Consider the following 144,179-nt stretch of genomic DNA (forward strand, 5'->3'; position numbering starts at 1 on the left):
AGTGTTAAGTTCCTTAAAGGGGGGCAGGGAATGTCTCTTGTTTTTGTTTGTACTGCCAGCACTGAACATGGTGACTGGCACATAGTAAATGCATAATAATTCTTTTGGGGAAAAACGTATGTCTTTCTCATCTTCAGTGGTGATAATTATGGAAGAAGGTAGAATTTGAGTTCATTACAGAAAGAGGTAGCATTTTATTAAATTCTAGGTAGGAATTCATTGGACGTGTTGGGGGAAGGGGAAAGAGAGAGGTGACTCAGAGTATAGCCAACAGGGTGAAAAAAGGAGTAGTAATAGGACGAGGGAGATAGACTGGATGTAGAGGAGAGTGAGTATTCAGATTTAACCAGAGCAGGGCTTCTTGACCTGGGGTCTGCAAATTTGCTTGCTTTCTTTTTTAATATCTATTTTATTTTTAATTTATGGAATAACAAAGAATTTCCATAAAGTAGTATAATAAAAGATGATTGCACATGAAACTGCAAATCTACTATGTACAACTTGCCATTCTTTTAAAATATACAGCAAAGTTATCATGTAAATTTCTTTTTTTCCTTTTTTCTTCCCTCCCCCTCCAGATGGCCACCATTAGACAAGTATATATGTAAAATTATATATATGTATATATATATATATATATATGTAAAATTATTCTATACGTACTTCTAGTCATCAGTTCTTTCTCTGGATGCAGATAGCATCTTTCTTCAAATGTCCTTTATAGTTAATTCGGGTATTTATAACAATCAAAATAAGTTATTCACTCAAGGTCATTCTTAAAACAATATTGCTATAACTGTATACCGTGTTCCTTTGGTTGAGCTCATTTCACTCTTCATTATTTCATGCAAGTCTTTCCATGTTTTTCTAAGATAACTGAGCTCATCATTTTTTGTAGTACCATAATATTCTATCACAATCATTATACCACAATTTTTTCAGCCATTTATTTTCTTAATAGTTTGGCAACTACTTCAATATAATTGGTTTCCTTTGAAATCCTATATACTTTATGCATTTAAAAACATTATTCCGAAAAGGGGTTCGTAATCTGCAGTACAAGACAAAAAAAAATGGTAAAGAACCTCCATACTAGATCAGAGCATATGAAAGGGACTAAAAGAAAGACACTGAGCCTTCCTTGGTGGTCAGTGGTATTGCACAGAAGAGGAATCTCTGCATGGGCTAGACAAATGTGCCAGTGGGTGGATTGAAGTGAGGAGAGTTTGGAGAGGCAAAGAAATGTTGGAATGAGAAGAGTCCAGAGAGGTATCCGTAAGGGCCTGGACTACGGTGGAAGTGGTGAGATTGGAGGAGCAGATGAAAAATAAACTGGTTTGGGGAACTGTTTGGATAGGAGAGGTGACAGATAGAAAAAAGTCAAAAATAACAGCAGGTTTCAAACATGGAAGATGAGGTCAGCAGTGGTACTGCCAGCCAACAATGAAATCAAGGGGAACAGTTACTCAGAAAGACAGTGAGCTTGGTTTTGGACAGTAAGCTCATAGGATTTAGAGATTGAAGGGATCTTAAAGATTACTTTGTTCAGTCCCTCATTTTACAGATGAAAAAAATGAGGGGATGAGGAGGTAAAGTGACATGGTCACAGATAGTAAAATAGCAGAGTTAGGTCTTCTGATTCTAAGATCAGAAATGTTTCCACTCTGGCATATGTTGAATTTGAGGTGCCAGAGGTACATCTAGGTAGAGATGAGCCGTAGATATTTGGAGATGTGTATCTACAGCATGAAAAGGGGCCAGGGCTAAACATCAAGATGTGGTTATCTACATTGAGTTGACAGTTGAATCCATGGGACCAAATGAGTTTGCAAGTGCAAAGAGAAGAGGGCTGAAGGTAAAGCACTGGTGAATACTAAGCTTACATGGTAAAGAAAAGCAGAAAGAGGGACCAGCAAAGGAGAGAGAAACAGCATCGTGTAGCAGGATGGAGATGAGACATAGGGCTCTGAACCTTTTTATGTCATGAACCCCTCTGGCAATCTGGTTGATTGCCCATAGACCCCTTCTCAGAATAATGTTTTTAAATGCATATAATAAAATGCATAGAGGGGCAGCTAGATGGCACAGTGGATAGAGCACTGGCCCTGAAGTCAGGAGGACCTGAGTTCAAATCCAGCCTCAGACCCTTGCTAACTGTGTGACACTAGGCAAGTCATTTAACCTCAGTTGCTTCAAAAAAAGCCCCAACAACATAAGATTACAAAATGAACCAATTGTATCAAAATAAAAAAGTTATTTCTCCCATCTAGCCTCACAGACCTACTGAAATCTACCCACAGACCCTTGGAATCCATGGACTCTAGATTAAGAACACAGGATTTAGAGTCAAAAGACTCAAGTTCATGCCCCAGCTCTTCTAAGGATGACCTTGGAGAAATCACTTTCCTTTTCTGAATCTTGCTTTCCTACTCTGTAAAATGAGGGGTTTGTAGAGATCTAAGGGATCTTACTAGTTTGACATTTTGTGAGGAGGAGCTATTATAGAGGCAGGAGGGTATTTCAGAAGGCAAAAGAAGAGAAAAGGAGTAATCATTAGTCAGTCACTCAGCAAGCATTTATTAGATGCCTACTGTATACTCTTCATGGTGCTGAGCACTGGGTAACAAAGAAAGGCAAAAGACTGTCCTTACTCCCAAGGAGCTCACAGTCTAAGGGGAGAGACAACATGCAGATAATCAACAGAGGGAAAGAGCTGACATTAAGGGAGATTGGGAATGGCTTCTTGTAGAAGGTAGAATTTTAGCTGGAACTTGATGGAAGCCAAGGGAGAAGGATGAGGAGGGAGAGTGTTCTAGGTTCAGGAGACAGCTAGCGAAAGTGCCCAGAGTTAGGAGATGGAACCTCAAGGAGGTCAATGTCTGGCTCACAGAGTCACTGAGGGCGCTGCAGAGAAGTTAAGAAGAATGAGGACTGGAAAGCATATCTCTAGATTTGTCTCTTAGAAGCTCATTTGTGACCTTTGAGGGAACGCTTTCAGTAGAGTGCTGAGGACAAGAGCCAGATTTCAAAGAATTAAACAAGAGGGTGATAGGACTATTTATAAACAGCTTTTTAAAAAGAAACTTCCCTGTGAAGGGGAAGATTGATCTGATTTCATGCTTTTCTGAGCATTTACCATCATACTTGCATGGACCAGTGAATTTGGGGAGATTCCTATATCCCCAGGTATAATGGCATTGTGCAAGATTTGTTATGTGCCTCTCTGGGAATATTGAACTTCTGAAGAAGATGATAAGCAGGGGAGTGAGTTTAACTTGAAATAAATATTGCTCCTTTTGTAATTGAAAAAAAAAATTGACTTGCAGTTTGAGGATAATGAAAGTCTAGTTTATAGCACCTGGGCATTGGACAAGCACTCTGCTAAGCTACACCTGGATGATCTACTACCTCCGAGGGAGGTGATCAACCCCTACCATCTTTGAGAGCTGCTCAGTAGAGAAACACTGTGCTTGACTTCATATGGAAATAAATGTCTCACATATGTCTGGGTCGTTGGTACCACTTCAGTGCCCGAGCCAGCTGGGTGAAACATGACTGACTTCCACTGCTCCTTTCTCAATATAAGCCAGTTCAATTTCCCAGGAAGTATATTATCCAGGCTCATGTTCTTTCATGAGGATATCCAATTCCGTGTCTATCAGTAGAGTGGTAGCATATGTTTAATTGTTCATTTCTTAAATTTATCCTCTCTTCTGGCATACTGTCTCTGGTTCTCATTTCTCACAGTCCCCCCTCTTTATTTCCTAGCATTTAATTCAATGGCAGACAAAATTCTGTCTCTGATCCCCTGCTCCTTAATTTCTACTTTGGGATTATTTTGCCTTTTGATTGGTCTTGACCACAGCAGGGGAACAGTCCCTTTTCATGTAGCCCAGATCTGTAAGGACTCTTCATGACAGGAATATTGCTAAGGAAGAAAAAACTTTCTAAATTTACATCTTTAACTAGGGAAGGAAGGAGAAAAACTTCCATGCTGGGATTTGTCTCTGTGATATCATCAGATGCAGAACATTTCTCTTAAATTTTAGTGTGGAATTTACGCAAGCATTTATAGAAATCCAGGACAAGAAGGCTCACCTGGAGTTAGATATTTAAGCCAGTTTAATTAACTGCATCTGAGACCACAGAGCACTGGATCTCTGAATGGGGAGGCTCCCAATTTTTTATTCTATTGGATTTTTCTTGTGGTCTCAAAAAAGCTACCTTAACTCAACCTTTTTGTAAAACCAAGATAGGTGACCACAACATTTACTTCCATCAAATAGCTATGGGGAAGATCCTCATATCCATTTTGAAAAACCTCTCCATTCAGTGGAATGACTAATAGGAATCTTTTATTGAAGAGCAAATGTCCAAAAGACACATCATTAGTTTGATTAGGCAATAAGGATATGCCCTTTTATTTGTTGGACTCTGGAAATGCATGACAAGTGGGAGTACTTTAACCAGAGGGACACGTATTCTATACCACTTAGTCTAACATGAAGTACATTAAAGAATAGTGCTATTGAGATAGAGAGTCACCAAAGGATTCTAGAGTTTTCAATAAGTGAAATAGGTTTATGAAGTCCTGTTCCCTTAGAATGTCTACTGTGTATCTTAGTGTTATCTGATTCAAGAATTTGAATTATAAAATCACAAAAATGTGGTCAAATTTAACAACCAACAGGCCATAGTCATTTGGGGAAGGGCTAAGGGCTGAATCTGTGATTTCATTGATAAAGGGACCTCCCAAATGAAGAAACTCCCTCTACCAATGCCAGTCACCACTTTCTTTGCAATTGATTGTTAGAGAGTTCTACAAAACAATTAGAGCTTAAGTGACTTGCCCACAGTCATACAGCCACCCTGAGTCCAAAATGGTGCTTTAACTCAGGTCTTCCTGGCTCCAAGGTTGACTCTCTCTCCCCTATGTCATGCTGTTCCTTGGGAAAACAAATTTTAATACTGGAATTTTTGCCTAACCTCATTGACCTTAGGTCATTTCAGAGCAACTGGACCAGCAACGGTTTGTACTTGGCATCTACCTCTACAATTTATGTGTGAAACTTGAGGGCAGTTTTTTCAGTCTGAATAAAAGTGCTAGAGACAAACAGTTGTCTTCTTTTAAGTTTTTATATAATACATGTGAAGATGATTATGTTCATATTCTTGTTCTGTGAGATAACTCTATGACATGCTTTGTCCAGATTATTCTGGGTATCTGTTAGTCAGAGCTCCAGACAGTGGCTGAGGTGAGTGATTGATAAGGAGACCCCCTCTCAAGACTGAGATTCTAGAAAAGTGAATGAAAGTAGTGAATATCTTTCTCTTTAAATCTAGAGATATAGATAGATAGATATACACACATATGTATATATGTATGTATAAACATATATGTATATTTTTAATTTTTTTCTCTCCTATTTTTTAATTTAGGAAATTCTGATTAGTCCTTTGGTTCCTCTTGCTTATAGGAAAAGTAAACCAAAACATTTTAATAGTCTTTTCTTGGAACTTTTAACTTTAGTTTGGTTTGGGTCATGGTGTGGTTGTCAGCCCTCTCTCCATTCATTCATTCATTCATTCATTCATTCATTCATTCATCTAATAAGTAGTTATTGAGTTCTTGCTATGTGCAAGGTCCTAGAATAGTTACAAAGATAAGTGAAACTCTCGGGGGAATAGAAGAGCAAGGCAAGGGTGCAAATAATTTCAGATCAGTAGAAGAACAGAATGAAAAGATCATAAGAAAGATATGAGCAAAGTGCTATGGGATTTCATTAGAGGGAGAGTTCACTTCTGATGGGGATGGGGCCTCAAAGACCATGAAGTCTGCAAGAGGAGATGTCATCCAGACTCAGTCTTGAGTGGTGTGCAGAATGGAGATGAATGGCAGGTCATAACAAGGGGGAGGAAGGAGGAAGAGGGAGAGGAAAGTGCATAGTTTTGCCTCACCCTGGGACTTATCAAGACAGCTGCTAGGCTCCCTAGCCTAGCTTAGGATGGTGAAAGTCATGTTAGAGATTCCCAAAAGCCCTAGGGATGGTCTGCAGGTAACTTACCTCTGCCTTAGGGACAGGTGACCATTGTTGGTATTTCTCTGTACACTGACTGCCAGAAAGAGAATTCAGGAGGCATCCAGGTCCTTTTAGTCAGTTTTGGGCAACAGCCACATGCCATGATAAGGGTGTGTGTGTGTGTGTGTGTGTGTGTGTGTGTGTGTGTGTGTGTGTGTGTGTGTGTGTACAGTAACTGTTTTTTCACAGATATAGAATCCTACTATTGTATAATTGGGATTGCTTCAAAAATTATGGAGCTCAAATTACAGATATCTCAAAGATACGAAGGACTCTCCTCCTGTCCCTCTGCTCTCCCGCACTGTCCTTTCCAAGTCCTCCTTTCCCTTCTCCCACTTTTCCCTCTTCTTTTCCTTCTCTCCTCTTTCCTTCCCTCTTTCCCCTTTCCCACCAGGCACCTAAGAGATGTCATGGATAGAGCATTAGACTAGAAGTCAGGAAGACCTGGGCAGGATCCTTCTTCAGACACTTACTTTGTGACCTTGGGAAAACCTCTCTGTGCCTCGGTTTCCTCATCGGTAAAATAAGGAGCTTAGACTCAATGATCTTTAAAGTCTGTTTTCTAGCTCTGATGCTGTGATTCCCACAAACGTCTGAAAAGGATCCATTTAGCATAGCTTCTTATCCTTGGGTTTGCTGGCCAGCAGGTTTTTGTAGAGTCTTACCAAAATGATTCAAATTCAAGCCCACTCTGGCTGCCTTTGAAACAGCTCCCTTTTTCACCATATTGGCCCCATTTTCTCTCTAGGATTGTTAATTTGGTATCTGTGACCTTTTATATATACATATTCACACATATATATATATATATATATATATATATATATAATGTTTTTGATAACTGTATTTCAATATAATTGGTTTATGAGAATTTTCACTGGCTGTCCCCACACCTAGAACTTTCTCCCTCTTCATCTCTTAACTCTTGTCTTCCTTCAAGGCTCAGCTAAAATCCCTCCTTTTATAAGAATCCTTTCTTGGTCCCCCTTAATGCTAGTAGTGCTTTCCCTGGTTTATTATTTCCAATTTATCACATATGTGTATGTATGTATGTATGTATATGCATGTATATATGCATGTATAAATATACACATGGATATACATGTGTGTACATGTATATACACACTCACATATATGTATGTGTGTGTAGTTCAAACATTTGCATATTTTCTTCCCCATTAGGAAGTAAGCTCCTTGAGAGAAAGGCCAGTCTTTTGCCTCTTTCTTTGTATTTCCAGTACTTAGTAGGTACCTGACATGTAGTAAGTGCTTAATAAGTGTTTGTTGACTGATTGGCTTTGTAATGCTATGTTATTTTATTCACTTACATAAATGATTCTGAAAGGGGTCCATGAGCTTCCAAAGGAGTCTGGGAGAGCAGAAAAGTGAAGGACCCCTGCTCTAGAGAGAGGTTGCTCTGGCCTAGTTCCCCAGAATGAAAGTGGAAAGAAGTGAAGCCGTAAAAAGGGGGTAAAATCTGCAACCCCCCTGCGCTTAATGATTAATGGAAAGTACTTTATTGACCTTAGGCCCTGAGGATGGAATTTGGAATCTGCCCTTTGCCTGAAGATAAACCTGCTTGTCCCAGGTGCTGAGGCTTTTCTCCTGCTCCCTTGGCTGCAGTCAGAGCAGCTCTCTGGTGGGTGCAGGCCAGCCTGCCTGAGCTGCATGCACTGCTGTGGACCCGACCAGAGTCAACCATGATTCTTCTGGCTGTGTTTTTCCTTTGCTTTATCTCCTCATACTCTGCGTCTGTTAAAGGTAAGTTTGTGCTGCCCATTAATTTTTAAAAACTAAGTCATTGGGGAGTAAAAATGGCATATTTTATTTTTTAAAAAGGCCCACAAAAGTCTTGCATAAAGCCTTTTTCCAAAATGGTTATGAAGACAGAACTGGGGGTGGGGGTGGGGGGCTGGAAAACATACTTGAAATCTGACGTTCACTGAGCAAAACTGGACTTTCTCAGAGTTTTTAGTCTTCCAAACCAAATGACTTTTTCGCTTGAATCACCCATTCATACTTTCCTTAAAAGAAAAAAAAAAGAAGGCTGCTCTTGTTTCAAGGAGCTGTTCATTCTCAGAATGTTTCTCCCTCATCTGACTTGTAAAAAGAGGTCTAGAGCCAGGATTTCCCCTGGAGTTGCTTAGCAATGCAATGCTTACCAGCACTTCGCCTTCCGGAAAAATCAGGCCCCAGTTTGAATGGAACTTGTGGGCCTCTCTCCCTAACTTCTCATAACATTGGCCAGAGAAGGAGGAATGGGAACCATGAAGAATCTATTAAATTTTGTTGCTCTTTTTATGTACCGGAACTATAATACTATGAGCAACTTGCAAGAATTACAATTATATGTTATTAAGTGGGAAATTTGCCATCTTCGAAAAAACCGAATGACTAATTCACACTTTATGTTTTAAGATACAATTAACTGGTAGAGCTATATTACATTATATTAATTAAGAGTAAGAGACATTCTCAATTTTAAAAGATCCCTACTTAGTGTAATATGTCTCTGGTGGGGGACAATCTTAAAATAACCTTTTGTACAAGACTCAGTAGAGCAGTTTCATAAACATTTTAGTAAAAAAAGGATCTTTGTTAAGTTTTGAAACAAATACTACCTAGGCTAGTCATGCTAAAATATTTAAAAGAGGCCAAGTAACTTCGAAAGTTTCCCATTAGGTATTAATACAAGCAACCCTTTGATGACGTCTTTTCTCTAGGTGGGAATTTTATTTAATTCATTCATGGCTTTTAAAATTCAAAGGGTAGTGTAGTCTTTTGAGGTTGTTTTGTTTAGTAAAAAACAATTTATGAATGAAATACCATTCTTTTTTGCTTGAGCAAGAGGGGATGGGTTAGAATCAACATGTGTGATTAATCTAAACTCATCACAGTACATTTTAGTGATTATAATCATTTTTTCTTCAGTTCTGAGGTAGTGTAAAGAATAATGGATTTGGACTCAGCAGTCTGGGGCTCAAATTCTAGCTTCACCATTTACAGCTTTTGTGACTTTGAACGCGTCCCTTAACCTCTTTATGTGTCATTTTAAGAAGCCCAGTCTAAGGTATCAGTGCGTACTTGGGCAATACTGCAGATGTTCAGAAGTCCAGTAAAAGGTCCATGTGGCTGAGCCTGCAGCCTAGCAATCTGTGGGGAAACAGAGCTACCACAGATAATAGTTTCTAACTTCAAGCTCAATTATATGATTCTTTGAGCAATCCTGGGGAAATGGATTGCTTTGAATTATCACTTTTTCACTTTCTGTTGATCTGGACATGTATTTCTAGAAGCATCTAACAAAGCACTTTTTAAGGTGTTGCTCCCCAGTATGAAATATCCAATGTCACAAAATATGGGAAGTATGATGTTTGGGATCACTAATAGTTTGACATGCACATACTGTGCGTGCCAAGTATATTAATAAAGAGCATAGGACTTAACAGCTGTCCCTACCCAGACACTGCAACCTTCTGTATTATACAGTATCATGATTTAATTATAGAATTGGCATGGCCCTTTTAATGACTGACACCTATTTGTTAATAGTCCCAACTGAAAACCAGTCTGTGTTCAACTTTTGACCCCAATCTAATATCTCAAAATATTGGCCTGTTGGGATAAGTTATTGAAGTTTGAATAAACTATCCATTAAGCCTCTACTTTTGGGGGGGTGGAGGTGGGGGTGGAAGAAGAGTAGGAGAAAGTGTGGATGGGGCAGGAGATGCTGGTGGACTTTTAGGATCTGAGAAGGAATTAAGGACTGGGGTGGAGGCTGGGATATATCAAGAATATATTCCAAGGGTAAAGGAATCAAAGGCTTTAAATTGTCAATCTCTTCTTATTTACACTTGTTAATAATATTCCATCTACTTCCAGTCCAGACCGCATGCTTTTCTGATTTCATTCCTTCTAATTTGGGCTCCAAAGACCTCCTTCCCCCTTCAGTACCCCTAAGTTTTCTCTCTTTGATTCTGCTGCTAAGTCCTGATCACATTTTCTTTTCTTTTTAAATTTATTAATTTTTTTTGATCATACCATAACCAAAATTTTCCTCCTCCCAGAGAAAGCTTTGTTCAAAATTGGTCAATACATTGAAAAAGTATGTGCAGTGTACCGCACCTAAGGACCTTTCACCTCTGCAAAGGGGTAGGGTGGGTGTATCTTTTCATATCTCTCCTTTGGAGCCTCTCTTATTTTTTTGTAATTTTCTTGCTCACATTTTTTGTGGCTGATCTTTTATTTGTTTCACCTTCTTGCCCATTTTGAAACTGGATTCCCCCCTGGCACTCAGCTTGCTGATTTATTGGTCATTGGTAGCTTTCAGCCATATAGGATTCTTCCTTCGAACTTAGCATGAAGTGCTGATACAGACCTTTATCTTTTCCCTTCCTATCTCTGTTAGTTCTCACACTACCTTCTTCCCTCTTTTAAAATTTGTGTCTCAGTTTCTAGGTCTACGCCCTGCCCCCAAAGTGTGGCACTCATGCTTTTTGCATGGCCTTTGTCTACTTACTCCACCTTCATCCTCCTTTCCTTTAGATTTTGATGTCAAGCTTTCTTTTTAATTAATTTAATTTATTATTTAATAAATTAGCCTAACCTTATATAAATAATGTATTTGAATATAATAAATTGTTTAATTAATGCAGCATACCTCACTTTATATTCTGCTTGCTAAATCTTTTTCTTCCTACTACACATTAACTTTGATAACTTCTAGTACTTTTTCACCTAAGTCTCTACATCTTGTCACCTCTAGACATCGTTTTTGGTTCTTTATCCTTCATTATCTCTCTCCTGCACCCAGCTGTTCCTGATCCCTTCTTCCCTTTATTTATACCCTCCTCTCTCATTCCCTGGAGTTTCCCCCACTGATCTCTTTCTGTTTGACTTCGAATCTCTACCCATTTTTTAATCATTTTTTTCTTCCCTTCAGATCTCACTTGTGCCTTACCTGTGCTATACCTTCTTGCTTCAGCCAATTAGCACTTATTCTTTTCATTTGAACTTGACTAAACAGGATGGGAACTCATTTTAAAGCCATTTCCTAAGAAAGTCCCCAAAACTAAGGAGATTATACAGATTCTTGTTAAATTCTAGGGTACAAGTTAGGAATGTCTGGATTTGTACATAAATTTCTATTTTTTGATTGTGGGAAGTTCTGAACTTGGAATCATCCAACTTGTGTTCAAATGTCTGATCTGCCATTTACTACCATGGGCTAATCAGATGAACTCTCTGGGCCTCAGCTGCCTCATCTGTAAAGTAAAGGGGTTGAATTAAGTGGCCTTTGACATTCCTTTCAATTTTAAATCTGTGATCCTCTGAAATGATTTCTTTATCAACAGCATGGAAAGAAATTTGGAGGAAAAAAAGATATTCTGTTACTGTACTTATTTAAAATAAATTTAAAAAATAAAATACTGTACTTATTTAAAATAATGCCTGACCATGGGAATGATCAAAAGTTATTGCCACCATGTATTATTTTCATATTATTTTGGTTAGTAATAGAAAAGTTAAAAACAACCACAGTAGAGAGTCATGATGGAATGAAAGCATGAACCATCGTTGGAGAATACTGAGGGAAGGTGACTTGTTCTACAAATAAATTTATACCTCATATTTCCCCCAAAAAGGTCCCCCTCACTTGTCTTGCTTTCTAAGCTTCTTCATGCCAGTGGTGGTGGTCAGAAGCTATTCTATTACATAGTATTGTTTTCATATTACTTTGATCAGTAGTAGGAAAATTTTCAGAGCAAAACAAATTTTAGAAAAAACCAATTGAACACGTCAGTAGCATTTGGAAATTTTTATTTTCAAATCATATTTGTGTTCATATTATTTTAATCATATTTTAATTTATTTCTAGAAACAACGATGATTGTGTAGGCTGAATGAGGGACCATTTCTGTTTTTGTAGAAAGGAGTGGAATCAGTACCTATGATTTCACAAGGTCCAGGTAAACTCCTTTTCCCATAGTAGACTAGCAGTTGTTCCACAACTTCTAGTCTTGGAGAATTGTCTGGGGCCCTGATAAAGTTATTTGTCCAGTGTAACATTGCCTACATGTGTCACAGGAGGGACTTCCTTCCTAGGAGCCTAACCCTCTATTGGTCCCCCTAATCTTTCTTTAAATTACTAATTGGTGAAATATATTTTTTCTTTCAATTCAATTGGAATAAACATTTATTAAGCACCTACTACATGCCAGGCAGTACTAGGCACTTGGGATACAAATAATAAAAAGGGACAGCTCCCTGCCCCCAAAGAACCTGCCTATCTAAGGGAGCAGTTTACAATCTAATCTTCTAACAATTTAGGCAAATTTTCGTAATGGCAAACCCCTGGACAAAGTTTTAAAGGGCAGAGATTTTAAGGAAATAAAAAAGTTAATGACAGGTTAATGACAGCCACCACTGTTGCTCTCACTTTGGCGTATTCTTAGATAAAACGCATATCTCTTAGGTGGGAGAAGCAAATAGCACATGCCCCTAATTTATTGATTGAGCATTTCCTACTGGCATTATTATCAGACCATTTTGAACAGCCATGGGCTGTAATAAAGGAATGCTCTTGTGGAGAATTATCAGCTTCTGTCCTCGTGCTTAATGAATTAGAAAGTAAAGCATTGCCCATGTGTGACTACTCAGGACACATCAGACGGTATCTGTTTGTTGACTGATTAATTAGAGTTTTCATACATGAAGAAGCGCATTGAAACATATTTCAGGAGAAACTGAAATAGTGGTGTTTAGAAAATAAAAGTCTCCTTAAAGGGGATACTAATACTGAATAGGTAGTGAAGTGGATAGAACTCCAACCCTGGGTTCAAGAAGACCTGAATTCAAATCCAGCGTCAGACACTTATAAGCTGTGTGACCCTGAGCAAGTCACATAACCCCAACTGCCTCAAATCATATAAGCAAACTCAAATTAAAATTATCCTGATTATTCTCTGATATATCAGTCTGTTGGAATAAATTCACATTTTCAAAGCAGGAATTAAGGCAGACCTGACTGTCTAGGAAAGGTTGAAGCTTGCCACTCACCCATCTGACATCTAGAATTTTTCTTTCCTTCTTTTTCCTCACATTCAGAGAAAACAGAAAATCAATATTCTATGGCTACACTCTGTATTGTATGTATCAAAAATAAAGGGAAAACTGCATCTAATCATCTCCTAAACCTATAACCTCTTTCTAGTCCTCCCAGCTTTCCAGAGCTGTATGTTTGTAACTCCTCTCAGAGTTAGGAAATCAAACCAGAAGAAATATTGTGGAAGGAAGGTGTCCTTCTCTAGTTTCACCAGCCGTTGAGGCTTCCTTTATCTCCCAATCTGGAACCTGCCTGCTTTTCAGGATCCCATTCATGATGCCCATCCATATCTGCTTTTCTGTCCATTGTTCCTAATGACCCACAGGAGCATCTTGGGGTCCGGTGGTGGCACTCACATAGCAGACTGCATGCTAAGGTCACATGGTGAACAGAGCTGCTGTTCCTCCTCCCAGAGCTCCCTGTTCCTCCCTTCACTTCTCCCCAAACTAAGCCTCTCTCAAGGGCAAAGAAAGGAAGGGGAAATCTTATTCACCTCCATCCACACTATCTCCTGGTCTTTGTTGGCCTTGTTTTTCACTACGAGTTTGACCTACCTCACAGACACTTGGTGAGTGGGGTAGGGCATGGTGACCCAAATTACCATCACCTCAGACCCTGGGATGAATAAGAAATAAAAGATAAGAGGGCATGGAATAGGTACCAGTTATAATGATAGTGTATGAGAAGTAACCCTCTGACAAAGTAGTCTTATTCAAAGGAAGAGTTCAAGGGTTGCTTGTCTACCAAGCAAGCCTGAAACCATGTTTATAATTCCACCATCAGACATTCTTCCTTTTTGGTTAATGCATTTTGACCACTTGAGGTTTGCCTTATTGAAATACAGAAAGGCACCAAAAGGAGAAAGTGTTTTAAAAAATCACTCATATAATATAAGATTGAAACGGCCATCAAATTAAGGTCTAACTTTTAAAGTATTCCATTTAACATGAACTCAAAATTTTAGTATAAATGTTGAGGGTGGAGGAATAGGGGTAAGGATCAGAAATGAGGGGATCATTGATTTAAAGTTGGAAGGCCCCTTGGAGACCATCCAATTCAGTTCCCTCACTTTACAGATGTAGTGATGACCCCAGAGAACTTAAGGGATTTGCTCTGGGCTCCAGAAGGGCCTGGATTCCAGAACCCTCATCTTCCTGAGTCAGCTCTCCATCTCCTCCCTCTTGCTTGGCACAGCTGGAGGGTTGTCCTCATTTAATCGCTCTTCCAAAGAGAAAAAATTAAAGTTACACTTCAGGTTTCTTTATTTTCTGTTCATCATTTGTACTTTAAAGGCAAATGCCCTTCTCTCTCTCTCTCTCTCTCTCTCTCTCTCTCTCTCTCTCTCTCTCTCTCTCTCTCTCTCACTCTCTGTTACTCTCTCTGTCTCTGTGTGTGTGTGTGTGTGTGTGTGTGTGTGTGTGTGTGTGTGTTGGAGAGACTATTTTTAAGGTAAGGGACTAAGAAGATGGTTTAATGGATAGATATACTACTGACAGTGCGACCCTGGGCAAGTCATATCTCTTCCAATAGCCCCCAGACAATTTTTTTCAGACTGTAAATTGCAGAGCAGCTGCTGATCTGTGTTGGTAGAAGTGTCCTAGGAATTCCTGACCCAGATATAATCACAGGTCTTAAGTAAAAAAAAAATTAAAAAGCGAGATGGAGGGAGGTACTAAGAGAAAAAAGAAAAACATGTCAAGAAAGCCAGGGAAATTCATTTTCCAAGGCTTGAATATTATTGCTCTCCCACCCCTCAATTTGAAAATTTATCCCCCCCTTTTTTTATTCTGAAAATTATGCTGTAGTATGTTTTTGTTTACTGGAGTCTTTGTCTTCCTTGTAGCATTTTATCATGAAATAAATACCTCACCTCCATGGAGATCAGAGTTTTCTGGCATTAATTAAAATGTGCATTTAAAAAATCCTATTAAAAGTGCTCCCTACTATGCCCCCCGTGTGGCATGCTCTGAAGGGCTCCCTGACTGCTGAGCCTTAATCCTAGATCCATTGTAAAGCTATATTGGGACTCCTTTTTTGGTCTCTGAAATCCTAGAACTTTAGAGATAAAGGAACCTTAGCGATAAGTTGGATCACCTATCTGGTTACAGCCCCTTCATTTGACATATAAGGAAACCTGGATAGGCGAAACAATTTGCTTTCTTTCACACAAGCAGTGGCACAGTGTTTTAAAAATCAGTTTAATTCACATCTGTACCTTTTGTTTCTACATTAAGTCCTCTGCCTTTCCCCCTAGTCAGAGTCATTCCATGTAACAAAGAATCAAAAAAGAGAGAAAAAAACCGTTTGGGCAAAAAAAAAAAAAAAAGTTCCACATCCATGGTCTCCCATCTCTGCATAAAAGGAAAAAAGATCAATTTTCTTGTCTCTTCTGTGACTCCAAACTTGGTCCTTATAATTACATAATAATTGGTTTGGTTTGGTTTTTTACATTGACTTTGTTGCAATCGTGTTCTCCTGGTTCTGCTTGCATCATTCTGCATCAATGTATATCAGTCTTCCCAAGCTTCTTCCAATTCCTCAGTCATCATTTCTTACAGTGTAATGTTCCATTTCATTCACACAACAATTTTTTAAGTTGTACCTTAATTGATCATTATCTACTCTGTTCCAAGTTATTTGAAGAACAGTTAAAATAAATTATTTCTAATTCTCTCTTGAGGGGAGTGGGGGAACTGTTATTCTTATTGCTTTAAGTTCTAGACTCTGTGTAGCTTTTGGATAAAACATGGTACTCATTTGCTCCTGCCCAGGTACCATTGCTTCATAACTTTTGTGTTGAAGGAGACCTGAGAGCTCCTTTAACAGAGGAGAAAAATGAGGCCCAGAGTTGGAAAGTAACTTTGCCCAAGAGCCCAGAGGTAGTGGGTGACAAAGCAGGGGCTCAAACCCAGCTCAAATTTCTCTAAATCTCATGTTCCTGCCACTGCATAAAGTTGCTTCCTTGACTTTGTGATAAGATACTACAGGGAACCTCATTTGGTTAGACTCTGGTAGTGATTCTTCAAAGGCAAGTCACAATGAAAGTAATCTTCCAATGTATGAGAAAGATATTCTCAACATATAGGCATAGCAAATTAGAATGGAGAAAAGTTTAGCCTAGTTAAACTATTTTTAAACACTGAATGTTTTGATTAAGCTTTTCCCTGCAAAAAAATGTAATTACAAGCAGTTCTTATCAGTTCACTCATGTCGTTTTTGCTAGAACCTCTACTATGTACCATTTATTCAATTAATGTATTTTGCTGTTTGTACTTGAGACAAAGAAAGGTGCTCCTGTGGAGAATGTGGTCAGGAAGACCTTGGGGCAGTCTGCTTGCAGAGTCATCGCTGTGTGACCATGGGGGAATCACTTGACCTCAGGCAATCTTCACCTTTTGGGTGTCATGGACCCTTCTGAGAATCATGCATAAGGGGGATGAGAAAAGGAAGGGAATAAGCATTGTTTAAGCACCTACTACATGCCAGGCAGTGTGCTGAGCACTTTATAAATATTGTCTCATTGAAGCCTCACAAAAACCTTGAGAGATAGGGGCTATTATTATTCCCCCCTCTATAAAGGAGAAGACTGAGACTGAGAAAGGTTAAGTGACTTTTCCAGGATTATACAGGAAACTAAAGCATCTGAGGCAGATTTTGAACTCAGGTCATTGTAATCGCTGGAGCTAGTCCCTAGGGATCCCAAGAACTGATTGTTAAATTTTCAGTGTGAACGTTTATAGCTAGAAAATTGGCAAAGGCTACAAATAAGAGCTTGATTTATTATTTTGTTAATTGTCTGGATTTAAGAGAGTGATGGGAAAAAGACCTTAATTATGAAGATTAGACCTAAAAGTGTACCCTATGTACTTTCACCCCCCTCCCATAAAGCTGGTTGTAAACATTTAGCCTCCAAACTCAGGTCTCCCTGATTCCAATTCCATTGAGCTAGATACCTGGTTGCCTAGAGATAAAATGTAGACATCAGAAATGATATTATTACAGAAGAAAATTGTTGCAAACTAAAATAAATTTAGAGAATGGGGAAGCTGGGTCAACAACCTTTTGTGGGAAATTTTTAAAAAATTAAAAAATGCTTTTTTATGTCTTCATTCCTGTTTCTCTTCCAGGACACACTACTGGACTCTCCCTGAACAATGACAGGCTGTATACGCTTACATACTCCACTGAAGTGTTTGTTAACCAGGTTGGAGAATCACTCCAGGAAGGTGCAGGCTACAAAATATCTTCTGATGTGGATGTTGCCCTAGTGTGGAGGAATCCAGATGGGGATGATGACCAGCTAATTAAAGTCACGGTAAGCATTTTCCCTTCTTTGGGCAGAAAACCTTCATGTCAGGGAAAGACCTAGAGATGGGCAGCCACTCAGAGTGAGTGGCTGTGTTCTTATGTGTTTGTAGCCAAACACTGAAGTAGATCCATGGGTTTTACCTGTGACAGAACTTGGGTAACTATATTCTGCCCCAGCAGAAAGGTGTCTTCTTCTTGGCACCACACATTAAGGAAAACACTGACAAACCAGAGGATGTGCAAGGGAGAGTGACCGGGTAAATAAGGCATGTCATAGGGACAAAACTTAGGGGATCTGGAGGTTTTCAGTCTGGAAAAGAGTAGGTTTGAGGAATAAAGTAGGACATAATAATCATCATCAAATAATTATGAAATAGTTCTGTAAAGAAGCTCGTCAGAAGATCACTGAGATAGCAGGAAAAAATCTTAGAGGCTAATGAGTCCAACCCTCTCATCTTACAGATTGAGGAAACTGAGACTGAGAGAGGGTTAAGTGACTCACCCAAGGTCACGCAGCTAAGTAAGGGTTGAAGCAAGACTTGAGCTCAGATATTCCTCATTCCCAAGCCCAGGATTCAGCACACCTATCTGCCTCTGTTAAGAATTATTGATGCTGTCTTTCACTGATCACTCCGCACAGTAACACTGTACAACCCTCTCTTATAACCATCAAGTACAGTACAGACAAGCAAACAAATCAACATGTTGACCGTGTCATAGCTTACATGCCTCTTCAAGCACCTTTGGTCCACTACCCTCTATGAGAAGCAGCAGGCACGCCCTACCATCCATCTTCTTCACTCCCTTGGTCAGAGTTCCAAAGATTTTCAGCACTGTTTTCCTTTAAAGTATAAATTGTTTTCTTGGTTCTGCTTATTTTGCTTCTATCAGTTTGTACGAGTCTTCCTAAGTTTCTCTGAATTCTTCATTTTCATCATTCCATATGATACAATATTTATGTATCACAATTTGTTCAAGCTTTCCCCAAATGATACAAACCCACTTTGTTTCCAGTTCTGCTATTATAAAAAGTGTTGGTACAACCTTTAAAAAATATGTGGGACCTTTCCCTCTTTTTTTAACCTCCTTGAGGAGTCTTATGTTCACTCTTATTATAACTCTTTAGTGTGTGTTGCTTCAGAGGGCAGGAGCAGGATTAGTGGGTAGAAGTTGTAAGGAAGCAGATATTCTCTCAAAATACAGAAGAATATTTTAACAATTGGCGCTGTCCAGCAATAGAATAAACAGGGATCCACGTCACAAGAAGCATTTGAACCAGTGCTGAATGACCAGCTATCTAGCATGTTGTAAAAGGGACTTGAGCACGAATTAGAGTTGTTGGCTGACTGCTAACATATTTTTCCACTTTAAAAATTCATGGTTTTCTGAGTCACTTTCTAGAACTAGAAACTTTCCTATTTCCCAAATATAGTAGAGCCCTATCAAATCTTTGATGGGTATAGCTCTGGTGGCATGAAGGGCTAAGGAAAACACCCTTATGATCGGCAACTTTTTATTATATGGCGACAGATATATAATATTACATGGAAAATTGTTTGATCCAATGCAACTGAATCCGTGAAATATTAAATATTTAAAAATGAAGTTTACTCTGAGATATATGGTTTAAGTCACTTTTGCTTCCTTATTCTAACCTCTGTCTATCTTCCTAGCCTAGTTAAAAACTCAGTAGTCCTTCTCATTTTTTGAGTTGTGTCTCATTGGGTTATTATCATACTCCATAGAAAGATTGTTCTTATTTCTTCATTCTCTCATTTATTGAAGAAGCATTTATTCAGCACTGACCAGTTGCAGATAGTGGTGCTAGTCATTGGAAGAAATGTAAAGTTTAAATGAGCTATTTATCTTGGTTTTATGGAGTTTACAGTCTGGTATAGGGATGACACAGGCAGGTAATGATCCCACCCGGTATTACGTGAGGGCTACACTAGAGAGCTATTCTAGACCATTGAGAGTGTGCTGCATCACTGTGAGTTCTAAGAGGGAAGGATCTTACTGACCCAGGGGCTCAGGGTAAACTCCATGGAGAAGAGGGCCCTGAGATGGGCTTTAAAGGGGGACTTAGGGAACAGCATGAACAAAGACCAAGAGAGGGCGAGAGAGCAAGAGTGTATGCAGGGACAGTGCTTAATAAGTGGGCTTGAGCATCAAGTCCACACAGGGGATGATATCAGATAACTCTAGAAGAATAAGGTGGTTCCAGATTGGGAAGGGTCTTGAATGCCAAGCAAAGGGATTTGTACTTGTGTTACTCTTATGGAAAGTATGTAAAGGTGCAGACTAGATGATAGTATAGTTCTAAGGATTCAGAACTGATTGAATGACTCTAATCAAAAATGATTATTAGTGGTATGATGTCAATTCCAAAGGAACTCTTCTGTGAGTAACTGTGCTTGGCTTTGTGTTTTCTAACATTTTGATCAGTGTTTGGATAAAAACATAAATGGCATGCTCATCAGTTCTTCAGATGACATAAAGCCAGGAGGAATAGCTAACACAGTGGATGATAGTCAGAATTCTAAGAGATCTGGTTGGACAAGAAAGAACAGTGGGACACATTAGACAATGTTAAATATAATGGGGACCATTGGACAACCTTATGCAAATTCAAAAGCTCAACTTCACAAGTGCAGGAGGAGGAAAGCATGGCTAGATAGCAGTTCATCAGATAGAAATCTGGGGGTTCAGTGGACTGCAAGGTCAGTATGGCATTCCATGGGCTGCAATGGCATCGTAACTTGTAAGAACAGGGAGATGATAGTGTCTCTATACACTGATCATATGCAGTTTATATTATATTCACTATGTTCAGTTCTGGACAACACATTTTAGGAAGACTATTGATAGGGTGGAAAACATCCAGAGAAGGACAACCAGGATGGAGAAGGGTCTCATATATAGTCATGAAAGGGACTGGGATGCTTTGCATGGACTAAAGACTGGGGAAAATATGCTGCTGACTCCAGGCATTTGAATAGAGAGAACAGATTGTTCTCTTTAGCCACAGCAAATAGAACTAGGGACAATGAATGAAAAGAAACAAATTATTTAGTATTGATGTGAAGACAAACTCTCTAACACAAATAGAGCAGTGACTTCTAACCTCCACTGAGTGGCTTTAAGCAAAGGCTGGATACCACTTTGAGATGTACAATGTAGAGGGAACTCTTTTCACATATAGGTTGGACTAGATGTTCCTTTAAAGAACTAGAGAGTCCTTTCCAACTCTGAAATTCTCTGATTTCATATGATATTTTAGTTTTCTGAATCATGTACAAATTAGTATTAAGAATGTTTTGGGAAGGTGGGGTGGGAATCTACCTGAATTAATCAAGAAAGTGAAAATAGCATAGATGGATTTTACTAAAGTCTCTGACATCTTAAAAATAATATTCCTTCAATCAAATAGATATTTGATCTCAGATTATCATCTTACTATCGCCTTAAACCTTATAGTCTTTGGTGAAATCAAATCTTGGTGGGGGGGAACCCAAAGAGTTTACTTCCATTCTTGTTTAGATTATAATAGCTTGTCCCATTTCACTTCCCATAGCTCTTTGGGGATAGAGGTACAGGATGTTTAGCTAATATACTTCTTGCTTGATTACAGATGAAAGATGTTAATGTTGAAAATGCAAATCAAAGAGAAGGAGGAAAGAACATCTTCAAGGGGAAAAAAACCTCCCAAATCATAGGAAAAGATAATTTGGCGGCTTTGCAGACACCTGTGCTTCTCCACTTGACTCGAGGAAAGGTAAGAAGCAGTTTTAAAAATACTATGTCTTCTTTTTCTCCTTTTTCTCCTGTTTCTTCTTTTTCTCACTTTTGTTTCCCTTCTGCAGAGAGAATACCCTCTCTCTGTCAAAAAAAAGTGGACAAGGTTGTCCACAAATAGATGGTTTAGTGATGGTTGAGGACATGCAGAATCTTAAACAAAGCTAATAAAGCAAGGTCCACAAGTTGATCTGCTAGAAAACAATGCAATTAATCAGGGCACTGGATTTCTTTTTATTTTTTATCCACTTATGATTGCTATTTCTATGAAAATATTTATAAAGAAACATATGTGACTATAGGAGATGTTATTCACCAGTGACAGATAAGCATTGGGGAAGTTGTATTACGTAACAGACGAAGAAAGTTTGCAAAGATGGTGGAATGTGATGATCGCACAAGTTTAGAGGAATGAACGGAACAATGAGAATTAAATGAGATTTAAAAAACAGATTTGATTACAGATGACTGATTTCAAGCAAACATAGAAAAACGAAACTTTCAAAGCCTACGGTGTTGCCAAGATCAGCTTAGTTTTATGATTGTGAGAATTCAGAGATTAAATCTAAATTTTAAAACATTTCAACCTAAAATATTATTATTAAATATAATAATAATAAAAATGATAATGTTAGTTGGTACGTATGGAACACTTTCATTTTCTTTCTTATTCCTCACAGTTACCCTGTGAGATAAGAATGCCAGGGAATAACATCTCTATTTTACAATTGAGGAAACTGAGGCTTAAAAAAGTTATATGACTTACCCACAGTCATGCAGCTAATAAGTGTCAGAAGTGGGTTTTTAATACAGGGCTCTTCCAATTTCAAGTCCAGTACTCTTTTCACAAAAAAAGAATAATCTGTACTATTGTAGTATTGAAAGTTAGGTGTCAAGGTGACTAGACTGCTGAGCTGAGAGCTCAAACCCTGACACAGACATTCACTAGCTTTGGTGACCCTGGGCAAGTCACTTAGCCACTCTCAGCCTCAGTTTCCTCATATGTAAAATGGGAATAATAAAAACACCCACCTTATAGAGTTGTAAGGATTAAATGGGATGATATATGTAAAGGGCTTTGCAAACTTTAAAGGGATGTTATTAGTAGTAATAATAAATTAACTCTTTCTAAGTGTTAGTTAATGAATTCATTTGCAAAGCATTCACTAGTTACATTCTGAGTCTGTATTATAGAAATGGTCTTGATACAATGGAGTCTAGAAATTATGGCAATCAATATTTTTAGCCACAGTTTATATGATGAAATTAGAATATCCAAAGAAAATAAATCAAAGAAGATATGATGCCCATTTATGGAAATGAATTGAAGAAAAAAAATTTTTAAGAAACTGAATTTCACATAATCTTTGTATTTAAATGTGTGATCCAGCATGCATGGAGGATAGAAACTGGGTCTCAGAATCATTAAGACCTAAGTTCAAGTCCTCCATACTGGGTATGGTAAGTGACTCCACCTCTCAGTGCCCTAGGCAACTCTCCACAGTCATCAGTAGCAGACAGATGCTGATTTGCATCGATAAGAGGGAATTTCCACCTTGGGAGTTCCCAGTGTCAATGGAATCACAGTCCTGGTTAAAAAAAAAGCAATTTTCCTAAATATTAAAAAAAAAAAAAATGAGCCAGAAACAGTGCAGTTTGGTGTCTACCTCAACAGCAATAAAAGGAATGATCATCTTCTACCATAATTAAACTGGGAAGTTGAGATTTGTACAAACCTAGGGGTAGCTGAAATTTTTCCTGTAACAAAAAGAAATAGACTAAGAAGTCTATGGGGACCTGGAAAGGTTATTATTGGGAAAATCCATGTTCTTTGGTGGAGTTGTGACATCCTCCCTTCTGATTCTCCTCAAAGATCTGCTGACCCAAGTGCCATGTCCTTGATGACATGGAACTGTCTACTTTTCTTCTCTGCCTCTTCCAACCTAGCAAGACACGTGTGCCAATATGATATTGATTGGCTTTATAATCTTAAGTGCCACCTGAGAGCAAAGTCTTTTGGTATTCACAAAAACAGATCAGCCTATGGAGGTCAAAGGCTGCAGTGTGCTTGCCACATCATTATTTCAGCAACTCAGAACCCTCAATTCCAGCGGAGTTTCTTGCTGTAGCCTCAGGTTAAAGTACATAATGATATCTTCCAGGCATATAATGCAATAATTATAGAGGAAATGTGACGTTGAAGCCTGGTGTGATTTTTGGCCACGTCACCATCCTTAAGAATGCTTGCATGGGCATCTCATTTTAATGTGAATGTGACAATATTGCCTGGGTAGACTCACTAAGTCCCAGCTCTTCAGAGGTTTGTAAAAAAGTTTAAAATTCCCCATGGCTGCTTCAGATTTCCCTCAACTCTGGGACACTATGTTAACCTTAGTCCCTACTCATTAGGCTTTGGTGTTCACCATCAAAGGACTGGGCTTCTAGGACAGAGTGGGTTTATGTTCCATCCCTCTCTGTCCCTGCGGGAAGTGTGGCCAAGGGGAAATAAAGCTTTGGTCGTGCAGCCTAAGCCTCAGAACTGATTTGATTTTGATGTGACATTTTCCAGTTTGGCTATCTGTGATGATCAAATCAATTGAATAATGACCAGTTTTTCATCTTGAGTCAAAGAATTCATCCTGGAAATTGGCTATCTCATTTTACTTTCTACCCCTGATGAAGTAAGACAGACTTGCTAGTTCATTTTGTCTTGGTGGAAATTCACTCTCCTGCTGGCAACATATGTTGTATGTTTATTTTTTAGAAACTCTCAGCATGATCTAGGTACCTGCACTGGACCCCTAAGAACACTTTAAAGTGTCAGAGTCAAGACCAGTCAATAGTCATTTATTACGTGGTGCTGGGCAGTGTGCATACAAAGATGGATCCAGTTCTCAAGGAGCTCCCAGTCTAATGGGGAAGACAACATGTAAACTATGTACAAATAAGCTACAGACAGGGGAAATGAGAGATAATCTTAGAGGGAAGACACCAGAATGAAGGGGAAATCGGGAAAGGCTGCTTTCAAAAGGTCCAAACAGAGATGAGAAGGGAGAATATCCCAGGGATGGGGGAACAGCCAGTGAAAATGCCCAGAGTGGGAGATGAAGTGCCTTGTGTGAGGGGCAGCAAGCTCTATGTTGCTGGATTGTGGGGGTTACGAGGAAGGGGAGGAGGTATGAGGAGACTGAGAAGGTTATGGAGGGTTTTACAAACCATCCACAGGATTTTATATTTGATGCTGGAGATAATAGGGAGCATGGGAGCTTTATCTATCTATCTATCTATCTATCTATCTATCTATCTATCTACCTCTCTGTCTATCTGTCTACCTATTATCTATCTGTTTTTCTATCTTTCTGTCTGTCCATCGGTTTGTCTATCTTTCTGTCTGTCTGTCTATCTGTCTGTACCTATATAACTGTCTATCATCTATCTATCTTTCTATCTGTCCATCTATCTGTCTATCTGTCTATCTATCTAATCTATCTAATCTATCTATCTATCTATCTATTTTTGTTTCTTCTTTGTATGCTATGCTGTATCAGCTACATACCAAACAGACTTTGCAGGGAGGAAATGAAGGTGGTGGAGGGTGAGAGTGAGGAGAAAGTACCTGCAATTTCACTAGGATAAGGAACTTCAGGTGAGGACACCCTCCTCTATCAATGCTGGTTGTCACCTCTCGTCTTAGAGAGTTGCCTGGAGCAGAAGTGTCACACTGTCAGCTTGGACTCTTGTCTAACCAGATTAACATGTATTGGGAAATATTTAATAAAGAAATAAAAATATAATACAACATAGAAGATGTTAGTTTGTGGCTCTATCAGGCAGTGTGCAGCTTGCAAGGATCCATTTCTATTTGAGTTTGACACCACAGACAGAACACTGAGGAACATCGGTGACTTGCCCAGCCTGGCCGAGCCAGTGTGTGCCTGAGCCCAGCTCTCTACCTGCTGAATTATGATTTAAATATGAAGATGTATTGGCACTTCAGTTTCCTTTGAGTTTTTTCTGTTTTCTGCCAGGTTTTTGCTTCTTGCTTGAAAAGCTTCCCCTCTCCTTTTCCCCTTCCCTCACCCCAGCATCCCCTCCCTCCCCCATTCAAGGGGCTCAAAGAACTGGTTCATGTTTGCTACATCACTTCCTATTGTTGTTTTGAGTCTTTTTCTTAGCTAGTAAGAGTTTCTCAGTGATGGGGAACTTCCTTTTTGTTCTCTTTAAAGATGATATAAGCCCGAGAATCTGAGCAGAAGCATGATTTTCCTGGGGAAGGCCTGTACACAATTACCACTGGGTTCAGTGGTGTGTAATTTCCTATCAGATTTAGCCTGAAAGCTTCCTCTCAGCCCCTCCTCTCATGTGTGAACACCCATTCACCCTCTCCCTATTTACAGGTTGGTAACAATGTGTCCCTGATGGTGTAATGACCCAGGGGAGTGTCTTCAGACAACCATTCTAGACTCTTACCTGTCCAGCCCTCATTTCAAAATTCATGAAGTCATCATCCATGGCCAGAATATGATTGAACAGACTCACCTCCTATTGTGAAACTGTGACCTTCATCCTACTACAGTAATGCGTCCTGCTGGCTGACATCTGCTGGGATCCAACTGCACACTTGTCCATGAGCTAGGATTTTGAATTCACAGGACCAGTGTTTAAATCCTAGCTCTGCTCCTTACCACCTAAGCAGGCCCTCACCCTCAGTGGGCCTCAATTTCCTCATCTGTAAAGTGTGAGCTGGACAAATGTCTTTTAAGATCTTCAGTTCTAAATCTGTGTTCCCGTAATTGTAGCATAGACAAGCAAAATGCAGAGTTTCCACACCTTGCCAGTCCCATTGTAACAATAGAAGTTGATATGAAGGAAGGAAAGAAGTATAAATTCTCCCTTAAGATCTCATCTCAAATGCAGGATCTTTGATTTAGAGCCAAAAGTACCCTTTGACGCCATCCAGTCTGGCCCATCATTTTCTAGATAAAGAGCCTGAGGCTGAAGGATGTGAAGGGGACCTCCAGCCCTCCTCCAAGGTAACCCACACAGTGTCAGGGTGGCAATGTAAGCCTGGTTCCTGGGACCCCAGAGCCAATGGGCTTTTCCATTCTGCCAAGCAGACACTCTGTCATTTTCTAGCTTGAGAGAAAAGTCACCACTAAACAGGGTTTTCTGAAATCACCTAGATAAAGATTAAATCTCACATCTACTAGTGGGCATAAAGGAAGAGCATACAGTAGGTGTACAACTTATTCAATGAATAAGCATTTATAAAGTACCTGCTGTGTGCCAGGTACTATACAAGGAAGACACTGAGAATACAAAGACAAAGATAGAAGGCTTTACATTCCATGTATTACATTTTGTAGGGAGAGGCACAGAAAAGCATGTGCACATTCACGTTTATATGTTTTATGTATGTATACAAATACATGCAGATATATATGGTGGTGGAGGCATGTAGATACATAGTATCCCAAAGGTTCTAGGGCAGTTTTAAACTATTAAAGACTTTTGAGATACCCTGTGTATAAAAGAGGTTTGTGCTAAGGGGGATTCAAGTCAGAATGAGTTCTGGGACCATTCAGGACCCCTCCTTGGTAACTAACATGACCCTGGAGGTTTAATATTTGGCTTAAGATCTGGGTACCCAAGTCTACGAAATCTCATCTTTGAGGATAACTACTAAAAGCACGTACACACCATAGCCCTGTAACAAGAAGGAAGGTCCATGGACACTTTGCATGTACGTTGGGCATCTCACCTCTCCCTGGGGGCCATGAGAATAAATGGATAATCTGCCTTAAAGTTGGCAAACATTTGTTACCCAAAGGTTGAATCAGAAAGCCAGTTTGTAATTAAAGTAAGGTTAACAATATAAAAATAAAAGGCATATTTTGAAGGTTGGAAGGTTATGCTGTATAATGATAACACTCCAGAATTTTTTTCTTCCAGATCCTAACACTTGCCTTTTGAAACATCTAGGAAGAAGGCCAGGCCAGTGATCTCATGGTCAGTCATAATCTGCACTCCATCATGTGAGAAATCAATCATGGTCTGTTTCCTCACAGGTGCAGTAGTAGTAGACCTTAGATTCATTTTACTCCTGGAAATTTTCCCAACCTACGCTTGGCTTGGGAAATGTGACTGTGTGCCAGTCATGCTGCTGAAAAATGGAGAAAGACCCAGTTTATGATACGACCCATTAGAAGCTTATGTTTGGGGCTGATAGATTGCCAATGGTTTGTTAGAAAATATGATACCATGCATTTTCAGACACTGAGGTCATTGTCCCAATGCCCTTTTAATTGGGGCAAACACTCGCCTGACATCCATGGATTCAACCACCGCAGAAACTAAGAAAAGGGGTCATTTAAATGACGATGAAATGTCCATTAGTAAACTGACAAAGAGAAGTGGAACCTTGAGGTAATGATCTGAATGGGTAGGGGAAAGGATCCTGTGCTCCCCAGCAAAGCTCTGCATTACTTCTGTTAGTTGTGCATGTTCGTCCAGCTCTTTGGATAATTGCTCAACTTTCTCCTTCACTTTGTGAAGCCACCATTTATATGAGAGAGAAAGTGATGAGGAGGGATGGTGGCATTTCTGTATGATTACCATCAGATAAAATTAGGTGATTTTTATTAATGAATATGTGTGTCTTGTTCCATCCTTTCCCCTAACTGTGCATTTGCCTATCCCTTGTATGTACTTTGGAGCTCATAGCATGACAGTCTAGCTAGTCAGCTTTACTGAAGGGATGCACTTATTATAAAGGACAGTCAGGGAGAATGAGATAAGTCTTCTGCTGCCCTAAGTGAAATTGGGCACACTGCTGGTGCCCTTAAAGGAATTAGGCAACAAGACAAGTAAAAGAGGTAGTTTTTTTTTATAGGTTTCTTATTAGGGTCAAGCAGGTCCAGACATTATGGGAAGAGAGCTTGGACCTGGAGAGGTTCTGATTCATGCTTGTGGCATTCCTGGGTGATTGGCAGTTAGTTAATTTTCAAATGCTCTGCCAGTGGAAAATGGACCTTTGGCTGTTACTGCTTGACAGGTTGACTCAGGGATTTTGAGGTTCCCTGAAATGTCTTCATTTAGTGCAGCAGAATGATTATAGGTTCCCACACAATAGAGTGGGATCAATCACTGGATCTCAAAGATTGATCTCCTAGACAATCACTTTGACCTATAGGGTTTGTATCAGGAAAGGGATACAGCCTGCAACTGTGCTCATCCTCTCTCTGGAAAGGGACATTTCCCCTTTCCATCATCCTTCTGATCTCAAGTTTTCTGTGGAATGAAAAGTAGCTTCTCTTCACCAAAAAGTTAAAGGCTTGGCACTAGGATAACAGAGAGGAAGGGGAAGAATCTGACTGTCTATTGATTTAGTGAGATCTTATTGATAATGCTTGTCTTTCTTTTGGATTGTCTCTATTCCTCCAGATTACAGACTACTACTCACATCCAAATGAACCTGTGGGCGTACGGAATATCAAGAGAGGACTGGCCAGCCTGTTTCAGATGCAGCTAACCTCTGGAACCGCCAATGAGGTATGAGCTATAGAGGGATATCATGAACAGCAGCAATAGAAAAACTGAAACTGGTACCCTGGATTATGACATAATAAAAATGTTTTCAGTGAATAAGCTCCCTACCATGTCACCTCATCAAAAAAAAAGATAATCCACAAAACTCTTGTAATAAATGTATATTGTCAAGGTAAGCAGACTTCCCCCTTGGCTATATCCAAAAATGTCTCATTCTGCATCTTAAATTCATCATCTCTCTATTGGGAGGTAGGTAGCATGCTTCATTATCACTCCTCTGGTATTTTTGTTGGTCATTACACTGATCAGACTTAAACTCTTTTATTTTATTTCTAAAGTTATTATTTATTTTTAACATTTTTTTTAATTCCAAATTTTCTTCCTCCCTCCCACACCTCTCTCGCCCACTGAAAAGGCAAGCAATATATCAGTTATATACCTGAAATCATACAAAACATATTCCTATATTATCTATATCACAAAAAAGGGAAGAAAAATAAAGTGAAAAATTTTGCTTCAATTTACACTCAGAGGAGGTTAGCATTTTTTCATCATGAGTCCTTTCAGAGCAACTCAGTCCTTCATGGTTGATCATCATTACAATATTGCTGTTACTGTATACAATGACTTTCTGTTTTTGCTCACTTCACTTTGCTTCAGTTCATATAGGTCTTCCTGTGATTTTCTGAAACTGTCCTCCTGGTCATTTCTGTAGCACAATAGAACTCCGTCGAAATCCTAGCCACATCTTCTTCAACCACTCCCAATTAATGAGTATTCCCTTAGTTTCCATTTCTTTACCATCACAAAAAAAGAGCTGCTATAAATATTTTTGTACATATAGGTCCTTTTTATTTTTCCTTGATCTCTTTGGAGTATAGACCTACTAATGATATTACTGGATCAAAGGGTGTGTCCTTTGGCTATAGTAATAAATTGTTCTCCAGAATGGTTAGACAAGTTTAATTCTCTATCACTGTTTATTAGTGTACTTATTTTCCCTTATCCCTGCAGCATTTGTCATTTCTGTGTGAGATATGAGGTGGTATCTCAGAGTTGTTTTAATTTGCATTTCTCTAATCATTTGTATTTAGAGCATTTTTCATATGATTATAGACAGCTTTGATTTCTTCTCATGGAAGCTTCCTGTTTTTATTCTTTGTCCATTTATCAACTGAGAAATGGCTCTTATTTTTATAAAATTTGACTCAATTCCCAATCTATTTAGGAAATGTGACCTTTATGAGAGACATTTTCTGTAAAACATTTTTCTATCATTTCATTATTTATGTTGCTTTTTAGCAAAGTGTAGTTTTCCTGATTATCTCTTTTTATTGTTTTTGATTTTGCTTTGTCAGAGATTATAATTGTTACACCTGCCTTTTTTACTTCAGCTGAAACATAATTGATTCTGCTCCATCACTTTAACTCTTGTGTCTTTCTGTTTCAAGTGTGTCTCTTTTAAACAACATAAGTCGAATTCTAGTTCCTAATTTGTTTTGCTATCCACTTCTGTTTTATGGATGAGCTCATCTCACTCACAATCACAGTTATGATTATTAAACTGTGTATTTCCCTGCATCTCATTTTCTTCTGTCTATCTTTCTCTCTTTTTATCCTGTCCTTTCCCAAAAGTCTTTTTTGCTTCTAACTACTGCCTCTCTTAATTCACCCTCATGTTTATCATTCCGCCTTTCCCACTCCCTTCTCTTATCCTCTTCCTCTTCTGTTTCCCTATTGAGTAAGACAGATTTCTATACCAAACTAAGTGTGTGTGTGTGTGTGTGTGTGTGTGTGTGTGTGTATTTATAATCCTCTCTTTGAAGCAATTCCAGTGAGAGTGAGGTTCAAGCATTTTCTGTCACCTCTTCCATTTTTCCCCTTCATTATAAAAGTTCTTCCTTGTGAACTTCTTTTATTTAAGAAAATTTTCCCCATTCTACCTCTCCCTTCTGCTTTCTCCCAGTATATTCCTCTTCCTCATCCCTTGATTTTTTTTGTCAACATAATCAGATACACCTATGTTGTTTGTCTATGTAGACTCTCTCTAACTGCCCTAATAATGATAAATATCTTAGGAGTTACATGTACCATCTTCCCATAAAGAATATAAACAGGTTAAGCTTATTGAGTCCCTTAAGATTTTTCTTTCATGTTTACCTTTTAAAATTTCTTTTGAATCTTCTGTTTGAATGTCATTTTCTATTCAGCTCTGGTTTTTTCATCAGGATTATTTAAAAGTCTTATATTTCATTAAATATCCATTTTTTACTCTGAAGGATTATAATCAGTTTTCCTGGGTAGGCTATTTTTCATTGCAATCCTAGCTCCTTTGGAATATCATATTCCAAACCCTTTGCTCCTTTAATGTGGAAGCTGCTAAATCTTATGTGATCCTGACTGTGACTCCATAATATTTTTTCTTTCTGACTTCTTCAATATTTTTCCTTGACATGGGAGCTCTCGAATTTGGCTATAATATTCTTGGAAGTTTTCCTTTTGTGGTTTCTTTTAGGAGGTGATCAGTGACTTGCTTTGATTTCTATTTTACCCTCTAGTTCTAGGATATTAGGGCAATTTTCCTTAATAACTTCTTGAAATATGATGTCTAGGCTCTTTTATTGATCATGACTTTCAGAGAGTCTAACAATTCTTAAATTGTTTCTCCTTGATCTGTTTTCTAAGTCAGTTTTTCCAATGTGATATTTTTTTCCATTCTTTTGACTTTATGTCTCATGGAGTCATTAGCTTGACCAGTTCTAATTTTTAAGGAATTATTTTCAGTGAATATTTGTACTTTCTCTTTCATTTGGACAATTTTACTTTTTTAGGGTGTTATTTTCTTCATTATTTTTTGTGCCTCTTTTTAACAAGCTGTTAGTTTCCTTTTATTTTTTTTTGTAGCACTCTCATTTCTTCTCCTATTTTTTTCCTCTACTATTCTTATTTCTTTGTTTAACTCTCCTAGAAATTCTTGTTGGGCATGTGCCCAATCAGCATTGTTTCTTTTGAGGCTTTGCTTATTGCTGTTTTCACATTATTGTTTTCTGAGTTTGTATTTATTCTTCTTTGTCACCACAGTATCTTTTATAGTTGAGTTCTTTTTTGTTGTGATTTGCCAGTCTATTTCTTGACTTGGAAATTAATGTTAAAATTGGACTGTACTTACCTGTGGATGGGAAGGTACTGTCCCAAGCTTCAGGCTTTGTCATGCTGCTGTTTTCAGAGCCAGTTGTGGGGAGCTGTAAGTTTTCAGTGCTTCCAAGGTGATGTGATCTGGGAAGAGGTGTGGTCACTGCCTTCCTGGTCTGTGCTTTGGTCTTTAACCAGGAAGGGCTCTTGCTGTCCAGCAGCCACAAATGCTAGTGCTCTTCTCTTCCCCTTCTCCCTTGTGACCCCTCACAAATGTTCCTCTCCACCCTGGAACTGTGCCCCAGAATGCTTATAGGCAAGAGAGTAGCCAGTCTGCATCAGCTGTGCTCAGTGCCAGCAGAGGTTTCATCTCTGGGCTGGAAGCTCCCAAAGCTGTTGCTGCTCTATCACAGCCACCTCCAAAAATCTTTTAAAGTTGTTTGTCATTACAGTGTTGTTGATATTATATATATTATTCTTCTAGTTCTTCTCATTTTACTCTGTATCAGACCATACATGTTTTCTAAAGTTTTACTGAAACCATTCCTTGGTTCATTTCTTTGGACACAACAGCATCCCTGTGTGATTTATAGATATTCAATGAAGGCAGTTAGGCAGACAGACCCTTGATTAGGACTATTTTATCCTGGTAAAATGCAGGGGAAAGAAGCACTTTATGAATGGGAGTTGTTTGGGTAACATGATTTAATTTTGATAGAAATGCAAATGTCTATCACCAGAAAGACTAGATTCCATGTTATTTGAGTGAAGAGTCAAGAAGTTCAGCTGTTCAGCTGCCCTGACGCCAAGTATAGACTGAGATAACTTAAAAAAATTCTAGAACTTTAGAGTTAGAAAAACCCTTGAGTTCTCATAGGATCACAGCTCTAGAACTGGACAGGACTTTAGAGCTCATTTGGACGCAACTCCTTTTATAGTTGAGGAAACTGAGACCCAGACATGACTTCTCCAAGGTCACACAGAGAACAAGTGACAAAGTCAAGGTTGGAGCTCCAAGTTCAACATTCCAGGTTCATGTTCCAGATAAGGAAACATGGTCAGAAATCAAGTGGGTTTCCCAAAGTTAGTACCTGGAAGTACTAGAGCCTTGTCTGGCCATCACATTGACCTAAATTTCAGATAGATCCTTTACATACAGGAGAAATATATTCAGACAAAGAGAGCTATTATGAAGACTGGCCAAAGGGTTAAGGCCCAGATAAAGTGAAAAAAAAGTCAAGATGGCCCAACTTAGGTAGGGTAGATAGAGGCCAGGTATGAGTAGAGGTTCAGACAAATACAAAAAGCTTTGGTGCCATCATTAAAGTCTAATAACAGTGTCCTTCAGACCTGTATTCCCATACCTTCTGGCAACCGCAGCTCTCAGAAGTTAACATGCATGCAAAGGCTCCCTCTTAGCCAGCCCATTTTCCTAAACTCTGTTATTGGCAGGTACCAAGGGGTGGGAACACATTTAGTTATTCCTGAGTTTCTTGTGGGGGTGCAGTAATATTGAGCTGGAAAGCATGGAAAAAATAACTCTGTACTAGAAGAAATGCACATTTTCATTCCCTCCTCCCACTCTCGTTGACCTTGAGAAAAAGTGTGATTGCCTAATAGTAAGTGGGGTGACCTTTCTCAAGGCCCTTCTCTTAGGATCAAGTAATAAATGAGTTCATTCCAAATGACGTTTCTTCTTTTTAAAAAATTGTAGGTGGACATTTCTGGGAATTGCAAAGTGACCTATCAAGCCCATCACGATAAAGTGACCAAAATTAAGGCCCTGGACACCTGCAAAATTGAAAGGCCTGGATTTACCACCCAGAACAAGGTATGACCCAGCCCTCTTCATTCAGAATATCTAGAAAGCTGTGCTTTCAGAAAAAAATGGGAGAAGAAAAAGCACTCTTTGAGTGTTTCCAGTATGCCAAGCACTGTGCTAAGCACTTTACACAAATGATCTCATTTGATATTGATCTGGCAGAGTAAGTGTGAAAAGAGAAGGGAGAGAATAAACTGTGGGAGTATACTTAGAGCAGGGGTGGGGAAGCTGTAGCCTCCAGACCACATGTGGCCTTCTAGGCCTTGGGCAAAACCTTTTGACTGAGTCCAAGTTTTACAGAACAAATCCTTGTATTAAAGAGATTTGTTCTGTGAAGTTTGAACTCATTCAAAGGGCCACATTTGGGGTCCTAGGGGGCCACATGTGGCCTGAAGACAGCAGGTTCCCCACCCTTAGACTTAAGAGTCTTTAGTCAGTGGAGACTCCATTACAGATATGCCTGCCATGTAAGCTAAATGGATGACTACTTTTTTTTTCTTAAATTGATCCAGAAATAAATAACTGAATCTTGCTTTTTTTTTTACCAAGTCCTTTTTCTCCCCTTTCTCCCTGGTTCACCTAGGTTTTAGGGATCAGTTCCAAAGCAGTATCTATGACCACTTACAAGATAGAAGACAGTTTTGTCACAGCAGTCCTGGCAGAGGAGACCTATGCCTATGGTCTCAATTTCCAGAGAATGGCTACAGGCAAAATAGTATCGAGGTAAGATCAAGAAGCAAATATTTGGAATTTTAAATTTTCTTTGCTGTTCCTTAATTTTAAGTAAAACTTGAATATATTGTTCTCTCTGGTTCATTTCTCTGACTAGCACACACACACACAAACAGCAGCAACCACCTTGTACTTTTCTGTTATTTGCTGTGAGAGAGTGTTTGTATTGAAGGAAGACAGGGACTCCAGAAGGAGCCTGGTCCGGGCAGGAGCTGGTCGGGGTATCCACAGGGCCAGGGCACAGGTGCTTCCTCTGGCATGCTGCTTGTGTGGGGACCTCACGCTTATGGCAGAGCAGATGCTGCTCTGATTGGCTGAAAAGGCTTCTCCCCTGGAATTTCCTATTTCTGTGAAATCACAGGTGCTGTAAAAAAAAGAAAAAGAAGGAAGAGGAGAAGAAATTATTTGTAAAGGAAATCTGGTAAATACACTGTCAGGTCTACATTATTTACAGAATCTTGAACCTACATTTATATGTGTTATTTTGATGTTTAGATTGGGTTCAGTAACAATTCCCATGATACTGGGTCATAGAGGACAGCAGATCACTAGTTGGGTTTAGTTAAGAAATAAGAAATTTCAACCATTAAAAGCTGAAATATTTCCCTTGCAGTTTTTGATTGAGTCTCTTCCTGTTTGATGGATGTGAATGCTGACCATGAGGTCTTTTTCCTTGGTTGTTATACAGGCAGAAACTGGAGCTGAAGACAACAGCAGCAGGCCCAGGACTGATGGCTGGAAAAAAGGTTGATGTGGTGGTTAAGGCTGTGGATTCAAAATATACCTCTGTCTCCCTGGTTGGGCAGGTCTTTGAGAGCAAGTGCAAGCGGTGTCCTTCTGTAAGTGTTCACAGCTCTTTCTGCTGCTTTGGAGTTGAGTGACTTGGCTTCCATTCAATTCCATAAACATTTATTACGCATCTACTGAATGCTTGCTATTGTACCATGCAAGTCTCTCCCCAGGAACTTACATGCAGCTGGAGGGGACAGAGCATGTACAGTGTATATGAAGTATTGGGCTAGGGCCAGAGATTGAACTTGTCCTTTCATGGAGGTAGAGAATTGCTGGCTGAAGAAGCTCTGACTTCAGTACGGGTCAGTGTGTTCTCTGCAACTTGGAATCTTAAAGTAGAGATACTTAACCTGGGTTTCATAGACAGGAGGAAAATTACGTCTTCATGCTTATATAATGGGTTTCTTTTGTAATCCTATGTATTTTATTTTATGCATTTAAAAGTATTGTTTTGAGAAGGGGGCCATAAGTTTTACTAGACTGTTCCAGAAGTCCACCACACAAAAAAAGTCAGGAACTCCTCCCTTAGAGCACTGGAAGGCCAAGTAACTTGTCTAGGGTCACACAGCCAGTATGTTTCAGAAGTGAGACTCGGACTTAGATGTTCCTGGCTCTGAAAATAGCATTCCATCCACTAGAATATATAAACTATATACAGAATAATTCCAAGAGAGAGAAAGTGCTAAAAACTGAGGGGACAGGAAACGTAGCTAGATATAGCTTGGCTATATGTCCCCTTCACAGTTCTAGGGGTGACCCTGAGGGGTCAGGCGCAATTTTACGATGTCATTGGCTCAAGCTCCCTTTGGTGTACTTCCCCCTTGCCCAGATTATATATTGATAATCCATTTAGTAAATAGTTTTAAGAAAGAGATATTTATTAAAATGATACAATGAGATCAGTTGGTATAAAACACCTATGACAAACTTTCCCTCCAGTACATACAAATTCTGGGGAAAGTGGACTCAGGCTTAGCCTACACGTGTTACCAAAGGGTGCATTGCTGGAAGTTTTTCTCCTTTTCATGAGAAACAAGGCCCTGACATGCATAGGTACAGGGGCAGCTGGGGTCCCCATGAGTAGAGTGCTGGGCCTGGAGTCAAATCCAGCCTCAGATATTTACTAGCTGTGACCCTGGGCAAGTCACGTGTCAATGGGGTGTGGCCTTTTTTTCTGGGCCCCTTGTACAGTCAGGAACCCAGTCTGACTGTGGCTCCTAGTGATGAAGATCCATCTAGGGATGCCACATAGGATTTGGATTGGAAGGTCAGCTACTTTCCTGGGCATAACATGCCAAGATACCAATGGGAAGATGAGCGGTCTAACAATCTGCCTCCAGCCAAAGTGGGGAGGGGCCTTTCCTTCCCCACCAGGCACGGGAGCCTCAGCTAGAACTCTACTCACATTTCAGTTTCTGGAGTCTCTTACCTTCCCAACTGTTCAGTGATTTGTAGATAATCCCTGGAGCATGTCCAAGTTTCTTTAACCCATCTATCTATGATTCTTGTGCAACTCAAGGCCTTTTAGTACTTGTTCTAAGGCTGTTTGTGATTGTTACAAGCTATGACCCTACTTTTACAAACAAGTCACTGAAAAAAATTGGTAATTTCATCAAAGAAAATGACAACAAAGAGACAATAAAAAAAACTTCAGGGATATAGCCAAAGCTACATTTTGGAAAAAATTTATCTTTTAAGAACGGTCAGTGAATTAAGCTAACATTAAAAAAAAAGCAGTTCTGAAAATCAGAAAAGATAAAAAATTGGTTGAATTGCTAAGTAAAGTTGGCACTAGGTTTTTTAAATTAATAAAATAGACAAAACATTATCCAATCTTATTTTTTAATATAGAAATGGAAAATCAATTTTGCCAAATCAAAAAAGAAAAAGAATTCACAATAAATGAAGAGTACATATATTTCTCCCGCCCTCTGCCCTATGCTTTAAAAACATAAGGGCCCCAGCAAAGTGACTATAGACACTTGTGGAAACTGTTAACTGAGAAAAACAAAAATATTTTGGATCTTTTTTTTACCTCTCAAAGTATCTAGGAATAAACACATATGCCACCCTTTGTCTACTTCAATGGCAAAGCCTTGGCCTCAATTTAAAACTCCATAAAACAACAAGGTAGTGAGTGACTGCTGTTTTAGGACTATTAGGTTCAATTATACTGGTTAAGCACGGTCATAAGGAAGTAAGACAACCCAGTGTCTAAAGGGCCACCATAACCGTGGATATAACAGAAGTGTGTTGTGAATATAGAGACTTTACTAACATACTGGCTTATAGTACTTGACAGTTATAAAATAGGGTTTATTCTAGGGAAAAATAATCAGCCCTTTGTAAAGGGTTCTGAGAATGAGGCATCACCCTGAAGGCACTGAATGTGAACTGGAGGTCGTGTTTTTCAGCTTTCTGAGTTCTGGCAGGCCACGAGGAAGCAACTGCAGCCTGACAACCTGGCCAAAGCTGACTCGGCCAGAAGCTTCTTAGACCTCATCCATCATTTCAGGACAGCTAAGAAAGAGGAGCTCCTTCAGATTCTCAAAAGCGAGAAGAAAGAAATCCTGTAAGTCTCTGGAATCATCATACAGTGCCTTTCTAAGGTCAAAATCACACTGGGACGGAAGCTTTTTTATGTGGACGATTGTTAAACAGAGAATTGGACTGAGAGCAAAACTAATAGAAATTGACTGTTTTGTTCTGCTTGGCACTTTTATCATAACTTTTTGTCACAAGGTAAAAATGTAGAATCACTTGACCAGAGAAGGATTTCATAGTAACTGTGCTTAATAGGAATGAAATGTTAATGAGAAACACCATGGAATATCTAAGAGCAGAAATTGATCCTGTCTTTGTGCACAGGGAAGCAAGAAAAAAACTTAGCCTAGGATCTAGCACATAGTAGGTGCTTAATAAATGTTGATCGATTGATAGTCAAGAGAAAGCTGGATGTACACTTCTTTTGATGTTTACTGATATAATATTCCTGAATATTAGATAAACTTCATTTAGATTAAATAAACTTTATTTAGATTTTAAAAGATTCCAATCTTGGTGGGGAAAAAAGTGACTTCAGCTTAGAAATGTAATTTAATTCAAGGCACAAATGAAATGATCAATCAACAAGAATTTAATAAATACTTGCAGTGTCTAGCAGGTACTGTTGAAACAAAGACAGGAATGAAACAGTCCTTGCCCTCAAGGAAGACCTCCTGTCCCACGTCAGACACATACTGGCCTGTAACCCTGGGGAACCAGTTAGCCTCACCCTGCCTTCAGAAGACACTGTAAGATTATCAATTGCAGAGGTCCTGACTTGTAGAGGTACGGAGGCAGCTGGTGTCCCCATGAATAGAGTGCTGGGCCTGGAGTCAAACCTAGGCTCAGACACTTACTAGCTGTGACTCTGGGCAAGTCATTTAACTTCTGTCTTCCTCAGTTTCCTCAACTGTAAAATGGGGATAATAATTGCCGGGTTGTTACAAGGATCAAATGAGATAATATAAAATACTTTGTAAACCTCAAAGTACATTATAAATACATGCTATTTATGAAGAGGACACGTGTAAAACACTTTGCCAACCTTAAGGCATTATATAAATGTTGGCCATTATTATCATTATTAAGGATTATCTGCACTCCCATTTTCCACTGTTCCAAATGCATGGAATGCTGACAACTGAAAGCTGACACTCTTGGCCTTGCTCATTGCCTTTTCAAATAACTAAGCGTCCATGCCTCAGATGCCTCAGTATTTAATTAACTGAGTCTGTACATATGGAAGCAGAAAGATGAAGGCTGAAATGACCAAAAAATGCCTACTATGTGCTACGTGCTTTTACACGTATAATCTCACTGGATCCTCACATCAACTGTTAGGTATGTGCTATTATTATCCCCATTTTACAAATGAGGAAACTGAGGCTGAAAGAGGTTTAAGCTAGTAAGGGACTGACCAGATTCAAATACCATCTTCCAGACTCCAAGTCAGGAGTTATAATTATACCACCTAATCACCTCATCTTGACCTTAATACATTTCTCTAGCCCTAAAATTAATCTGTGATTTTTTTCAATGGATTTATTTTTCTAATTATATTTAGTTTCAGTTCATATCAGTTTGCATTCTTCTGAAGATGCATTATTCAGAATAAGGAAAGGAAAGAGAGCCCCAAAAGAGGAAATGTCCCAGGATTAAGCTATTTGCTGTGACTAATCCATAAAAGCACGTAATCAATCAGTAGAATAAAGGCTGTAACTGAAATTTTAGATCAAAGACCACGTGTAACAGCATTGATGGAAAAAGGTGGAAATGAGTTTCTTTTTTTCTTATTTCATCTGTTACTTCCCTGGAAAGATGAAAATTCAAAGTCTATCAGTAGTTGAACTTTCAAACACTTTCCCAAGTGTTCAGATGAATATTAATGACTGTTATTTTTCATTTATTTGGTAACCATTTGTCACTCAGCTCCTGTGTGGTGGGCAGTCGCTGTGCTAGGTGCTGGGGACACACATACAGTGAGTGGTTTTCTCTTACAGACCTCAACTGATAGATGCTATCACATCTGCTCAGACCCCAGATTCTTTGGAAGCCATGCTGGAGTTTTTGAATTTCAAAAGTGAAAGTGATATTATTCTCCAGGAGAGGTTTCTTTATGCCTGTGGTTTCGCCTCCCACCCCAATGAAAAGCTCTTGCAAGCTCTGCTCGTGAGTACTGAGGGACAGTGTGATTTTGTGGGGGTGGGGAAGGGGAGGTGGGGGAATAGTTCATCTAATACAGTGAACAGGATTAGGACAAATATTGAAGGATGAAATTAGACCTGAATTACTGCTAGGATTGCATGAAGTGATGTGATAATTGTACTGATTGTTTATTTTCTGTAACTCAGAATTTTTCATTAAAGCTTCCTGGACTGTTTCATTGGGTTGGGGACTGGATCTGTGATTTTAGGGTTGTGAGGTCTTTTGGGTGATGAACTTTCTATGAGTTCAGGTAAGTACCTTCTCTGCAACTTATGTCTTGGAGATTTGCCCTAGGGAGCTCGAAGAGGCTAAGTGAGTAGAGGACCTGGGTTTGAAATCTGCCTCTGGAGTTGCAGTCAGCATTTTTAGCCAGCTCATTCCACACATCTCCTCTATAACAACCTAGAAAACACAGCAGATTGAATTCTTATGGGGAAAGCCAAGGGAAAAAAATCATAGTAAGTCATTTTTTCAGCCCAGAGCAGCATAAGAAGATAGACAGAGAGGTTTGTTGACACAGGTTGGCCAGGAACATGGCATGGGAAGAGCAGAGGCAGTGGTGGGGAGTATACTAATGCCTAGGGACTGTAAGGGGGCTAAGAGCAAACACTGGGGCTGGAAGTACCAAAGCAGAAAGGGATCCCTGAACCAACACTGGAAATTGGAAAAGGTGGGTGCCAACTGGCAGTTCTGTCACCCATTACCCAAGTCTGGGTCATAGTTCAGGGCAAAGAAGATGACTGAAAGCTCCTAGCCATGTACAAAGCAAGGAACAAGTTTCTAAAAACTTAGCTGTGTGGCACTGAGCCCAACAGCAGAGTGGAGATGTAATTGTAACCTTTGGCCTTGCACATAAGCCTGCAGTGGAATAACCATGGCAGGAAACCAAGGCCCAAGGGGTATCGAGAAGTTCATTGTCTCTCAAGCTACGGAACTTCCCAGTGGGCTAAGAATAGTTAAGTCCAGCAGTAGTCTATTAAAACTCAGCCACATGCCATCCAACAGATTCTAACCTGGGATAGAAGCTTGCAGAGCTCATGTTAGGAGGGCAGTGAACAAATCTCTCCCCAGATGACAATACCTTAAGAAGCATCAAAACCTTGCAGGCCCCCAGATTAAGCTGTGAAAATAGCAGAAGGAAGTAGAAAGACAGAAGCTCAGGCCAGACATTCTCCCAGGAGGGAGCAGAGCCCAACATTAACATTAAGCCTAAAGTCAAGAACCAAACGAACCAAAGAACCTGACCATAAAAAGCTACTATGATTACAGGACAGCTAAAGACAGAAACACAGAAGAAGGCAATGTTTGAAAACATCGACAAAGCTCCAGAGAAAAGTACAGTTAGACCAACAGCCCAACAAGAATTCTTAGGAGTTTTTTTTAAAGGTGAAAAAATTAATTTTGAAAACAAAATAAGAGTAGTAGAGAAAAATGGGAGAAGATGAGAACTATGCAACAAAGTTATTGAAAGAGAATTAACAGCTTTGTAAAAGCAATATAAAACATTACTAAAGATATGTAACAGAAAGGACCCTGGCAAACACATGAGGACCTGCTGTGCAGGTTCTTGGATCTGCTTTTCTAAAAGGAAAGCAACTTTTGAGGGGTCAGCAGTCACTTTAATCAAGCACATATAGCATTCACTTAGTTCAGGGAGAAAAGTCAGCACGGTGAACTTCAGAGAAAATATAAACAGAGACATAAAGATCAATAGACAGGGCTTCTAACTATCTGACCATAAGCAATACATACATCACAGATCAACAGACAGATCCAGCTGTCTGACCATTGTACATGTGTGTGTATACATATATGTATATATGTGTATGTGTATATATGTATGTATATATGTATGTGCATATATATGTGTGTGTGGGTATACACACACACATAGAAGCTTCCCAGAGTCTCATCTGGCACACAAACCTGCTTCCATAAACTAAGCCCCAAAGTAAAATACACTTTTCAGAGCAGGACCCTCTAACCCAGTGCATCAATAGAAATTAACAAGAAGGTATTGAGATCTATTAATGGGCCGGGAAGATCTTTAACTCTCATAATTGCCATTATAAGATAACTCCTTTAAAATTAGAATTTTACCAAAAGACATACAAAACCTTACTGAAAAAAAAATTTAAATTTAAATTGGCCAAAGAGTATCCAATAGCTTTATGAGACTTCAATAAAAATAAAAGAAAGTCAAAAGACTGAAAAGGTAGAAGAAAGTATAAAATATTTCATCAAGGAAACAACTAACCAAAAAAAATCAATTGAGGAGAGATCATTTAAAAATCATTGGGCTTCCTGAAAACTGATCCAAAAAAGAGCCTAGATAGCATTTCAAGAAATTATAAAGGAAAATTACTCAGATATCTTAGAACCAGGAGATGAAGAAATCAGAAGAATCCACCAGTTACCTCCTAAAAAAAAGCCAACCTCAAGATGAACACTCTCGGGGGTAGTGTGGTGGTGGAGAGGTGGGGGAGGGTTAGGGGCTTCTCTGCTTTTAGCACAGTACCCAGGCTTTTCTCTTGCTTTGCCACATGACCAGCCCATTTACTGCATCACACATACATTTCTTCGATGACATCTTTTGTTCTTCTTCTCTTTAATTCCTAGTTTACAGTATAACACGCCATATGCCCTTGATCACCATTCAATTTCAGTTCTTCAGAAGCTATAGTATTCCTTCACTGACTACCATGAATGGCACAATTAAAATCAGCTCAGTTCACAATAGAAAAATTGAGCTCTTCATTAGGGAACGTACATGGTCCCTGTTTTCCTGAAAATAGTACTGTCAGGTAAATTATATTATCGCATATCTCTTCAGTTCAAAGGTGTGTAATAAATTTCAGGGCCATATCTAGCAGTTCTGGTGCCCAGGGCAAGCCCACAAAATGTGTTCTTTCATGTGTCAGCAGAAAAGGTGCCCTCAGGTAAACTTTTAAAAACAGATTAAGTTGGGGGAAGAGATAACTTATACCTTGGGACACAAGGCCCTCTAGGGGGAAAGGTGCTGGGATATCAGTCCATTGAGAGAAAGAGAGGGAGAGAGGAGAGAGAGAGAGAAAGAAAGAGAGAGAGAGAGAAAGAGAGAGAGACAAACCTGAGGACATTGGCTGTTACTGTGGGAGGGAACAAGGCAATGTTGGCTCAGAAAGAAGTTCAACTTGGTGGGCCACCACAGGGAGGAAATTATACATCATCTGGCATTGTATTTTAACCAGTTTTTCTTTCTAACTAGGGGCTAATCTCAGCTATTTCTGAAGAAATTCAAGAGCTATCTGTTACCAATGACTTCCAAATTGTGGGGCCCTGGAGCAAAGCACCAGCTGCCCCTACCCTTTCCAGAGTCTCTGGAAAATGTGTTAGGGTTCTAAAGCATAAAACTAAGTATTTTAAGGGGATTAAAAACATTATATTTGGATAGTAGAATGTGTATTTCTCTACCTATTAATGTACTGCAGAAAAATTTAAAAGTGTCTGTAACATCTATTTCCGTTTGGCTAACAGAAGACCTTTAAGAACCCCATTGGAAGCAATGACATCAGAGAAACAGTCGTCATCATCATCGGTGCACTCACAAGGAAACTGTGCCAGAAGGAAGCCTGCAAAGCCCCGGTGAGTGACCATCATTTGCTGATTTCTTTCACAGTCTGTCGGTCATCCACCTCGTGCTTGTTTTAAGCCCAGCATCGTAGGGCCTCAAGTACGGTTTTGTTTTTAGAGGTAGACCAGGCTTCAGGAGAATCCGTGAGGGCAGAAGCCAACCACATGTCCATTCAGTTTTCACAGTGAAAACCTGTCATTTAGTTACTTCTAGTTACTTAAGAGTTATGTGCGTCCTTCATCTGTGTGTTTTGGTTTCATATGATAAAAAAGTCTCTCTATCGGCTTAGGAAATCTACCAGCTTTCTGCACATTCATTTTTTGAAAATGAAAGTTTTACTAATTCCTCTTGTTTTTAAGTAACACTTTTATTTAATTATTTTATTATTAATGTATTTAATTAGTTTAAATAATCATTTCTGAATACAATGCATCCTTGTCCCTACAGTGCATCCAGCTGCACATGCCTATCCCGTGAGCCTCTCCCTGTAACAAAGGAAAACCCCTGACAAAGCTAAATGACACAGCATGTCTGGTAGCATCATCTCTCTACCGTATTCACATTGGTTCAACAAAAGGAGAGAGGTTCATTTCCTTTTCTCTTCTTAAGAGCAAGAGTAGTCAGGACACTTCCATGATATTTGGGTTTTTGTTTACACTTTTGTCATTGTACATCTTGCTTTCTTGGTCCTGATGATTACACTGTGCATCACTTGATACATGTATTCCTATGTTTGTCTGAATTCTTCATATTTATTTTTTATTTTGGTCCACAATATTCCACTTTATTTATTTGCCACAATTTTGTTTAGTTATTCCTCCATTGATAGGGACCTACCTTCTAGTTATTTTTGCTAACACAAAAAAGTGTGCTCTGAATATTTAATTACATATGGAATTTTCCTTTCTGTCTTTGTTTCCCTTGGATACGTGCTGTGCTGTGGAATTAGGAGGTATGGACAGTTTAGTGATTTTTCCCACATAAATACAAATTGTTTTCCATGATGTTAAGAATAATTCACAGCTCCACCAGTAATGCCTGACTAGACTAGTATTCTCACAGTTCTTCAACATTGACTGTTTCTGTCTTTTTAAAAAATCTTTGATAGTTTACTGGGTGTGAGGTTAAACCTCAGAGTTGTTTTAATTTGTATTTTTCTGATCATGAGTGATGCTACATTGGGGGATGGCCCTCAGCTTCACATGTTTGTGCTAGTTCTCTACATCTGGGACATCAGACTTATTAGCATACAAAGACTTTTCCCTCCAAGTGCCTCTTTTTCTTATCTTTGCCACATTAATTTTGTTAATGTAAAAGTTTTCACAAATTTTATGTATTCTAAAGTGGTCTATATCCTTTCAGAAGCTCCTCAATCCTTGGCTAAGAATTCTCCACATAGCAGGAGCTTTGTTTTTTAAAGATGAGAACTTTTCTATTCAAATCTGTGTTCTTTTAAGAAAACACACACACTCACACACACACTCACATTCCCACACACTTGCACACACTCACACAACTCACACACTAACACACACACATATTCACACACACACACACGCACTCGCACTCACACACCACTCGCACATGCACCCAGACACACTCACACATACTCACTCACTTGCACACACACACACGCACTCACACACATGCGCTCACACACACACTCACACACACATGCACTCACACACACATTCACACACACATACACACACTCACAAGCAGCTACCTTCCAAGGATGATTGAAAAAGAAAGGCCAGATTGAACAGCATCAAACCAAGCTGTTCTTCCTGCTGTGCAGATGCTGAACTTATGAAAAGATATGCTTTTTCCCTGCCAGTGTTCAGATTTCAAAGCTGGTTTGCCTTGTGTTTTGTCCCTTCCGTCTCAGACAGACATCACTAGGAGCTTTCCCTTCCTAAGGGATGTCTGTTAACAGCTACACTAGGGGACACAAGCAGGTGTGGCTTTCCCTGCAAGGAGATGTACATGTTCCTCAGTTGGGATCCAAGTCCCATTCACGGTGTGCCTATTACCTTATGTCATCTAGCTCTCTAGTCACCCTCCATCTGCAGGATATTAATGAATGACAGAAATTCTGGTGTCCTTATCATTTAGACCTGATTTCCTTTAGCTTAGACTTGCTTCCTTTCCTCTTAGAATGAGGCAGTGAGAAGCCTGAAGTGCAGGTAGAAAGATGCAAGTTCAAATCTGGTCATAGACACCCACACTAGCTGGGTGACCGTGGGCAAGTCACTTCACCTCTCTTTGCTTCGGTTCTGCAACTGTAAAATGGTGATAATTATAGTACCCACCTCCCAGGTTTATTGGAAGGATCAAATGAAACAGTAATTGCAAAGCACTTAGTACAACGCCTGGCACATAATAAGCAATATATGTGTGTGTATACGTATATGTATGTACATACAAGTACATGTATTAGCTATGTTATTATTTTGAAGCTTATGATTACATGTATTTGTAACAGGTTTTGTTTTTCTTGCTTTCTCAGTGTGTGTTGGGATGGAGAGGGTGAGAGGAAGAGAATGCAATTCTGAAAATAAAATAAAATTGAATTAAAAAAACCAATGTAAAACTGATATACATGATATCTGCACTAACCACACTTGAAGCTAGGTTGAACTTCCAAAACACTAACTAATCTTGGAAGCATTTTGTATGCATTGATTGATGATAAGACCCCTGAAAGCAGGTTTTGTTTCATTTTTTTATATTTGCATCCTTAGCACCTAATCCAGAACCTGACATGTGATCAATAACATTAAAATGTTGTATAATTGACCACTTAGGCGCTATGACAATCTGCTTTAGAAATAGTTTTCTATTCAATAAACATTTGCTAAACATTCAGCATGGGACAGGAACGACCAGGTACCACTATGTATAAATAAAGACATTTTTAAAAAATTCCCTGCCCTCAAGGAGCTTATATTCTACTTACTGTTGAGTCCAGTGAGCATGAAAATATGACTCTGCACATTCAGAATATGTCAAACCATTAATAGACCTATTACCAACCATGTTCCTTGCTTCTAAAATGCCTCAGGATAATGTTTTAAAACAGTGAATTTAATTTAGATTTAATTTGCTGGTGGCTACTGTGTCTGGGAGAAATGTCCTCATTTTCTCATTCAAGTGAAGTGTTGTAAAGCATATCATCAAAGAGATCAATGATGGAAAATGAAGTGACACCCGAGCTTTTCTGGGAATCTGGTGGTGGGGCGGGGTTGGGGGAGGAAGCTCACACAGCTCACGCCTACCCTAAGCCTGTACACATTCCTAAAGTGGCTCCCTGTTCTCTTTAGGCAGTGGCTGAAGCTAAGAAGCTGATCCTGGGAGGCCTTGAGAAAGCAGACAAGAAGGAAGACATCAAGATGTATCTGTTAGCTCTGAAGAACGCTGTCCTTCCTGAAGGGATCCCACTGCTGCTCAAGTATGTGGAGTCAGACGATGGGCCCATCAGCCATCTGGCCGCGACAACCCTTCAGAGATACGATAGCTCTTTCATCACGAACGAGGTAAGAAGATTTCCAGGATGGCCCCCGAAATTCCCAGAAGCTCCTGTTAACCAGCAAACTCCAGCAGCTTCCAGTTACATCTGGAATCAAACACCAACTGCTTTGTCATTTAAAGCCCTTCACAGCATGGCTCTAACCCACCTCACAGCCTGATTTCCCATTATTTCCCTCCACATGCTCAACGGACCTTCTCTTTTCTTCAAATCTCCTCTCTCCATGCCTTTGCATAGGCTTATACCTCATGCCTGGAATGTCCTCCCTTTTTAACTTTGCCCTTCCTTCAAAGCTGGACGCAGATGCCTCCGCCTACATTGGGCATTTCTTGATATTGCCAGCTGGTCCTGCCCACCTCGAGTGCCTTGTATCAGTCTGCATTTGCTTCATATACATTTATTTTTCTACATCCTGTTTCCCCGGGAACGTGTAAACTGCTTGAGAACAAACCTGCTTTGGCCTTGTGTCCCTGGCATCTAGCATGATGGAGTAGATGCTTTATAGATGTTCATCAAGTAGTTGAGTTTAAGTGAAATTCACACTGCCCTCACTCAGTTCAACCAGACCTTCCTCAAAATAGTAATCTACCATATACATTATAGGCAGCTCTGACGAAGAATTGCGTACTCTTCTAACATCAGCTTCCATGTTTTTAATTGCCTCCTTGTACCACCACCGTCCTAGGCACAGACACAGACCTTTGCACCCATCATCCAGCTGTGTGGACTGAGCACAGAGCTCAGGGCCTTCGAGGGAAAGGCTTTCCAGTGATTCGCACCTTTCTGTGTCCCTGGGCCTGTTTTACATACAGCCGATAACATGAAGTACAGCCTGGACAATTCAAAAATTAAATATGCACAATTCTTACAAAGGGATGATTCATTTGGTTCAGTTAAACAAGCATGTATTTAGCACCTTCTTCTGCCCTAGGCCCTGGAAATACAAAGGCAGAAAGCAGAACAGACCCTGGCCTCGGGGAGTTTTCATACCACACGGGCACACATAACGCGTGCAAAATAAACACAAAGTCAACTCTAATGTTGATGTGGTTTTTCTCCCCTAGAATGTGGGGTGGGAGGCAGAGGTAGATCCCAAGTTCTGGTACAAAGGCCTAGAAGCTGGAAATGAGAGGGCTCTCGCTTATGGTGGAGGCCTGGAGCCAAGACTGACTCTGTAGTTAACAGTGTTGCAGGGGCAGGTTAAAGGGTACTTGCAGTTGCCCAACAAGGCAAATTAACAGGTATATTTTTTTTCCTTATGGTAATTTCCATAAAATGACATCACTCGCTTCAAAGGTCTCTTTTTCCTTTCCATCAAGGCAAAGAATTTTTGCTAAGTATTTTTGTCATTTATTTTTTCTCTTATTTTGTGTGTGTGTGTGTGTGTATGTGTGGTTGCTACAGATAAGTGTGGCTCTGTTAGTTTATCATGTTCCTTAGCCCCCCTAGACCCTCCCCAGGTGATTTTGATGTCTAAAGCAGACTCTCGGGATAGCAACCAAGTCTCTGAGGATGCAGTCTAAGGAATGAAGGAGCCAGGGATAGAAAAGGAAAAAACATGATTCCAAATGCCTGACCCAGTGTTAAGCATGCAGCAGGCTCTCTGCTACCATTTGTCTAGTGTTTTAAAGTTCACAAAGCACTTTACAGATATTTTCCCATTTGATCCTCACAACCCTGTAAGGGAGGTGCTATTAATATCCCTGTTTTTCAGAAGAGGAAACTCAATTTCCCAAAGGTTTCCAAAGTTAAGTGAATTGTGCTAGGGTGGCATCTAGACACCTCACACACTTTTTGACTAATATTAAATGCCAGCATTTACATGTAGTTTTCTCATTTTATGCTCACATTATTATCTCTTATCTGCTATATACTGTCACCTATTATTATCTCCATATTATCTCCAAATAAGTAAACTGAAGCTGAGAAGTCATGTGATTTGTCCAGGGTAACATAGGTAATAAATGTCTGAGGTAGGATTCGAACTCCAGTCTATCCTGACTGTGCCAGGTACTCTATCTGTTGCGCCACCGAACTGCCTCTCTGAAAACAAAAGCAAAAACAAAAAATACCATTTGTGACCACACAATGCTGTATTTATTCATGGTGGATTTTCTATAGTGACTTAGAGTGGTAAGGATAAAAGGATGCAGGAAAGCATCCTTTGAGAATTGTGCCAGGGAACTGGTGTGAAATGCCAGTCTTGCTGGAGGTCCTGTGCTGCCCTCTAGCCTTGAATGGAACCCTGGGTGCCAAAGAGCTAGATCTGCCCTGACTAAAACAGACCTTCCCATGCCCAGGTGAAGACCATCATGAACAGGGTTTACCATCAGAATCGGAAGGTCCATGAAAAGACAGTGCGCACCACCGCAGCTGCCATCATCCTCAATAACAACCCATCTTACATGGAAGTCAAGAACCTCCTGCTTTCTATTGGTGAGCTCCCCAAAGAAATGAACAGATACATGCTCTCTGTGGTCCAGGACATTCTGCGCTTCCAGTTGCCTGCAAGGTAGAGTATCTCTGCCGCTTGTCTGTCTGGGACCATTGGCTGGTGGTGTCCCATTGCCCAGAACTAGAGACTAGACTGAGGTTCTGCTGAAGACTATACATAGCAGGTTGGAGAAGAAGCACAGACCCAGACACACACACACAGACATAGACACACACACACACACACACACACACACACACACACACACACACACACACACACACACACACACACACACACACACACACACTGTATTAGTTTTGTGCTGGTGCTTTGGGGACAGACAGCCAGGAAAGCAGCATGGTAGACTAGTGCCTCCCAACAGTGTTCATGTTTTTAAACCACCTCTTCTCTCTGCTTTCTTTCTAATTTTGGGGAGGTGGAGGCCCCAAAACATAAACACTATTCATTCCCTTAGGTCTTTTGTGTGTGAACCAAGGGACCTCAGGATTTGTGGAGTCCAATGCTCTAGAAGAAAAAAAGCAAATCTCAGAGAAGGTGTGATAAAATTTCCATGATCCTTCAGTGAATCAATGGTATAGCTGAGACTTCTTGTGTCCCAATGACCCAGGCCTCTGGCTCCCACCATGCTTTGGGGTTTTGCATTTTCTACTAGGACTGGCTATAAAGAAGGGCAGCATTGTGTGATGGATAGAAAGCCTGCTTCATGGTCAGAAGGACTTACTTTGTGAGGGTGGGAGAATCCAGTGGAGGGAGCATGGGAAGAACCAGATCTGGGGTTTTGTTGGCATAGGGAATTACCAGTGAGGAACCTCCGTAGAAGTGTAGCCTGATCCCTGTTTAACGTTTTCCTTAGAGAATTGCCTGAGTCACTTGGTCTAGTGCTTTAATGGAGCCAGCTAGAGGCGATTGTTACATTTTCAGTGTAAACATCTCAGAAACCTCAAAAGTTACCAACCAGGGCTTGATTTATGTTGTCGATTGTCTAGGCTTATGGAAATGATAGAGAAAGTGTTCATCATGAAAATTACAGTGAAATGGATCCTGCATTCTCAATTGTTAAACGTTTCCCAGGAAACCCTTCCCAGAGCCCTGCAGCCCATAATCTGTATGAGAGGAAGGACTTGGACACAGGTCTTCCAGGCTCCAAGACCAGCTCTTTATCTACTACACCACACTGCCTGTCTTCATAGTCAGTCCTAGTACAAAACTTTAAAAGTACAAAGTATGGCCATGTAGTGAAATGCAAAGAGAATGGGACTGAGCAGGTCTCAAGAGACCTTGATTCTGCCTCTGACTCTCTGAAGGACCATGGGCTAATTTTAGCCTCCTTGACCTTCAGTTTCTTCCTCTAGAGGAATAGATTATATACACATTAACAGGAATTGGGTGGGACTGGTAATGTATTCGTTGTGCTGTGCCCAATGCCCAACGACACAGCCTGTACATAATAGGCACTTAAAGGTTCGGTGAAAGACATTGACTGAGAAGTGATGGGTAAAAACAACAGACTTGATGTAAAGAAAAGCTTCCTCACAATTAGGGCCACAGGTTTTCCCACATTGAGTTTCTTCAAAGCAGAGATAGTTCAGCCAGTTATTGAGGAGTTTATGGAAAGTCTTATTCATGGATTGGACTAAATGGTTTCTGTCTCCTCCTGCCCCATCCAGCTCTCAGAGTCTTAGGAAGCTAGATAATGTAGCAGTGGACAGAGCACTTGGTCTGGAGGCAGAAAGATCGGAGTTTGAACTTGGCTTTATGAGATAATGTGTGCAAAACACTTTGTCACCTTGAAGTGCCGTATAAATAAATAACATATAAAGAAATAAAGTGCTATTATCATTTTAAACACTGTGAATTAAATTGATGGAGAGAACTCAAAAGAAAATAGTCTCTCAGGACATGTCCTTTGTGAACATCTCTAACCTAAGATGAAAGCTAAACATAAGACTTGAAAAAAATCCATACTTCCACTTTGCAATTCCATTAACCACTCATCTCCTAAGAGGATCTAGAAAAAACTTGTAGAGGTCTATAGGTCATAGAGTTAGTCCTGGCTGGGACCTTCTACCAATGCCTTTATTTTACAGATAAGGAAACTGAGGCCCATGGTGGTTAAGTAACTTGCCCAAGGTCATACCAGTAGCATGTACCAGAGGAAGAATTTGAACTCACTTTGAGTCTTCCAGACTTCAAAGGCCACTCACTTTCACTCTCCCAATAGTCCAGACCACCTTGGCTTTGGTCCATCTTCCACACAAAGGGTTCAGTAATCCTACACTCATTTTCCTCCTACAAGTTGCATCCCCTTAATGGAATGCAGCCTCCAAATCAGCCTCAGCAGACTCTGCTTCTACTGGATACCCTCTCACAACTTTCACTTTTGCAGTGAATTAATTTCCCAATGTCAAAGGAATAGAAGAGGTGAGCTCTAACACGTCCTTCTTTCCAGCCTCTTCTTTATCTTAGAATAGCATTAGGAAGACTGAGTCTTTCTTTTTCTCCCTTTGTTCTACCTCCTTCAAGCACAGCCAATTTTAACTTGGAAACGAACCATTTTGCATTTGTCTAAAATGAAAACTTCCTCTTTTTGTCTATTTCAGCAAAATGATCCGACGAGTTCTAAAGGAAATGGTTGTTCACAATTACGACCGTTTTGCCAAGAGTGGCTCCTCCTCTGCCTACACTGGCTATGTGGAACGTATGTAACTGAATCAGTGCCCCTCGTTCTTTTCCTGTCTGAATGTTGTATGTTTGCTTTGCTGTGCCTGTGGGACAGCATTACTGACTTACAACCTGGATCTTTGTTGCCGTCAGGTGATCCTCATTCAGCATCCACTTACAGCCTCGATATTCTCTACTCTGGCTCTGGCATTTTAAGAAGAAGTAACTTGAACATCCTTCAGTACTTGGAGGATACTCATCTTCATGCTAGTCAGGTAATTCTCATTCCAAAAGGAGAATTCTCATTTTCACTAAACAAACCAAAAAATTGGCCTGAGGTCAAAATTTGCCGATGACTGTTTAAGCCATGGTAAAATTTTCTGCAAGAGATTGATGATACATCAGAAAATGTACTAGATATGTGTCTGACATTTTAACAAAATGAATCTTTGAAGCAATTCATGACCAGACTGACATCACAAAATATAATTTGTGCCCTTTGTTCCTCACCTTTCTCACAAAAGTTTGACTTGATCTACTAATGTAATTCGCTAGAACCCCAAGTAATAATTATTTGGGTGTCTCCTCTCCCGGTATCATGTTACAAAGAGTACCAAACTTTCCTAGACTGACTACTTTAATTGACAAGTCTAAAAAGTTATCCATGTTCTTTTCATGGTATTTCTAGAAATGGAAAAAGTAGAACAGAGTATTCAATGGATGATCAGTTTCTAGACCTTTAGCCTCACCCAAAAGATATGGCTCTTTTCATTGTCCAGAATAATGCTGATGAAAATGCCTCCTTGTGAAGTTGGGCATTTATTGTCCCCTTCACTTTTCACCAAGTCCATGTGGCACCCTTCACAAAGAATCTGAAAACTAGCATTTCTCCACAAGGATACAGGTCTAACGTGGCAGTGGGCTGAAAGAACACTCATTACCAAACACAAGGTGATACAGTTTTAGTAAGCAGACAGCATTTTATAAAATGCTCTTCATGTCTCAGTCCTTGCAAAGGTCTATCTCTAACTCAATGAAAAGAAAAGAGAAAAGGAAATTAAGTTTTTCCACTCAGAGGGAAAATTCGGACAGAGTTCCTAAGACTTGAGGCTCTCTTGTAAGATATTAGGCCTACTGAGTTTCTTCCAACCCCCTACCCCACTGGGCCTCCCTATCCCACTAGGGGCTCTTCTGCTTTGGATCCTCACACACAGACTAAGTTTAAACCTTCCAGCTGAAATTTCTCCAGGATCCCTGGAACACTTGAGGGATGCAAATGGGGTTCCCAGCTCAAGCAATTCAACCCATGAAACTGAGCGGTGTTTAGGTGCTCATCTTCTAAAGGAAAATATGGATGCATTCACATCCTAGCTATGAATTCAGTAGCCATGCTGTGACCTAAAGTTCAAGGCCAGTGATCTTTGCCCAGTTCCTTTACCTTTCTGGGCCTCAGTTTCCTTATCTGAAAAATGAGTATGTTGTACTCAACAATCTCTGAGGTCCCTGCCAGGTCTAAATCTATGATTCTGTATTAACTGTCCTTCAATACTCCAATGGCTCTGTAGTCTCAGCAGAGTAAATGCTATATCCCCAGTATAGACTAAAGCACTTTCTCATTCTGCTCAGTTCTTTTCTTTGTCCTTCCTTAAGTCTCTTTGTGGGAGAAGAGAATCTTCCTCATATACAAGAGACCTTCCTTTAGCTCACATGTTCTTAACCTGCAGTTCTCAGACCCCAGGAGAGAGTTCAGGGAGTCCATCAAGTTGGATAGAAAAAAATGCATCTTTGTTTTTACTAATCTCCAACTGAAATTTAACATTTCCTTTAGTTACGTAAGCCAGATATTCTGAAGAGTCCTGGGATGCTTTAGGATCCTCGACCCTCAACACTTGACCTTTCAGGTGGTCCCTTGGGCTCTCCGTGGCCCCCTCCCACTGAGCTGTGCCCCCTTGGGAAGCCAGGCCATGGGTGCCATGTAGTCTCTGTCTTTCTAGGTGGTTCTTGAAGCTCAAGGGTTAGAAGCCTTAATTGCGGCCAGCCCTGATGAGGGCGAGGAGAACCTCGATTCCTTTGCCGGCATGTCTGCCATCCTGTTTGATGTCCAGCTGAGACCTGTTACCTTCTTCAGTGGATACAGTGACTTGATGGCCAAAGTGTTGTCAGCCTCTGGGGACCCCATCAGCGTGGTGAAAGGACTTACCCTTCTGACAGATCATTCACAGGTAACGCATGAGGCCTCTTCCCTCACCCCTATCTCCACTTGGTCCTCACCTCCTGTCTCTTTTCTTTTTGGTATTTAGTACCGAGGAGTCTCTTGCCCATTTATACGTTTACTAAGAAATATCCTTCTCATTCTTCAGCACAAGGAGAAAATATTAGTACTAACAGGACAAAAGAAATATGGAGGAAGCCACCTTTGATGTCATGAAGCAGGCATGGTGTTGTCCTGTCCCCATGGCTTTGCCAAGCAAGAGAACTTACAGTCAATTCTGGCCTGAAGGCAGATCCCCAGACAAGATGACATCAAAGTGCACATCTGCTGCTGCCACCAATCTTTACACTTGCTAGACTAGTGGCTTTGCTGATAGAATGGAAAAATCATTAACTATGACATCAGGACCTGGGTTCAAACTCTGCCTCTCTCTATATCTGTGTGTACTTGGGCCTCAGTTTCCTCATCTGTGTATTTGGGATTAGACCAGGTAGTTTCCATGATACCTTCTAGCTCGAGGTCAGTGGTCCTAAAATTAACCCCAGGATCACATTTCATGAATACTTTAAAAAAGTTTACTCACATTAGTAACATTTCAAATGGCTCCCCTCCTGCTTGAACACTTATGGAGAATGGGATTCCTTTTGTTATTCACTTGATCCTCACCTTCCTCATAAAGGACTTTATAAACATCTGATAACATAGTGCTTCAACAACAGGGCAAAAAACCTTATGGTCAAGCCTCAGTTACCAGAGGTGCTTGGGGAATGGATATGTTAATGATTAAAGAAGATGAAGAAGGTTTTCAGAAAATCCTTTTGGCTTAAAATTTTTACCAAAAATATTTTTGAAGTGTACCAGTTCAAATTCATGACTCATTTAGTCTGACAATTTTAAGAGCAGCCTTCATGGTACCATATCATAGATGTAGGCAGGGATGTGCTGGTAAGTATTTAACAACTGACTGTGGGGGGAGGGTGTGTGTACATAAGACACTCTTTAACATTACTGACAATTATTTTCATCACTTTATTAAGTCTAGACAATTAACAGAATCATAAATTAAGCCCTGATTTGTAGGATTGACAACTTCCGAGGTATAAATACACTGAAAATTTAAAAATAGGCTCTCGTAATCTAGCATGAGTTGGCTGTAGCACGTACCTGGATGTAGATGGAGAAGGTTATTGGGTTATGTACTTAAGAACTTTAAGCCTTACTCTTTTTGTTGTTTGGACATTTTTGTTGGCATATTTGTGTTGTTAGCTTAACAAAATAAATGCAAAGCTCTGGACTGGAAATCAGAAGAGCATAGTTCTATTTTCAGGCAATAATAGTACCTATCTCATGGAAGTGTGATGAGGCTCCAATGAGTCAATATTTGTAAAACATTTAACACAATCCCTAGCACATAGCAGGGGCTTAAAAAATGCTTGTTTCTCTCCCCCACCCACTCCCTATAGCTCTCTCTTCATGACCTCAGTTCAGTCCAGTCTCTGAATCTTCATTTCCTCACCTGTTAAGTGACAGACATTGCATAGATGTTTTCTAAGGTACTTCCAACAGCATGATTCTTTCACTTTCCTTTGTTTTGTCACCATGCGTTTCTTTCAGCTAAAAGTTATACACATCGGCTCTTATTTTAGAATCGTCGGATTTGGAAGCTAGAAAAGCCAAGAGATTGTTTTACGCTAGCTCCCTGAGATTAGTTCTTTCATCATATCAGAATTTCACCCTGTAACCCAGCCTCTGTGAGAATGTTGTGCTGATGACAGACATCTTTTAAAAACAACCCAAAATGTACTTAGGCATCTCTCATGTTGAACTGTTGATCAACAAATATTTATTAAGCTCTTACTGTGCTCCAGGCATTTTGCTAAGTGCTGAGGATATAAAAAGATAAAGAATGGGCCCACTCTCAAGGATATCACAGACTAATGGAGGAGATAGTTTGGAAACAGCTATGCATAAGCAAGATATTACAGGATAAATAGGAGAAAAGGCACAGAAGCGTGAATGGAGATGGAGGGGACCACAATGGAGAAAGGGAGCCTCTGGACAGTTCCATGCCACCTAGTGGAGGTCAGTCAGTGAGTGGGGATGGATGAGCTGAATCCAGATAGAGTCAGTCACATCCTGGCCATAATCTAGTGTGTAAATTAGTCTGGAGGAAAGATGGACATACTTCCCTTTCGTAAAACCAGAGCGTGATAAGCAGACTTTCCCTAGGGCAAACTGACTCCTCTGGCAGGACTCAAGTGACTGTAAGGCCCGCATGTTGCTTGAGGCCCCGTTGACTTTGAAGAACACACCAGTAATGGATCGACTCGTGGCTCCCAGGTTGCTTGAGCACACATCGTTTTAGGTCAAGTGCTGACATGGAAGGAAAATTTGGCAGCAAATGCCCTGCTGTATCAAGCAGGGTAGATGGGATTACCCTGTGCTTGCCCTCCTGTGCTCAGAGTATTGCTATTCAAAGTAAGCTGCCTGGCTGGCAAAATCAGCTTGGTGGATAGCTTCTCCTTAGCCAGGAATGAGCCCGCTCCCCAAATGTCAGCAAGGCAGGGAGCTGTCCAAAGTGCAGTAGTGAAGCGTACCCAAGGGAAGTTTGTTCTTGTAGTAGAATCGCTTATGTTTATGATGTATGTCACGGTGCTGTACAGGAATTCCTTTGCTGGGTCTGCACAACAACTTCATAAGGTTGGTAGTGGTACTACTATTATCTCCATTTTAGATCTGAGGAAACCAAAGCTCAACATCACCCAGGATCATATAGGTAGTGAATAGATGAGTCAGAAAGTGAACCAAGTCTTCTAGTACTAAATTGAATAAAGGGGAATATGTGTAATGAAAACATGATCTTGTCCTCTGTATCATATAGTTCTCTGGGAAAGATTTGAGGCTTTGTCTCAAATACAATAATGCTTAGATGTTATTTCCTTCACAGCATCTTACAGAACCATAATCCTAGACATTCCCTATATACCAGATGGCTTAGTGGATAGAGTGCTGGGTCTGAAGTTAGGAAGACCTAAGTTCAAATCTAGCCTCCGACACTCACAAGTCATTTCACTTCTGCCTGCCCCCATTTCCTCATCTGTAAAATGGGAATGATAATTGTACCTACCTCCCAGGATTGTGAAGATCTGATGAGATAATATTACAAAATGCTTTGCAAACCTTAAAGCACTAGATGAATTCTGTGTAAATGGTGCTGTCATGTGTATGAAAGAGCTTTCTCACAATTCAGAAGATAAAGGGGAATTACTTTGTACTACAGTATAATATGTCACAATCTCTTTCATCAAGAAAATTGTCTTCTGGCAGTCTTACCACAGGGATCTAGGCTAGTACTCAGTTTTTCCAGCCCTTAGCACAATGCCTCATACACAGGAGACCTGTTCTTCAAGGATCCATTATATTTCCTATACTCTTAAAACATTCATCAAAAGCCACAATGAAACAAGATTATCTCTCCTTGGAAAGGGCATACTAGCTTATAGAGTGTGTTGAGTCAGTAGGGTGCTGGTCATGAAGTCCGCGAGACCCGGCTTTAAATCCTACCCCTGACACTGTGTGACCACAAGCCAGATACTAAACCTCTCTGATTCACAGTCTCTTCATCTGTAAAGTGGAGATACAAATGCCTGGAAATACTCCACTCATAGGGTCTTTATGTGGCTTAAGTGACATAAGAGCTTTGTGACATTTAAACGCTGTCAATGCCAGGATGATAGCCATGGGAAGAGCTTTTCTTGAAACTTCATCATTCAGTATTTACCCAATGTGAGCGCTATTATCACAGACTGACTGTTCTTCAAACAGTATCTTCAGATACCACAAGATGAATTTTAAGCTTGATAAATCAATAAGCTTTTATTAGGCATCTACTGTGTGTCGGGCACCGTACCAGAATAGGGTTACAAAGATACAGGCCTTGCCCTCCAAAGGATCCTAGTGGGATAAAATATACTAGGGAGGAGGGGCCAAGGACAGAAACTTTGGCCTCAGGCAGTTACAGGGATTATAATTGGACTTACAGGGTAGTAGATGCTTGTGCCCTGTCATTAGCGATGTTAATGCCAAATTAAATATTATTCCCAAAGCAAGAGCTAAGAGAGGGGCAGGAGAGGAGAGTTCACATCAGGGCAGATGGCTAGATGCCCACAGCTGTCTAGGCCCAGTGTCCTGGTAGAAGCCTTGATTGGTAGTTTGAGGAAAGAGAAAGTGCGTGACCTCAGGAAAATCACCTCCTCTGCCTCAGCCTCAGTTTCTCCTGCTATAAAATAAAGGGATTGATCTAGGTGTCCTCTGAAGTCGCTTCTCACTCTAGCTCTGTGATCCATCTAGGGTGGGAGTCCCATGAATATAAAACAGCCAGGAAAGAATCAGGCCATTCTCCAATCTAGGCAGCTCAGCCCTGAGAAACGAAGGAAAGAAGATGGATGCTATGAGCCAGAGACGACATGATTTGGAAGCACCTCTAATTAGAAGGAAGTGACTGAGAGAATATATTATCTGCCATTTTCTCTGGCTATTATCATTCATATTCCTTTATAGTAATTATAATTCAGCTCCAACTATCGTAATAGTGTAGGCTAAGCATAGATAGAGGGATTTTCACTCTCTCAGATGCTTGGTGCAGGTGAATGCACCAAGAAGCTTGGACTTTCAACAGAAATTATCTTTTAAACTGAAATTAGGTGCAAGCCTCAATTATACTTTTTGAGTTCTTTGGTGATTAGGTGTCTATCCCTTTTGCTTAAAATTTCCTGCCTCATTTGTTGGGAGTTTTGGCCTTCATATATTTCTTTAGGGAATAAAATATGGGCTATTTGTGTGAAGGGAGGGGGGTGAGTTTGTTTTTCAAAGGATGAAAAGATAATGGATTTCGTCCGAGTAGGTCAGTCATCTAAAGAAGCTGGTCATCTTGCTGGTAGCAGGGATGTTCCAGGTCTTAGGTGACTGTCTAAACTGAGGTTGGTGTTGGTCCACCCCAAGGTTATTGTCCCTTCTAAAAGTGACCCCTATATCACATGGGGCCAGCCACCTTCCTGACTTGCTGTTGCTGATTATGTCAAGAATTGGAGGCAAGTACCACTACAGACCCTGACCAGAGGGCTTAGGTCTCTCCTCACACTGCTGAGCTCAGGCAAGGTCAGCATCAGTCTGGAAAATGCCTGTGAGGCCAGTTACTCTTTGCTGCTGTCTTGCTGCCATGCCAGATGTCAAACAGCAAGCGATAATTGTGGCTTTATTTTAATTCACCCTGCCAACCCTTTCCTAACTTGATCATCTTTCCGGGAACTTGGACACCACCTTGGCAATTTGTGTTTCTTACTGCCAGTTTGGCCACCACGACACAGGTGTCCAGAGCTCACGTAGCACTTGAGTGGGGATGATGGGCCTCAAGAGGTCACTGGTCATCTCTCTTCTCCCAGGCTCTGCGCAATAAATCTTGTGTCAAAGAGAAGGGAGCTCTTCTTGGCTTCTGTACTTTTTCTCCTCCTAATAAGTGACTGTTTTAAAACTTTCCATGCAGCGAGTCAGCCAATGAGAATTCAAAGGTGAGATGTTGGATATTATATAAGGAAACCATCATTTAGATCATTCAAATTAAAAGTGATTCATTCCTAGAGAGAGCATGTACTTTACCCAGAAGTCACCCCTTAAGAGTGAGGCTGTGCATGGCATCAACGGCTTGTCTTCCTCCTCCCCAAATTATTTTGTACTTACTTTGAATATATTTTATGTATACTCACATGTGTATAGATTTGCCCCTGTAGATCACTGAGGGCAGGGACTGTTTCATTCTGTCTTCGTGTTCTTAGCACCTAGCACAGGGCATAGCTCATTGATGCTTGTTGAGCTATTAATTCTTCGTAATTGAATGTTTCTACCAGTAAGATTTTTAAAAATCTGATTACACTTCCCAAATTCTAAACTTGTTGAAATAACTCATTCATTTTTCAGATATTATGAATAGTGGCATATGCTGGGGCATATGCCAAAGTCTAGGTATGGCAGTCAATCTCTACCTCTCCTAGCTTGTAACCTAATAACAGTTATGCAAAGGAATACAATGAAACAGGAATAGATCACTCATTAGTCTTAGATTTCTTGGCACTCAAATAAAAAAATATTACAGTTCTTAAAATAAATTTATTTGATCACTTGTATTTTTAAATATTATTTTCATCCCTCTTTTAGTGAGGGAATATGACCTTTTCTTGTACACTAGGAAATGTACATTCTAAATGGAATCCCAGTGGAAACTTAACATTTTGCCATGTTCTGAAAATTGACTCTGAGTATTTCCAGCTGCAACTTTCCATTGGGGGAAGGGGGAGGAGAAGGTGGAGGACTGATGGAAGTGTGCCTTTGGAAAGTGTGTGTTAACATGCGGCTTCTTCTCTGCTTCTAGGTGATCCAGTTGCAGTCTGGGCTGAAAGCCAATGTGGAGTTCCAGGGAGGTCTGGCTATTGATATTTCAGGTGCAATGGAGTTCAGCCTGTGGTATCGTGAGTCTAAAACTCGAGTGAAAAACCGGTGAGCATGCTAACATACACTGTGATCGGGGAACCATGGAAATGAAATATTAACCTTTACTCAGGATTTAAAGTACACATCACGATATATTTTTAAATGTAGTTGATCAATAGCTTTATAGTAGTTCCTAGCTTAAGAAAAAAAGTAGATGTTTAAACCCAAAAAAAGATGAAATAAACTTTAATGAAAAAAGACCTCTTCCCTCCTTCCTGCCCCTTCTCAGACTCCTTTGCTGGATCTTCATCCAAGTCACGCCTAGTAATTGTGGATGTCCCTTCAAACTCTGCCCTATCTTCTCTTTTCCCTCCACTTTTTCCATTATTTCACTTGGTGATCTTATCAACTCCTGTGAATTCCATTACCATCTCTATGCTAATGATTCTCAGATCAACTTAGCTCACCCTACCTTTTCTTTCCAACTGATTACTGGACATGTCTCAAATTAAACTTACCTTTCTCTCCAGTCCTTCCCCTGTTACCATGGAGAACGCCATCATCTTCCTTGTCACTAAGGCTTAAAATCTAGGCATTATCCTTTGTAATATCTTTCCTGGTCACCTTCTTCTCTCCTTGGCCATGGCTATCACTCTGTTGAAGGTCTGTCATCTCAGACCCCACAATTGCTATAGCCTTTCAGTGGATTTCCCTGCCCCAAATTTCTCCCCGTTACAGTCTGTTCTCTAATCAACTATCAAATTGATCTTCCTAAAATACAGACCTAACATGTCATTCCGCTCCTCCTTTCATAAACCCCAGTGGCTCCTTATAATTCCCAGGATCAAATGTAAAATCTTCTATTTTTTCACTGAAAGCCCTTCCTAACCTCTCCCCTTCCCGCCTTTTCAGTCTCGTACCTTCCCACATCCCCCACATACTGCATAATTCAGTAACACTGGCAACCTTGCAGTTTCTTGGACTACATATACTAACTCTTGCCTCCACACAGTTTCTTTTTTAAAAAAATATTATTTATTTTAAACACTTTTCTTTATAAATCTTGATTTCCAAATTGTGCTCTTCTTTCCAAACCCTCCCCAACCCACCAAAAGACAAGCAAATGATATCAATTATATGTGTGAAATCCTGGAAAACAAATTTCCATTTTACCCATATTGCCAAAAATAAAAAGCAAAATAAACTAAGAAAGTGAGAATATTATACTTCAGTTTGCACTCAGAGTCTCTTGATTTTCTCTCTGGAAGTGGAGAGGAATTTTTCATCATGAGTCCTTTAGCGTGATGTCGGATTAACGTAGCCAGATCCTTCACAGTTGATCATCATCACATTACTGTTACTGAACTCAACGATCTCCTAGTTCTTCTCACTTCATTTAGCATCAGCTCATGTCGGCCTTGTCATATTTTTTTCTGAAGCCACTCCACCTCATCATTTCTTGTGGCATAGTAGTGCTCCATCACAGTGATATAGCACAGTTTGTTCAGCCGTTCCCCAATTGATGGACATCCCCTCAGTTTTCAATTCTTTGCCACCACAAAGAGCTGCCATAATTTTTTTCCTTAATCTCTTTGGGGTATAGACCTAGCAGTGGCATTGCTGAGTCAAAGGGTATGAACAGTCTTCTATGCTTTGGGGGAATAATTCCAGATTGTTCTCCAGAATATTCACAACTCTACTAATGGTTTATTAGTATATGTATTTTTCTTTATCCCTTCAAACTTTGCCATTTCTGGTAGATGTGAGATGTAGTACCTCAGTGATTTTAATTCTATTTTTCTAATCAGTAGAGATTTAAAGCATTTTTCTGTGTGACTATTGATAGCTTTGATTTCTTCTTCCAAAAGCTGACTGTTTGTATCTTTTGACCATTTATCAGTCGGTGGTCTTAGCGTACTGCGATAGAGACCGGTGCCCACCCTGGTGTCACAGCCCTCTCCTGCAGACCTTCTCGGTTGTCTCTTGTTGGCTCTGCTGCTCCCAAATTTGATCTGAGGAGTTATTTTAAAGTTGCTTGGAGGGGAATGTTGGGAGAGCTCAGCTGAGTTGCTGCCTATACTCCGCCATCTTGCCTCCACCAGCTGTGCTTTTTAATTGTAAAGTTTAATATTACAGAGCTATTTGTGACCAGGAGAAATCATGTTGTCCACATTCCTGCCCTTAGTCATGAAAATATATAAACTGCCTCAGTCAGCTGAGAACATATTCTAGTTTTAAAGCACATTGTAGAATAAACCAATCAATAAGTATTTATTAAGCATCTACCTACCAGGGAAAGACTAACATGAAATAATCCCTGCCCTCAAGTAGCTTATAATACATATAAACAAACATACAAGGCAGTTGGGGAGGAGGGGTCTAGAAAGGCCTCATTGAAAAGGTCTTGCCCAAACTGAATTTTGATGGAAGCAGGAACTCTAAGTGACCAAAGTGAGAAGGGATAGTGTGCAAAGATGGAGGGCTAGGAGATAGGGTCATGTCTGAGGAGCTGCAGGTTGGGCTACTTTGGCTCCACCACTGAATGAAAGAATGGGGATCACGTAGAACAGAGGGGGATTTGTTTCAGCTTCCCTTAGAAACTCATTGCAGTGTTTAACAGCTCACTGTCAGGAAATTCCCCTACACAGCTAAACATATCATTCCTATTACATATTGCCAATTCCTCTTTCACTTCCTTATTGAAAATAGGTCACTGTTAGTCTCTTTTCTTGCTATGGATTTTCATAGTTTAAAGATGATTGTGACATCTGTCAATCTTTCCATTTACAGTTCCTTTACCTTTTGTTTTGTAGGAAGGTAGATTCATTTGCTTAGATTCTAATAAGAGACTTTTATTCTGAATTTAAAACAACATGTATATGAGATCATCAGTATGATTATTGGCCATATTAGTTTTTGGAATATAAGACTCATATTTAGAATAGAGCCTAGAAGTCATCCAATCCAACTTGTACCTAAACTATCAATTCTATCTACAACATTCCCAACAAGCAAATTTTGCCAAAAATAAATAAAGAGCTCATTCACTTTTTTTTATCTCCCCTGACTTTTAACATATGAATGGCATGAGATGGATAGGGGTAGTAGAAACTAAAATTTTATCTATTTTACACTGTTGGCCTAGGAATTGATAACTATTCCAAAATAGAATATTTACCCTTAACCGAAATACTGTGATTGGGGTTGCCAAAAGGGGTCACTACCACTCCAGCTTTCTCCAAAAATGACTAGAAATGAGATATGAAAAAGGAACAGGCCACCAGAGGGCACAACAATTGAAGTAGGATCTTCACTGAAGATACAACCTCTTTTTTGGAAATATTTTTATGCAGAGCTTTCCAAAGCTCTTTGCTTTGGGGGAACGCAGAACCAAAATGGTGGAGAAGAGGCAGCATGTTGCCTGAGCTCCCCCCAGTTTCCCCCAAAGCCCTTTGCTTTGAAAGTAATCATTGAAATATAATAAAAGACAACAGAATATTTGACCTAAACAACTAGTATTTACCAGGCTTATACATTTTCTTTAAAATAGTCTATTCTGCCCCTCTACTTTAGGAAGCTGAAAAATGAATGACATTTTATACCTATTTAAATATCAGTTGTTACTCAACCTTAAAAAAAAAGTAGATCCAGGTGACTGTTTCCAAGAAGCAATTTTATATTGACTCTAAATACACACTTACTAGAGAAGGTGCTGGCTAAAAAAAGCTTACCTCACCGTGACCTTGGTCTAATCCTAGCTTTACTGAAAGGCGGAGAGCCAAAATGGCTATAAGGCTTTGCGGGCTCTCATTGATAGATTAGCACAAAGAACAGCCTGTCCTCTAAGAGTATGAGCAAACCAATTCTTCTCCTTTATAATTAATTGATTTATTTTTAGTTTTCAACACTAGCTTTTATAAGATTTTGAGTTCTAACTTTCTCCCCTTCCCCAAGACAGCATGCAATCTGTACATGTATGATCATATTAAGCATATTTCTACATTAGTCTTGTTGTGAGAGAAAAATCAGAACAAAAGGGAAAGAGGAAGGAAAAACAAAAACCAGTCAAAATAATCTGCTTCAATCGCATTCAGACGCCCCAATTCTTTTTATGCATGTGGATAGCATTTTCCATCATGTGTCTTTTTGGAATTGTCTTAGATCATTACATTGCTGAGAAGAGTTAAGTCTAAGAAAGTCAGTCATCATGCAAGGTTGCTGTTACTATGTACAATGTTCTGGTTCTGCTTCCCTCACTCAGCATCAGTTTATACAAGTCTTTCATACAAGTTCACTGGCTCATCATTCCATAACATTCATATACCACAACTTATTTAGCCATTCCCCAACTGATGGGCATGCCCTCAATTTCCAATTCTTTGCCACCACAAAAAGAGCTGCTCTGAATATTGTTGTGTGTATGGGTCCTTTTCCCTCTTTTATGATCTCTTTGGGATGCAGACCTAGTAGTAGTATTGCGGATCAAAGAGCATGCACAGTTTTATAGCCTTTTTTGGGCATAGTTCCAAATTGTTTTCCAGAATAGCTAGATCAGTTCACAACTGCACCAACAATGCATTAGTGTTTCAATTTCCACACATCTTCTCCAGTATTTATCATTTTCCTGTTTTGTCATGTTAGCCATGATAGGTATGATGTGGTTCCTCAGAGTTGTTTTAATTTGCATTTCTCTAATCAGTAGTGATTTAGAGCATTTCTTCATATAACTATAAATAGCTTGAATTTCTTCATCTGAAAACTGACTATTCATATCCTTTGTCCATTTGTCAATTGGAGAATGACTTTTATTCTTCTATATTTCACCCAGTTCTCTATATATTCTAGAAATGAGGCCTTTATCAGAGACATTGACTGCAAACATTGTTTCCCAGCTTTCTGCTTCCCCTCTAATCTTGGTTATGTTGGATTTGTGTAAAAACTTTTTAACTAAATGTAATCAAAATTATCCATTTTGCATTTCATAATGTTCTCTATCTCTTGTTTGGTCATAAATTCTTTGCTTCTCCATAGATCTGACAGGTAAACTATTCCTTGCTCTTCTTATTTACTTATAGTTTCACCCTTTATGTCTAAATTGTGTGCCCATTTTGACCTTACCTTGGTACATGGTGTAAGATGTTACAAACCAATTCTTCTTGCAGCAATCCTCCATCAAAGGTATCAGTAAACTTTGTTCTAGGAGAGGCCAAAAGACTTGTCCTTTTCTACCACAGGAAGATACAATCAAAGACTCAGTTGATCAGGGAACCCCTTTCATTAGCACTCCTACACAAATGTTGTCTGTTCTTTTCATGAGTTCAGTAAATGAACCCCTCATTATGGATAGAGAGCTTTCCTCAGAATCAATAATCAGTCAACAAAGACATATTATTGGGAGGCACTGGGCTAAGCACTAGGGATAGAGAAACAAAAATGAAAACAATTCCTGCCTGCAAGGAACTTATATTCTATCAGATTAATAAACCCTGTCTCTGAAAAATACTAATTGTGTGACCCTAAGCAAGTCCCTCAACCTCTCAATACTCCAAGAAACTCTAACACTAAGATGCTAAAGAGCTGATCTATATTGGCAGGGGGTGTTCCTCCCTGGAAATTCCCTAAATATATAAACTCAATTAATCAACAAGCATTTATTAAGCACCTGTTGTATGACACATTGTGCTAGAGTCTGGGATACAAAGACTAACTTTAAAGGAATTTATATTCTCTTAAAATCACAGATCAAGTCAACAGCAATTCTTGAAACTATGGTAAGAATGAGGTACATAAGCTATCATACACTCTTAGTTTTCCCATACTTAACAATTAGTTCCCTTTCCCTGACAGTTCCCACAATTGGGGTTTGGGACATTGTAAATGCTTGGAATTGAGACCTTTCCAGGGGCAGGTCAGGAGAAGCCCCACATTTATTTTAAAAGCCCTTTTCCCTGTTTTCAGTGAGCATTGATTGTTGTCACCATTCTTGACATGGCCCTGTGAGATGCCAGCCTTCAACTTAACCCTTTCCATTTGGTCATCAGAGTCTGAATTCTTCAAGTTGAGACTGAGAAATTATAGCTGCTTGTTGGGAAAGATTGAACGCAAAAGGAGAAGGGGATGGCAGAGAGTGAGATGGGTAGAATGTCATGGAAGCAACAACCATAAGCTTGGACAGACTTTGGGAGATAGCGGAGAACAGAAAGGCCTGCCATGCTGTGGTCCATGGGGACATGATGGGTCAGACACAACTGAATAACTCAAAAACAACCACTAGATTTGCTAAATGTTAACTCCTGTTGTGTCTTAATCTGAAGGGTGGCTGTAGTACTGACTGGGGACATCACAGTGGATTCCTCCTTTGTGAATGTTGGCCAAGAAGTAAGTTTAGAAACTGAAGCAGCCCTGGAGTTCATATCCACAGTGCAGTTTTCACAGTACCCCTTCTTGGTCTGCATGCAAATGGACAAACAGGAGGCACCCTTCAGGTAAGAAGCAAGGGAGATTTTTTCTTTTCTTTTGGTTCATATCTATGAATTCAGTAATGTGGGAGACACTCGACAAAAGAAGTCCCTCAAACGATGTAGAACTCATCAGTACCTACTTGGCCACTTACATTCTTAGTGAGTTGTCTAGAGCAAAGGAGGCTAAGTGATCTTTGCCCTGGGTCAAAGAGCCAGGATGGTGGGTCAGTCAGGACTGACTTTGGGTTTTCCTGAGTGAGATATCAGCTCTCTATCAGTACACCACACTGAAATTCACACCAGAAATTTCCATTGTTTTGAACACTTGGTTTTGGAACTAAGGGTCAAGTGGGGTCTACCCAAAGTATCACACAACTCCTCTAAGAAACATGTATCTCATTGAAAGGGAAGAGGGCAATGGTTTGTGCTATGGTTGAATTTCTTTAAGTATGTTAAAAAAACAAAAAGTAGATAAATGGCAGTGGCCAACCCAGCCATGCAACTGGTACTGGTTCAGAATTCTGCCCAAGAATCTCCAAAGCTATTTTGGAATAGCATTCTTGAGGGGCTGTCTGACTCACATGGGTTAGTCATCATGAACACCCAGCTAAAGGTGGGGAGCTTACAAAGTGAGGGCCAGAAAACACGAGAGAGCTGTCAAAGCTTTGAGGCATCCCAGTGCTTGCAGTGCAAGCACTGTGTGTGTGTGTGTGTGTGTGTGTGTGTGTGTGTGTGTGTGTGTGCATATATTGTTGAGGGAGGAGAGGGAAAAATCAGTCCTTTCTTGATGATTTATTTCGTATATGGATATGTTGGGAGGCAGCTTGGTACAGTGAGTAGAGCCAGGAGGACCAATCTGCATTGGCTGAGGGAGTTGCTTACATATGTACATGTATGTGCATCCACATATGTATACATATATAGTGTGATTGATTGATTATGTGCATATAACTGTGAATATATGCACACATGCACACTTAAATATATTACACGTATACATGTGTAGGTGTATAACACTTTTTACTGATGAAGGAACTGAGGCAGAGAGAAGTTTTGTGACTTGCTCAGGGTCATATATCTTGTGTCTGAGACGAGATTCAAATACAACTCTTCCTCTCTCAAAACCACCCCAAGTCTATCCACTTCAAGATCCAATCCAATGGAGGAAAATTACTCTATCTCAAATCACTTTGGAGACTAAGCTTCAGGTCTTAAATATATATATTTATATACATGTATATAACCTAACTCAGTAGTTTTATATATATATACATACCCTAAATCATTACATAGTGGGGATGAAGAGGAGCCATCTATAAGACATGTTGGTGAGGAAATGTAACTTCAATGTGAATTTTGCAGGCGATACGTGACTAGGTATGAAAGACTTTCAACAGGCAAGGGCTACGTCTCCCAAAAAGGAAAAGAAACACTGATCCCAGGATCTGAATTCCCTCTTCATCAAGAAAACTCGGACATGTGCAAGGTGGTCTTTGCCCCTCAGGCTGAGAACTCTTCAGATGGCTGGTTTTGAACCTGACACCTAATAGGTTTCACTTGAATCTGTGTGTCCCTGTGGGAGACACGAGGTGCCATGGCCCAGTACCTGCTCACAGAGAGCACAGTGTTTACATGTTTATGTGTATTTAAGATTTTTGTAAAAAGTTACGGGAAAAAAATAACTGAGTCAGTCCATTCTGGTGGCCCCTCAACGTTGTTTTGGGTCAAACAACCACAAAAAGGATGATGATGTTTTCCACGTCATTTCTGGTTTTCTAGAACGTTTTCCTTGTGCTCATTTGCTCCTGCCCTGATGTAAGAAGAGCTTTGCTAACATGCAGATGTGCTGTTTGTAAATGCACTTACAAGGAGTCAGTTTTTCAAGCAATTTTCAATTAAGATATTGCAAAGCATTTTCTTAACAACATGCTAAATTCACAACTCTTTTTTTTAACCAACTAAATTGTCTAATCAAGAAGAAACAGGCTACTGTGTTTTATGAGACTTTTTGTGACCCGTCTCACTGATGAATATTTATCTGTCTGGTTCTTAAGCTTATTTTTTATTTTAAGTATAACGGGTAGTAGGCGTGCAGAGCTAAGTGATGAAATCTTGTATCTCTGCAGACCATGGGTGGCTTTTTGCTCTAAGGAGCCCTTTGGTTGTCATCCTTCACCCCCTCCATAAAACAAAGGGACTTTGGGTACAGATCCTGGAAAAATCCATTTATGCTGTCCTCCTTTTACATCGGTCCTTTTGACTTCATTACTTCACTTGGGTTGGTCCACAACGTCCCTTGCATCTGTCTGCTGCTGTCCACTCACATAGCCACCACTCTGGTTTAGACCCTCATCAGCCCTCACCTAGACTGTTCAACAGCCTGCTTCTCGTCTTTCCCTGCTCCAGTCCATCAACTATCCCAATGATCTTACGAAGGCCCAGATCTGCCCATGATCGTGTAACTGTACTCCCAGCTCAGATCTTCAGTGGTTCTCTAGGATAGAATGAAAATTATTCAGCTTGACCCATAATGCCCTGTGCAGTCTAGCTCTGGCCTAACTTTCCAAACACCCCATAGTACTCCACTTCGTGCACTATTTTCTAGCTAAAATGGCTTGTTATTTTCTCAGCTCAACATCCTATCTCCTCCCCTATACCTTTGCATAGGCCTCCCTCATCCCCATCCCTGGATTGCACTCCCTCCTGGCCTTTGCCTCATCTTGCTAAGGACTCTCAGCCTCCTTCCAGGCTTACCTCATGTGCCTTCTTCCATAGAAAGCATTCCTCATTCTCCTACTTGTTAGTGCCAACTCCTTCCTCAGGCTATCCTGTCTTTCCTTAGATGTTTATTTGTATCCCCCAGGAGAAAACGGGGACTGTTTTTCATTTCTGTATTTAGATCCCCAGTGTCCCAGCACAGTGCCTGACACACAGTAGGTGTTTATTAAATGTTTGTTGAATTTAAATGAATCGACAGCACTTTGCTGCCACAAGGTGCAGACTTAGAAAAGCGGTCAGAGAATTTGCTTTAATATCTTGTATGAACTACAGACCTAAGAAACTGAGGAATCTGGATTTCTGGACAATGAGACCATGAAATGAATTACCTGTCTCTACAATAATAAAAAGAAAACATTCATTGGTGTCTTTTTTTTTTTTTTAAATAAACTCTCCATGGGCGAGTGATGGAGACAACACAGCCTCAACACCAGCAGCATCTGGGAATTTCAGAATGGAACAGGAAGCATCCTTGGCAGCTGGTGGAATTCTGTGTATGTTAGTAGAAATGCTTTTAACCACCAGGTGGCTCTGGGAGCTAACAGGCTGATTTACCCATCAGGAGCTGAGAGTACCTCTCAATACACCCTGGAGTGTGGAGTGTGCAAAGGTTCAGCTCTCTATGGTTCTCAGAAAGGAAATGACCCTAGCTCCACCTCTGGCTCAGCAGCCAAGCCAGTTTATCCGAATAAAGGGTGTGTTTCTTGGGGATTTATCCAATCAGAATGAGTTCTGTTGTAAAACCTGCATCCCCTCTGAACCTGTTCAGTGTCACTGAGTGCTATCCATCTTGGTCAGTCTTGGTACATTGGAACCACCTCCCCACAGGAACAGACAAGCCATCTTAACTATATACCATGTTCCATAGACTCTTCACTTTAGAGTTGGAACGTCCCTCACAGGTTGCCTAGTCTGTTTTACAGATGAGGAAACTGAGGCTCAGAGAAATAATTTGTCTGAGATCATTCAGGACCAGGATTCCAATCTAGTTACCCTGTCTGGGAGCCCCTTCACAAAGGGACAATAAGAATGGGGGAGACATCTATTTATGGTGTAGGTGTGTACCTTCAGTCTCACCTAGACCCAGACAATGTCCAGATAAAATAAAGGCCATTCAAGGAAAGCACGATCCTGTCTATTTAACCCTTTCTATCCACACGGCCTACAAGAAGGTGAAGAAGTCTAGGTGATATAACATCTAGATGATATAACATAGTTCCCAGCCAGTATTTGACTCATGTCATCTAGAAGACCAGTCGTTATGTAAAGATTCAGGAGCTCATTCTGAAGTTTGGTTCCTCCTTCTTAAAGTAGGGCTGTGGGTTCTAGATCAGGTGGAAAGGAACACTTCTAGACATTCAGCACCCTGTGGCTGTCAGACAACACTCACTGTTTTTTCCAGCGACTGGCTCATCCCAGGTGAAGCAGGGATGTGGGGAAGGGCAGGGCTGACTGGGACAAAAGCTCTCTGCCCTCCCCTCATCCTGTTCACCCCTCGCCCTTGAGTCCTCCAGGTTCAATTCCTAGTGACTGAGAGATAGGTTGCATCTCTTGTCTCAGGCTCTAAGACCTTGACCTTATTCAGGCAGCCTTGCCCTGCAGCCTCATCTCTCAATTCCATTAGCCCACTTCCTCTCTCGCTCCCCACAAACAGAAGTCTCCCTTTCTACGCAGTGGGGAAGGGGATGGGAGGGGAGCAAACAGGACAAAAGGAGAGTGGCTAGCCTAGCATGCTTTCAGTGCCTATCATACAGCAGGCATTTAATAAATGCTTATTGATTGATCCAATTATACATTTAGAATGAAATGTGATGTGACATACATGACAACTCTTTTGGATTCCTTTTTTTTTTAATTTCGAGTCTCTCATTTCTATTAAGAGATTAAATGCAGTCCCTAACCATTTGAATTCCTGCCAATCCATAGAAGTCTTGGTAGCAACAGAATCCAACCCACAAAGCACTTTTCCTCTGGATAAAACAGAAGCTGGGAACAAGTCCTTCCCAGGGTTGAATGCACTGGAAAGGGCATTACAATTCTAGTTATCGTTGGTCTTTGTAACTGCCAATCCCACAGTTGAAATAATGCAGAACAAGGAATGTGGTTTTTAAAATGAACGGGAAAAAAGGAAGTGGGGGTAGGGATTGCATGTGTGCACGCGTGTGTGTGTGTGTGTGTGTGTGTGTGTGTGTGTGTGTGTGTGTGTCCTGCGTTGTCGAGGAAGACCTGAGTTCACTGGGGATTGGAGGGGCAAGGAAGTGGGGAGACCAATTGGAGACAAACACCATTTTATCCCTCACCTAGAATTAGGACTCAGTGTAGTAAGAAAACTGTGTGTTTTGGGGGAGGAAGGGGGTAGAATCCCATGCTTCTGTATTTTTAAAATAGGAATAATGAGAACTTAATTCAAAATAACAGTGGCATATTCTACTCCTGCAGGCTATCCAGGGAGCAGCCTAGAGGAGCTAAGGCAGGGCTCCCAAAGTGCTGATCTAGCCTTGTGGGTGGGGGTGTGGGGAAGGATTAAGTTACTCCTGGGTAGAATTTGGATCAACAAATGACACTTAGCATTTATTTATAAGGTCCTCAGGGAAACAAGATCACTGGAGTGTGAGCCTTATCTCCATTTTAGTGGGGGAAAACAAGGAGCAAAGAGAGATGAGGTGGTCTTACCCAAGGCAAGGGCAAAGCTAGAGATGGTCATTCTGGACCTGGCCCACAGTCTTCTCAGCTCTGCCCACTAGACTGGCATTGGTCCTCTGCATTAGGGCCAATTCATTCTATTTCATGTAAAGTTGCTTTGGAGCACTTAGAACTATAGAAGGATGTGGTGGAGCCAGCTCAAATCAGCCCAGTTGTTAGAATTCTTGGTATGAGCACTTATATCTTGTATATCAGCAAAATTTGATCTTAATTTATTGCTTTCTTGACTTCTAGACAGTAAATTATTGAACCCACATATAACCACTGCAGAGGAGGCATAGGGTGGTATAGCTGAAATCAGGAAGACCCAAGTTCAGACTCTGCCTCTGACACATAGTAGTAGTATGATCCCAGGCAGTCCCCTGATCTGTGAGTGCCCCTTGTGTTTGTCCTTTGTTCTCAAAGAGGATCATGCCATCAGGGAGATGACATGACTTGCAGTCAGCTTTGATTTGAGGGAGGGAGGGCTGTGCAAAGTCACCAGCCTCATTTTCTCCTGCAGAGCCAGCTGGGTCTAGTGGTCAGATATCGATCAGGACAACTGGAGATGGCCCAGGATGCAGTGGGAGATCTTGGTCCTTTTAAACTAAAGTCTTTTCAGTTTCTCACTTTATTCACTTTGAAGCTGGAGGACCCAAAAAACAGCCATTAAATGGTCCTTGGGCTAAGACCAATTGTTGTCTATTCCAAGAGATTCAGAGTGAGTTGGGTTTAAGGCTTGGTCTTTGAGAAAGCAACCTAGTCAATAAAACCCACGTTAACTAGGTAGCTTTCAGTCATCAACATTTACCTTCCTTTGGGCAGAATACCCTCAGATAAAGGGAGGGGAGAGGAGAGGGGAGGGAAGAAGGGGAGGGAGAGGAGATGAGATGTCCCGTTGGAACTGGTCAGCTGGGTCCCCATTCAGGCAGCTTGGACTACTCACAGGTTGTGGTTTGTCCTTCATTCTCAAAGAGGACCAAGGAAGGAAGGAAGGAAGGAAGGAAGGAAGGAAGGAAGGAAGGAAGGAAGGAAGGAAGGAGGAGAGAAAGAAAGAAAGAAAAAACCCAGCACATTTGCTTCTGGAAGCTATGACATTAAATATAAAGGGAAGTCCTTAGCGAGCAAAGTAATAAGTCATAACGATTATTCCGAGCATCTCCATAGTCATATGGTTCCAAATCCTTATCTTAATAAAATCATACAAAAAAATGCCCACCCAAGGCCATATTTGATGAACTTAGGATCATAGAACTGAAAGGCCCATGAGAAGCCAAGCCCTTCATTTTACAGATGATAAAACTGGGACCTGGGAAGATTTAAGTGACTCACCAAACATATGGTAGGATATCACGGGACCCCAGGTTCCCTGACCCCACATTCAGCACTCTCCACCGCAGCCTGTCACCTCGAACATATTCTCACCTTCCCACAACCTACTTCTCAATGAATCTCTTCCTTTAACTTTCAACTGAGAGTAATTTACTACTTTCCAATCCAGACAACAGACTTAGAAATTAACTTTTGGATAGAGCCTATTGGTGAGCTGGGGACTTCCTATATCAAAACTTTTTTGCTACTAAGTTGTTTTTTTTTTCAACATTATGAGGATTAACCATTGACTTTAGACACCTGCTGCTACTTTTGTAGAGTGAGAGTCAAACATGTAGTCTCCCTCAGAGAGACTGGAGCATGCTCAGTTGGCAGCAGGAATATGTCGGCAGACATGATGAGATCTGAACAAGAAAGGCTTTTCTGGCAACAGGGTGAAGGAGGATTCAGAAGGAAGAGAGAGGGGGAAGGCACTGGAATTAAGATATGTTGGAAAGGGCTTCCTGTAGATGGTGGGATTTGTGTTGCGAAGCCAGGGAGGTCAGTAGTCAGAACAGAGAAGAGGGAGTGTCCCAGGCATGGGGGTCAGCCAGAGAGAATGCCTGAAGATGAGAGATGGAGTGTCTTATTTGTAGAACAGCCAAGAGGCCAGTGTCACTGGATCAGAGGATATGGTGGGTTGTAAAGATGTAAGACTGTAAAGGTAGGAGGGGACTAGGTTATGAAGGGCTTTGAATAACAAACAGAACATTTCGTCTTTAATTCTGAAATGATAGCGAGCTGTGGGAGATCAGATCTACACTTTAAGAAAGTCACTTTGTTGGCTGAGTGGAGGATGGATTGGAATGGAAAGAGATTTGAGATGGGCAGACCCATTAGCACACAGGCATGAGGGGATGAAGGTCTGCACTAGAATGGTGGCAGTACCAGAGGAGAGAAGAAGGTATATAGATATCAAAAAGGCAAAATCAATAGGTTTTAGCAAGTGATTGGATATGAGGGATGAAAGAGAGTGAGGAGTCCAGGATTACATTAGATTGCCAGCCTGAGAGAGTGGAAAGATGGTGTTGCCCTCTACCTTAATAGGGAAGGCAGAAGAAGGGAGGGCTTAAGGAGGAAAGATAATGAATTCCATTCTGGACATGTTGAGTTTAAGATGTCTACCTAACATCCAGTTTGAGATGTCTGAAAGGCCTTTGGAGATGCAAGATCAGATGTAGATTTGAGATCACTAACATAAAGTAAGTGATCATCTTGTCTTTGCTTGGAGAGCTGCAGTGAGGGGGAGCCCATTTACCTATGAAGGCAGCCTTTTATACCCCTGGATAGTTTTCTTTCCTGGAAAGTCAGATTTTCACCCCTTACATCAAAATGTATCTCTTTGCAGTTAACACCCATTACTCCAACGACCATCTTCTTTAGCCAAGTAGAAATCTCTTCCACATGAAATCCATGCAAATATTTAAGGACTGCTCTGGCATCATCCGCAGAGCTTTCTTTTTCCCTTTGGAAAAAAACAGAGGCACAAGAATTCAGCAGGCCTGCCTCTATATGAGATGGTTTAAGGACTATCCTGAAGGGAAGCAGGGGAATAGGGAAGTCATTGCCACCTGGGACTACAGCTGAAAGAATGCAAAAAGGGTCCCAGAAAGAGAATTTTTAAAATAATTTACTGCCTGTGTCACTTAAACAAAACATTTCTTCCCCTAGGCTATAGTTCTCTTTTATTCAAAATGAAGGAATTGTGCTAGATATCATCTGAGGTCCCTTCTAACTGGATATCTGTGAGCCTCTTATGCTAGGTACCATTCTCAAGTATGCAGATATGGTTCCCTTATCCATTTCCATTCTCACTGGAAATCAAGGGTATGTACATGTGCAGAATGCTCCCAGTTGCCTCCTACTTACTGGATTTTCTCTGACGCCCCTGGTGATAATTTCTGAGGTACTGCTCTGCCCCGAGAGCCTTCTGGAGACAAGATTTGAACATAAAACTGACATCTATTAACTCTGAATTTGAATATGAAACTATATAATTTCCCTAAGCCTTCATGGATTAGCAGATCAAGGCAATGATATAGTTTTAGTTTACCTAGTTTTAACAAAGGATTTGACAAAATCTCTCATATTGTCCTTCTGGAAAAGCAAGAAAGATGTGGTCTAAACATTATAGTTAGGTGAATGCAGTACAGTTTGATGAAATCAAAACTGATTGAATGACAAGAACAAAAGGGTAATCATTGACAATGCCAGTGTCCTGGTGGAAGGTCCTTTATGGATCTGTGCTTGAGTCTGTGCAGTTTAACATTTTATCAGTACCTTGGATGAAAGTATAAATGGAATGCTTATCATATTGGCCAATGACACCAAACTGGGAAGGATAGCTATTACACTGGATGACAGAATCAGGATCCAAAAAGACTCTGAGTGATTAGAACATAGGACTGCATTACATAAGATGAAATTTCATACTTATACTTGACTTCAAAAAAATCAACTTCAAAAGAATAAGATGGGAGGAGGCAGAGCCAAGATGGTGGAGTAGAAGGATGGACCTGTAAAAGCTCTCCTCCCACAGCCCATAAAATACCTGTTGAAAATGACTGTAAACAAATTGTAAAGCAGCAGAAGTCACAAAATGACAGAGTGAAAGAGATTTCCAGTCCAAGCTAGCCTGGAAGGCTGACAAGAAAGGCCTATCGCACCAGCCTCTGAGCGGACAGCAGCCTTGGCCATGTGGCACCAACAGGGACAGGACTGAAGAGGTCTTGGGGGGAGGAGGGGTAGAATCCCTGGCAACCTCTGTGGTTCCCAGATTCCTCAACCAACAAACTCCAGAGAAGCTTCAAAGGTCAATGAGAAAGCTCTTTCACCTAGGTGAGAAGAGAATGCAGTCTAGCCTTGGTCCCAGGCAGTGGTAGTGTCCATTTTTGTAGCCTTCTACCTAAAGACCCTGGGGGAATCAAGAAGCTGATCTGGGTCTCAGCCCTGAGTGGCAGTCCTGGGGTGAAGAGGAGCACTGGCTGGCCTGGTGGAGCTAGTGGAAGCTCTAGAGAGGGAATCCTACTCATAGATCTTGGGCAGAAGAATGCTTATGGTTGCTCCCAGATCAAAGCACAGGCCAGGAGAGGAGTAAACTCCTCTCACTTGATTGTGCCACCTTGGAGGAACTGAGAACTTACAGGTCCCTAGAGTATACTGTCCTCTTGACAAAGAATAACTGGCTGGGAAAATGCCCCAAAAAAAGAAACAATAAAACTATAGAAGGTTACTTTCATGGTGAACAGGTATTTTCTTCCATCCTTTCTGATGAGGAAGAACAATGCATACCATCAGAGGAAGACACAAAAGTCAAGGCTTATGCATCCAAAACCTCCAAAATAAATATGCAATGGTCTCAGGCCATGGAAGTACTCAAAAAAGATTTTGAAAATCAAGTAAGAGAGGTGGAGGAAAAATTGGGAAGGGAAATGAGAATGATGCAAGAAAATCCTGAAAAGCAAGTCAACAGCTTGCTAAAGGAGACCTCAAAAAATGGTGAAGAAAATAACACCTTTAAAAATAGACTAACTCAAATGACAAAGGAGGACAAAAAATCAATGAGGAGAAGAATGCTTTAAAAAGCAGAATTAGCCAAATGGAAAAGGAGGTTCAAAAGCTCACTGAAGAAAATAGTTCTTTAAAAATTAGAATGGAGCAGATGGAAGCAAATGACTTTATGAGAAACCAAGAAATTACAAAACAAAACCAAAGAATGAAAAAATAAACGACAATGTGAAATATCTCATTGGAAAAACAACTAACCTGGAAAATCGATCCAGGAGAAATAATTTAAAAATTATAAGACTACCTGAAAGCCATAATGGAAAAAAAAAAGAGCTTAGATATCATCTTTCATGAAATTATCAAGGAAAACTGCCCTGATATTCTAGAACCAGAGGGTAAAATAAATATTGAAAGAATCTACCAATCACTTCCTGAAAGGGATCTGAAAAGAAAAACTCATAGGAATATTGTAGCCAAATTCCAAAGTTCCCAGGTCAAGGAGAAAATGTTGCAAGCAGTCAGAAAGAAGCAATACAAGTACTGTGGAAATACAATCAGGATAACACAAGATCTAGCAGCTTCTACAGTAAGGAATTGAAGGACTTGGAATACATGATACTCCAGAAGTCAAAGGAACTAAGATTAAAACCAACAATCACCTACCCAACAAAACTGAGTATAATACTTCAGGGGAAAAAATGGTCATTCAATGAAATAGAGGACTTTCAAGCATTCTTGATGAAAAGATCAGAACTGAATAGAAAATCTGACTTTCAGTCATAAGAATCAAGAGAAGCATGAAAAGGTAAACAGGAAAGAGAAATCATAAGGGACTTACTAAAGTGGAACTGTTTTCATTCCTACATGGAAAGATAATATTTGTAACTCTTGAAACTTTTCTCGGTATTTGGGTAGTTGGAGGGATTATACACACATATATGTAGACAGAGGGCACAGGGGGAATTGAATAGGAATGGATGACATCTAAAAAAATAAAATTAAGGGGTGAGAGAGGAATATATTGGGAAGAGAAAGGGAGACATGGAATTGGGCAAATTATCTCTCATAAAAGAAGCAAGAAAAAAATATTTTCAATGGAGGGGAAAAGTGGGGATGTGAGAGGGGAAAAGTGAAGCTTACTCTCATCACATTTGGCTTAAAGAGGGAATAACATGCACACTCAATTTGGTATGAGAATTTATCTTACACTACAGGAAAGTAGGGGATAAAGTGATAAGTGGAGTATGGGGGATGATAGAAGGGAAGGCTCATGGGAAGAGGGAGTAATTAGAAGTAAATGCTTTAGGGGAGGGATAAGGTCAAAAGAGAGAATAGAATAAAGGGGAGGCAGGCTAGGATGGAGGGAAATATAGTTAGTCTTTCACAACATGACTTGTGGAAGTCTTTTGCAAAACTACACATATATAGCCTATATTGAATTTCTTGCCTTCTCAGTGGGTATGGGTGGGGAGGGAGGGAGGGAGAGAAGTTGGAACTCAAAGTTTTAGAAGAAAATGTTGAGAACTGTTTTTGCCTGCAACTGGGAAATAAGAAATACAGGTAATGGGGTATAGAAATCTATCTTGCCCTACAAGAAAAGACAGAAGATGGGGATAAGGGAAGGGAAGGGTGTGATAGGAGGGAGGGCAGGTTGGTGGAAGTGATAATCATAATGCATGGTGTTTTGAGGAGGAGAGAAATAGGGAAAAAAATTTGGAACTCAAAATCATGTGGAAATGAATGTTGAAAACTAAAAATTAATTAATTAAATTTAAAAAAAAACAATAAGATGGGAAAAGCAAAATTAGACAACAGTTGTATAAAAAAAAGCTGGGGAGTTTATTGCACTGTAAGCTTAGTATGAACTGACAGTACAATATGGCAGCCAAAAAAATGAATTCTATCTTCAACTGTATTAAAAGGGAGGCAGAAGTCCCGGACTAGGGAAATGATTGTCACACCGTTCCCAGGTCAAACCACTTTTGGTATACTACCTTCAGCTCTGGGCCTGACATTTTAGGAAGCATAACAATAAACTGGAGGATGTCCAGAGGAGAGAGAAAGGATGGGGAAGAGCCTTGTGCATGCCATATAAGGAATCTTTGAAAGAACTAGGGATTGGTTTGGTTTTGGGTTGGGTTGGTTTTTTTTTTTTTTTACTTTGTTGATAATTTTTTTATCACTATAATCATTTCCCCATACTTCCATCCTGGTCCCTCCCTCCATTAAATACTCCTATAACAAAGAAAAGTATTTATGTAAAAGCAACCAACCCAGTAACTTTACAGTGGTCTCTACTGAGGTGTCATCATCAAGAAATGGGGATATTTGGACTATAGAAAAGAACACTTCAGAGATGTGACAGCTGTCTCTAAATGCTTGAAGGACTGCAAAATGGAAGGGAATTGATTTGTTTTGCTAGACTCCAGAGTACAGAAATAGGAGCAAAGAGGTAAATTTTGGCTTGCTGTATAGAAAAACTCCATCATGGGTGCTTCAGAAGAGACTGGATTCTGTCCCCTGAAAAACTTCATTCAAAGGGAGGTGCTCCAAAGATGTGTCTTGTATATATGTGGCTGGGACCAGATGGCCTTTGAGGTCTCATTCAACTCCAAGATTCCATGATTCTATAAATATGAGATAATAACCCATAAGCCACCTCATTGGATTGTTGTGGGGAAAGCACTTTGCAAATATTAGTAGTATTATTATTTAACAGTTGTCATATTGCATTAAGGTTATTCTGGGATTATAATGGTAATTGAAGAGGGGACATAACAAAATTGGGCCCATTTTCCTTAAATATCCCTTGAACTGACTACCTCTTAGGTAGGAATGAATCACTGAGGATCCAGGGATTTGTGTTCTTCTTAGACTGAAAAGGGACTAGATTGGATTTGAGCTAGAGGCAGAGTTTCGGCCATGGCAGAAACTTTGATTTTTGTTTTTGTTGATAATTCAATTTTATTTAATTTTCAAAGATGCTCCTTCTCTTCCTCCTATTCCCATTGAGGAAAAAAAGAAATACAAAATCTCCTGATAAAAATATGTATGGGGGGGCAGAGCCAAGATGGCGGAGTAGAAACACACAAATACGCTAGCTCCGAACCCACAGCCCATGAAATATCTGTAGTAAAGAGCTGCCAATAAATTCGGGAGCAGGAGAAGCCACATAACAGTGGAGCGGATAAGATTTCTGTTCCAGAGGGACCTGCAAACCTCTCGCAAAAGGTCCGTTGCGCTGTGGACGCGGAGCCCAGCCCAGCCCTGCCCCGGCCCCGGCACCGAGAGAAGCAGATCCGAGCGGACTTCAGGGACGGGATCTCCAGCGGCCGCATGGGTCCCTCCACCCACAGGTGACGGGAATCAGTGAGAAGGTCTCTTTGGTGGGTCGAGAGGGGAGTGGGGTGCCCCCATACTCAGGCCCCCTCAGGAGGCAACAGCGGAGGCGGGAGCAGACCGGGGCTCCCCAAGCAGGCAGGAGCCCGGATCCATTGTTGAAGGTCTCTGCATAAACCCCCTGAGGGAACTGAGCCCGTGAGGGGGCCCTGCCCCCACCTGAGCACCTGAACATAATCTCACACTGAATAGCAGCCCTGCCCCCGCCCAAAGCCCTGAGGCTGGGAAGCAGCATTTGAGACTCAGACCCCAAGCGCTGGCTGGGAGGATCAGGAGGCGAGGTGGGTGTGAGGAGAATATTCAGAGCTCAAGTCACTGGCTGAGAAAATGCCCAGAAAAGGGAAAAAAAACCAAGACTATAGAGGGTTACTCTCTTGGTGAGCAGGTTTCTCCTCCCCTCCCTTCTGATGAGGAAGAGCGATGCTCACCATCAGGGGAAGACATGGAAGTCAGTGCTTCTACATCCCAGCCCACTCAATGGGATCAGTTCTGGGAAAAGGTCATAAAGAGCTCAAAAAATTTTCAAAATTATGTTAGAGAGGTGGAGGAAAAACTGGGAAGAGCAATAAAAGACTTGTAAGCAAAGTACGAACAACAGATCAGCACCCTGCTAAAGGAGACCCAAAAAAATGCTGAAGAAAATAACACCCTGAAAAATAAGCTAACTCAATTGGCAAAGGAGGTTCAAGAAGCCAATGAGGAGAAGAATGCTTTCAAAAGCAGAATTAGCCAAATGGAAAAGGAGATTCAAAAGCTCACTGAAGAAAATAGTTCTTTCAAAATTAGAATGGAACAGATGGAGGCTAATGACTTTATGAAAAACCAAGAAATCACAAAACAAAACCAAAAGAATGAAAAAATGAAAGATAATGTGAAATATCTCATTGGAAAAACAACTGACCTGGAAAATAGATCCAGGAGAGACAATTTAAAAATTATGAGCCTACCTGAAAGCCATGATCAAAAAAAGAGCCTAGACATCATCTTTCATGAAATTATCAAGGAAAACTGCCCTGAGATTCTAGAACCAGAGGGCAAAATAAATATTGAAAGAATCCACCAATCACCACCTGAAAAAGATCCAAAAAGAGAAACTCCTAGGAATATTGTGGCCAAATTCCAGAATTCCCAGGTCAAGGAGAAAATATTGCAAGCAGCTAGAAAGAAACAATTCAAGTAGTACGGAAATACAATCAGGATAACACAAGATCTAGCAGCTTCTACATTAAGGGATCGAAGGGCATGGAATAAGATATTCCAGAAGTCAAAGGAACTAGGACTAAAACCAAGAATCACCTACCCAGCAAAACTGAGCATAATACTTCAGGGGAAAAATTGGTCTTTCAATGAAATAGAGGACTTTCAAGCATTCTTGATGAAAAGACCAGAGCTGAAAAGAAAATTTGACTTTCAAACACAAGAATGAAGAGAAGCATGAAAAGGTAAACAGCAAAGAGAAGTCATAAGGGACTTATAAAAGTTGAACTGTTTACATTCCTACATGGAAAGACAATATTAGTAACTCTTGAAACTATTCAGTATCTGGGTACTTGGTGGGATTACACACACATACATGCACACACACACACTCATAGAGACAGAGTGTGCAGAGTGAATTGAATAGGATGGGATCATATCTTAAAAAAAATGAAATCAAGCAGTGAGAGAGAAATATATGGGAGGAGAAAGGGAGAAATGGAATGGGGCAAATTATCTCTCATAAAAGAGGCAAGCAAAAGATTTTTTTTAGTTTGGGGGAAAAGAGGGGAGGTGAGAGAAAACATGAAGTTTACTCTCATCACATTCCACTAAAGGAAGGAATAAAATGCACACTCATTTTGGTATGAAAACCTATCTTACAATACAGGAAGGTGGGGGACAAGGGGATAAACAGGGTGGGGGGGACAATGGAACGGAGGGCATGGGGAGGAGGGTACAATTTGAGGTTGACACTCACGGGGAGGGACAGGATCAAAAGAGAGAATAGAAGTAATTGGAAGCAGGATAGGATGGAGGGAAATATAGTTAGTCTTATACAACACGACTATTATGGAAGACATTTGCAAAACTACACAGATTTGGCCTATATTGAATTGCTTGCCTTCCAAAGGGAGGGGGAGGGGAGGGAGAGAGGAAAAGAAGTTGGAACTCAAAGTTTTAGGAATAACTGTCAAATACTGTTCTTGCCACTAGGAAATAAGAAATACAGGTAAAGGGGTATAGAAAGTTATTTGGCCCAACAGGACAGAGGAGAGGATGGAGACAAGGGCAGAGAGGAATAATGGAGAAGAGAGCGGAGTGGAGATGGGGGCAGTTAGAATGCTTGGTGTTTTGGGGTGGGGGGAGGGGACAAGGGGGGGGAAATTTGGAGCCCAAAAATTCTGTGAAAATGAATGTTAAAAGTGAAATAAATAAATAAAAATAAAATAAAATAAAAATATGTCTAGGCAATGAAAAACAAATGTCTACATTGGTCGCCTGTCTCAGTCTGCATTTCAAGTCCACCACTCATGTCTTGAGACATGAGTGGCCTGTTTTCTGGATTCCTGGTTGATTATGTTGATTGGAATTTCTGAGATTTTTCATAGCTGATTATCCTTACAATATTGTTGTTATTGAATAACTTCTTCTTCTGGTTCTGCTTCCTTTCCTCTGTATCAGTTCATTATAATTGGTTCATTTTATCAGTTCTTTAGATTTTTCCAGGATTCTCCAGAATGATTTCCTTCATCATTTCTTACAGCACAGTAGTCCTCCATCACATTTATCTACATTTCCCATCCTGGGTGCCTTTATTTTCGTCCTAAGTTTTGCCCTCCCTGATTTCTCAGACTTCCTTACTGATGCTTGGGGGAGGGGAGAATCTGGACTTGGGGCCCAGGGTGTTTAGCTGCTTATGCTGAGTCATAAGACAAGAACCTATTGCTCTGGAAGGACTGGCATTCTGGGAGGAGGCCAATCAACTAGACCTAGTCTAGTCCTTGCTCTGGCACCAACTCTTGGCCTCTCCTTCCATCTTCTCCCATATAAAATGAGGGAGGTGCACAAAGTTGTCTCCAAGTTCTTTTTCAACCCCAACAATCTATGAGAGTATGAAATCTGGGCACCTTGATTTCCATGAGTGTTTAATTTGTCATCTTTTGTGACCTTAAGTTTCTTCCTTTCATTAAAGGTCTCAGGTTCCCACTCCATTAGATAAAGAAGCTTGATCTGTTGATTCCCATGGTTCCTTTCACCCCTAACATGATTCTGAGCACTTTGAGGAAGAAAAGCATTGCTTCACACAATCTTTCAGACTTTTCCCTCAAAGCATCTGTTTATTGTAATTGTGATAGCCCTACCACCCAGTATCCCCAGTAGTCAGGATTCAAGTGTAAAGAAACAATTTACCTTAGCACCTAGTGGTCATGAATAATTAACATATAGGATTGGAGATTTAAAATTGGGGGGGAACTTAGAGGCTACACTCATTTTGCAAATGAGGAAACTGAGGCACAGAGGCATTAGTGATATCTATGTCTAAGGTCTCACGTATAATCTAAGGTGAGATTTGAACTGAGGTCTTACTGATTACAAGTCCAGCACCATATTTATTAATATGTGTGTATCACTTCTACCAGATGGGCCAGAAATAGAGAAGGCAAACTGCCAAGGGAAAGCTTCCCATGATGGCACATGGCCTCTTTGCTCTGCACATAAAGATGTCTTCTGCAATCATGTCCCTGGGCATCTGTTGTGGCCCTTTCCAAAAGAATACAGAAGTGTAGCTATGGCTCTGTTTACAACTACCCTGTGAATGAGGCAATGTAAACATTTTTTGCCAGGCCTAGAGGCCTGTATTGGGCTACCCAAGTCTTTCTTACCTCACCTCCGAGGTCTTCGGTTGGCCAAAACCGGATGCACATATGAGAGAAAGGACATTTCAGAGTCGAACAAGGGTTGAGCTTTATTTCAGGGTCTAGTTACAAGTGCAGGGGGGTCTTCCTTAGGGGGAAGAGGGGGAGATTTCCTAAGGAGGCTAAGATCTTAAGGGCTTGGAAGTAGAAGTACAAGCGGGGAGAGAGGGGGAGGGGAGAGAGGAAAGAAGAAAGCGGAGCCTACTGTCCTCTTGGCTCCACTCGTGCTAAGAGAGAGCTTTCAGGCTTCCTCAATCCTACTTAACCTTCAGCCGCACAGTTTGCATCTCAATACCGTGCTGTTAGGTAACTAGGTGTGCTCCAATCCGGGACAATCTCGAGGGCAGGGAGACTCCACCCATCACGTATCTCCTGGGGAGAGGCGGAAATACCCGAGCTAGCCGAGCTAGCTCAGTCTGACCTTCTCGAACCCCCGCTGTTCATGGAGGGCCTCGTAAGACTCTAAGATTTAGAAGTCCCACTTTTACCCACCCGAGACTGTCCACACGGAATTGAGCTTCCAATCCCAACAATTTTTTATATGTAAACACTTAGTCTTAGAAAGGCTAAATGACCCAATTGTAGTCACATAACTAGTAAATTTCAAAGCTAGGCCCCAACCTCAGATCTTCAGACTTTAATCTGGACCTCCAGAGACTATGTCCTCCATTATCACCACTCAGATGGAGCTAAACCACCCAGGTGGGACACTCAGCTTAGAATAGAATGCCAAATGAATGGTCCTCATTGGTGAGTGAAAACTCACCTGTGATACCACATCTAGATGGGCACAGGCCGTGATTAAAATCCCATCTGTCCATCCCCTAGGAAACCCAATCCCACCCACTTCTGCTGGAAGCTTGGCCTGCTACTGCACATATAAACACCCATGCCCTCTCTGATGATTTCCACTTCTTGCTCTAAGAACAGTGATCACCTCAATATCACCATTGCTACTGAAAGGCTTAGGATTGCCTTGGTCATGGTTCTTATGACTTTCAAAATGGTTTTTTTACAGTGACACTGTTATTGTTTAAGTTATTCTCCAGGATTTACTCATTTCATTCTTCATTGGTCTATAAAAATCCTCAAAATTTTTCATTTTTTTGGTAATATTCATATTATCCAGAGGCTGATGATAAAAAATACGATCCATTATAGAGATGTAGCACATTTAGGGTACAGAAGGAAACATACATATTTTTGTATGTGCCATTGAGGAAATCTGTTTTGCTTAACTAAGAATATTTATTTCAAGGTTTTTCTTTTTCTTTTTTAATTGAGGTGAGGGGGGAAGGAAGAAAAATGAATTCTTGTTCACTTTTAGAACAAAGGGTTGGGAGGTGCTCAAGATGTGAAATGTTGTCTTCATTGCTACTTTATTGTTTTACTTTGTTGTGAGAGATTTCTCATGAAGTGGGAGTGATCTGTTTGCAATGTAAACAGAACTCGTGAAGAAAAAATATTGTAAAGGAAGGAAAGAATGAGGGGAGGAAGGAAGGAAAGGAGGAAGGAAGGAAGGGAGGAAGGAAAGGAGGGAGGGAGGGAAGGAGGGAGGAAAGGAGGGAGGGAGGGAGGAAGGAAGGGAGGAAGGAAAGGAGGGAGGGAGGGAAGGAGGGAAGAAGGGAGGGAGGAAAGGAGGGAGGAAGGGAGGGAGGGAGGAAGGAAGGGAGGAAGGAAGGAAGGGAGGAAGGAAGGAAGGAAGAAAAACAATTTACTGGCTTTCAACTCCACTCATCAATGGGAATCCCCAGACCAAAAGTCCCTTCCCTGGCCTCATTCCCATCTGTGTGTTGTATTCTTGCCCTGAAGGCAAAGCCTGTCTCTCAGTTTTCTCCACGTCTCGAGCTCCAGAACCTCAGCTCCCTGCTTGCCATATAGTAGGCATTAATAAACACAGCCCAAGTCCAGGAAGAATCTTCTGCAGGCAATTACCTCAGCAATTTTTTTTTCCTCAACAAGCAGCCGTTCGACAAAACCTTTAGCAAAGTAAGCATTAATCAATACGTGAATAAATACTAGCTTATTCATTCAGCACCAGGGCTCTTCTCCCCTCTCACCCACCAAGTTCATGGTCATGTCTGAATCTGGTTGTTGCCTTTGCAGCAGCTGTGGAACCCAGTCAGGTCAATTCGATTTATTTCCAACAAAAGTTGATTGCTACTGCATGCACCCCTGGGGCAGGGTGGGGAGAGAGAGAATAAAATAAGAAGGTTCTGCCCTCAAAGGGCATCCCTAGGAGCTGGTAGGAAGCATTTTACATGGTACAAATGCTATTATCTCTATTTTATAGTTGCGAAAACTAAGACTCAATGAGCTTGATTCATTGGCCAAGGGTTCCACTGACTTCTGAGTGGGGTAACATGTAAAGGGCTTTGTCCATTGTCCAGAGCACTGCGCAAACATCACTTACTACTGAAATCAAGTGTCAGGACTGGAATTCAAAGCCAGACCTTCTGACTCCAAGTCATAGAGTTCTCCCCACTTCACCATGCTACTGCAGAACAGAACTCAGTTCAGACAAGGTGCCTCTTCAGCCTGAGATGTTGGGACAACATACTTCTGTCAGAATGGGAGCTAGCCTGCAGATGACACTTGCATTCTTCCTGACAAACTCAGCTTGAAACTTGCTCCTAGCACACATGACTGTAGCTGAAAAGTCAGGGGAGGCTTAACTGGCCACTGTGCTATCCTAGAATCTCTGCTTATACTCTAAAACTTTGACCAAATGAAGTTTTCCAAATCTGTATTAAGTGGGTGAATTAGACGCTATTGTTTTGGTTGGGCCAGATTGGGACCAGTTGTATCTATATCATAGTCCATCAAACAACAATTAACTGTTAAGCACCTGCTATGTATCAGGCCTTATGTTAAGGATGCAAAGTAAAAATTAAATAGCCCATGACTTTAAGGAGCTTGTTGTCCGTCAGGGAAAATGTCACACTCACATAGAAGTATTTCCTGAGAGATATTATTATTTCCCTTATATGTTAATAATCAATTACTGAATTACATTAAATTGAAGGACATTACTGATGGATCGCATCACCTGGGTACATGCTTTTTGATCCTGGGTGGAACTAGGGAACATAATTTAATCTAAGGTGAATTCTGGCCCATTATCTTCCATTCAGCTAGGTCTGAGCAGAGGTGGACTCATTTTCTGTCTAGATTGCCCTAAGTGGGTAGACTTGCCATGTACTAGATACAGTGTTAAGGATACAAAGGCAAAAATTAAAAATCCCTTGACCTTGAGCATCAGGGAAAATGGCCTGCAACAGAGGTATTCATAAAATAGAAACAATACAAGTACAAGGTATTGAGGCAACAAGGGTGGGAAGAGAGGAGAAATGCTAGCAGCTGGGGCTTATCAGAAGGGCTTGAGCTGAACTTTGGGGAGGTAGGGGTTCTAAGAAGTGGTGGTGCTAAGGAACTGCATTTAGACATGAGGAATGGTCAATGAAACAATAGGAGATGGAATGGTCATTGCAGGGATTAGGGTTAGCAAGGCCAATCTCTGTGCATCATAGAGTATGTGAAGGAGTACTTAATAAGTCTGGGCAGGTAAGCGACAGACAGAGTGTAATGGCTTCCATTACCAGACTGTGAATTTGACCCTAGAGGCAAAGGAGAGCCAATGAATTAGGCCATTAAATATAGTCAGACCTGTGCCTTAAGGATATCAATGGGGAGGGAGTCTCTACTTGAGGCAGGGAGACCAATTTAGGCTCTTGCTGTGGTCAAGGCAAGAGTTGATGAGGGCCTGAACTAGAGTAATAGCCATGTAAATTGAGAGGAGGAAATGTACATGAGAGATGTCAAATAGAATCAACAAAACTTGGAAGCTGATTGGCCACGTGGGATGAGAGAGAGTGAGGAGTCAAGGATGACTCCAAGGTTGTGAACCTAGATAGAAAATGGTGGTCCCCTCAACCTAAACAGCATATTTTCTGTGTCTGTTCAAGTCCATTGCAAGGTCTTCTAAAGCAGATACTAGTAAGATCATAGACTGAGAACTGAAAAGTAAAGTAAAGGTCATCAAGTCCACCCCTTTTTTACAGATGAGGAAACTGAGACCCAGAGATGCTGAGGGACTTGCCTAAGGTCACTCAGATGACAGAGACAGAATTTGAACCCAGGTCTTTGACTCCAAATGCAGAGTTCTTTTTTCACTTCACTTCTCAGATGAATTGATGGATAAATGCTTTTCCCCCTTTCCTCTGCCTAGCACAGTGTTCTATACATAGGAGAATTTCACTGAATGTTGATGGTTGACTATGAATCATACAAAACTACCCACTGGTCCCTACAGAGTAAGTTTTGACCATTTACCAAGGCATTCACCAACACCCTTCAAGCTTCCCAGTTCTCCCAAAGCTTTAGACCAGTGTTGTTTGCTCACAATAGGAGGGCTGTAGACTGAGCTAACAGACCTTGAAATCAAAAATAGAAAGTTCAAACCCAGAAACCCCAAGTTCCAATTTTCTGTGTGTCAATTGTTTCTAGAATATAATCCCCATATACACAAGTCCATTTACTGACAATAAACTACTTTGAAGTTGGTTTTTTGTTTGTTTTTTTAATTACAGGTCTATCATACTGGCTTTTTTTCTTCTACAAACTCAAAGGAGGAATTCTAGGTGGGAACTTTAATGAGTCTGCATCATAATTTTTTCCTTCTACAATTTTTTTTAGTTTTGTTTATGTGGTTTTCAAGTCCTAATTATAACTTTGCATGAAGGCTCCTGTGAACTTCCATGAACAGGGCAATATGAATAAAGAGCCTCATGGGCTGATTGACATAGTGGCCAAGGTTTAACAAGGTTTTCCATCCCTCTGGAAACTGCAGCTGCTGTGGCTGATAATACAATAAATAACCATGCACAGGGGTTTGCCATGAATGGTAACAGGATGTGATGATTTAGGAGTAATACAAAGCAGTGGCACAGCTATTGTCACTCTCTCCTTTTGTCCTCCCTTAATTTAAAACTTTTAAATGGTAGTAATATAATGGTGTATTGCCTCAAGGGAACTGAATTATGTGAGAGTAATCAAGGTCTGCCTGATTGCAGAGCTATGATTGAGGTAGGTCCTGCGGAGGCTGGGGTGTCCCAATGGAGAAACTGCAAGTAGGTCTCCTCAGATGTTAACTAAGCAGTGAAGATTCCCACCTCAGTGACTCAGGGTTCCTACTCAATAAATTCCTATGGCTCCCTATTGCCTCCAGAAGCAGAAGTTAAATCCTGTTTGGCATCTAAACCCCTCATAACCTAGCCCCCTCCTACATTTCCAGTCTTCTCTTACTTCCCAATGCTTACTCTTTGATTCCAGTGACATTGTCCTCTGGGCTGTTCCACAAACAAGACCCTCCATCTTTTGGCTCTGGCCGTTCCTTTTGGCTATCCCTCATGCCTGGAATGCTCTCCCTCCTCCACTCTGACCATTGACCTCCCTGGCTACCTTGAAATCCCAACTAAAATCCCACCTCCTACCAGAAGCCTTCCCTAAGCCCTCTTCATTCCAGTATCTTCCCTCTGTTAATTATTTCCTATTTCTCCTGTATATAGCTTGCTTTGTCTGTCTGTTTAGATGGTTAGCTCCTTGAAGGCAGGGACTGTCCTTTGCCTCCTTTTATATCACCAGCATTTAGTGCCTGGCACATAGTAGGTGCTTAATATTTATTTTAAAAATTAAAAAAAAAAAAGCTAAAGTAGAAGTAGCTCTCTTCATTCAAAGTACCTGGCTTCTATTAATGGCCACCATCCATTTTTGGATGCTCTAGAGGGGATATCTAATGTCAACTATAGTGTCTCAGTTAATTAACTTTGATTTAGATTGCTGATATTAAATGTCACAAACACCTCTGAATGCCAAAAATATTTATTTCAGACACAAAAAGATCTGTATATATAGGCCCATATTAAAATGTGTACCAACTGGGGTACAGAGAAAAACAGAAGGATAGGAGGCTAGAGAAATTTAGATCAGACAGGGAAATTTCAGAGTTTTGGGTTGTGGATCAGAGATTCAGAGTTAGAAGAGTAAGCTTCTCATTTTACAAGATAGAAAAGTAAGTCCCAAAGAGATCGATTCACTTGCACAATTTCCCACAGATGGTAAGCATCAGAGACAAGTTTCAACTCCATATCCTCTGACGTCAGAATCAATGTTCTTTCCACATTATCACTAAGCTTACACAAACATTTGAAAAAGCAACCCATGGAAAATAATATGTAATATTTGGCCATGGATATCTGTGTTGAAAGACACTGATTTTATAACATATATCAAATTCAAAAGCAAAAATATGGAGGTCTGAATGGAGTCCAGAGAGCAGAGTGAAAATTGACCCAGATGGTGAAAGGTCTTGAAGCCATGTCATATGAAGAAGAAGAAGGCCAGGGAAAGGAGTCAGCAAGAAACTTAACCACAGTCCTTGTGTTAAAGTGTGGTGGGGAAGGTGAGGGGAAGAGAAAGTAAGTGCTAAGGAGTGAAGAAAAGAGAGACAGGAAAGGAGAAAGGAAGGAAGGAAGGAAGGAAGGAAGGAAGAAAGGAAGGAAGGAAGGAAGGAAGGGAGGGAGGGAGGGAAGGAGGAAATAGTGAGTGATAATTTACCCTGTAAGCCTAGAGGGAGGGCTTCAGGGCCCCCAGAGCCTGAGAGGGACATAAGCCAGGATGTCCCATGGAAGATGAAGTGCTTCTTGGGCCTAGGATTTCTTTTCAGCTTCTCAGTTCAGCGGACCCTAGTAGAGGGGAAAAGGGGTGACAGAATCCTGCCCCTGAATTACAGCAACTGGAGTTCAAATCCCAGCTCTGACTGTGACTCCCATCCCTGGACAAGTCACTCTACTTGTCTTATTTCTAACCTGTAAACAGTGGACTTAGACACTGCTGAGTTTTGATTTCCATGAGCCCTGAATCCCATTCAACTCCACCACGTCTTCAGAAAAATCCATTACTCTATTGGTCATACAAGTTGTATTTCTAAAGGGCAAAATGTGTGTGTGTGTGTGTGTGTGTGTGTGTGTGAGAGAGAGAGAGAGAGAGAGAGAGAGAGAGAGAGAGATTCACTGCCTTGAAATCTTCTAACAGCAAGTTAGAAGTTTTCTAAGTTTTCTTTTTCCTGACCAGCAGCTCTCTTGTTTTTTTATGGCAAAGGCTCCGCGTCAAATGACTTTTGATCATGTTATTGTCACCATTGGACAAGTCACTTCAATCCTCTATCTCAGTCTCCTCATCTGTGAAATGGGAATAATGCTACTTTAGTTACCTCCCTCATAAGACGATAGGGAAAATCCATAAAAATAATATATGTAAAGGTCATTGTAAACCACCAAGTCCAACATCAATGAGAGTGAAGAACCCACATCCAGAGAAGGAAAGGACCCTAGAGGCATCTAGTTCCACCCCTTCTTTCAGATGAGAAAACTGGGGTTAAGAGAGGTGTGTTGCCCAAAGCTAGCAAGTAGCAAGACTAAAATTTGAACTCATATCTTTCACTTCTAAATCCAGTGCACGTCCCACTGAACATCACCATCATCACATCAACTAGTAGTAACAGGTCAGTGTGAGTACTTAATCTAAGAATATTAATAACAAAAGGCAGCTAAATGGTACATTGGACTTGGAGTCAGGAAAACCTGAGTTCACATTTAGCCTCAAACTCTTACTAACTATATCACCCTGGGCAAGTCATTTACCTTCTGTCTGCCTCAGTTTCCTCATCTGTAAAATAGAGATAATAATAGTACCTGCCTCACAGGACTGCTGTAAGGATCAAATAGCAATATATTTTTTTCCCAGGTTGGCAATACTACTTGAAAGATTCTTTGGAAAGATTGCAAGTTTACTATTAGTAAATGTATTTACAAGTATTTAGAGTTTTTCCAAAGTAAAGAAATGAAATTATAACAGATGTGTATTGGGGTTTGAAATAAAGACCTAAAATACATTTCTTTGCAGTTTATTTTATTGAAAAATACATTTTTTTAAAATTCATTAAGAACATTCACAAAACAACACAGTACAAATGGTACCACAACCAATCTCAAGGGTTGGTAATTAAAGGTAAGTAGTTTATTCCCACACGATCCTTTCCTAAAGTAGTTTCCTCCATGTGCAACACACCATTAGTGCAATTTGCAGATTGGACCTGAAGTCCTTCTGTTCCATGCTCACTGCAGACCATGATCTGATCACACCAGCTTTCAGCGAGGAAGGAGCTCTCCACGTCTGTGCTGAAAGCAGGATTACATATTCAAATTCTTTCCATTTTCCTCATTTTTCCCCTATCACCAGAGGAACCACATACCAATAGCCAATGCCTTGGTTTCTCCTGTTATGCCATCCACATTTCTCTCATTGTATGTAACTTCCACAATTCTCACATTCTGTTTTAGCCATAAGGGCACAAGCTGAGCCAAAGAAATATTGGCACCGATCTCCTCAAAGGAGGGAAGAAAGAACCACCTATCAGAGCATGGTTACAAGCACTGAAGATGTTCTTAGGACATTTAGCCCATCCACTTAGCAAAGCAGATGCAGGAGAAAAGGAAAAAATAGCACACACATGAAAGCTTATCAGATCTTGCACCATTATGGGGTATCTCTCATATTACACTGTGGCTGCTATATAAAAACAAAATTCAAGCAGGTTGTGACCTCTGATATTCCTGAGACAAATGTTTGATCTCAAAACCCTGTCCTAGACCCCACAATCACAAGAGTCTAAAGATGGGAAGGACCCCAATGACTCCTAAACCTTTCCTATTTGACTCAAATCTAAGACACTGACTCGTTGCCAATATCTGTACCACTTAGCAGTCTCCTTCATAATACCAGAAACTAAACAGCATACATTTGGGGATACTATCAGATCTCCCTTAGAAATGAAGTTATCAAGAAGTCTTGTTTTAGTCACTTCATGTTTATAGGCAGTTTCACAAAACAAGGACAAGTGACGGATACATATATATATATATATATATATATATATAGATAGATAGATAGATATCTTTTTTCTCAGCAGTGCTATTGAAATTTAGGGCACCTCAGTATGGGGTTTGGCATTTGGTTTACGCATTGGTTTGTTTTTCAAGTACATTTGGCCAAACTGCAAACCTGAGAGTGTTTGTGTGCATACCTCTACCTTGTAAACTGTAATAAGAGACTCCTCCTTGAGCACCAAATAGAAAAAAGTATGCCATTGGTATTTTCAAATGCAGATGGGAAGATCCTAATTTTTTTTTTCCTAGGCACAAGTAGGTTTTTCTGAAGTGATCACAATTAGGCTACTTAGATATCAGTATTTCCTAAAGTTCAAAACATAATTCCTGGTACCAAAAACTTTCAGTTAAGCATAGTCTTTTATATCTACCAAATCTAAAGACATCGAAGAAATATCCTTTTGTTCTATAAGGGATTGATGAAAGAAATCAAAATCTGAGAGTAAGAAAAAGGAAGTCCAGAGTACCAATTTCTGGTCACAGAGGAGTGAATTTTTCATGAAAGTTAACTTGGACATCTGAGAGTTGGGATAAATATACCAGTGTGTGGCTTGCTCTTTTCTCCCTATCTGCACAGTCATGCCCACAAGTGTCTATAATATATTTCATCCTGAAGTGTGCACCTGGGGGAAAAATATATTCTGATGAATTAAAATTTTACATTGGCAGTGACCATGACCAAAATGTTGCTCTTGAGTGGGCACACCTTGGTGGGGGTGACCCTTGGTTTCCAAAGGCTAGGTCAGCAGAGGGCAAATCAACTAATCATCAGTTGGTCTCCCAATCAACAAGCATTTGGTAAGTGGCTACTAGGTGCCAGCTACTGTACTAGGGATTTGGGAAACAAATTCAAAAATGAAATAGCCCCTTTCCCTCAAGAAATTCCTACTAGCAGGTCCTAATAAGTACGGAAGGCTCTGAATACAGGCACTACCAAAGGGCCTGTTATCTAGATACCAGCCTGGCTAAGGATGGAGATACTTCTCACCAAAGAGATAACTATAGGGTTATTTTTTTTTTTTTGGCCACAGCAACTAATAAAACCTTTTACTAAAACAGGGAAGAGAGGGGTTCTACTGTGGTGAGGGGAAGAAATGATTCTTCTTTGGAAGTGCTGTTAGCAAATGAGCTAGGCCATCCACAGCCTCTTAAAATGGGGCTGATTGAAGCCTGGGCATGTTGCCAACAGGATAAGAAAGTATATCAAAGTAAAGAAAGCGTAGGTCAAATAGTACACACACTCTGTGGAAAACTCCAAGTTACATATAAACACAGAGTAATGGAAAAAGTCCTAGGTTCTGATCTCAGATTGACACTGTGGGAATCTCTCTGTGCCTCAGTTTCCCCATCTAAAACATGAAGGGCTGGATTAGGTCTTAGCATTCTTTGGAAATGACTGAGAATTAAAGAAACTTTACACAATGGGAGATCGATACTTTAATGGCTGCCCTAGAGTTAACCGAGTTTGGTGTCAAAAAGTCTCACACAGTTTTATTTTATTCAACGTAAAGAAAGGAAAGTAAATTCCAATTAATTGATAGGGTTTCTTGTCCATCAATATTTAATGCAACCTCAAGAAATGACAAAGTAATACAACATCAGGAATAGCTTTATATTTACTTTACAAAAAAATACTCTCCTATCCTCTGACTTGAGGTAGAGAATTGTGTAGCAACTCTGGTATGAGGCATTTATTTTATTAAAATCAGAGCACTGGAATTAATAATAGCTGGTGTAAAATTAATTTCAGAGGCCAGTGGATCTATTTTCATCATTTTGCCTCTTATTATCTGTCTTATTCTATATCCTATAGAACTCAATAAGGTGAGATAGCTCAAGCACCTGGTATCTGTCTGGATCAAAAAGCAAGAAGCAATATTTCTTATATTCTCATTTCCTACAGAATTCAAATCTTTCCCTAGGTGAGGAGTTAGGGCTTAAATGTGCCATGAAGAGTTTCTGAGGTTGTTAGTCTCACTGAAGGCCATATCTCTCTGTTCCCAGGGACTTAAGATTCTTTACCAGTGACCTGGGCAATGCTGGGCAAATCATTCATGACTTCTTTGGACTTCAGTTTCCATCTCGGTGGATGGAATTGGATTATATAAGACTCCACAGTCCCTTCTAGTGTTAATATTCTTCTGTGCTCTCAGGAATATTTCTCTTTTCCTAGGAAATTCAATGGTGAATAGAGGAAGGAACTCAGAGCTGGGCAGACCAGGTTTAAAATTCTTCCTCTGACATTTACCTTCTATATGACCCTAGATGAGTGATTAAATCACTCTAGGTGAGCATCAGTTTCTTTATCTGTAAAATGCAGGAGATAGACTAGATATCCCTTCCCATATTAAATCTATGATCCTATAAAGTTTTCAACACATTCTCCAAAGCTGGCATTGTAGCTTTTCACTGAACTTAGTTTTTTCTCCCATCAGGTCTCTAGCAAATAATGAGGAATTTCACTGGACAAGCTCTGAATCCTTAGCACCTCCCCACTAATGTTTCATGAGAAGAAGGGTCTGATATAGTAAAGTGACTCACCCGAGGGGCCTTGAGCAAATCACTTATGACCTCAGAGTCAGTCACTGCCATCAGCAAGAGGTCTAAGTCACATAAGAGCAGGTGTAGCTCAGCATGACAGAATTAATGATGCTTCCAGACAGGACTTAAAGCAAAAGACAAAAAAAAGGTCCTGCGACCTTTAGGCCCTAACATATCCCAACTGTATTTCCAGAGGATTCCTGAGAGCAAGCCACAACCACATTCTAAACCCTGTTTCTCTGATAGTCAGATTCTCAGCCAAGTAGATTTGGCTCCCACTTCTTCCAAGCTCAGTGGAACTTGTTTCTAGATTAGGATCTCTCAAGGGAGCCCCCACATTTGCACAGTGGGATCCTTTTCACTAATGATTAGCAGGTCTAACAGATAAGAGGTGTGACTATAGTGGGAAAAGACCAGTGGCCATGAGTCACATGATGTTGCATGCTATGCCAAAAAAAAAAAAAAAGTTCTTAGAAGCAATTCTAAAGAGAAAACAATATTGCTGGATCATATTCTCAAGCCAAGGGTAATATTTTAAATCACCAGGTTTTTTATTTTGAACAAATCAGAACAAAAAAGAAATTCCTTGGAAGAAATTTATGGGAATACGTATTTGGGAATTAGATCAAAAATCTGATTAGGAAGCATATAAATTCATTTTTTTCTCAATAAAGTATTTAATACTATCTCAGATAGGGCAAGCAATCCATCTTCTCATTTTAACTGTTCAAGATTTGTAGTATATTTTTCCTTAAATTTCCCTCAGAGTAATGAAATGACTAAGGAGTGTCCTATACAACCAAAGCAACATCAGATGTAATGGAAAGATTCAGTAGGTCTAATACTGCTGTTCAGAAAAGCAGTCTTGCAAATGTCAGGAGCTGGACTCTTCTGCCATTTTTGCTGCCATGTAGACTGGCCACAGTCAATCAGATCCACCCAACCTCCTAGTAACATCTCATTCTGTTCCCCCAAGCTTTCTTCTGTTCAGTGTACCAGAAAAGCAAGCAGCTATCAAGGGAATCATTAAAACCAGAAGGGGGAAAAAAAAAATAAAAACAAGCCAGACTCACAAACTTGTATCAAAAACCTACATTCTGAAAGAAAAAAATGCCCCCTTATGGGACAGAGAACTTAATTTCAAATTCACTCATTGACTTTCTACAACGTTCAACCTGTCACATTTTCAAGTGACATAACACAGTACAAAGGAGAAAAATAAAACCCTTATTTCTTTTCAAAATCACTTTTGAGATCATACCAAATCCTTTCAAGTAACTCATGAAAAAAACTAGAGAGTAATATGCATTCTAGCAGTGCTATCCAAAGGACTTCCTTATTGCATCTGAAATCCAGATGTGTTCTGACTCCACTAGAGAATCCCACAAGATTCCAAGTACAAGTAACAATGTTCCTCTTATCCAAACGGATATTATGTCTTATTGGCTGAGTTCTTTCATAAGCCCCGGGGCAGGAGTAGCACCTTTCACATAACAAGTTTTAATTGAACCCTGTGAACAATTCAAGGATTTTTACCTCGGGACAAATATGAAGCTTATGTTCTGCATTCAATATAAAAAGAAACAATTTTACAGAAAAAAAGGTTTAGCGTTAATTCAACTCGCTTCGTAAAACTACAATGCTGCTTATTGCTTGGAAAACAAGACGCTTACACACTTGGTTTGTATGGAGCAAAAAATGAGGGAAAAAAAGTAGATGCTGTTTTAGAGATGAATTCTTAGTACTGCTGCAAGGAGAGTTTCCAGATTGAATGAGGAAAGTCCTTCTGCCTTGCTCCTATAAAAATATATTCAAAGAAAACAGTATTAGTTTTTAAAATACATCTTATTTCTTTAAAATTATTAAGTACCCCCCAAATGTTGATTTATAAAAGCTTCCTTAAAGGGTTGATTCTGGTGGTCATTGTAATAAAGTTCCACATTTTAGCCATTTACTTTGGCACAAATAGTAGTAGAAAGAGTCACAAGACACAGATTCAAATTCCACCCTTGGCACTGATTACCTATGTGACCTTGGATAGGTCACTAATCTCCTTGGGCTGAAGTTTGCTCAGGCATGAAATGAAGGCACTGGACTAAATGGTCTTCCTTCCAGGTCCATATAAGAACCCATGCATTGTTGAGTAAAACGTTCAAAGCAAAGACTCCCTTGCCAGTCAATCAGCAGGCATTTATCAAGCATCTATTGTGTGTCCTGGGTTCAGATCAAAATCAATTAACATGGAGTGGTGGAAAAAGCAATGGTCTTAGTCAGAAGACCTGGTTTCCAGCATCAGTTTGGGTGCTTACTAGCTGTATGACCATAAGCAAACTATTTAACCTCTCTGAGCTTCAGTATATATTCATATATGTATGTATATGTATATATATATATGTATATGAAAGGATAATATTTAACCCCCTTAAGGTTTTTGAAAGAAAGATGCAAACCACAATGTTTTATATAAATATGAACTATTTTTATTATCACAATAATTCAAAGCTTTGTGACATTAGGTGCTATCTATAAGAGTGGAGTGGAGGCTTAGGGAGTGTCAAGTATGTATGCAAGTAGTTAAAGGTCCTAAATGGACTGTTCTAATATTCCATCTAGGCCTGGAGTCAGAAAGATGTGAGTTCAAATCCAGTCTTAGACATTATTAGCTGTATAAACTTGGCTGCCACTTAACTGTTGTCTGCCTCAGTTTCCTCATCTGTAAAATGGGAATGATTATAACACCTACCTCCTAGAGTAGTTGTGAGGATAAAATGAGATAATGTTTGTAAATCATTTTGAAAATCTTAATTATCATTTATTTTTTAGAACCAAATGCATACTGTATCCTTAACATAATCACACAACTAATTCAAGAATAACATTAATAATGAAACATTTAAATAGACTACCATAATTCATATTAGAGGTAAAATAATAGAGGTATTTCACTTTGTGGTAGCTGTCACCAAAGAAACAGAAAATGGCAATCTGAAGGATTTAAGTGTCTGCTGTGTTCCAGGCATCACACCAGGTACTGATGATAGAAACCCAAAGCTGAAACACTCCCAGCCTTCAAGTAGCTTAAATTCTATCAGGGGAGATATACACATATATTCAGAATGTCCCAAAACTCAGTGCAATTTTAAGCCATTAAAGTTTAAGAATTATTATTACCATTATTCAGACCAAAGACACACTTTATCCTTAACATAATCACGTAGCAGTTAATGTATTTTTTAAAAAAAAACTTTAAGCTGTACTAGGACTTTTGGGACACCTGTAGTAAAAATCAGCACATATATGCATGTATATATATATATACATATGAAAAATATGTGTGAAGTAAAACACAGGGTAATTGGGGGAATCAGAAAAGCCTTCCCATAGAGATAATATTTAAGCTGAGCTTTGAAGGCAACTAGGCGTTCAAACAGGTCATTCCAGCTCTGGGGGACTTAGAGATCATTTAACCCACCTCCTTCTCCCTCCATACCCCCACCAATTTTACAGATGAGGAAATTAAGGTTTAATATGGGGGGAAAGTGACTTGCACAAAATCACGCACCATACATAGGTGGTAGACCTGAAAAGTTTCATTAAAATTGAATACTTTAACTGGAAAGAATATGGAGTTTGATATTTAATGATATTTAACAATCTGTAGGGAGTGTTCTTATAAATCATTTTAATTACCATATGTTTTTACAAACCTAGATTTCCATATGCCTCCAAATGAGGCACACACAAGTAGCAGTGAGCACTACTTCTAAGTCCCTTCCAAGATTGGCATGGAAGTGGCAAAGCATAATTTGAAACCATTTCTAGCAACTGAAAATAAACCTCCTCTATGTTTACATGCACTTTTCTTAAAAAGGAATTTTTTTTCTCATTTGAAAGGAAACAAATCTGAATTGAGCTGCCTAACAATTTTATATATATACATATATATGTATATATATATATACATCTCAGTTTTATATATACATGTATATTTGTGTGTGTGTGTGTTTAAGCATAAAATTACTTCATTTAAGAGACAGGTCATTTTCCAAATTTTACATGGTATTCATCTCATAAACTTGTCAGAAAATGAATACATTTCTAACTATTTCATTTCTCTTTTTTCTGTATATACAGATTTTTGTTTACCAACATCAGTCCAACTATTTCATCAACTATTTCCAAGAAAGTGGAAATTCTTTTTGGAAAAGGAAATTCTTTTTGCCTCCTACTCTGTCCTCCTCTCCCTCCTTATCTGATAACGAAGTGTCACTTGATCCCTGCTCCTCCTGTCTTCTCCAATAGATCAAATCCTAATTCTCCTCTACCTCTTTAACGTTCAACTTTTCCCTTCAAACATTCTCAAGTCTCCCTAATCCTTAAAAATCCTTCACTAGACCTCAAAATTACTTTGAGCTATCATTCCATATCTCTACTCTGTTCCTGAATCATGTTCCATGGAAAAGTTATCACAGTTACCAACATTGATGATGTTTTGTCAGTCTTAATCCTTCTGGAACTAGCTGCTGCATTCAACCGGTCTCTTCTGTATTTCCATGAAACTACTCCCTCTTGCTTAACTGTCTTCCTGACTGACTACTATTTCTCGGTTTTCTTCACTGAATAATCTAGCATCCATCATCTCACTAAACTGTGAATGCTCCCCAAGGTTCTCTCCCATGGGCTCAAATATGTTTTTTATGTAGATCTATCTATCTATCCCTCCCCAGAATTTCCCCTGAGCCTCAGTCCCACATCACCAATTACCTACTGGTCATTGCAAGCTGGATGTCTTGGAGTCATCTTCAACTCAATGTGTCAAAAAGTGAGCTCATTTTCTTTTCCCTTAAACCCCCCTCCCCTTCTTCCCAAACTTTTCTATTTCTGTCTAAGGCATCACCGTCCTTCCGGTTTTTCAGATTCACAACATTGGCATTTTCTGCTATTGCTTACTCTCCCTCATCCCACAGATCCAACCACGTTGCCAGATCTTATCTTTTATACCTTCATGACCTCCTCTGTGACTCACACCCCCTCATTTCAGACCCTCATCACCTGTCAGCTAGATTATATCAACATTCTCATAATTGGTACCCAGCCTAAGCCTCTCTCCCTGCTTACAGTCCAGTCTACACACTACCAAAGTGCAGTTCTCTAAGTGTAGATCTGACCTTGCCACTCCCCTGCTTAATTAACTCCAAGGACTTTCTTTTCTATTCTTATTCTAGAATAAAATAGAAACTTCTCTGTTCATCTCTCAAAGCCCCACACAACCTGGCTCTAAGCTATCTTTTTAGCTTCTTTGGACATAGCTGTCCTTCCTCTCTGCAATCCAGCCAGATGAGCCTTCTCTTTGTTCCTCCACACACAACATTTGATCTCCCACTTCCATCCCACATGTCTGAAATGTACTTCCTCCTCATACCTCAGAGAATTCCTGTCTTCCTTTAAAACACCATTCAAGTGCCTTTTTTCTTTAGGAAGCCTTCCCTGATCCCCCTTAATTGCCACCCCCTCCCAAACTACCTTGTAATTGACTACTTTGTGTATATTTGTTTTCATTCACTTTATAATTATGCCGTATGCATTTTCAAATGTACTTGTCTCCCCCATTAGTGAGATGCTCCTGTCAGGTAGGGATTGTTTCATTTTTTGTACTTTTCTCCCTGGTGCCCATTACTTAGTTAGTAAGAGCTTAATAAATACTGACTGAATCATTCGTCTTTTAAAATAAACTGAACAGAAAAGAAAAATGAGTTCCACGGATGAAGACTCCGAAGAATACCCAAATTCTTCTCATTATTTCCGTTTTTCTTCTTTTGGTTTTCTTAGTATCTTAAGGACCAAATGCTTTGGAAACCCATGTGTTGTACACCATTCATTCAATACACTGAATCTTTGTATTAATAGACGGTTTGTTGTGTTGGAAAGAACATTAGCCTGGGTTCTGTGTCTGGCTCCATTTCCACAGAGAAGTCACTTAGCTTATTTAACTCTGGGCCTCCATGAAGCAATATTTAAAATAAGAAAGTTGAACAAGGTAACATGAAAGTCTCTTTCAGGTTTAGAAGGAAATTGTTTGGTTAATTGGCATTTCCCTCATCTGAAACTATGGTTGTAAAAAGGCAACACGAGAAAACTGTAGAAGTAACATACTAGAACTAAGTAAAATCAGGATTTTTCACAAGAAAGTAAGATTTAAGATTCAAAAAGAGCCTTCCTTCCCTCTATCTTCCTCTTGTCCAGCAGGAAATCACTATAGGTGTTAGGTGTTTTCTCCCCTTCAGTTGAAAGAGCCTAAGAATGTTATTAATACTAATAACGAACATTATTAAGAATATCTGCACTGGAAGTTCTCAATTCAGATTTTTCACATTTTTTATTACAGTTTTTTAGATTTCATTTTGATTTTGTCAAACAGATCCTTGCTTTCACTGTTATAAGTAATTCCTTCCCTTAAATAGATTAGCATTGTCTCTATTACTTCTTAAAACCCAACATAGTTGTCTCGAGCATTAAGAGGTTAAGTGACTTGCCCAGGATCACACAGCCAGGATGTGTCAGAAATTGGGCTGGAACCTAGGCCTTCCTGACTCCAAGGACAATTTGCTATCGCTGTGCCAATTAACTCACAAACCTACCTGGTCATGCTTCTCTGGTTTTGGTTTTATAGAGGGCTTCTCTTCACTTAATAAGAACATCAAAATCAGTGATAGTAACAACAGTAAATTGCCTTTATTTGGCACCTCACACTTTACAACTACTTTCCTCAAAGCATCCCGTGAGGTAGGTAGGTATAAGTGCCATGCTATTATTACCTTATTAGTTATTATCACAGCTGAGGATCTGGAGTTCTCTCTGCTGAGGATATTCTCATTCTTTCAGTCACCCAGGTTTGTACCTTCCAAGGCATCCTTTCCTCTTCCCTTTTCCTATCCTTCCATATCCAGGCATTTGTCAAGTCTTTTCATACCTTCCTTGGAACATTGCTGATATCCATCCCCTTACCTCTGCTCATACAGTCAGCACCTCGGTACAGTCTCTCGGGTAGAGTACTCATCTGGAGGCTTCTCTACATTCAATCTCTTCCTCATCTCTCTGCTTCTCACAAGTTCAAGCCTCTATTCACATATCTCCTCCTATAAAAAAAACAGCCCCTCATACTCTCCTCAATTCTGGGGCACTTTCCTGCATCAGTTTTCATTGTACTATATCTATGTATTTGCTGGGTCACCTCCTTCTAGTAGAATGCCCCTTGAGGGCAGGGACTTTTTCCTTTTTGTCTTTGTATCTCATACAGTGCCTGGTACCTAAGGGTACTGAATAAATGTTTGTTGATGGATTCACATATCCTCCTGTTTGAGAGGTACAGTGATGTAATGCACAGAAGGTTGTCGTTAGAGTCAGGAACACAGGAGTTCAAGTCCCATAGCTGAAATGTGTTGTTTGTATGACCCTAGATTCGTTATTTATCTTCTCAGGGACCTCGGCAATTCTCTAATATAATAATTTGCCGAGCCAATTTGCGCTGGTTAGAAAGAATTTCCTCGCTGACAGTTCTTTATGCATAGATCTAGTTTAAAAAAAAATCACTTCCTACCACTCTCTGCTTAGAATTTATACCCAAATAGAGGAGAGAATTGCCATATGTAGCTAACAGCCCATGCTTTGGGTTACATGATATTTTGAAAGTCCCCAGGGTATATCAGAATACCCGGGCATTCAACCAACCAGCCACAATGAGGAAATCAGTCATCTCCAATGGTGCTATAGGCATTCCGGCTAGTTTTAGGTCTTACTCCACCCCAGGGCAACCCCAGAGTAAATATTTGCAGCCTGGGTTGGGTTCAGATAACTTGGTGCTTCCCCTGGAGGTCTATTCTAGGAATGGACAAACTGTGGTGATCTAAAAAGGCTCCTTGGCAAAGAATCCCTGCCTGAAGCATAAGCTTCTTCTATGGCATTCCCAATAAGTGGTCATCAGCCTTTCCTTGAACTCATTGCAGGAGCTCTCCTGCAATGACAGGGAACTCACTACCTCACAAGGCATCCCAGTTCACTATCAGTTAGTTCTAACTTCTAGGAAACACTTTCTTATATTGAACAGAAATCTCTCTCCCAGTAACTTCCATCTATGGTTTGATTATAGGGCTCTCTTGGTGAATTAACCCTTCAAAGGAGGTCCTAAGGAATTTAACCTAAACAATCAGGCATCTCTTCTATGGGTACTCCTCAAGAGGAGTAGACCCACCATGACTGATTAATGATCTCATGGACAGAAGCCCAGCCAACAGACCAGGAGTGAGCTTCCCAATGCAAAACTACTTGGAAAGATTTTATACTACATCATGGCCCTAGGTTTTGGACTCTCCTTGGCCCAGCCCCAGTTACTTCATGGGGGAGTGGGGCTGGCTCCTAGGTTGGAACAGATTTAGGGAAAGGGGGGACAGGAGGGAATGGGAATGACAAGACAACTCATTGGCTACAGAAGGAGAGTTCCTGTGGTCATTAGCTTTCCTAATTGGTCTTATAGCCTCATCTCTTTTCTCTCCAACCCATCCCCCACACAGCTACCAAGAAGATGTTCCCAAAGCAGCCTCTGACCATCTGTCTCTCTCTCTTTCTCTTGCTCAAGGGAGAGAGTCACAAAAACACAGCTCATACGAGTCAGAGGCAGGATGGAACCTAGGTCTTCCCAACCTTGATGCCAGTTCTCTAGCCCTGATACCATGATGTACTCAGGGAGGGGGAGAAGCATAATAGGGTGGGATGAGGAGGCAGGAAAACAAAAGAGAAGTATAATTAAGCATAGAAATAGCTGAAACTGAGGGAAAAGAAAAGATTCAAACAACTGAGTCAGAAACAGTCAGGGGATGGATTGAAAATGGCTCCTTCCCTCAGGAGTCAAGCAATCTTATTTCAGTTACTAGCACTGAGGAACACACTGATTGGAGTTTTAGGCCAGAGGTTCTTCCACACTTTTGGTGTCACAGACCCCTTCTCAGAATAATGCCAGCTAGGTGGCCAGTGCTAGAGCCAGGACTTGGAATCCGAAAAAACTGAGTTCAAATCTGGCCTCAGATTCTTCCTTAGCTATGTAACTCTGGGCAAATCATTTAACTTCTGTCTGCCTCAGTATGCACATTTGTAAAATGAGGGTAATAATAGCTCCTACTTCATAGAGTTGTTGTGTTAATATATGTAAAGAACTTTGCAAACCTTAAAGCAATATAGAATATATATATATATATTCTATTTCTATATTAATTTATGTGTATTTATTTTAGGTTTTTGTTGGTTTTCAGTTTTTAGCAGTCACTTCCATAAATTTTAAATTTTCTCCCCCTCCCTCCTCCTTCCCCCCATGATGGCATGTAATCTTATATAGATTCTACGCATACATTCTTATTAAACACATTTTCACATTAGTCATGGTGCATAGAGGAATTAAAACGAATGGGAGAAACCATGAGAAAAAACAGAGCAAAACATAACAAAAGTGAAAATAGTCTGCTTCATTCTGCATTCTGACTCCATAGCTCTTTCTCTGAACGTGGGTTGCATTTCACATCATGAGTGCTTTGGAAATGTTTTAGGTCCTTGCATTCCTGTGAAAGGTTAAGTCTATCAGAAACAATCCTCACACGCTATGGCTGTTACTGTGTACAGTGTTCTCCTGGTTCTGCTCATTTCACTCAGCATCAGTTCATATAAATCTTTCTGGGTTGTTCTGAATATATACTTTTTTAAAACAAGCTCACAGACTCCTGGGTAAGAATTCTGCTTTAGGCTGTGCCTAACCCTTCTGCTTCCCTGTCAAGATGCCAGTGTTACATACAGGTCTTACTTGTTAGGAAACACAGTAACTTAGAAGTTAGGAGAGGAATACAGGAAAAAGTCTAGCACAGATTTGAGACCATGAAGGCAAAAACTATGAGCCTACATCACGTTTCCTTCTGTACAGTGCATTTATCAAGAATCCTTTTCACTTTTCTGCACTGTCACTATTCTCATTTTACATGGGGTGGGAGGGAAGGAGAATTTCAGTGAGGTCAAGTGACTTGCTTTTGCTACAGCCAACAAGACAGAATGGACAGCTGAACTCAGTTCTTCTGACTCCAAGATCAGGTATGTTCCATTACAGTGGGCAGCCAAGAAGGTAGGTAAGCAAACTCAGTAGGCAGAAGAAGGGACAAGCTGACTGTGACTGGTCTGCTCTGGGCTCTCCCACTGCCCCCCGCCACCTCCTCCCCACATTGAGGCTGTCTGGCCTATTACAAATAGACAGCTCAGAATTCTTTGGCCTTTGCTGACCATCATCACTGCATTTGCCAATAAAATTATCACTCAGATCCTGAAACAACGTATGATCTTTCCTCAGTGTTTGCACTATATTCAAGTCAAGTCAACAAATCAGCTGAATAGCTAGGTGATGCAGTGGATAGAGCACCTTGCTTGGAGTGAGGAAGACCTGACCTCAAACCTTCAAATGTGACTTCAGACACTTACTAGTTGTGTGACCCCTGTACAAGTCACTTAACCCTGTCTGCTTCAGTTTCTTCATCTGTAAATGAGTTGGAAAAGGAAATGTATCTTTGCCAAGAAAACTGCAAAAGGGGTCACAAAGAGTCAGATATGAATGGAATGACAAACAAAAAGTTGGTATTAACCACAACGTTAATCACTGATTCTCTCTATAGAAACTAAAGAGGAAAGTAATTATTATAATAATAGTTAATATTTATATAGAGGGAGCCAGTAGCTCAGTGGATAAAGCACTGGGCCTGGAGTCAAGAAGACCTGAGTTCAAATACAGTCTTAGACATTTACTAGTTGGGTCACTTAACACTGTCTGCCTCGGTTTCCTCATCTGTAAAATGAGTTGGAGAAGGAAATGGCAAACCACTCCCATATCTTTGCCAAGAAAATTCTAAACGGGGTCATGAAAAGTCAGACATAACTGAAAATTACCAAATAACAAAAACTATGCGCCAGGCACACACACACACACACACACACACACACACACACACACACACAGTAATCAGTGCTAGGTTCAGACACACAAAAAGGTGAAAACAGCCCCTGCTCTCAAGGAGCTCATTGTCCAATGGGTAAGATGACACATGAACAACTGTATACAAACAAGATACAGATGGATTGATTAAAGATGATCCCAGAGGAAACGCATTTGTATTAATGCAAGCTGGCAAAATTCTCTTGAAGAAGGTAGGATTGAGCTGAGACTTGAAAGAAGCCAGGAGGTGGAGATAAGGTGGGAGAGCATTCTAGGAATGGGGAACAGCTGGTAAAAATGCACAGGGCTGGGAAATGGTTAGCAGTGTTTGAAGAACAGCAAATAGTCCAGTGCCAATGGACCATAGAGTACCCATCATCACACCCCTCCAACTGCCAAAGAATTTAAAGTCTTAAAGGGCAGGGACTACCCCATTTTGGACTTTGGATCCCAAGAACCTAACACAGAGTAAGCACTTCATAACTGTTAAATGGAGGTTGTTAGATTCATGACATTATGAACTCACTCATTCTCAATGTATACTCCTTACATAATTGTTTCTTTGAAAACTGTGAATTCAATTGCCCCAGGTTACCTGGGACCCAAACCAAACTTCCCTCTCTTTAATTTATTGTAAGTATTAAAAGGTCCCTTAACCTCTCTGTGCCTCAGGCAACTTTCTAAGACCTAAGTAGAGTCAGCATAGAAGGGTCCTAGACTTGGAAGCAGAAAGATCTGAGTTCAGACACAAGTTATGTGACTCTGGACATGTCAATTAAACCCCTCTGTGCCTCAGTTTCCTGATTTGTAAAATTAAGAAGTTGTACTTGATGGCTCCTAAGGTCCTATCTAGCCTTAAGATCCTAAGTTCCAAACTCATAATTAGGGTTGACCCTCATCCCATGGACTACACTACAATAACCTTTCATTTGGTGTCCCAGCCTCAAGCCTCTCCCTACAGCCTCTCATCCTCCACTGAGTCAACTGATTTTCCTAAAGCATAGGTCTGATCATGCCATCCCATTCCTCTCTCCCTCTCTAATGGCTCCTTATTGATCCTACTGCTAGGATATAGTAGGATATCAACTCCTTTGTTTGAGGTTTGAATCTTTTGACAACCTGGCCTCTCCTTACTTTTCTAGCTGTCTTACCCATTTCTCCTCTACTATCCAACTCTCTCCAGGATCTATCCATCTATCTGGGCCTTTACTCCCCCTCCTCACTAGTTTCCCTTCAAATCTCACATCAAATGCCATCTCCACTCAATAAAGCCCTTACCTGTTGTGCTGTGTCTCCTCAAACTCAAGTCCCCTGCATGGTACTCTACTTTGTAACTGTACTTGGCACATGCCTATGTACCAGATCTTGGAAGACAGAGGTCTTCCTGCCCATAGACATCATAACAGGATTTTTGAAATAGATCTTTGCAGGTAAAGGAGGTCTCCAAAAGCTCACTCCACTTCAATATGTACACATTGTCTCCCCTATTACAAACTTCTTGAGGGTAGGGATTGTTTCATTTTCGTCTTTGAATCTTTACGAATTAACCTGTCTATATAGCAAGGACTTTATAAATGCTAATTGATTGTATTTGATTCTTGCAAAAATCAAAGAGGGTGGGTGGGAATGGATATTATTGTGACCATTTTACAGATGAAAAAATTGAGACCCAGAGAGACTGACGAGAGCTTTGCTCAATGTCCTATGTCTATTATTCAGCACAGTTTTGACTCTGGCCTCTAATTCACAAGTGTTCTGGTTACTAATGCAGGGTTTTTCCCACACTATATGGAGAAATGTTCTTGTTCTTTACTGCCTTTCCCTTTACCTCAGTATATAGGAAGTAAAAACTCACATGTATCAATCAACAAGAATTTGTTTAATGTGTGCTGTGTGTCAGGCACTCTATTAAGCCCTGGGTATACAAAGAAATCATTAAAAATGATAATAATAACTTTATATAGATCTAAAAACTTAATATTTATTAAAAGTTTATATATTCTATCTAATATATGCCATCTAATCTATTATAATGTATTATATCATTTTATAAAACATTATGATATATTAGACATAATATATGTTATATATGATATATTAGACATAATATAATATATTAGATACAAGATATAATAGATATAATGTATTGTGTTGTATATATTCATTATTAATAACCTATCATATTAATTATCTCATTTGGTCCTCACACCATTAAAATAAGGAAACTGTAGGTGAGAGGTTCGGTCACTTGCTCAGGGTCACTCATCTAGGCAGTGTCTAAGATGTTATTTAAATTCAGGAAGTCTAAGGAATTTGCATTCTGTCAGAGGTGATGACATACAGGTAGCTCTCTATATAAGTACAAATGAAATAAAATCGATATGACTCTTTAAGGTTTGCAAAATACCTTCTTTCCAATAACTCTATGAAGTTGTTAGTGGATGGATGTTCAGAAAAAAAACCATAGTTTGGTGTTTGTTCATGGTCATGAACTTATTGTCAGCCTCAAGGCAGGGAAAAGAGACAGGGAAAACATTTGGAAATGGAAGTGTTGTAAACCTAAAAGATATTAATATATTTTTGTGAAAAAAATGTAAGTGCCAGAGTCAGTATTCAAACATAGACCTTATAACACTAAACCCCATGCACACACTATAAGCCATGTGGTGTCATTTACTCAGGGCTACCCATAAACCAAAAATCTGCTCCTCTTAGGGTCATAGAATCATAGATTAGAATCTAATCTAAACCTCTCATTTTATTTACAGATGAGGAATATTCCAGCCCAGAGACCTCAAGTGACTTGCCTGGTTAATGGCAGAACTGGAATTTAAACTCAGATCCTGGTGACTCCAACTTTCATTTAGCAATGCCTGTTTCCTTCCATTCTAGAGAACTGACCTTTCTTCAGTTTCTAAGTGGTCACCAGGAGTGAGAAAAATCTTCAGGTATGAGTCACTTAAAGTTGCCTACAATTTGCAAATGACATATGTATAAGAATTGGACAATACAGAAATAAGAAAAGAAATCTCTGAAAAACTAATAAAGGGGTTGGGAGGGAGGAAAAAGGATTGTATATTTCTCCCAAATGCCCACAGGGCAAAGACAGCCTTCTCCCCCTCTCCCAGCCTCTCCACATACACACTGTCCTCCATGCCCCTGAAAATTAGATTTGGAGATTGGGTTTTGTGAGGAGGTGTCCTAGATTTGAAGAAAGGACTAATTTGTGTGTATGTTCCCTTTACTCCTTGCAGAATCCTGGGTGCTTGTCTAAGTGGCTTAACAAGAAGAGTTTCCTAGCAAGCTGAGGCAGTCTATGTTTACATGGGCTATGTTTTGTGTCTAAGAGGATAAGTAAGGAGAAAGCAAGCATTTTTATTTTATCTGATTGCCTTTTCTAATGAAAGACAGCATTTCTCCCACTGAAATCAGCAGAATGCCAGTCCTAAAAGGAGTAGTTGGTATCCCAGAGTACACAAAATCCCAGGTTAGGATCGCAGTCATCCCTGGGTCTCTTCATGAACAGCCAAAAAATGGCTACCCAGCCAGTAAGTGGGCGTATGTTGCAACATTGGCATCTTTAGCTTTCAGAAAGGTCAAGTTGTGTGAGGGAACTGCTGTGAGAGAGAATGAGTGTGCCTGCGTGTGTGTGAAATACCCCTAGTAATAGCCAGTGAAGACATAAAAGGAACTTACAGTCAAACAAACATCAGAGCTAAAGACCAAGAACTTAAGAAATGCCACTTCAATTAGAAATATTATCTAACTCAAACAGGAAAGAAAGATGAGGGGGAGGGAAGAGAAGGGCTATCTGGTTTCTAATAACCACCTTTAAAAAGAAAAACAAATTGCCTTTGGCACCCATTGAAAAGCAATCAGACTTACGATATGCCTCAATTTGGTTGTCAATAAATATGTAGTTGGTGCTAGGAACAGTTCTAGGTGCTGAAAATAAAAAGATGAGTAGAAAGCAATTGCTCAAATTACTGCCAAAAAAAGCCAACTACTTTATGTTATTGTGCCACGGTGGGGGTTGGGGTGGGGAGGTGATAGAGAGAAAAGGGTGGAGGTGGGGGTTCAGAGAGGCTAGGAGAGAAGGCTAGACAGAGTATGGATAAATAAAACCCACAGCCAATCCACAAACCTCATTTTCATTTCTTCCCAGATTTCACTGTTTATCAGAGCTTTAGCAATTAACTAAAACATAACCTCCCATCACCTCTCTTTGCTTTTGCCCTTAGGTTCTAAGGAAAAGTAAAGTGACTGAAGTCAGAAGGGGAGGAGGTTGAGAGGCACATGGAGGGCTGGAGGACAGCATAGCAGAAGCAGATGGAATGGATGATGCAGAAACTTGAAGGGGAAAAGAAGAAGAACCTGGGATATCATAAGTATAGGTATATATAGCTCCCAGTAAAGAATGCTGACTGCCAATGCAGATTGGCCCCTTTAGTCTCAGAGAGGTGGCCCACTAGAAATTTAACTCCTGAGTAATTGGAATGGGATAGAATCTAAACTCCCTGAAATGCCCACATGGCAAAAGATAAGACTATCTCCCTCTGCCCTGTGAACCCTAATGCCCTAGCAATGGATTGTTTGTATGCATATTTATATATACACACATATATACTATATATGTGGACAATAGTATATATGTGTATATACATATACATGTATATATAGCTCTTTCAATATAATTGGTTTCTTTTGTAATTTTTTGTCTTTTATTTCTTACATTTCAAAGTACGATTCTGGGAAGGACTTTACCAGATTCCCAAAGGGGACATGACACATAATAAGAGGCTGAGCACCCCTACCCCTACAATTTATGAACTTTAAACAAGTGAAATTCAAAACTTACCTGACATTGCTTCTGTTTGTTTTCCCATAAATGTTTTTGCTCATCATCTGTGTTCCACCACGAAGCTCATGGTGGTACCATCAAAGGAAGGGGGCGTGATGATCCTTGGCCCCAGTGGCTGTGAGGTGATGCTGATGACAGGCTTGCCGTGCACCTGGGCAAAACCCTTGGCCCCCACAAGCTGGGAGGTTGCGGTGGGGCCAGAGGATGAAGTAGAAGAGGGAGGCTGACCCATGGCAATAAAATATGGGGTCTCAGCAAAAGCCATATCTCTGGGGGCTACTGCATCTTTGCCAGAGGGATCTCTAGTCATGGGAGAAAGCTCATTTCCTCCAGGAGTATGGGTGAGGGTCGTTGGCTGCAGGGCATTGGGGGGCAGCATAGGGGGCAGGAAGCCAGGGTAGATCATGTAGGTGGGGCCATAAGCCCCAGGGCTCAAAGCTAAGGGAGGGATGGGGATGGGCATGGGAGTCACTGCCTGCTGCTGGGAGGTCATGGGGACGTCTACATACTGCCCAGTCTCTGGATCAAACAGCCGTCTTGTCATGGGTTGAACTGGTGTGTCTACCAGGTAGTACTGACCAGTGGTCAGATCTAGTAGCATCTTTCTCTGGGTTTGCTGTGTCTGTGGCTGCCCGAAGGGGTCCGTTGGGCCTGGGGCTGCTGCTGCAGGGGGTGGGGCAGAGATGCCGGGAGGGGAGAAGCACAATACCTGTGGTTGGGCCCCGTGCAGGGTGAAAGGCAATGGCTGCTGGTGATAGACAGCTGTGGGGGCATGCTCAGGGCTCTGGGGTACGGCTGAGGCCGTGGTGGCCGGGTCCCGAGCATTGTCTGTTTTATTGCGCCAACTAGGACGACTGACCCCACTGCTCTGGGCACCCTTGGCGCTGCTGGAGACCTGGCTGCGGGCACTTAGGGGAGGCAGGCTGCAGAGAGTGGCAGCAGAGGAAGCCACTGCTCCTGCTCTCCCAGGTACCTCGGCACCCCCCACGTTCCCTTTGAGAGGGCTGCTCAGGTAGCTCCCACTGTCACTGCTGGTTGAGTCCAATCCCTTCTCCCCATCACTGCCATTTTTCTTGGTAGTGATTTCAGGGGGCAGTGTTCGGGTGGCTGGAGAGATCTTTAGGGACCGGAGTCCCTGGGACTTAATCCCTTTTGCGGTTGAAGAGCTTTCCTGGGCGGGCCCTTGAGGGAATTTGCCCGCGATCCCGCCTGCCACCACAGCAGTTTTCTGGGTACTTATGAAGCTATTTCGGTTGCTAGGTAAGGGAGGTAAAGGCTGCAGAGGCTGGGTCCTCTCCACATCTTTGTGGGCTGGGGGAATGTAGAGAGATCGGGGTCTTTCCCTAGCCATGTTCTCAAAGGCCGCAGCCCGGGCCGACACACTCTCGGCGTTGGGGTTGGAGTTTCTTCGCTGAAGGCGTTCTGGGGCCACCCCCCTCATGACCACCCCACTCTTCCCCCCTGGGCCTCGTTCTTCTACCTCGACCAGTCTCTTGGCTGGCTTGCCTGCTTCCCCACCAAGGCCTTCGCGTTCTTCACTCTCGATGAGGGACAGCACATGACTGTCAGTCATCATGGGTAGTGGGTCACTCTTGCGTTTCCATTCATACCTATTGAAGCTGTACAGCTCCTCCATGGATCTCACCGCTGCCGTGAGTTTCTCTAGGGCATTGCGCGTTGACTTGGGAGCTTTGACTTCCTCCTTGGCCTCTTCTTCCTTGGACTTTTCTGGTGTCTTATGCGCAGACGCCTTGGACACAATTTTTAGTACAGGCAGGTGGGAACCGTGTTCAGTCTTATTGGGAGCAATGGTGGCCACAGGCAACCGACCAGACGCCCTGTGAACTAAGACTGTACCTTCTGGAGATGAGGGAAGGGTCCTAGTGCAGCTTTCCCCATACTCTCCCGTAGATCTCGTTCCATGCCTTCTTCTCTGTGGTTGGTGACGGCTTGACACGTGATCACCATTGGGGACAGGGACTTGGGCGGGCCGCCGCCTGCAGAAAGCTGCCTGGGTTTCGGTCCCGAGGTTCCCTGTTCAGGGGTCACACTTCCTTTGTCACTGCTTTCCCCAGATCCTTTGATCAATTTCCTGACGTCTCTCACCTGGTGGAGCGGCCCTTGAGTTTTGGATTTGTCCCTCACATCTCGTACCTGGAACTGGGGCACCTTTTCCAAGCTTTCCCCCCTGAAAAGTTTCTGCTGAGCTCTGTTGTTGTCCTCAGTGGTCTTGAAAAGGGTTGAAGTGTTGTTGCCTGCCAGCTTCGGGGTGAGTAACTTGGCTATATTAAAGTCGGCACTGGGCTCTTGCACGCTGCCCAGGCGGATCTTGATTTCAGGGACCTTGGGTTTGATCACAGCTGTGGAGGCAGCCTGGGCTGTAGGATATTTAGTGGCCTGTTTTCCTGGCTGCTTGTCTTTGGGCGTGTGCTGGATGTTGGGGACGAAGAGTCGCGACATGATTGTTGACTTACCGGCCGATATCTCCCCAAGGTCAGCTTTCCAGTCTCCACCTTTGGAGAGTTTCAGTTTCCTGATGGGAGCCTTCTGCAGGTTCTCAGCCTCCCTCTCCTTCCAGGACCTGAACGCGCTGTTCTGGCTGCGAAGGAAGATGCCCTTCACAGTTTCGGAGGCGCTCTTCTTAATGCCACACACCTCTTCTGGCCGGTGGTCGGTTAAGGATCTATTGGATCCATCACTGCTTTCCCGGGGAGCACTTGCTTGAAAGACTGGAGATTTATCTTCAGGGACTGGAGTGTCCCCACCAGCATCTGAGACACTGACCACTGTGTACTCAGAACTGGCCTCTGAGTAGTGGGAACTCTGTCTTTGCAGACCCTTCTCGGGGGGCCTCTCCCAACCAGACGAGTCCTCGGGCTCCCTGGAGGAGCCAATGGGCTTCTTGTGAGATGTGTCTGAGACTTCTCCCCGCTCCATTTTGAACTCCTGTTCCCGCTGCATCTTCTTGGAGATGACATTTTTGAGAAGACTGGAAGCAAATTTGGACTTTTTCTGTGTCCCTTCTGCCAGAGAGGAAGGCTTGCTGCTTTCCGAGGTCTCGGAGCCATCATCTGTGTAAACTGACCCCGGGGCCTTGGCACCTTTTTTCCCGGACCCAGCAACAGAACTTGCTTTGCTCTCGCTGCGTAAATTTAGTGTCTCCAAAAGGGTGACGACTCGGGAGCCGCCTTGGACCTGTTTCTGGAAGCACAAAGGTGTCTCCACGTGGGTGATCTCTCCATCTACCTTGCTGACCACAAACTCCAGGGCCTTGGTCTGAGACTTCTTGGACTGGATATAGAGTTGGTCTGCAGAGGTCCGGGCCCCAGTACCCTTGCGCAGCCCTGCAGCCACAGACGCAGCGCTGTTCTTCAGCAGGCTCTGCTCCACCCTGGCTCCGAGACCCCCACATTTTAAATCCAGGAAGGTCGACCAGCGGCCAAAGCTGACGTCGGAGAGGGCTGTGGAGGAAGCTCTGGAGCTGATGTTAAGGGCCTCGAAGTAAGGATAAGCCAGGCTCCGGAAGGCTCGGGATGTCAGGTTACGCACCTCTTTGTCTGCATCGTCCAGCTCACTGACCGCACTGGACGCCCCACTCGAGTAATCCACCAGCTCCTTCGCCCGGATGGCCCCACACCTGGTCTGCAGGCGGGCAGGTACGGCAATAAACTTCTTTGCATGGTCTTGAGCTGTGGCTGCAGCTGAGTTCGGCTTGGGCAAACTTGAATTGTGTTCAGCAGCTGAGGAGACTCGGAGGCTCATTTCGCCTTCATGCTTGGCAGCGTGAATAATGTTTTGCTTTGCCCGCACGTTGCTAGGCTCATTTATAGCCCGGGAAGTTGGTTTGATTGATAGGCGGATCTGGCCTGGAGCGTTCCCACAGCTGCTTGGGGCTGCTGCTGCTGGAGCTGCTGCTGCTGCTGCTGGAGCGACCTTCTGGGGCTCGCCTGGGGGCTCACATAGGGGGGTGGCAGCAGCCGCAGTATCAGTGTCACTTTCAGAGAGGGTGCTGCCCACTTCAGTGCTGCTAGTGTCACGGCCATCGCTGGCCATGGTTGCATGCCCTGGCTCGCTACTGATGGGGGTGGGAGACCTGGTGGCACTGGTGCTTGGGCCAGTGCTTAGGTAGCAGCTGTCTTCGGTCGGGGTAGTGTTGTCCCCGGGGGTCTCATCGCTACCACCGAAGGAAGCATAGTCAACGAAGGAGTAGATCACGTTGTTATCTTCGAAGTCCCAGCGAGAGGCCAATCCGAGGTCAAAGTCTGTGTCCTGCTCGACTTCACTCAGCTGGATCTCATGGGTGGTGATGTAGTGAGCCTCCTCATTCGGTGGGGGGTGGCCGCAGCCCTGGCACTTGGCAGGGGTGGCCCTGAACCCTGCTGGGCCTCCCCTTCCTGTTCCTCTTCTTGCTTCTCCTCCTCTGGGCTTGTGGGCTGGCTTGTAATCCTCGGGGCGGCTGGGCTCACGGTCACTGCCCTCACCGCTCTCACTCTCGAAACCTAAGGAAGAAGACGATGAGGCTGGACCACCGATGGATGTAGTCGTGGCGCCCAGGTGGGGGGAGCAGGTTTCTCTTACCTTGTCTGCTGGCGAAGAGGAGGCAGAGGAGGAGAGAGAAGGAAAGGCCTTGGGACCCCCATGGCCGCAGGAGAGCTGGAAGGCGGAGAGTTCCGAGGAGGTAGGAGTCAGGGGAGTGGGGGCAGTGGGCTCCCCCAGGGGGTTGTTAGCTCCGCTCTGGGGGCTTCCAGGGTCACCCACTAGAGTTAAGTTCAAAGCCCCGGGGCTTTCTGTGGCTTCTCCAGCGGGGCCACAGATCTCCACATATTTTGCTTCCCCCGATGGCTTTGGCAGAGGCAGCTGCTGCTGTTGCTTGAGGTCTTGGCTGCCTTGTCTGCTGCCCTCCCCATCCCCGATCTCACTCAGTTTGGGCTCCTTCACTAGGTCAGGAGTGGTCACTTCCATAATGATCCCTTGCTCAGGCCGCAGTGACAGGAGGAGACAGTGACGAGAGCTGAAGACGTCTTGGATCCTATTCTGGCCCCCTCTGGGACGAAGAGTTGCCTGGAGAAGGGACCCACGTGCCCGGACTGGCCCCCCAGCTGGGGACGTGTCTACCACTGATAGCAGATTCAACTTCTTCAGCCCCTGTGGCGAGGCCTGGGCAAACCCAAAGGAGATGGGAAGGCCCCTGGATGGGGTGGCGGAGGTGGTGGTGGAGGTCTGTGCTGGGGGGGCTGCTGTTCCTGCCGTGATAGCTGCCAGGGTCTTGTAGCTGAGCTTTGCCGTACAGTTGTTGGCTTGGCACTGTCCACAGCTATGAGACTGAATGCCATTGGTAACAGAAGGAGCAGCATCTGTAGCCCGACCGGGAGACACCCAGAAATGAAGGGAAAGCATGTGTTGGTTCTTGTGTAGCCTTGTCCAGGTCCTGAATGGGGTGAGAGAGGTTCACGTCATTCCAGAAATATTTTTAGTGTCCATTCTCCAGGCATACTGAAACCAAACTTCTGGATGGAGAAGAGAGGTTTCACAAAGAATTTTGAGAGACCAGACACAGAGAGACACAGTCAGAGACAGAGACACAGAGAGAGTCAGAGAGACACAGAGACAGAGACACAGAGGGAGAGAGGACAGAGATCTGGGAGTGGGGAGGTGTGATAGAAGGGAATTATATGTTTTTATTCAAAACAATCAGAACAGGCTATAATCTCTACTTTAGATGGGTTAAGAAAATAGTAAACTATCCTTCAACTTCCCCACCTCTTTCACCCCTAGAAGTCCCAAATTAATGAGACTTTTATCTTTCTCTCTCCCAATTTTTCATTGTATCTCTAACGTCACATTCTTCATGCACAGAATTCCTGGATAAGTTTCCAGATTTCTCTTGTGCTGAGAAGTGGCGTTTCTCTTGGAAAGTCATCCAATTCCTCTTAGGAGCAGCTGAAGAGGATGCATTCTGGCAACACAAATGTTAATAGGGAAAAAGGATCCTTTTCCACATATCCCAAAGTCACCCTCTCTAACCCTCCCCCTTCAATTCCCAATGCTTTTTGGAAGGTGTCATCTAGAATCTTCTTAGAGCCAACAAAAAGGACAAAGACGTATTTTTCACAGAACATAAAAGTGAGATTTTGCAAAACTTTACAAATACAGTCACTAAGGTAGAGAAATTGAAAAGGGTTGAGGGCAGAAATGGGCACTCCACCTCCATTTTCCCCAACAAAAGTTTCCAAAGGTCTCCAAATCTGTGAAACCATGGCCAGACAATAAGCCTCTAATTAAATATAGCCTCAGCTGCAGTCCCTGATTAGATTACACTGGCCTTCCTCCAGAGTTTCAGGGCACAGAGTCAAAAGACACTCCAGAACAACGAAGTTTACCCTTCGTCAGTCCCATGCAGCTTGGAGGGAGGTTCAAAGAGGAAGCACAACCCAGTAGCATACCCTCCGGAAATGAAGCCCAAATCCCAGCTCACTGGCTTTGAGGTTCATCCATTCAGTCCATTCAGTGTTCTGAGAAGAAGGATGGGTAAGGCTTTGGGCTCTTTGCTGGCGATCCCTGAAGCAGCTCCCCTGGTTGTGATCTGTAGACACCCACAGCTCTTGTATTTTGTCAAGATCAAATCCTCTTCATCTGCCAGGACCTTACTTCCCCACCATACATAGGCTATGTGTCACTTACGCCGATGGAATAAAGCCCTATTTTAAACATCCCCATTTGTGGGAAGCAAAAATAACATCATCAACCATTCCCTTGAAACAAGAATGTCACCCCCACAAGCAAAAATGTTCTTCCCTCTGGATCCAGGCGTGGGCAGACAGGGAGTGGGGTGCCTAACACCACCTGAAAGATATACCTTCCAAAGTAGGTGTCTAAAAGAACAACTTTAATAGTCTCTCCCACACTGGCTTTTTGCCAAAAAGCATAATGATAGATCAAGAGAATAAATCATCCTAGTGTGAATCAAAGTTATTAAAGATGCTTCTTCCAAATCCCAAAGTCCATTTTTCAGCCTCTCTTGTACAGACATGAATATTTATTGATGCATATAATCTCCCACCAGGGCTGGAACTAGAGTGGAAAGACCTGGATTCTGTCCCAGGGTACCCACATTTAGAAAGAGCAAAATAAAATAATGATTTTTAAATTGGGCAATTAAAATGATTATAACTACAGCTTAACAGTACATTCGCTCCTTCAGCATCCCAGAAACTAGTTAGCAAAAAACAAAACAAAACAACTGATTTTAAAATCTCCAGTTAAGCCCTGCTTCTCCCCAGATGGAAACCTTCCTTGCAAAGGTCTTCCCATGTTCCAGGGTCTCCCCTAACAATGGCTGGCCCCTCTGGGTCTCTCTATTGCTATTAGTAGGTTGTGCCCAGAACCCTCCTCACCTAGGGAGCCAGTGTCCTAGGCTCTCCCTCTTTGCTTATTTTGAGGATAGATGTATTGGACTCTTATATCAGTTGCCAAAAATGCCTATTTACCAGTCTGAGCCCCACATGGGAAAACTATACACATCTATAAGGCACCAAAACAACAGATTAACAAATGAAAATTTTAGTCAGTCACCTTATTTGACAACAAACAACTAATTGAATTGATTTTTTTCTTAATTGATCAAATTAATCATTTGTTTATGTGCACACACAGTGTAGATGGGAGTTTAGGGAAACACTTTAGTTCCTTAGGGCCAGTGAGGCATATTCAATGTCTGGTTTCCCCTTTAATGGTCCTCCTTACCCCCACCCAAGGGTATGATTATACTTGGGCTCTGAGGGACATATTACTTTTTTTTAACAGATGAGAATTTTTTATTTTTAGTTTATGGAATAAAGCAAGCATTGTCACAACATAATACAATAACAAAGATGATTACACAGGAAACTGCAAATCTACTGTGTTCAACTTGGTATTCCTTTTAAATATATAACAAAATTATCATGTAAATTTCTTTTTTTCCCTTTTTTTCTTCCTTCCCTCCTCTTCTCCCATACCTTGCCTTAGAGATACTTAGTGAGTTTTCTTGCTCTTTCTGAAAAGGGCTTAGAAAAACCAGGACTGCTGTTCTTCAGTGTGCAAAGAAGAATTTATCTTCTCACTTTGCACTTCTCACTGCCTGGATTAAGGCAAAAAAGTGACTTGTCCAGAATCAGTAAGTGTCTAAGGTTCAATCTGAACTCTGGTTTTCCTGACTGGGGATCAGAACTCTATCCAACCACTCCTTTCTTACTCCAGTCTAAATATATTACCAGAAAATAAAAACAAATCTTTAGTGGAAATCTTGTGAATGGAAGCAACTTCCAGAGATAAATTTTAATAAAAACATGAAACCTATTAAAAACAATTTCAACTAACAAACAAAACTGGGTGATTAATAAATGACAATAAAATAACAAATGACAAAAAAATAATGAGACTGTCTAGTGAAAAGAGTCACACCCAACTCACTTCCCATCCATGTTAGAAGTCAGTGGCCATGTAAGTTTCTCTGTTGGTATATGCTGGAATATTTCCCAGTCGCTCAGGGCAGCAAGAGCATGCTCTTCTTGGGTATTCCTATGGTCATTTTTGACAGATGAGCTCTAAGACGGCTTACCTGATCTCAATTCTTGAGCAACTAGTAGTGACAAATGTCACTAATGTTAACTAATGTTGCATAGACTCTTCATGAACTAAGCAAAATTCACTCCTTGGATAACTCTATAAGGGAACTGAAAGAGGGTAACAAAGCGAGTGATTCAGATATATTATTTTTAACTGCACATGGAATATTCTGTGCTATTACCTGTTAACCTTGTATGACACATCAGAATGTGTAAACAGTAAAGTGATTAAAGAAATTAAGAATGACAGCTGGGCCATCATCTAATAAAAGATGATGAGTGTACCCATAATTTAGAATTTTGAGTTCGAAGGTCATCTAATCCAATCCTTTACACTTCTACTGATGGAGAAACTAAGATACAAAGAAGGACAGCTATGTGTCAAAATAGAGTGGAAGACCTGGAGTCAGAAAGATCTGAGTTCAAATCCTACTTCAGTCACTTACTAGTGACACCAAGCAAGTCACTTAATCCCTTTTTGCCTCAGTTTCCTCATTTGTAAATTGGGGATAGTAATAGCCATAGACCTAACTCCAGGGTTGTTGTGAGGATAAAATGAGATGATATATGTAAGGTGCTTTGCAAATCTTAAAGCTCTATAAAAAGACTAACTATTATTATTGCCCAAGATCACACACAACTAGTAACTAGAACCATAGAACCAGAAGGTACCTTGGAGGCCACCTAGTCTAGCTTCTGCATTGAACAGATGAGGAAGCCTAGACCCAAGGAGCTTTAGCGACCCATCCATTGCAACATAGGCAATAATTGTCAGGGGTAGATGTCTGTGTTCCTATTACTCCAGAGTATTTTTTCCATTGTGCCTGTAGAAGCAGGATTTGAAATAATTTTCTCTGACTCTAAATCCAGGAGTTGTTCCACCTTCCCAGAAAAGGGCGGCAGTGTCAAAGGTATATTGGATCCTGTAGCTCCCATTCATTTTTTCCATTAGCAAGTCTCAGACCTTGGCTTGCTGGTCAACCCTTTTGGGCCATAGGCAGGGAGGGCACCCCTTTGTGCCTGGAGGTTTAGAATTCAGAATTTTGCACCTCAACTGTCTGAAAGTAGCACACATGCTTTCTCAGTTTTTAAAGAGTTTTATTACTAGATACTACAGGAAAACATACAAGGCATTAAAGTAACAGACCTATGGTAAAAAGAACTCTAATAATTAATCCACCCTGAGCTTCCAAGCAAATATACAGAGAAGTTTTGACTTCTCTAAGAAAACTGAGGCCAGGTGATAGGATCTCCTTTAACTGTCTTCCTTCACTCCTTAAAACTCGTCAGCAATGGTGCCTACTTTAACTTTCCAGTCACAAGGGAAGAGGTATCAAACTGTTGTATCTGCCTGTACCCTCAATCCCCTTCCTGCTCTCCCCAGGATTCTGATCCAACAGTCATCCTTTCCCTCTCAAAATGCCAACTAGTCAACAACTCATCAAGCTTTTCTAAAATACCTACTCAGTTGCCAGGCTAAGTGATAGGGCCCAGGAAACATAAATTTAAACAAAACCAACCTCTGCCCTCCAGAATCATGTATTCTATCTAGAAGGATTCATTTTATTGTCCTAAAGGATTTTACTTTTTATTCTAGATGGATTTACACAGTTAATACCAGATGCATACAAAATCAAAACATGATCATTTGGGGGATAAGCGGGGAATGCTAACAATTCTGGGGAATCAGGAAAAGCCCGGTATTAGAGGTGGCATTTGGAGTTCACTTTGAAAGGAACTGAAGATTCCAAAAATTGGAGGTGAGGAAAATTTGCATTTCAGGCAAAAGTATTGGAGATGGAAGCAGTCATGAAACCAGCTGACTGGAATATAGACTGTGTTGAGAGGGGTATAATGTAAAATAAGTTTGGAAAGATAGGTTGGAATCATATCATGGTAGACTTAAAAGACTCATTGAAAGTTATATTGACCCAGTGTCCCCTTGTTCCCAACCCTGCATATCAGTTGGTATTGGGGGAAGTCCTGATGGGGAAGGAGACACCAAATCTGCAGCTTTCTGTCACCTTTGTCATCTGTACTTGCTACCATGGGGAGGAATTGAGATGCAAGGGCCCAACCTCTTCTGATGAGGTGGACCTATCTGAATTGTCTTCAAGTTACCTATGAAAGCTGGCCCTACCTTGAGGTCAGCCCATCAACGTGCTGCTACCTTGACTCACTTATAATAAAATCCTTTAAATTTTCTTTGTCCTGATTTTTGTCTCATTAATCAGGGTGAAAGACCAAATGAATTTTCTTTTTGACATATCAAACAAATAAATGTACATTTTGTTCTAAAGGCAAAACATGACCATGGAAGCTTTTCAAGGAGGAGACTGATATGGTCAGCTTATGCTTTGGGAATACCAATTTTGGCTCTTCATTGAGGATGAATCAGAGAGGAGGGAACCTAGATGCAGGCAGACCAATTAGGGAGCTGCTTTAGTGGCTTAATAAAACCAACCCTGAGGCTTGCTAAGGAAAGGGGATAAATGAGAATTATGATTTCCTCATGTAGGTATTGCTTGGAGTGGATGACCTCCTAAGTGATCTTCGAATTCTGTTATTTTCTGACTTTTTTTTGAAGGGAGTGTAGATAGTAAGTGAAGACATCAATGTAAATAATTTTGCCCAGGAGTTTGGCAGTGAAAGAGGAAGACCAAGGAGGCATGGTTGACATACGGGGAAGAAGGGATTTTTTTCAACATAGAGGAGACTGGAAAGGAGTCTCAGGAGAGAGAAAGACATATAGTAGTGGTATGAATAAATGAATGAATGAATGAATGAATGAATGAATGAAAACACATTTATTAAACAGCGCTACATGTGAGGGGAAAGAAAGGAGCAGATGACAAGTATGTTATGGAGAGAAAAATCAATAAATCTTAGTAGCTCACTGGATGTAGGGACTAAAGAAATCTTTAGTAAAATTGTCTCTGCTGCTACTGGAGTCCTGGAGGTTTTAACCCTTTCATAACTGGAATTCTACCCCATTGTCCCAAATGGCAACCACCTCTCCTGGCCTATTATTTCAGGAAGGCCCTAGTCATGGGTTACTTTACTCCCTATTCTCTGGCACCTTCTATGCACACACACGCGTGCACACATACACACACACATGCACACACACACTTCCTATGAATGGGACTTAAAAAGTGATTAAATGGATATTGAAAATGAGTTACTGGATATAAGGAGACGATGTTGGTTAACATTGTGATAATGTTTGTGTTGCTTTGGATGATTTGTTTATTTATGTATTAAAAAAAATTTTGTTGACTAGGTAAAGAGGCTATTCTCTGTCTCAGCTTTTATTAAGCCTTATTCAGGGAAGGGGGGTGCCTCAGTCAAACTGAGACCTGTTAAAGAGCTTCGCTTGAAAAGGCCCAAAGTCACTACCCACTGTATCCTGGGCCAACTCCAGTTGTCCTGACCCATATCTGGTCATTGAATCCAGATGGTTCCAAAGGAGAAAGTGAGGCTGGAGACCTTGCATAGCCCTCCCTCACTTAAATGTAATTCATTTACATATCATGGTATCACCTGCCTGATGTCATGTCCTTTTCAATTGATCCAGGAAGAGATGTATTCATCTACTCTCTGATGTTCACTCACCATCCTGGTAACTTCTGGATCAAAATACTCCTCCCTGGTCAGACCTATGGAACCATCTGTGTGAGTCCTCCAAGTATGGAAACTCTTCCTATTTGTAGGCATGTGGTGTCTCCCAAGTCCCAACCCCCAACCCAATTAGAATGTAAACTTAAGCTTAGAGATTGACTTTGCTTTTGTATTTCTATCCTCAGGGATTAGGCACAGTGCTAGGCACGAAGTGCATGCTTTTTCATTCATTCATTCACATTACTGCTGCACATTTCTATCTCTCTAGGGGCTCATTCTCATCTATCTACAAACAGGTTGCCTCCTCTAACCTAAAAAAGTCTTCCCTCCCACTTCTGTCATTCAAGTCACTGCCAAATTTATGGATAAAGTTGTCAAACCTGAAGCTTAGTTTTTCCTCACAAAACTATAAAATCACAATGTCAGGATTTTTGAAGGTAATTTAGAAGGTCATCAAATTCAAGCAGTTCCTAAACAGGAAATCTTCTGCAATCTGACAAAATGATCAGCTAGGTTTTGCTTTAAGGGACCTCTAGACCATAACCTCCTAGGGCAACTAAAGCCAAAACCTGCCTCTTGGCAGTTATCACCTACAAGGTAGAAAAGTTAAGGGGTGTTCTATCTCAATTCTTTACAACCTGGTTTCAGATTTATGAAACAACTCTCTTAAATGACAACCTAATGGCCAAATCCAATGTTTTGGTTTTTTTTTTTAATTTCTTATTTTTTTGGACTTCTCAGTGACATATGACCTGGGTGATAACCCCCTACAATTGGAAACTCATTCCTCCCTTGGTATCAGATCAAACTTCTTCAGGAACATAAGGCAAAAGCACCGATGATGTAGATGACATTCTTGCTACTTTAGGGAACAGCTGAAGTGAGGAGCAGCTATTTTAACCACCATTTTGGCAATGAAGGATGCCAGAGAGTGGGAAGGGAACAGTTGAATGGTGGTTGGGTGGTATATGGATAACAGCCTATACTTGGGGGTGAAAGTATATGGTACAAGTCAGTGAACATTGTGGGGAGAAGCAACAAAAAACTTTAACAGAAAATTCTATCCAATAGCCCTCTTAGCATCAGATCAAGGGAAGCAGAAAAGAGGAAGACGGATACTCACTCAGATATTTGCTACAGTCACAGAAGAGGGTTAAGTCAGAGTCCAAGGTAAACAGCAGATTTTTTAGAGATGATGGGATGGTCCAAATGTTCCTTTCTATTAGTGATATTGGACTGGTTGCATCAGGCTCAGGAAAGAGAGCTCCCTGTAATACATCTATAGTTACTCAAAAGACTTGGACCCTACCATCTATATATAAAAAACCAAGTGGGTGAAAAATGCCAATTGTGCAGATCATGACAAATGAGTGTGAATATAGTCATATGCAAATTAACTGAAAGTAAAAGAGTTATATTTATTGACATCCAATGAAACTTACAACTTTTCATAGCTTTAAAAAAAAATTTGGAAGGTGACCGTTTGTTGCAATCATATGACTTGGTGTTAACTGCAAAAGATTTTACATACTCTCATTTAAAATAATTTTTCATTTATCAGCTTGAAACCATACTTACCACATTGGATATTAAGTATGCTTTTGATCAAGCCTTTTTTTCTGAGGCTGTCCTTGATTTGTAGTTTCCAAGTTTTCAATGGGGGTTAAATCAGATTAATTCCCAGGTCACTGAAATATATATATCTCTTGTCTCTTGGACCACTTTCTGATCCTTTCCTGGCATGTAGCATGGTGTACAATGTTCTGCAGTGTATTATCTCCGTAATTCCAGAACCATTCTGCTTCTCATTATAGTAATATGTTTTTCAGAGTTTGCCATTCCCTCAAAGGGTACAAGACTTCCAGATCCAATGGAAAAAAATACCTCAAATAGCTTTGGGGTCAATGTTTTACAACCTAAGGAAAATGCCTAAATCTTACAGACCTACCTGGATGTCTGACAATGTTTTTGGTATAGTCTTCAGTGATAAAGTTAATTTTGTTGGTAAAAATTACCTTTTTTTCCCAATCCAGTCTCCTAGCATTGTTTTCTCCACAACAAACATTTTTTTCTTCATAGCCGTGGTCGTGAATTAGTTGTTTTTTAATTGGTCTTTTTTTCCAACCTCAAGATGCCTATGCTGCATTGTAGAGGAATTAATAACAACTTTTCCAGCTGCCAGGTCCTTCTGAGGATCTCTGCTTGTTTTCTGAGGATCAATTCAGCTATTTTGCAATGAGAGTTTGTTAGTTTGGGGTCTTATTTTTCATTATCTACTGCACTATCCTTGGAGTTTGGGGGAAAGAGATCCTATTTCATTGTGGGCTAGAATGATACTTAAAATGCTTGGTTTTACCATACTAACAGTCATTGCAATGTTTCCAATGGTCTCTGAATTCTGCTCTTTAATAATTAAACATTTTCATGTTTTCAAAGAGTGATTTTCTTTCTTTAAAAACCACAGAGCAAGCCCCAAATGCAGGGTTTTAAGTCCTTCCTCAGGCATGTACATTTATGCCATGTGGGACCCTTGGAAAATCATCTAAGCTATCATCTCTAAGACTATCAATTATTCAGACGATGCCAACTTGGGTTGGAAGAAGGAGTTTCTTCACTCAAGAGTTTTTTATAACGACGAAATCATGGGATCAGCCCTTATCCCTAGGTCTAAAAACCACAAAATTAAAAATGCAACCGAAGAGAGTTATGGAACATATGTGTATGACACAAAATCCAGCTATCAGTGGGCAGAGAATCAATCCATCAATAAGCATTTATTAATCTCCTGCTATTGCCAGCCACTTGGCTAAGCAAAGGGGCTACAAAAAGAAGCAAAAAACAGTCCCTACCCTCAAAGAGTTGATAATCTAATGGGAACTAAGTAAAGGAAGCAGTTAGCTAAAGAAGAAAAATCAGCTCAATGCAGTTTTGTTTGGTCAAAGTCAGACTTTCCAAGTCAGCCTAGTATCAATAGTAACACATCTGTGATCATTGCAATCCCACTCTGAAACCATATCAAGACACACAGACAGACAGACACAGAGACTCCAGGTGGACGATAAGTTGTGATGATGAGAGTAGGGACTATTTCATTCATTGTATTTTTATACATGGTGCCTAGGACATAATAAGCAATTAATAAATACTTAATTGATTAATGATCCAGAATTAAGCAGGAGGACAGTGACTTGGTTCTAGATCCAGTACTTTGAATTGATCCTTTCTGATAGCAAATATTTCCCGTACAACCTTTGATCCATCCCCCACACAGCTGCCAAAGGGATTTTCCCAAAGCTCAGGTGTGTCAGTGTTAGCCATGCTACTCAATAAACTCCAGATGTCCCCTGTGATTGCTAGCATTTATATTTCACTTAAAGGTGCAAAGTGATTTGCAATTATTATCTCATTTGATCTTCACAATGCTGAGAGGTAGGTGCTATTACTATCCATATTTTATAGTTGAGGAAGCTCAGGAAATCAGAAGTTAAATATCTTGCCCAAGGGTCACACGCTAGTAAGTGTCTGAGGCCAGATTTGAATTTCAGGTCTGGTGCAAAGTACAACAGTAAGAGTAGCCACCCAGAGGTTTACTCCTAGAATCCTAGGTAGCAGCTGCCCCTTCAGAACCCAACTTGCCAACTGGATGAGTAATTCAGAAGGGGTACTAGATGAGGAAAAGTTGCCTAAAAATGATAGCTAACTTAAAATGGAATAGATTGTCTTGGGATAGCACCTTCTCACTGAAGATCTTTGAGAAAAGTAGAGGGAAGTAGAGGTAGAGGGAATTCTTATTCAGTTATGAGTTGGAACAGAAAGATTTTGAGGTCTCCTCCATATCTGCAATTCCATGATTCACTTTTGTAATAGGGACACTTGGAAATTTCTACATATGGGTCCAAAAAATGGATCCAAGTATAAAAGGTGGATCCATGTTTAGGAAGCAGTTCCAGTGAAAAAGATATGGGAATGTTAGTGTTGAGCAAATTCAGATTGAGTCAACCATATGGCACAACAGCCAGGATAGCTGATTCTCTCCTGAACTTCACTAAAAAGAGGCATAGGATGGAGAATAAGGAAGATGATAGCTCAACTGTATTACTCTGTGTAGGTAAGACCTCACCTGAAGCACTTCAGAAGGAACATGAATCACAGGATCCTCTATCCAGAACTGGAAAGGACCTTGGAGGTCACATACTCCAACCCCTTTATTTTTATAGATAAGTAAATTGAGGCTCAAGGACATTGATAAGACCTCGTTGATCTATGGGGTGACAATGAAAAGGAATCATACCTGTGGGGAGTTATGAACTACAGTAATAATAATAGAGTAACATGTCCAAGGTCATACATCCTACTAATCTAGAACTGGGAGGACCAATGGCTATTCCTAGAAAAGGTACAACACCTCCCAATTCTTCTCCCTGCCAAAGTGACTCCCTTTTTCCAACAAAATCATGACTGAAGACTGGGGATGGAGGCACTGTCTAACTGCAAATGTTCCTGGATTAAGTTTTCCCAATATATGTAAAATTTAGGTGAAATGTTCACTTCTGTAGACCTCTGCTATACAGTAGGCATTGACCTATCTCTCCCCATCTGATATACTAAGTTGCTACAGCAGCTGGTCACACCCTGTGTTAAAGAAGTTTTAGTTCTTGCATTGACTGATCATCAACGGGTACCACACAGCAACATGCTGACCCCTTCGTCCAGGCCAGTTGTCTTGCAAATCATATGCCATTGGTCACAAGGGTCTCCAAGTGTGAGGGTGGATGGATTAGTGTAAAACTATCCCCACAGTTGGAAAAACAGCTCACAGCATGTACAGCACTGAGGGTGAGTAAGTAGCACCATCTTTATAAAATGAGGAGACTGTGCCAAGCACATCCAAGAAACTACTTAGTAAGTATTATTTGTTTTCCAATGTCTTCACTGGAACAGAATTCAATTTACTGAATTAGAAAGTCAAATTGTAGTATTGCACAGAGAGCTGTGTATTTGACTTTATAACTTCTAACTGTCTCTTTTTTTCCCTATGAGATTAGTCATTTCTATTTTTTTTTTATTTTTATACTCCCGGGAGAGTTATCTTCAAATCCTTTTTTTTTTCTTTTTTTGGTCTATGTGCATGCAGACCTATGATATCATCTGTGTGAAGGCCTTCCAAGTATGGAAACTTTTCCCACTTGTAGGGATGGGCAAGTGGTTGGTAATTTATTGTTGCAAAGAGTTACCTGAGGGCACTGAGAAGTTTAAAGGATTTGGCAATGGTTTCACAGCCTGTATGTGTCCAATGGAACTATTCAGATTTTAACTTTGAAATTATTCTTTCTAAATACTGCTTTTAAAAAATCATGCAAATTAATCTTATCTCCTTTGTTCTCACTTCATCTCCCTGGCTCTTAGGTTTCTTCTCTCCAAAACAGTATGAGTAGCTAACATGCATCCACATTTTAAGAATACTGCTTTAGCTGTGCTATATCATTTTATCCTCAGAATGATCTTATGTGGTAGGTGCTATTATTGTTATTATTACTCCCATTGATAGCTGAAGAAACTGAGGCTGCCATTTATTGTCTGAGGCCAAATTTGAACCCAAGTTCAACACTATTGACTATACCACCTAAGATGAGAGGTGTGAACTAGAGGTCTCTCCTCATTCTCAAGATATGATCCTCAGAGCCTACTGGTATTACTCAAAACTCATTTCCTCCAGGAAACCATTCCAGATGAAGCCCACTCCACTCTACCCACCCTAGCATCATTACATTTACCTTTTTTGAGGTCTGTGATCAAACAGTTTTTCTATGTTTGTGCTAAGATTAAAATGTCCTTTGAAAAGAAGAGTCAGTCCCATTTCACACCCACCCACCTACACACACACACACACACACACACACACACACACACACACACACACACACACACACAGGTTTCAACTGATGACCAGAAAACTATTACTATTGACAAGGGAGAGAAATTTTCCTAAGATCCCTAAGAAATCAGTCAGCAAATCAATACTTGTTTGGATAAGTTGTGCTTTCTCACTTACCTTCTGAGGAATTCTGAGTCCTTTACTAGTCTGGCTGTGGAGGAAAGATAGATCCATTATACCTTCCCCAATCTAACCCCTCCAATTCATATACACACTCACCACTTAAGGGTATGTCATATCTTTTCAGTATATATTAATGCCAGTTTCCTTTCTAGGAAGTGAGTTGGGTTGACCATATAGACAATAATGTGTTCATCCTTCATTGCCAAAGAAGACCATGCCATCAGAGAAATAATGACATGACTTGCACTTGACTTTGTTTTGAGTGAGGAAGGGCTGCGCGGGTCACCAGCCTCACTTCTCCTCCAGAGCCATCTGAATCCATTGACCAGACATTCATCAGGATGACTGGAGATGGCCCAGGATGAGACAACTGGGGTTAAGTGACTTGCCCAAGGTCATACAGCTAATGAGGGTCAAGTGTCTGAGGTGAAATTTGAACTCAGGTCCTCCTGACTCCTGTACTGGTGCTCTATCCACTGCACCACCTAGCTGCCCCATAGACAATAGACTATATAAACGGAGATCCATCTGACAACTCACATCAGGTCTATTCAGCCAAAAAGAATCAAGTAAAGGAATGCATTGGTCAAACCAGTTGTTTGAAGTCATAGGTTGAATTTTGCATTCTTTAGCTGTTTGTTTTGGTGTTGTGCATACATAATCAGAATGGGCACTTTTCATGTTATGGGGAGTCATTTCTAACTGTGCAGGAGAGAGGAAGTCATTAGCTTGGAGCAATTTTTATAGGTGAGAAGGGATATTAGGATATCAAAACTGATAAGAAGGATATAGACCTCAAATTATATAGCACAGCATGAAAACATGAATGGAGGTAGGGTGAAGGAGATTCAATTAAATGTGATCCTTGAGGATGGAGGGAAAGACCTGGTCACAGGAAATGTGCAGTAGGATAAAAGAGCATTTCCTTACAGAATGTACAGTATTTGAGGCCTGAAAGATAATAGGAAGCAAAAGAGATATTAAGATATTTCTTATTTCAGAAAAATAGTAATACGATCTGGACCTGTAATTTTATCAGCATAGGGAACTCCCAGAGGAAGGAATTTTATACCAATGCTTCTCAGCAACTTGTCTTAGAGCAGTGGTTTTCAAAGTGTTGTTAAAGGGTCCCTGGGAGTTCCCAAGACCTTTTTAGGGAATCTACAAAGTCAGAGCTATTTTCATTATAATTATACTCTTTGATTATATGCATATATAATTTATATGCTTTAATGGGACCTTTGGAACTTGCTTATTTCATCAAACATGGAGGATCCCCTATGAGGGCCTGCTTGGGTATGTCCAGATTTCTCAAGATGGAGGTACTCTTCCTCCCCAACAGCACAGGTGGGTGTGGGTTCCTTCATTGGCAGCCTTACTGGAACAAGCTGAGTCTTTAAAACTAGAATTCACTCACATGGTGGTCAGAAAAAGTGGTACAACAACACACTTTCTTAAGAACTTTGGAATTGATTATGTGTCATGGGAGACACTGGCACAGGATTGTCCAGCATGGTGTGCTCTCATCAGAGAAAGTGCTGTGCTCTATGAGCAAACCAGAATTGAAATGTCTCAAAAGAAATGTAAGATGTACAGATTTAGAGAATTCATCCAAATGTTCACATGAACTATTTGTACGCAATCTGTGGCAGATCATTCCATACTTCTATTGATCTGATCAGCCACAGTTGGACTACTGTCACTTGACTCTAACACAGTGATTTCAATTTGATCTGCCTCAAAAATGAAGGACAACAACCATGAATGTAAAGGGATATTAAGGCAAACAAGTCTAAGAACTGCTATTTGCAGAGTTGCCTCGAAAATTGTAAGAGTAAGTGATTTGCTTAAGTTTGTATAACCCATATGTGTCAGAGCCCAGATCTGAACCTCCCACCAGTCCATGGTGGCCAAGGTCTCTACAAGGCCTCTTATAAGAAGTTGCCCAGCTGTAGATTCCTCAGAAACCCAGCCTTCACTATACTGTTCTGAATGACTCTGGAGATAATCAACCTATATGCATACATTAGAGAGGATATTATGTGGAATTAGAGCATTTTAGTCTAGCTTGGGGCAAAGCTCATCTAAATGATTGAATTATACAATATATATCTTAAAACATTATACATTACTCTTGCCACAGACTACTTACCAGTTTCCAGCCTTTGGTCCTTCCACTGACATCCAGCACACCATTTCAATATTAATCTTCCTGGAACACTATCTTCATCATGTGAATACTGTGCTTAGAAATCATCAATGACGGGGGTGGAGCCAAGATGGTGGAGTAGAAAGACACACATACACTAGCTCTTACCCCACAGCCCATAAAATACCTGTAAAGAAGAACTTTCAACAAATTCTAGAGCAGCAGAATCCACAGAACAACGGAGTGGAGGAGATTTCTATCCCAGAGTGACCTGAAAGACCAGTGGGAAAGATCTGTCACACACCAGACACAGAGCCAAGCCCATCCCAGCCTTGGCCATGTGGCACTGAAAGGAGCAAACCCAAGCAGGTTTCAGGGATAGAATCTCCAGTGGTGGTTGCGCAGATCCCTCAACCCACAGGCACCAAAGGTCAGTGATAGGGTCTTTTCAGCTGGCTGAGAAGGGACCAGGTGGTGGTCGGACCTCCTCAGGTAGCAGCAGTAGAGTCAACAGCGGATGGGGTTCCCAAAGCAGGCAGTAGTCCACATTCATTGTTGAAGGTCTCATTGTAAACCCCCTGATGGAACTGAGCCCTGGGTGGTGCCTTTGCCCCCTCCTGAGCAGCTGATCTTAATCTCACACTGAATAGTAGCCCTGTCCCCACCTAAAGCCCCTGAAGCTTTGGAGCAGCTCCTCTGAATCTCAGCCCCCAGTGCTGGCTTGACAGAACTGGAGGGGAGGTGGTTGTGGAGAGGAAACTCAGAAGTCAAGTAACTGGCCGGGAAAATGCCCAAAAAAGGGAAAAAAAATAAGACCATAGAAGGTTACTTTCTTGGGGAACAGGTGTCTCCCCCCATCTTTTCGGATGAGGAAGAACAAGGCATACTGCCAGAGGAAGTCAAGGACTCTGCCTCCAGGGCCTCTGCCTCCAAGGGAACTTAAATTGGGCTCAGGCAATAGAAGACCTTAAAAAACAAGTTAGCAGCTTACTAAAAGAGAACCAAAAAAATGCTGAGGAAAATAACAGCTTTAAAAAGAGAGTAACTCAATTGAAAAAAAGAGGTCCAAAAGGCCAATGAGGAGAAGGAAGTTTTAAAAAAGCAGAATTAGCCAAATGGAGGAGAAGGTTCAAAAGCTCACTGAACAAAATAATACATTGAAAGAGAGAATTGAGTTCAGGGAAATGAATGACTATGAGTTAAACCAAGCAGTTAGTAAACAAAACCAAAAATTTGAAAAAATAGAAGATAATGTGAAATACCTCATTGGAAAAACAACTGAGCTGAAAAATATATCCAGAGGAAACAATTTTAAAATGATGGGACTACTTGAAAGCCATGATCAAAAAAAGAGCCTAGACATTATCTTCCATGAAATTATCAAGGAAAACTGCCCTGATATTCTAGAATCAGAAGGCAAAATAAATATTGAAAGAATCCACCTATCACCTCCTGAAAGAGACCTGAACAGAGAAACTCTTAGGAATATTGTGGCCAAATTTCAGAGTTCCCAGATCAAGGAGAAAATACTCTAAGCAGCTAGAAAGAAACAATTTGAGTATTGTGGAAATACAAGCAGGATAGCACAGTATTTGGCAGCTTTGACATTAAGGGATTGAAGGGCTTGGAATGGGATGTTTCAGAGGTCAAAGGAACTGATGCTAGTAAGCTGGTGAGATGCTGGTATGAACTGCATAGGTGATCTCATGGGAAGGGTGGGAGAGCTGCTGTTCAGCCTAGGCTGAGGTGGGATTCTCCTGACTCAGTTTCTCCGCTGACACCTGGAAGACTTTAAGCCTGAATGAATGCAAGTGGATAATCTAATCCTGCCTGGAACTGACATGAAGTTGGGAAGAAATTGTAGCCCTGCAATGTTCCTACTCTTGGTGGCAATTTCTTAACGTCAAAAGTTTTGTGAGCTTAATACCAGATCTATTAAATTATAGATTATTGGTAGGGGAACAACCAAGATTAAGTCTAAAATTAAGCTGTTAGGCATAGGGCTTTAGACCAACAACAATAAGTTAGGGTCCTTTAATTCTTAGTAATACTGTGGAGACAATTAGGTTGAGAGCTTGTGAAGTTAGCAACATAAATGTTACTTGTGTCTCGGTTAATGTTTAAAAAAAAATTCTTTTGTGGTCCATATGATAAATGCTTTAAAAAGAAGTATCACCTGACCAAAAGTTTGGATTGTTTTATTTGTTATAAACTGTGTTAAAAATGAAAAATAAAATTAAAAAAAAGAAAGAATCAATGACTCCCCATTCACTCCAGCAAAAAAGCAAAGAAACCCCCAAAGCAGCCTCCTCCGTTTTGTGTGTAAGGCCAACATCCATGTTTGCTTTCAAAGTAGTGGGCTCCCTTAACTTATTCTCTTCCAGTCTTAGTCACCTTATTAATTTACTTTGTAAATCTTCAAAAACTTGAATTCAGTCATCTTCTAAATTATTACACATTTTGAATTAGTAAAGCCCAAATGAATGAGGTTTGACTGTGCTCAGCCTCAGCTTTTGACCTGGCTAACTAGAAACAAAAGCTTGTAAAAGCTGCTTTGAATAATCTAAACTGAATTCAGCAAACATTTATTAAGTTCCAATTGTCAAGCCCTGGGGAAGGTACAAAGTTTAGCTAAGACATTATCCCTGACTTCACTGAACTTAGTAGGCTACTAATTAAATAAATATAAGCAAACATGATTTTTGTCATTGCCTCAATAAAGGTCTTCATTCTCCATTGATTGGACTCTGTTCATTTATCAATTCATTCATTCATTTATTAAATAAACATCCTTTGTTTTTCAAAGAGAAACAGTGATAATTGGATTTAAGTGAGGCAGAGGTGCACAAAGTCATCAGCCTCCTTCTCTCTTTCTGAATCATCAAAGTCTAGTGGCAGGACAAAAGTCAAGAGGGCTGATGATGGCCCAGGATGCAGTAGATGACTGGCATCTTCCATGTCTGTCCCAGATCTAGGTGGTTCTACATCAACTGCTTCAGCTGCCTTCATGGCACTTGGAACAAATTGCTTTCATCCATCCACTCATTCCACCAGGGGAAGCATTCACATGTTTGGGGTAGTCCCCTTCTCCCCCCTGCCCAGTTCACTGACAGGTTTCAGGCTTGGCTTGTCAGTTCCCATCAACCTGGTTTAGCTCATCTACCGTGATGGTTTACTGGATGTGTCCACTGTGCCTGCTGCAGCTTCTTGGAGCCACAGATGAGAGTTTGGTGGGAAAGTAGATGTGAAAGGTGGATGAGCAGCCCTGCAAAGGGCTGGAAGCCCTCACGCTAATGGGTGCAAGTCCTCCCTGAACACCCTATAAAAATTCTGTAACATCCTTACAAATCAAAAGCAAATCTTTCCCAGTGTCCCTTAATGCAAGCACCTTCCCTCTGTAATTATTTCCAGTTTTTCTTGTATCCATATCTATCTATCTATCTATCTATCTATCTATCTATCTATCTATCTATCTATCTATCTATCTATCTCTTACCTACCTATCTATCTATCTATCTATCTATCTATCTATCTATCTATCTATCTATCTCTTACCTATCTATCTATCTATCTATCTCTTACCTACCTATCTATCTATCTATCTATCTATCTATCTATCTTATGTACATATATGTACATATATTGTACATATTTGTTTGCCCCCCCATTAGACTATAAGCTCCTTGAAGGCAGGGAATGGGTTTTATTTGGTTGAATTTTTCCCTTTGTATCCTCAATTTAATTAATTAACATTTATGGCGTGATGTGTTAGGCATTATGTTAAGAGCTGGGGAAACAAAAAGAGACAAAAGACAGCCCTGTGTTCAAGCAGCTCACACTACAATGATTCCCAGTGCCTGGAAAAGGAAACATGGAAAGCAACAATCAATTATCAAGGGCATACTATGTGTCAGATACTGTTCTTCGTGCTTTATTCTCTCATTCGATCCTTACAACAACCCTGGCAGGTAGGTATTGTCATTATCACTATTTTTATAGTTGAGGAAATGAGGCAGGGAGTGGGTAAGTGACTTGCCTAAGGTCACACAGCCAGGAAGTATCTGAGGATTTGAACTCAAGTCATGCTGACTCTAGGCCTGGTATTTTATTCATGGTACTCCCTAGGTATTCCACTGTAGGTGCCTAATAAATGCTTGTTGACTTCAATGGGACCATAGAATTTAGAGGTGGAAAGGTCCTTGGGGGTCATCTGATCTAACTGGGCCCAAAGAAATTAAGTCACAAATCTGAGGTTGCACAGATAGCTGTCCAGATTTGAATTCAAGTCCTCTTATTCCAAACCTAGCATTTAGCACTGCACAGCATTGAGTAATACCTGTTGTTTATGTGGGCTTTCAAAGATTAAGGAAAGTATGAGTCAAATCCAGGTCTAATGTTGGGTGCATTTTATCAGGAGCTGGGATGAATCAAACATCCATGGAGGCTGCCCAAACTTTCGCTGTATATATAAGTGAAATGAAAAGGGAGGAAAGAGTATCGGTCCGATACATTGCAGCCCTGTAGATGCTTCTGTTTTCTGACAACATATTTTTTTAGCTGCAGAATATTTTGTTTAAAACATTTCAATTAAAACTAATAATCTCTAGTGAGAGAAAAGCTTTGCACTCCCTGTTGAGATAAATGCCTGACTTTAATGTCTACACTATTTTGGTCCCTGTAAGCATATACTCTTTCCATAATGCTTGAGTTGGTATCTGCATATCTACACACACACTGATCTATGAATAGAAATAGGTGCCGAGGATTTTCTGGCTCACTTCAGTGACTGTCTCTATATTACTAACAGCTAGGGAAGGGGGTCCAGGGCAAGGAAGCCATTTCTAATCTAACTATATCCACATTTTTACGGGAATAGCCTACAGACTTTCCACAGCAAGGAGGAGACAATCATAAAACACTTTGCCACTCACTTTAGAAATATGATCATCCAGCTTTGAAGATTATTCCCTGCTGTGCCTTTCCCTCATCATCTCAGGGTGTGTATAAAAGTCATTGGAAGATCCAAGTCTTAACTAGAATCAAGGGGCTGGATTTTTGCCCTCAGCTACTAAAATTCAGAGGGTGCAAAAATTCAAATTATGATTTTAAAAGATTAAGCAACTTTGGTACATCAATATTGGTTGTAATTCCTTGAGAAGCATAGAAACTAGCTAGCAAGAATGATTAGATTAGAGGTAGCTTCATGGCCAGTGGATAGTCGGATTTGTGGTAAGGAGCATGCAAGTTCAAATCTGGCTCCAGACAGTTACTACCAATGTGACCCTGGCAAAGTCACTTAACCTCTTTCTGCCTCAGTTTCCCCATCTGTTATATGAGAATATATATGAGAACCACCTTCCAGGGTTGTCATGATACTCAAAGGAGATAATATTTGTAAAGCACTCTTCAGATCTTAAAGTGGTATAAAATGCTAGCTATAACTCTAGTTAGTCCAAGAAAACACAAACATGAATCCTGGCTCACTAGCTTAAGCACTATTTCGATGTAATATGATTATAAAATATAAAAATGTGAATTAACATAGTAAAAAGGAAAGCAATTTGTGTGTAATAGAGGTCCCTAGTTTTGTGCAGAATTCTATTTTATTTCTTCTGTTATATATACGGAAATGCAGCGCTATCTTGTGTTCAGGTCAGAATAAAAACAAATCATCTTGGAAAAATAACCCTCTCTGGACCTATTTCTTCATAAAATGGTCCCTCCCAGCTCTAAATTGAAGATCTTAAGTTATTCATTTAAAAGGCTTCTATTTGGTGAAGTTCAGTGACTCACCAGTCACTGCTTCCTAAAGAAACTCACTTCATTCTTGGAAAACCCTAAATTTTAGGACATTTTTTTCCCTTGGAACTCCATCGATTCTCTTTTTTTTTATGCTCTTTTACTTTACCTAGCCCGTTTTTCTCTTCATTGCTCCAATCTCTCCATTTTTCTCTTCATAGTATTTTAAGAAGGGATATTGCTCAGTCTTCACTATGCTTCTCCCTAAGATTTTACCAAGAACTTTATATTCTAAAAGTATTTCCCATGGCTACCTGGTGAGAAGATTTAGTATTTGCTAGCTGGGGCAAACTCAAGTCTCATTTTGGCAACTACTTATCATCCTGTAAACTTCAGTATGAGATTGTTATGATCAGTGTTGACATCTATTTCCCTTCTCTTTCCCATTTTCTTGTTCAACAGTTCATTTAAATATGTCAGGCTGGAATTATTGAAATACAAATTACATCTTTTTCTTATTTTTTATTATTCCTTCTAGTTTTGTATTCACTCTTAACAAGGCAGTGGTCTGATGGTCCACAGAACCAATTAATTCCTACTCCCACCTTAGTAATGAGTGATATCCTGTCCATTACAATACAATCAATTTTTTGAGGTAACCATATCTAATCCTTCTTGATTCTTTTCTTGAAGAAAACATTGTGTAGTCTACACATCTTTAGTTTCTCATTTCTCATACCCAAGTCATATTTTCCAGCATGTTTCTAACCATTTGCACCATCTTTGCCTTTACACTGATATCACCAAATATCCAAGTATACATTGCTTTAATTTGGAGAATCTTATTTATCTCTTCAAAGGATTTCTTAACTCCTTTTCCCTAGTAACAGAGAGATAGTAGCACATATGGTGCAATTATTTTCATACTAATCTTTTTGCAAATACTTAGGATGAGTATTTCATATGAGACGACAAGTTGTCTCATGAAAAAATGTTTCTTGTTGCAATTGGGTGATCAGTGAAAATCAACTTTTCCAACTCCTTTATTTGCCTCCTCAAGGAGAACTTTGGAGTTACCTTTATTCTCTTGTTTTAGTTTCTTTTAGAGTAAGGATGTCAAGATAGCTGCAGTTTACTTGGTCTAGTAATACAAGCACTTGTTAGTGGTTAGACAAGAATTTCACACTTGAGTGGGCTAATGATTAGGTTAATGTTTTTGGATAGCTTAAAAACAGTGTGATTCTTAGCACCCTTTGCCCCCTTCTCTGATCTCTCTGGTGACGTCATTGCAGAGTCAGAAAGGGTTCCCAGAAGAGAGAACCATTTTACATTTTTTATTCTTTCATTGATTGCTATGGTCAAAGAATTTGACATTGAGTGTCCAATCTACTGGTGATGAATCTCCCAGCAGTTAAGGAGGCTAGTCCTCAGAAAACATACAATCTGTTGCTGGGATCGCATAATCAGAGCGTTTCCATCCAGGCATAACTTAGACCAGTTTGTACTTTGCCACATAGCTTTTGAAAGCCTACGGTCAGCTCTGTGTCATAAAGAAGCAGAGGACCACCAGGATGAATCAGTCGATGACCTTCTAATTCTAATGCAGACCAATGAAAGGGGGCCATTTTTGGTCTTAGATACTGTTTTAATCTAAAAGTGTTGTGAAAACAGAAACAGATATTCTTTCCCAAGAAGGTATATATCACAGATAGACAGACGGATAGATAGATAGATAGATAGATAGATAGATAGATAGATAGATAGATAGATAGATAGATAGATTAGATAGATAGATAGATAGATAGATAGATAGATAGATAGATAGATAGATAGATAGATAGACAGATAGATAGAGATAGATATGGACAGATAATGATAGATGAAGATAGATGATAGATGGAGATAGAGATATACAGATATATGTAGGTATATATATGTATATATGTGTATATAAATGTTACATGTATTGTGTATATATGTGTGTGTATATATACATAAACACATATATTATAAGAAAAGGATGCCTTTTGTCATGATAAGGCTCAGTGGATTTATAAATGCTTGATCAATCACTGTGAATCAGTGTGGCTATGTATTTAACAGAAGAGGATTCTGGATTATAGATTCTTGTTTTGTCAAAATCCTGGACTCAATCATGAAAGTGTAAGCAAGTTTCCAATCAATTGCGCTGTGAACCTGAAACATGGAATTGCTGTCTTTTGGAAAGTATTCATCTGCACTAGAACACACACTTTCCCCCCTTCCCTCCCTCTGTCTGTGTGTGTCTCTCTATTTTTTCTCTGTCTCTGTTTCTCTGCATCTGTCTCTTTCACACTCTTTTGCTCTCTGTCTCTCTCCCTCCCTTCCTTTGTCCCTCCTCTCCCTTTCTTTCTAATTTTATCTCCTTCTTTGCTTCAGTCTTCTTCTTCTTTCTCTCTCTCTCTTTCTTTCTGCTAGCCAAGTTCATTGAGTTTATTTGCAGGACCAAATGAAAATCAATCCCCTTCCTAGGCAAACTTTCCTGTAGCAGAAGGCATTATGTTTGGTCACAAGAGCTGAAGTCTATGAAGTGAATGTCCAGTGGTTCTTTGCTCCCTTACCCTGAGCTTAGGACCAGCCAAAGTGCTTTCCACCACATAGCGATGAAAGGAAGGGTCAAACAGCTCTCAAAGTAAAGCCTCTATCAGACTTGGCTTTTCTATATATAGAGCAGCGCAATAAACACCATTGTATGCTATTTGCAATTTGCCTGCTGGGTATTAAGTGTGTGTATAAATGTATACATATATATATTTGTGGGTATGTATAAGTGTATGTATATAAATGTATGTATATAAATGTGCATACACACATATATACACACATATATGTATGTGCTCACACACATATAAAATTCACATTTATATTTTTATTTTATTTATTTATTTTCTTTTTAGGACTTAGATACATGGATTCCTAGCTATAATTTATAAACTTAAAAAACCCATCAAGTTAACAAGTTGACGTTTATATCTTTTAAGCCACTGTCACTGTCTCATTCTCCAGAAGAAGTTACCTGGAGAGACCCTCAGGATTAGGGCAGCTTAAATAAATGAGATTTGAATGGAAGAAAGAAAAGGTGAAGCCACTAAATGTAGTTGGAAAATGTCTTCTAGGTTGGGCTATTGAATTCCTAAGAACGGGACTCTTCAAAGAGCCAGAAAGAGTATCAGACCTATCTATGAGTGGCGTTGGCTTCTGAAGACTGTTTTGAGTGGTGCAGGAGATGGTATTTCTAAATTTTTGCTGTCTAACATTGCTGTTTGAAGGGCTCCATAAAAAACTTATTTCCTTAAAGCTGATTGCATCTTTCAAAGTGAGGATTCTGATGATGACGAAAAAACATAGAATGTTCCTTTCAGTCTCCCTTTCTTTGTTTTAAAATTTATTATTTTTTTATTTTGAATTTAAACATCCCCCCAAAAGAACATTTCCATAAAAACAACAGAATACAAAAGAAAACTGTATGTGAATCTCCACTTAATACTATTTGCTTTTGATGTTAGATATTCTTTTCAAAACTGTACTGCTTATCTACCCTTCCTTTCGAACTCATCCTTCTCTTCTGATCTGTGCATTTTAAAAATTGTTTCAATAAACCTCTTTTTAAAATCAGTGTTTCTATTCCTTTTCCTGCCAACTGTACAAATTACAAAAGAAAAAGAAAAAAATGTAACAAATAAATATAGTTAAGTAAAACAAATCACTCATGTTCTGCCTTGCCTCTCAAAAGGAACGATTATTTCTCAGTTCTGTATCTAAGAGTTCCCCCTACCCAGCCTGAAAAATAGGGATAAAGCCCCAGTTGTGTGTAAACCTACAGCAGTTGAGGACAGGAAATCAGTAACATGAGCTCCCATGGAAACCACAGAGGAATTGTAGGGAGGGAGGATATGATTGGCAGAGTTGAAATGGTGCCAGATCCTGGGGTTTAGCACCCCCTACTCAGATGGAGAGCCACATGGAAACCTGAATCCGAGTTCTGTGGTTGCTCAGAAAGATGACACCTGCAGAAGCTTACTTCCCCCAAAACCACTCAGGGCCAAGGGAATCAGTACCAATTGTGAAGAGACCATCACCTCTCTGGTCTCCAGAACTTCATTCACTCCTTAACCAACTTCTTCCTTTTGGCTCATGAAATCAATCCAAAGAGTTAGGATTACTAATCCTTGCCTTGAAGGAGAGAGAAAGACAGAGACACAGAGACACAGAGAGACAAAGAGACAGAGAGAGAAACAGAGTGAGAAGAAAAAGTCTAATATAGTATAATGTTGAGAGAACACAAGAGAAATCACACAACCCAAATCAACAATGCAATCATCCAAGAGGTCTTGTTTTGTTTTTAATTTTTTAAAAAATATTGTTTTAAAAATATTTTAAAATTTTAACAATATTTAAAAATAGTTTAATATTTAATATTTTTTAAAATGTTGTTTTTGCTTTTTCTGGACAAGGATAGAATTAATTCAGTGAATATCTATATGCCTCATGTATTTTTTATCCACAAAGATGAACAACAGAGGGTCTCTCTAGGCATATATTTATTTGTACAGATTTATCCCGCTTTCAGAATATTGTAAGGAAAAATCCAAACTTACAAAACGCATCCATAAGGGAATGATTAGGTTCACACAGTAAGACCAGAGATTTGCGGCTGGAAGAGACCATAAAGATTACTGAGTTCACCGTCCTCATTTCACAAATGATGAAAGTAGGGCTCAGCGAAGTTGAAATTATTTCTTTAGAGTCACAAAGGTATCAACTAGAAGAACTGAGATTTGAAACTAGGTCATAAGATCACCGACTTACTGAAACCGAACCTACCCCTTCATTTTACAGACAATGAAACAATGAAAGAAATGGGTAGGTAGTCAGTTAGACGTACAAGAAACTGAAGTGTATTGGGCATTTTTCTGCCAAATGTGCAAGAGATAGATGCCTGGTGCATTAAGCGCTGAATGACTATGTGTTCCCTAGCTGCCAGTCCACTGGCTAGTATAACCCAGAGAACATGGTACTTTCCAACTCTAACAGGTGCTCTGGGTCTTTCTTAAATTTCAGCACAGACAGCAAGATAAAAAGGTTGGAAATAAAGAAGAGTAAGAGGGTTAATGGAATGGTTGGGAGGAGGTTCTTTGAAATCAGGCTGGTTGTCGTTGACTTTTCAAGACAATGCCCAGAACAAAAAGAGCAACTTGCAAAGGTGTACTCCTTCCATTCCAAAAAATTGTTTTCTCCTTTGACTGAGTGTTCAGTTGCTGATTGCTCGATAAGAGATAACTAAATCCTCCAACTGCTAGGGAGTACCTACAAACTCATTCTCCCAAGCCTTCACCTCCTAGATGGAACAGCTAGGTGGTGCAGTGGATAGAGCACCAGTGCAGGAGTCAGGAGCACCTCAGTTCAAATCTCACCTCAGACACTTGACACTCA

The 144,179-nt window shown here is 40.6% G+C and overlaps 2 protein-coding genes across 2 annotated transcripts; one reads left to right on the forward strand and one right to left on the reverse strand.

Annotated features, from left to right (window-relative positions):
• Positions 1–7,631: 7,631 nt before the first annotated feature.
• Positions 7,632–70,619, forward strand: MTTP (microsomal triglyceride transfer protein). The gene is made up of 18 exons (XM_072624212.1): positions 7,632–7,841; positions 17,313–17,500; positions 21,125–21,268; positions 28,732–28,839; positions 33,683–33,799; positions 34,374–34,513; positions 35,211–35,361; positions 37,729–37,886; positions 39,859–40,027; positions 43,580–43,687; positions 47,000–47,212; positions 49,506–49,717; positions 52,264–52,361; positions 52,478–52,599; positions 54,319–54,546; positions 60,961–61,085; positions 67,334–67,504; positions 68,843–70,619. The coding sequence occupies exons 1-18, from the start codon at positions 7,781–7,783 to the stop codon at positions 69,012–69,014; spliced, it is 2,685 nt and encodes an 894-aa protein (XP_072480313.1). The 5' UTR covers positions 7,632–7,780; the 3' UTR covers positions 69,015–70,619.
• A 22,454-nt stretch (positions 70,620–93,073) lies between these two features.
• Positions 93,074–117,956, reverse strand: C7H4orf54 (chromosome 7 C4orf54 homolog). Its single transcript, XM_072625057.1, is given in 3 exon segments — positions 93,074–98,456; positions 112,532–114,421; positions 114,424–117,956. Coding segments are annotated over 2 exon segments (5,355 nt in total). The 5' UTR covers positions 117,932–117,956; the 3' UTR covers positions 93,074–98,456; positions 112,532–112,574.
• Between the last annotated feature and the right edge of the window lie 26,223 nt (positions 117,957–144,179).

The sequence above is a fragment of the Notamacropus eugenii genome, chromosome 7 (genome assembly GCF_028372415.1).
Source record: "Notamacropus eugenii isolate mMacEug1 chromosome 7, mMacEug1.pri_v2, whole genome shotgun sequence".
NCBI classification, from domain to species: domain Eukaryota; kingdom Metazoa; phylum Chordata; class Mammalia; order Diprotodontia; family Macropodidae; genus Notamacropus; species Notamacropus eugenii.

Bases quoted from the DNA above. Each gene is read 5' to 3' on its own strand.
- MTTP (XM_072624212.1), top strand. From the start codon at position 7,781: ATGATTCTTCTGGCTGTGTTTTTCCTTTGCTTTATCTCCTCATACTCT. The intron at 17,501-21,124 runs GTAAGCATTTTC...GCTTGATTACAG, and splicing joins ACCAGCTAATTAAAGTCACG to ATGAAAGATGTTAATGTTGA. The intron at 21,269-28,731 runs GTAAGAAGCAGT...CTATTCCTCCAG, and splicing joins TCCACTTGACTCGAGGAAAG to ATTACAGACTACTACTCACA.